General features: G+C 40.9%; 4 protein-coding genes across 29 annotated transcripts in view; all 4 read right to left on the reverse strand.

Annotated features, from left to right (window-relative positions):
* LOC102288537 (protein APCDD1) overlaps window positions 1–15279 on the reverse strand; it is a 22629-nt gene extending 7350 nt beyond the window's left edge. The window contains exons 1-4 of one of the 2 annotated variants that reach the window (XM_014334316.2): window positions 15195–15279; window positions 14841–15106; window positions 7641–7824; window positions 6427–6952 (exon numbers count right to left, since the gene is read on the reverse strand). In XM_014334316.2, the coding sequence (XP_014189802.1) occupies window positions 6427–6952; window positions 7641–7824; window positions 14841–14880 (750 nt within the window). In that variant the 5' untranslated portion in view covers window positions 14881–15106; window positions 15195–15279. Of the gene's footprint in view, window positions 1–6426; window positions 6953–7640; window positions 7825–14840 lie in introns of both variants that reach the window. The other variant, XM_014334315.2, reaches the window with a different exon arrangement.
* A 38794-nt stretch (window positions 15280–54073) lies between these two features.
* Window positions 54074–57374, reverse strand: LOC102298314 (zinc finger and BTB domain-containing protein 14). The gene is made up of 2 exons (XM_005924600.3): window positions 57245–57374; window positions 54074–56601 (listed from the first exon to the last, which is right to left on the reverse strand). The coding sequence occupies exon 2, from the start codon at window positions 56576–56578 to the stop codon at window positions 55406–55408; it is 1173 nt and encodes a 390-aa protein (XP_005924662.1). The 5' UTR covers window positions 56579–56601; window positions 57245–57374; the 3' UTR covers window positions 54074–55405.
* A 2177-nt stretch (window positions 57375–59551) lies between these two features.
* epb41l3b (erythrocyte membrane protein band 4.1-like 3b) lies at window positions 59552–114809 on the reverse strand. Of its 25 annotated transcripts, none has more exons than XM_042222028.1 (27): window positions 114644–114809; window positions 95744–95913; window positions 92147–92290; window positions 83786–83890; window positions 83515–83557; window positions 83331–83406; window positions 82908–83126; window positions 82019–82106; window positions 80765–80809; window positions 79974–80126; window positions 77562–77659; window positions 76950–77125; window positions 76471–76676; window positions 75485–76069; window positions 74080–74133; window positions 72968–73003; window positions 72474–72539; window positions 71610–71798; window positions 70831–70890; window positions 69436–70140; window positions 68585–68617; window positions 68339–68410; window positions 66958–67041; window positions 65147–65245; window positions 64470–64550; window positions 64008–64123; window positions 59552–60686 (listed from the first exon to the last, which is right to left on the reverse strand). In XM_042222028.1, exons 3-26 carry the CDS (start codon window positions 92198–92200, stop codon window positions 64013–64015), a joined length of 3438 nt encoding a protein of 1145 aa, XP_042077962.1. In that variant the 5' UTR covers window positions 92201–92290; window positions 95744–95913; window positions 114644–114809; the 3' UTR covers window positions 59552–60686; window positions 64008–64012. The 25 variants fall into 25 exon arrangements, with proteins under 25 accessions (XP_042077962.1, XP_042077956.1, XP_042077957.1 ...); XM_042222022.1 differs by lacking the exon at window positions 114644–114809 and adding an exon at window positions 114361–114637 and having other exon boundaries at window positions 95744–95940; XM_042222023.1 differs by lacking the exon at window positions 114644–114809 and adding an exon at window positions 102986–104587 and having other exon boundaries at window positions 92147–92284; window positions 95744–95940.
* Window positions 114810–116557: 1748 nt separating this feature from the next.
* LOC102301426 (transmembrane protein 200C) lies at window positions 116558–121687 on the reverse strand. Its single transcript, XM_005924614.3, has 2 exons — window positions 121447–121687; window positions 116558–118873 (listed from the first exon to the last, which is right to left on the reverse strand). Exon 2 carries the CDS (start codon window positions 118838–118840, stop codon window positions 117287–117289), a length of 1554 nt encoding a protein of 517 aa, XP_005924676.1. The 5' UTR covers window positions 118841–118873; window positions 121447–121687; the 3' UTR covers window positions 116558–117286.
* Window positions 121688–141044: the final 19357 nt, after the last annotated feature.

Consider the following 141044-nt stretch of genomic DNA (forward strand, 5'->3'; position numbering starts at 1 on the left):
TATCTGAAAATATAAATCAAACAAAATGACACTACAAGCTCAGAGTTTCTTCCAGAAAAGTTGTGAGTGGGGGGCTGGAGGTGCTTCATTAATATAGCAATATTTAACTGTTGTAATCGTAATCATCAATTATGAAGGAAAAAAAAAATATGCTCACTTTGGACAATGGATGAAGAGAGAGATGGACCAGGGAGTTTATTTCCCACATCCACTGCATAAAGAGTAAAGTGCATAAAGGAGAGCATTAAATCACAGATGGCCTCATTCACAAAGGATTATGGGTAATTCATCCTCTCTTGATTAGTGGACATAACTGTACAGATATCAGCTCTGCAGCTAATGATTTAAACTGCCTGGTGAGACGGTGAGGTGTACCAGGGAAAATGTTCAGGAGCAGAGGGAGTGAACGTGGATGAGTTCAGATACTTGGGGTAAATCATCCAAAGCAACAGACAGTGCACAGACAGTGCACAAGAGAGGTGAGGAAGAGAGCGCAGCATCAGGGGTGATTTAAGACAGAAGGATAGCGGCAAGAGTGAAGATGAAGGTTTACAAGATGGTAATGAGATCCGCTACGGTGTATGGTTTGGAAACGGGGGGCAGAGTTGGAAAGTCAGAGGTTTCAAATGAAAAGAATTTGCCTGGGAGTGCAGCTCAACAACCGCTTATTTTTAAATCCGGGATGTACAGGATTAGAAATTAGCATATCAGAGGAACGGCTCAGGCTGCTTTAAAGAAGCAATGCAGAGATGGTTTGAACATGTGCAGAGTAGGAGAATGCTGAACATGGAGATTTCTGGATACAGTGAAGGAGGACATGCAGAGGACACTAGGGAGAGGGTTAGATGGAGGCAGATAGTCTTCTATGGCCACCTGTGAATCTGTAATAATCATAAGAAAAATATGAGAATATGAAAAAGATTAAACTAACCAAAAATGAATCTAAATTTTGTGTAAAAATAAATGAATAAACCCAGTGCACAGGTGTGACAGGGCTCATCTTAGCCAGAACAAGGACAAGCCATGCTTGTACTCGTCCTCATCTAAACAGTGTAAATGCAGTTAGTTCAGTGTTCAAAGAGACTTTCAGTAGAAGACTGAAATAACACCAGAGTGTAAGAGGCTGCGTTTCTTGACCAAAATTTGGAATTTTTATTTGAAACTCTGATTTTAGTTACAATTGTTGACAATGACGAGCATTAAGAAATTCTGTACGTAATAATAACGGTAGTGTCATAAAGCATGTGTTAAATGTTTATAAACTATTTACTGACAAACAAACTGGTGGTGGTGGAGAATATTTGATTGAATATTTAATTGTTCAATTAAAAACTACATTTAAAATAAAAGGCTGCTTCATCAGAGTAGTTCCCTTTTATTTACTTGTAAACGGGTTAATTATGTTTGATGTACAAGTTGGATAAATGCCCTCATAACCAGCAAAAATGCTGAAAAGTTTAAGTGGATCTGAGCATGGATGGGTTTTCAGTGTGTCAGTGACCAAAGACTCCAGCCAAGAGTTCAACCTTGTATTTAACAGGAAATCATTAGCAGGCAGGTTTCTTTGCCGCGTTGAGCCTACAGTGTCCGGCTTGCCATGAAATGCTGGACGTACTTTTAGGTAGAAGCAAAGTATTTTATAACTTTACTGGAAATGAAGAAAATAAAAACGGAGGAAATGAGGGAGGATATTACTACCGTTGCTACATATAAGTGACTTCCCCCCCCCCCATTTCATTTTTTTTTTACTATACTGAACAGAGGTGACGTACAAATAAAGTGCAATCCAAGTCATGGCAGATTCTTCCATTTGGGACGTAGTTCAGGGAAAGCTGATGTCCAGGAGCAAACATTTTATGAGAAACTGAAACCATATCGGACTTTCAAAACCTTCCGTAGAGACCTGTTGGCAAAACAGACAGTCCTAATACTTTGATTTTTTTTAAACTGGCATCCATTGAGCTATACCAGTATCCCTTCTGTAAGACGACTTCCTGGGAATTCATAAAAAAACCTTTCATCTCAGATTGACCGGCTTTATTTCTCAAGTTTTGAGGTACTTTCATGAAAGAAATGACCAAGAGCAGCATAACAAGTACACACACAAAATGAGCAAACACAACACTTTAAAAACAGCAACAATATAGAAAAAAAACCCCAAAACTGATCCCTTCTTAACAAGGATCATTATCAAGTGGTCATTACGCCGCCTCAGTGACGCAGCAATGAGCCGGGGCGACAGAAAACTTAAAAACACAGTCCCCCGCTTTGCTCTTGCATCACTGCTGAGTTCCACCCAGGAACCACAAATGAACATGCTGGCACCAGCAAATGTTCTGGTCTGGGACCAGTCCTGGGACCAGCCCTGGGTACACTGCTCAAGATTAATGTATTGGATCATCACCATGGCAATAAAAAATAAAAAAAATCCCTGAAAAGAAACCATTACAACCTCAAGAGATGGTCCAGTTGAGTGCTTTTCGAGTAAGAACGAGTGCGGTACTCTGTACTGCTGCTTTACCAAGAAAATATACGAAACTTAATTTACTGTAACTGAAAAATGCCGTGAAAAACAATACTCTAATGTAGACCTTTGTGTTATTATAGAAACAAATGACCACGTTTACCCAAATAGGGAGTTACTAAGGAGCTACTTTTTTTGCAAGTTTTATAATGTTCGCCTTCAAGAGTGGTTTCCACTCAAATACAGTGGAGTTTCAAAGAATCTATTCTGCATTAAATCAAGTTAAACTGTATTTTATTACAGTCATGTCCAGTGTTTATTCCTTGAGCACTGTTCTGGTCTCCAACATCTCTTTTTGTAAATACCTTTAGCTACTAAACGCTCCACTATGTTTGTGTCTGAATGTAAATCAAAGCAGTGAAATTGATGGTTTTAAAACCAGCACACTGAGTTGAAAGATGCTGAAATCACAGCCTGTGTATCTGAGATGACATCATACATTGGTCTGTGAACAACACCCTCAAGATAGGAATTTCAGCCATCACCATATTTGTTTTTAAACTAAACTAAACATGAGGAGAGATTGCTGAATCTGAGAATACGATTAAAACCTTGCAGCACATATCTTCTATTCTACTTCATTATTTAGCAAGCGATCAGCACAGTGGACTGATCTGCATGTTTGTTTTGGCACAGATTTTATGTCGGACACCATCCCATTCATTCTGGCTTAGGATTGGAGCCATGAGGATATCAGCTTGGGACTTTTGTCTACACCCAACCTCTAACCGTAGGTATTTTGAGAGTATGGTGAATGTATTTACCACTACATCACGGAGAAGTAGTTTAACCAAACGGGACAAACATCAAGTCATGTTTAATAAAAACTTAAATGAGTGATTAAGTGGCAGAGTCATTTTTAAATTTCAGATCCGATTTCTATTTGTAACCTAAAGAGTCGCCCCCCCTGTTGGTCATTAGAAAGAATGCAGTTTTAAGGCACTTTGACACTAGATTCACCTTTTAAGGGGAAATTATGGTACAGCAGTGGCTGTGTGCTGGCAGCTAAATACTGCCCATCTACCTGCAGACAGCATCTTGTCAGATGGGGGCACACCCATGTGCGCTACTCTTGCTTGTGCTGTTGCTGGTCCATTAGCCAGCAGTGCAGAGGAGTCAAACTGAGTGTTAAAAACTATGGAAAGCCAATTCTTGTGCACTTTCCTGGTGCTCCCTTCCCTTTTCTGGCACATTTTTCAACCAATCAGCATTCAACTGATACACAGAGTCATCCATATAGCGCGCCATGCATTTGGGATTTTGGAGGACTGTAGGGGAGCATGTTGGCATTGGCTGAAAGGCTCTCTATAGGTTCTTCATAGGCAAACACATACATAAACTGGCATAATTAAGCATTAGGTGCAAAGACTACATCCATTTTTTTAATGTGATTAAAATGATCTAAAGTGCAAAGTGCAGCTGTAGTGATTGGCAATAATCTTCTGTATGTAGATGCATGCAGCGTTTTGATTAATGCATTTAATGAAAATCCCACAGTCCAAAGACATACCATGGGGTTTTGGTTAATTGGTGACTCTAAACTGCCCTTAGGTGTGAATGCAAGTGTGAATGGTTGTCTGTCTCTCTACGTTAGCCCTGCATCAGGCTCGTGACCTGTCCAGGGTGTACCCAGCTTCTCGCCCTATGGTAGATGGGATAGGCTCCCCCCTGAAAAGGATAAGCAAAGAGAATGGATGGATGGGATGGCATTTAAAGAAATTAAGAAGAGTATTTCTGTAACAGAGACACTCTTCAGGTTACTGAGAGACAATCTTTGTTTCTCAGTAATCTGAAGAACACACTGAAGAGTTTTTATTGGAACCGCTTCCTGGCAAAGAAACAGTCCCTGTTCTAGCTTGACAGCAGGATGTTTCGAAAATACACAAAAAGACTGGCGGTGTTTCAGGGAAGAGAATACTTTTTATAAGCTTTGTTAAAAAGAAACTTCACTGACATTAACTGAACTGGAGTGGTAACAGAAATGAAAGAGACAGAAGCAAAAACTCCCTTTTTTCCCTTCAAGGCTGCAACTCTAGGACTGATTCCCAGTTTGGAAGTGTCACTGAAAATTCCGCCAACAGTCCAACTTCCTTTTTTTATTCCAAAAAGATTGAAGACAAAACGGAGCACATGCAACAGTTTGATTTGAGCCTCAGGCACGCATAAGATCGGAGCTGGTATGTGCTCACTGGACTAATTCATATGGCCGCATCAATCCAAATTCTAGGAATACCGCATGATGATTGCTCCCAGAGATAGGCTCGGTTTCACATTGCATCTCTGCAGGCCAGAGGGGCTTAAGGAGAGCAGCTCTGGTCATTACAGCGCCACAGGGGAGCTTGTCTGATCACAGCTCGTCACCCCACACACTGTTTACATTCTGATCAGCAACACCAAGCCCCGTCATCCCCATACATATGAATGTTTATTTAGACAGCGGACCCGAACAGGATTTCATTGTGATCTCTGTAGAGGGTGACAGTGAAAACATCACTCTAGGGTTTCAGCCAGCAGGGAAACTCCTTTTCAGCAGTGTAAATACAGAAATTACATCCTGTAAGCACAGTGGAGATGAAATCAGTATGTAGATAGTTTCTGGTTTCTTTCAGTGCAAATATTTAGTGTGCAAAGGTCTAAGCTCAAGATTATTGATTTACACAGAGATCCTAACACAGACTAGGGTTTTCTAAATAGATATCAGTTAGGTACAACAGATGGGCTTAACCGCCTCAGAATAATTTGGATTATCAATAACTCGATAATTCAGCAGAATAATGTAATTTCCCCCCCTAAAAAAAACAAAACAGGCCTTCCCTCTAAAACACAAACACAATTAGCAAACAGTTTATCCTGGTCTCCTCATTGATTTTGGTTAAATTATACATAAGATAGCTCCCAAATTAAAATGTATGTTTTTCAGGTCAGCTCAGGTTCTATCTGGTGTGTGTGGTCTTTGTGGTGTGGAGGGTCAACACAGCAGGGATGGAGTTCAGCTGAGGTTGCACACTGAGTTGCATGCTCGGGACAGAAAACAAAACCCTACCTACGATCCAATGAATACAAACGTCAGGTTTCTGGGTGGGAAGAGTTCTCATTCCCGTCACTCAACTAAGGACTCCTACTGGTAAGTCATGGTTCCTGCACAGTGAGGCAGCTATCCCCTGCAGGTAATAACTGTTGTTACTGGCAAAGATTCTGCACAACTACAAACTTCAACATAGTCCCTGCCTTACCAACTTTAAAATAACACTGGCTGTTTACTGACAGAGAAACTTAGTGTCTTAACCACAGACTGTGCATAAAAGATGGAAGTAGCTTCCAGTTGTGACATTTGAAACTGAAGTGGGTGTGCCTTATACTTGCATTCTTTCTAATGCCCAGAAGGGGGCGACTGCTGGTTTCAAAAAGGAGCCTGGTTGCAAAGAAAGTCTGTTGGAAAATGCTAAACAAACATTCTGGTGCATGTTTCAGAATGAGATTTCCGTGCGAGGGTTCAGTGTCTAAGAGTTTCACAGTCTATCCACTCCATGTCTGGTTACAAAACACAAAGATGGCGACAGTGATGACACTCAGCTTGATGCGTCATGATGGTACTTAATTGACTAATGAGTGTTGCCATCTTTTATATACAGTCACACTATTGCTGATTTAAAAAAATGTAGGCTTTTAGACAACCCAACAGGTTGTGCTGAAGTACAGCAGTAGACTTTTAAGGCTATAACAATAGTTCAAAGTTATGGACGCCCCAAAACTTATTTTTTAATGTTTTGTAATTATAAAAACTCTTTAATTTAATATTACGACCCACAAGTGGACAAACTCTGTTCTAGAATCAAGTCTAAGGCTACATAATAGCATCAATGCACTAAGCCCTAAGCGAGGGAGGATCATTAGGGACTTGCCTTGGCGTTTTGCAAAGCGGTCTGGTAGCTGGACGGCTTGTAGTACAACCTCTGCGATGGTTCAGTGTGTATGTCTCCTAGAAACAGCTCCTCCACCAGGTGATCCAGGTTGTGGTGCAGGTACTGCTTCTCCACTCTCAGCAGCTGCAGCTCATGCATGGCAAAGTTAAGATCTCTGGTGCAGTCGTAGTCGCCCTCCTCGCTCACCAGCTCGTACATCGCGTTGGGTTCCCAGGCGCCCTTCACTGCCCCTCGGCAGCTGCGGTTGAGCCTCTGGCTGAGCTCTTTGTCCACGGTGGCTGTGTGATACACCATCTGGACACGATGGAGCTGGTACTCCGCCTCTGTGCCACCGCGGATGATCCAGGAGGCCTGGCGTAAACGCAGTCGACCCCGAATCACCAGCGTGTAGATGGGTTTGGTGCAGTGGTTGTCCTCATAATAAAACTGGTGAGCCTGGAAGGTGTTGTTGGGGTAAAACCTGTAGGAGCGTGTCAGGAACTCTGGGCCTGGTCTGACCTCACAGCTGAAAGAGAGGACAGATGGCTGTTAAAAAGAAACAAAAAAAACCCCTTAAAAACATTTATGTTTGTGTGAAGAGCTGAGTGGTATTCATGTTCCTTGCCTTGAGTTTCACAAACAGCATGTTTGAAATATAACCCAATTAATCTGCACAGAAGATTGACTAGCTTCAGCCTTTTTTATTGGTTGTACGTCTTTGGTTTATTCTTTTGTGAAGAATGTCACGAGATCAGCGTAAGTTTCTGTCTGGTGGTGCATTCAGAGAAGCTCAGACATGTCAGACCTGACAGTAGGAGGCTGAAACTAATCTGTATCTATATATCTATATATAAAGAGCAAAAGCCCCACCCACTTGCTGTTGTTCTTTTTTTAACATCATAACCAATGAGTTTGTCTATTACTATTTGTGTTCCTGTTTCCCCATTGTTGAGTTGCAACCATTAGTTTAAAGGAAGCCTCCAAACCACTCCCATGTGCCTGTGAACCACATCAGTGGGTGTAAAAATAAAGAAATGTGGTGAACACACATCGACTCACAGTGAAAGTAATGTAAGCTTTAATTAAAAAAAAAAAAAATCACCTCCTGCTAAGAGTTTCTTACTATAATGAAGTGAAAGTAGTAGCTTGCTAGAGAGTAATGCAAACTCTTAAAGATTTTGGTTAGGGGGAAGATACAGAGAAAAGACGCCAACCTGGTGGACACCCAGTGGCCCTCCACGCTGGGAGGCATCTGCACAGTGATCCGGGCGCCATTGTGAAGGTGCTTTAGCATGTGCTGGCACTGGGAGTCTTTGATGGATCGGCCAAAGGTTTTCTCTGGATAGAGGCGACTTGAGCGGCTTTCTGAGTAGTGAAGAGAGGAACCTTCAACCCAAACTGTGGGAACAAGACGATGAGAAAACAAAGATGATGATGATGACGAGCCTTTACGTACAATAACAAATGTAAAACAATCAAACAGAAAATTACATTGTAAACAGCTGTTGAATTACCATTGAGCAGCGTTTGAACATCAAATGTTGGGGTCACCGAGTTTGAAAGGCTGGATAAACCACAGAGGAATCTGTTTATTCTGGCATATCTTTACCTTCTAAAAAATTACCGCTTTTAGGACAACTGGGAACGCCAATTACGCTGAGATCAAACGAAACAGCAGTCTCCCTCATGCTTTCAATCTGCCAGGCCTCTTTGAAGTGTTTAGAAGGTTTAATTTTGTCATTTTTACTCTTGTCATTGCCAGAGATTACATGGCTGCTCCAACAACCTGTAACACCTGGTATGAATGAAAATGAGCAGATCGTGAGACAGGTTGAGGGCCAATTAGTGAATTTCGGCTTCCACTCACTTTTAACAACAACATTCAAACGAACCAAGACAAATGACGAAGATTGCGCCGATTTGTATGCTCAGTTCCCACACCGCCCGCGTGCCCTTGACGCACCACATGGAAAAACAATACCTTCAGCGATGGACTGAGCTTAAAGGGATAAAATGTCGGAAATGAAAGTACTTAAAAAGCCTACAGCCAGAGAAAAGCCCCGAAGCTCACATTCCCTCAAGGATTTATGCCATGTAATACTCCGATATCATCAAAATCTACCTTGAAATATGAAGACTTTGCCATGAATTCTTTCTATCAGACCCGACTTGCCTGGCAATATCATTTAATGCCAAGGAATGCCACTGCGGTCGCCTCTGAGCTTTTAATTTGAGACTAATAACACTGAAGGAGGGAGAAAAACATCTGATTAAAAGAAGCCAAAAGCTCCATGAAGAACAAAGCTCCATCCAGCTGTTTTACACCCAGTCGGGCAGCTCCTATGAGAGCTAGCCCAGGCTTGTGTGCAAATCACCACATCACAGCACTGCTGAATGGAAACACTGGACAGTGGGAGAGACTTGATCCCCCGACTCAGCTGGTGGCATTAGTAACGCTGCTCTGTTTGCTGTAGCTGATCTTAAAAATCAAAGGAGACACTTCACAGTTTGCTGCATGTTATGCACGTATGTATATAAATGTTTTTTTGGTTTTTTTAACACCTGCACTCGGCTTGGACCACAGCAACGATCTGAGCGGCTGCCAACAGCTTGTTTTCACTATGATGAGAGCAAAAACTAACAGTGTGCGCTTGAGAGTGTTAAAAAAGGAAACCTGGTGAGATGTATAATCTAAAACACACTTAACACTTTTATGCAACCCCTCGGGTTTAATAGCAGGTGAATTTAAGGGTTGAGCACATCCAAAAGAAAACAGAAATCTAGCTGCGAAACTGTTACCCGGTTATAAATTAGGTGAATAGAACATAAAGTGGTACACCGTGCCATTATGTATTTAACAGAAGAATTTTTTAAGAGAAAATGCAAAAGCAGTTCGGGGGTGCGCTGGTGTGGAGCATTCAAGCAGGAAAGAAGTCAGAGATGATCTCAGAGAAGCTTTTGTTGCTGCCCATTAATCTGGGAAGGGCCATTTCCAAACAGTTTGAAGTCTGTCATTATGCAGCAGAAAGATTATTCACAAGTGCAAATCATTCAAGACTGTAACCAATCTTCTAAGGAGTGGACGTCCCAGCAAATTCACCCCAAGGTCACACCGTGCAATGCTGAGATAAATTGCAAACCCCCCCCAAACCCAAGCGCTACATCTTAGACCGCACAGGCCTTAATTAGCATGTTAAATGCACAATCAGAAAAAGAATGAACAAGTATGGCTTGTTTGGAAGGTATGCCAGCCTCTTGGCTCTAGAAAGAACAGGAAAACCACAGGACCTCTTGGACAGTGTCCTTCAAACAGATCAGACCAAAGTGGAGATGTTTGGCAACAACACGCAGCAGCACGTTTAGCAAAAAAAGCAAAGGCAATATAATAGAAAAAACAGCTTATATCAGTGTTGATTGAAGGTGATGATTTGAGCTTGTTTTGCAGCCAGGACCTGGGCACCTTACAGTCATTGAGTTGACCGTGAACTCCTCTACTCTACAGTCAAATGATCCCCATGGCTGAATAGCTGAAAAAGAAAAGAATCGAGATGTTGCAACGGCCCAGTCAAAGTCCAGACCTCAACCTGATTGAAATGTTGTGGTGGAACCTTAAGAGAGCTGTGCCTAGATGAGTTCATGGAAACCTCAATGAACTGAACGAAACTGTAAAGACGAGTTGGCCAGAATTCGTCAGCAATCAAACGAGAGCCCGATCCAGTCGCACAGAGAACGATTACTTCAAGTTAAAAAATGTTAAAGATGATTCTACAAGCTAAAACCTCAGAGGGTGTACTTAGTTTGTCACACGCTTCTGCATTTTGGCTTTGTTTTTGTTAAACAATGACAGTGTAATATGTCATGTTGTGGTTCATCTGAGATTTTATTTGCTGATTTTTTTTTTAAATTATATCCTATATGTAAAACTAATTTTATCCATCAGTCTGCTAACATATTGTTTTCTGAAGTTTGTGCTCAGTGGAGACCCGGGGATTGTCTGGAAAACTGTGGAATAACACTATCGGATCATTTTTTCCTGAGAAAAATGAAGATTGGAACTGGAATTTCAATTAGATATACTAGTTGATATTGACAGTGCTTTTTAATAAATAAAAAAAATTTAAAAAAAGGTAGATCTGTGATCTTTTAGCTTTACCTGGCAGAGTTGGGTCTGGAATTTGTTCAGAAACATCATATAAGCCAGAAAAGTGGAACTAAGAAGAATCCTGAATAGAAATTTGCCGTTTTCACACCTCATCCACAAAGAGCCAATCAACAGCTGAACTATGAAACATTTGAGTCAGTCATGTTGCACTGAAGCATGCGCACAGCAGAGACGGAGTTTCAACTGAGTGGTGGGACACGAATCTGCTGGCTATTGGAGTAAAGATGGTACTTGGTGTACTTTTTTCCTCACATTACTGTGTGAGCATAAGTTCATTAACCAAAAAAAACTCCCCAAAACAAAAAAGAAACAAAAAAAGGACAGAACTAATTTTTTTGAGGAGGGAGTGGTTTCTAAAGGTTACTGAAGCTTAATGTCGGATTTACGCAACAGCCTGAGAATGAAGGAGGAGAATAATAAATCTTTGTTTCTGTGAAAATCTGCTGTTTCGTTAGATTAAGACATAATTTGTTATCTTCAACAATGTTTTCTTAAGTCGTGGTCAAATGTTTTTTTTTTCTTTGTGATAAGATTGTGAGCAACATCGCTGATATCTTTCTGTCATGACGTTAGACAGACCTGATCCAGAGTCAGCAGTGTCATAGGGAAGCCTGTGCAAATATCAAAATTATAATGAAACGTGAGCTTCGTTTTGAACCACAGTTACAAATCTTCTTACATTACATCAAAGACAAATGTGGACCTACTCAAAATGGAAAACAGACTCAGACAGGGAAATAAATGAGGAAATGATTATATGGAGGTTATGCGTAGCTTGTTAAAAATGACTTTATAAGAGGAGGCATCAGACGCCTGCTTCTTTGCACTTTTTTAGTGTTGAATGTGTGACTTTCTTCCACTAGTTTTTTTTTTTTTTTAACTCTTCGTTCGTGAAGGCAATAATCAGAACGGCTACACTCAAACTCTTTCTGGCCCTTCGCTGCTGCTGCTGCTTTCCCAAACTGCTGCTCTATCTAAATCAAAGCACCCACAAAACTCCCAGAGTCCCAAACCACGGCGAACATTTCCAGTTGGCCCGATCCCACTGGTGAGGTAAGAAGGCTGGGACCCCTGACAAGAAGAGAGACTGTACAGCATTTATGGGAAGAGAAAAATCCTAAATTTCCAGAGCAGAGACCAGACAAAGGACTTTTCTTCTTGTTATCTCAGAGTCTGGCAGTGACCGCGCAGGAGTTGAAAAGGGTAGACAAAATGACACTTCAACTTCAGGGCAGCTGCATCCAGAGGTGGGAAGTTATAGAGTACATAAAAAAAAAAAAAAAATAGAAAAGTGGAGGTGCTTGAGTATTTTGAAAGGCTTTCGACTTGGAGATCAGAAGGAAAATTGCACCTTTCGAAAGCCAGTACACATTTATCTAAGTTACTTACACAGATTAGGAAGTAAAAGCCATAAAATACTCCTTTGGTTCAGTAACAAGAGAGTAGAGCCAGCTGTCAGATTGTACTTGCATGGGGGAAATGCCAAAACAATGTCAAAGGAAAGAGGAGTTTTGAGCTACACTTGACTCCCTGTTTTTGTATTTTAGATGCATTTAGGTAAACTTATATAAACTTGAGAGAAAAATAAGTAATAAGATACAGCACAGCCATACAGGCTGTAATTTGGCACAGAAAATGCTAATGTTTAGCAGGTGTAATGCACGCTAGCGGTGAGCATTAAACATTAAGAAGGCTGAGCCAGGAGGGAACGTCATTGCTTCTAGTCTAAGTTTTTACCCGAGGGTGGCAGGAGTAGGAAACCCAGTTTTAATTTTCCTTAGTGGGACACGCATATCTACAAATTTCAAGTTGCTAAGACAAAACCATGATTGTCAACATCACAGTGGTGCCAAGTGAAAAGCCATCAGAAACAGCAGGTATTTTCAGGCTCTGGGGCTCATGGCAATCAGGTTGATGAGATTTTTTACTCTGGACCAAATGTTGGAAAATACATTTTCTATTTTTGTTCAGAATTTTTCTTCCTTTGGGACAAATTAAAGACATCCATCCATTTTCTTCCACTTCTACAATTTCCTTAATCCAAAGCTTTGACTGTTTTTGAAAAATGTTGAAGAAATAAGGAAAAATTCACCACCATAATTACTATTAATAAAAAAAAATAAGACTTTTTTAATTCTGAAAAAATACACCAACATAGACCACACACGAATGGAACAGGAATTTCACAGGGCCCCTGTAGTCTCATTTTAGAGTATTTAGCAGCTGCTTTGGCACTTTAAAGGTTTTTGGGGGATTTTTCTTGGAAGCCATCTGATTCTTCGTAGCTCAACCTTCAAGAGGGAAAATGGAAATGTGAACATCTGCATTTCAGTGTCAACAACAACACCTCCAACAGCTGATGTGGACCATGCTTCACATAAAAGTTACAGAAAAGTGACTAAATGGACCTTGAGATGAGATTGTTTTGTAATCCATCCAAACTTCACAACCAGCACTTTTACTGCATTCCTGCACTGGCTGCTGATACAGATGTGCGGGACAAACCAGGCTACAAATTGTGCCTCCTACTTCCTTTCCTCGCTTCCTTTCGCTGCAGTTTGACTGCATCTCTCTCAGTTATGCCGGCACGACTCTCCCTCTCGCTATGAAATTATTGTGCAAATTGTCTGAGTGATGCTTTGCAATTATGGCAATGGTTATTTGGCGTCTTTGGAGATCTGCTAGTCTCAAACTGCTTTGACTTCCAGACCACTTTAACAGCTGATAAATGCTGGTAACTGGCATCCAACCCAGTGCAACCCCAAATTACAGCAGCTTTTACAGAGCCAGACCAATGCATCGGCAGACTGACAGCACTAGCTGATACGATATATTATGTTTTAGGCATTTTGCACAAATGCTTTTATGAACCTTCAAGACATCAACACAAACTCCTTTAAATGATTTCAATCACAGTGTGTCAGCAACGTTGCCGGTTTTGTTGGTGTATTACCATTCACTAAAGTTACTTTACAGTGACTACTGTGATGTTAAGTACAAAATTATTGGCTATGATTTTATAATGCAATAGCACATCTGTCCAATCTGGATTTCAGAGGCAGGCATGAGATTAAAATGTGTATTCTTTCTTTTTTTTTTAAACCCCTTTTTTGAACCAAAATGCCAATTTTGGCAATATATGTGTAATATTAGTCAAATTATAGCAAATATGGGTGAAATGTGTTTCTATTTTTTTATTGCTACTTTCTATTCTTTCAACTTTTCTGAAAGTTTAAAGAAACTATAGCCACATGACCACCACACACAAAATAATATAATGATAAAAAAACAACAGCAACTACTCTGAAATGAACATTAAAGTAAAGCTGTCAGTTAAGCCAATATCTATATGCAGATACAATAAAAACGTCATGGCTCCATTGAGGTCCACTGAGCAGAATAGATTAGATTCAGTAAAAAGGTGAAATAGAAGCAGCTGCTCTTCCGTGGGTCCATTTCTTGGCTTTTTTTTTTTTTTTTTTTAACCTTTCCGTTTTGCTCTCCAAAGACACGCTGAGGTTTTCTCTCCCAGTAAATTTACAGCGCACTCTAATCTAGCCTGACAGTGCATTTTCATTGCCACGCTGAAAGGCTGCAATAACACACCACTTAATTGAACGTTCGGATTCACTTAAACACACTTAAGGATAAGTGGACCCCAAAATGTCGTTTTTTATCTCAACCAGGTTATTTGAAGTTGCTGCCAAATGTTGCCTTCCACTGTCACTGGCAACAGATGGATTGGGTCAACTGCAGTCCCATAATCCTCTGCTGCTCAGACAGGGTTTTCATCAGGATTGGATGTTTTAAGTGGCTCTTAACTCTCGCAGCGCTTTCATCTGCCCAGCAGCCTCGGGGAAGATTTTTATTGCCTTCTAACCTTTATACATCACTATGGCATAAGGCGCAAAGTTAATACGAAGATTGTCCTGAATGGAGGCAAACATCAAGCCATGATAGTGAACAGGTGTGATGAAGGGAATTTTAACCTAAGAGTGACCCACATCTTACATATGTGCTGTTTAAATGATTAGCAAAGTAAATAAATTAACTTAAATGACCGTCTGAAATTGTTCTAACTGTACAGCTTGTATAGAAAAACAAATACGAAACACATGGACATGTTTCCAAGCGCACGTGGAGTAAAACATGCTTTGAGCTCAGTTTTTTAAAATCTTTTAACACTGACACTTGTTGCAGCGCATGAAACCTCAGAATAACAAACACTAGCACATGGGGGAAAGTTTCTTACCCAAAAAAGCAACGAGAAGCAGCTTAGATGACGGCCCCATTTCAGACTTAGTTGGATTAAAACGAGTTTCACGCTGGTCACAACGCAGATCAGGCTTCCCTTTATTCAGCGTCCGAAGTTATTCCGACAGAAATCCTCACATTTTGGATCCAAAGCGTGGAGAAAACACTTTTGCAAAATCCGAGCATCATATGAAGAATGCTCTCGATACGCAGAGGGAGATAATAAGAAGCCCGCTGTACTTTCGCATCCGAACAAAGAATCCTCTGGAAATCAAAGTAAAGTCTAAAGTTTACAGCGAGCCACCCTGAAACAATCAGAGATTGTGGTGCTGAGTTCAAAAAACTTTCTTACTTTAGCGCGCGTGTCCTGTGTGCTGCGCCCCGGAGGAGTGTTTGGAAGTGTGTCCAGAGATTGGACTCACCCCGCCCATTTAGATATTATATGGGCGTGGGGAGGGTGCTTAAGCTTCCCCAGTGAAGTGCAAAATCCAAAGAGAGAAAAAAAAAAATGTATTTTTCACCTTCTCATGTTTTTCTTGGGGAGTACATTTTCTGTATTTTCGGGTTGAATATGTTATTTTCTCATTGCATTTTAAATATCCATGACTGTAAAAATAAGATGCCATAAAAAAACAGATATTGTATTACTAGTCCAAAATTTGAGAACAGTTTTGGTTTTGTCTCTTTTTTCTCACTCAAAAATATCTTCGCATTACCTGATACCTGCCCCTAGTTTCTCCTGCAACTCTCTAGGGTTTATCAACAAAAAGCCAGAAAGGGTCTAATGAAGAGGTGAACTGATCAAAAAGTAGAGGCGTGTATTAAAAAAATGCACCGAACATGAAAGGGTAAATAAATTAAAAAAGAAAAGAAAATCTCATGTTGTTTAAGATGAATTAGGGTTAGCCTTTACTGGTTCCTCCTTCATTAGGTCCCACATCCTCCTTCTTATCATCCATGATGGATGCTGCACATTTTTCTTGACCATGGCTTTCAAATTATACACCTTCAGATCGTATCCTCCTGCCTGGAGGGAGAACAACAGAGGTTCAGTGTCCTTCTCCTAGAACACCTGTTGTGTGTGTGTGTGTGTGTGTGTGTGTGTGTGTGTGTGTGTGTGTGTGTGTGTGTGTGTGTGTGTGTGTTTGATAAAGAGAGACTGTGGCCTTGAGTTTCCGACTCTTTTCAATTTGAGGTTTTCTTGTCTCTCTGATCTTTTAACCCTGAGGCTGCACTCCAGCTCCTCCATCACTCACCCAGTCTGTTGGAGGCTGAGGCATCTGTGGTACATTTGCTTTTAAAACTCTATTGTATCACTGCAAAAGCACCAAATCCATTTAAAAATTGAAAATCAAAAACTTATTTGGTAGCGTCATCTTACTAGCTTATAATCACCAGACTATTGATTATAAGTTTATCGATTTATGACTTTCACTCAGTTTTAACTCAAAATGATCTGTTAAAAGAACAAAATTAATAAAAACTTACAGAGTAAATGATCTTGGGAAAATTTTAGAATAATTTAGAGGTTAGTGAAAAAGATCTTTTAGAGATCATCTCTGCAGCTCTGAAAAAGGTTTTTAGCAACTTACTGGGAGGCAAATACACTAAAGTGTCGCATGGCACATCAAGAACAGGGGTGGACCTGCAGGAGTCCTTCGACTACATTTCCCCCACCAGTGTGCAGCAGTGTGGTTTAAATCTCTGTGTATTAGCACCTAATGGCTTCATTTAGAAATGAAAATGGGCTATAGAGGTTTGTATATGTTTTTCTGTTTTTTTATTTTTAAACTAGTAGCCTTTAGCACCAACCAATTTAACCTGAAGAGGCATAAACTAAAAACACTTCACAGATTTCAGACAGCTTCTTCCACAATCAGGCTTTTCTATAACTTAAACAGTTTAATTTCCCTTTAAAACTTACTAAGTTGTAGCTCAGTCAGACAGTCAAACAGATTTTATATTCATAGTTTTTTGTCACATGTCCATCACAAAAGTTGAACACGCAAGCCAACCCTATACTGGACACTGCAGATCTGCAGCACTTGTCTGTCCGGCCCATTCTCATCCTCAGGGTGCCAGTTGTGTTATTAAATGACAGTAAAAATTGAAAGGTTGGCCTCTGGAGAACCGCAAGACATGTTGAGGAGGTAATTTAGCCATTTGAATGAGCTGTGTTGGATCACGGACACATCTAGTTGGGGACCCCTGCCCTAAAGCAACTCCAGGTGGGGAACTCCAGGCCTCAAGGGCCGGTGTCCATCAGGTTTCAGATATCCCCCTGGGTCAGCACGCCTGAATCAAATGATTAGGTCATTACCAGGCCTCTGGAGAACTTCACAACATGTTGAGGAGGAATTTAGTCATTTAAATCAGCTGTGTTGGATCAAAGACACAGCTACAACCTGCAGGACACCAGCCCTTAAGGCCTGGAGTTTCCCCACCCCTACCCTAGAGGATGGCATCATATCCGTGTGACCTTCTGCATGTTGCCACTTTCTTGCACACTCTTTGATCTTCATCCTCCCTCCAGCTGAATCTAACTCCACTCATCTCCAGGCAGGGGGTTAAGTTCTCCTTTGCTTGTTCATTGTTCATTTATTGTACGGCTTGGAAAGGACTGAGAGATTTCTGTCACAAGACACCTTCAAATTAATTTCCTCTGTTATCAAAGAACAAAGTGGACAAAACTTAAAGCGATTTAAAAAACATAAAGGAGAAAAAATTTCTCATAGACAGCTTGATTTCCATTATTTGAGTCAACAATAAATGTGATGTGTTTTGCTTGTCAAATGTATTTTAATGGAGTTTTTTTCCCTCAACCTTAAAAATGTGTAACAAGCTTTAACTTGTGTTCTGGAGTACCAGGTGCGATTTGTGTCATAAGGTGCTAAAACATGTTTTGCAGGGTGAAGCTTATATCCATGCCTTCAAGATTAAAAGAGTAGCCTTTTTGAAGGAGGCCTCACCATATACAAAAACAGTATTTCATGTGCTTATCCAGTAATCCTCCAATCCTTAATCAGTAGAGCAATGCTCCACTGAGGGAGTTCTAATTAATTCCTATTGTTTGGAGTCTTAACCCTCGCTGCTGCCTCCCCTCGGTATGCTCCACGGTATTTGCTCTTTTTCCTCTAATCCTGTATCCACGCTCTGGGAGAGTGACTCCAGGCCTCCTCTCTCTCTCTCTCTCATTCCCCTTTCTCAATTTCTTCTTTTCTCAGGATCCGGAAAAGCCGTTGAGCAAGATCCGGACAAACAGAGTGATGGGATTTAGAGGAAGCCCGGAAGGGGTATTAATAAGAAGGCTGTATAGAGGAGAAGCTGGAGGCAGGGAGGTGAAACTGGGGAGGCTTGTTCTGGTGTGTTGACCCTTGTGTTGTCCTGTGTGGCTAATCAAAGCATCACTGCACCCTCTTTGTGTTGCTGCAGGAATGCGATCTATGAGAGGTGGAAATAAAGCTGCTTTGGTTGTCAAAAGGCTCAATGGGACAGTAAAGCCCCCGAAAGCCTGTATCTGAGGTATTTTGGCGTCTTTTTTTGTCTGCAGGAAGGGTTAATATAACATCTTTTAAAAAAAACAAAAAAACTTTGCCTTGGTCAACATCAATTATGATTTTATCTGCAAATGATAAAAGCTGTTATTCCCTGTTTAAAACACCAAGGCTCTTTCTGACATGTTTTTTGCATTAAGTATCATCAGTGTCGCTAAACATGTCAGAGCAGATGAATGTAAGAGGGGACGTTTCAAAGATGCTTTCTCTCTGTTTCTGATTAAGCCTGTGTTCTGGAGAATTGGATGACTGTGCTGTTTTCTGTTTGCCTCTTTCTTCATGTCTCCCTGCAGACATTTGTGTCATTTCTGGAGAGCGTTGCAAGAGGCGGAATGAGAAGGGAGTGGCACGCAGTGAGCATTAAACTCACACTGAGTTATGAGACATTAATTGTTTAACTGTTAATTATTTGTTACTGTATATCAGGACAGAGGAGATACTGACGGCAGCTTTGTGGTGGGTATATCAAGTTAGAGGGTGGCAGCCAAACATTGCAGAGAACCACATGATTTTTAAATACAAGATAAGTTTGAGGATATGTGTTAAAAACAGAAGAAAGGATGCACAAGACAAGGATTGATTTTAATGGAATTGTGCAATTATATTAAACATAGAGTGTCATGTTTAAAGATTTATTAAATGTGTGTTTCAGATATAAAAAACATACTTCTGAAAAAAAAACTGTTTAACTCGGGAGGATAACAGTGATTTTCTTTGGTGGTACCCTCTCACAAACAGCAGTCAAACATGTGAGGTAGCCCAGAGCCCAAGTATAGTTCCAGTATGGCCAACATATGCTGCTGCACAGACAGATGAAGCAGTACAGTTAAGTCAATCCAGACTGGGAGTGGGAAGCAGAGACAGAAAGGAAGGAGGAGGCAGGCGAGGACTGGAGGGAGGTCTTTTCATCTGTGTTGCCTTGGTAAATACTCCCATGTGCAATGAGAGATCCCATTGTGTAGAAGGTCTCTGAAATAAAGTGGCCTGCAGGGTCAAGGATAAACTGTCCCTGAAAATATATGTTAACAACCCCAAAACAGCTACGAAGACACAAAAGGATGAAAAGTGCCAAAGCTGAAGGAACACATTTAGTTGGTCTGATTTTCTTTCCATCAACCATTTAACAGATATTTTATCATTTGCAAATCGAAGCTTTCGTGTTCGAGCTTTAGAGGCTTGAAATCTGAAATCTGTCCTCCCTCAGAAAAACCCATATGTTACACCACATTTCTGAGACAACAAGCTTTTGAGCAGGTACTTCCTCCCAGAGACCTCCAGGTCCTCCTGCGGGTGTGAGGTGACTGACAGTGAGCAGAGCGTAACCCAGTGCAGCGCTGATATGAAAACACTCTGCTCGGCACACAGGAATAATGATAAAACCGAAACACTGACAGAACCCATAAGCTGTCATGTTTTCAGTGATGGATTGTTTACCTTGGGCGATTTTCAGGACTGCTGAGGCTGTGTTTTTTTTTTATACAGCGGATAAGAATGAGCGAAAACATAAAGCCGGGGGAGAAGATTAATCAGTGTGCACAAACCATGAAAAGGTAACAGTCTTAAAAGTCACTGGAATCCACGATGCAGCATGGATCCATGATGCATGCCTGTTTCTCCTTCTACACTGACCTAAAAGAGGGCTAAGCTGTTGCTCTGCCTTGCCAGAGTTGGGATTCTTGTGGTTTCTGTGGCCTCTGGCCCATCCAGGGGCCTCTGGCCTTCTCTGACAGGCCACTGTTTGTCCTCCCTGGTGCCAACTGCTTGTGAACACACAGGCTGACTTGGCACTATCCTGGACTGCCGGAGCAGATATCTTCAACCAGTGGAAGCTGCAGTTTATGTTAAAAGGTCTGATTATGACATAGATATACATGACAAATGATTTTAACGTGTTTGAAAAGAAGATGTACGAGGAAAAAAACATAAAAAGATAACGATACAAGTGCACTTTATTAAGAGTGAATGTTGGCTGGTCAAGCAGCTTCAATTTTGAGCACGAACAGCTGTGAGGACGTGAGAAAATGTGCTTGGTTTGAACTCCTATCCCACACGTTCTTTTGTCATCTGTTGTATAACGATCCCTGTCTCTTTTCTGGCAATATCGAAGGAAATGATAGAAATATCTTTCAGGAGAGAGCCTGAAAACATCAGCCGCACCTCTCTCGGTGACAGATCACTCACATTGTTGTAAAATGTAATCAGTAACTGAATTAGAAATGCATTTCTCACTGCAGCTGGCGTAATAATGCGAAAGGAATCTTATAAAAACACGTAGCCCGTTCTGGACACTTTTGGGTAACTTCAAAATCAAACGCTGACAATTTTGCACAAAGATTCACCTCGCCACAAAACGTCTCACAAATATTTGTTCCGTCTTCACAGATTTTCAGTGCAAAAAATTACTTTGCAGTTGGACATATTATTGATACAATCATGCTAAAGAAACATTTTCACAGCACTCTGTGCAGTCCTATTAAAATCCAAGTCATAACTGCCCCATGCTTTGTTCTTTGCGTGACTTTATCAGTATGTCACGTTGTTTTGGAGGAATTTTGGCCCACTCTTCTTCACAATATTGCTTCAGTTCATTGAGGTTTGTAGGCATTTGTTTAAACACAGATCTTTTATGGTCCAGCAACATCATTTCAGCCGGGCTGAGGTTTGGACTTTGACTGGGCCATTGCCTCTCTTTGATTCTTTGCTTTTTCAAACATTCAGTTGTAGATTTGTTGTTTTGTGTGGGATCATTGTCCTGTTGCAATGACACAGTTTGGGCCAGACAGATGTCTCTCTAGAGCAATTTGGTATACATAAGAGGTCATGGTTGACTCGGTGACTGTTAGGTGCCGAGGACCCGTGGCTGCAAAACCAAACCAAATCATTACACCTCCACCACCGTGCGCTACAGTTCTCACCAAATGTGCCGCTCTACATCACGGACTATATTGGTCTGATCTCTTCAAAGGATGACATTGTTCCAGAAGTCCTGTGGTTTGTGCAGTGGCAACTATGCAAAACCTAACCCATGCTGCCATGTTCTTTTTAGAGAAGAAGCTTTCTCTTTGCAGTCTTTCCAAACACTCCAGGAATTTTAATGTTTAACATCCTAACTGAGGCCGAGATGTAGCTCTTGGGGTTTTTTGCTGTTTCTCTGGCTATTGCATGGTCTGACCTTTGGGTGAATTTGCTGGGATGTCCACAACTGGGAATATTGTGGCATGTTGTTTAAACAATCATGGATGCTTTAGACCTGCCAATGGCCAAAGCTTCTGCTTTTATACAAGTCCACTCTTGTTTAAGATCAGTTAATGAAGTGGTTTGATTAGCAGCAACTGGCTGCTGCTTACCCTCTTAATTCCTATGACTGGATCAGATCCTTTTTTTATGAGTATATATTTGTGATTGAAGCCATCAAAAAGTAATCAACCATTTCTTGACAAATACAGCTTTAATTACACAATTTTTCAAATGTAAGCCTATTAACCATCTGTTATGGTTACTTTTTTTTGTTAATCTGATTACGTAAACTTTATGTACTGTCTACTAGTGTCCAATAGGAGAACTCAGTGCACAATCTTTTCTATAGACACAGGGCCAACATCTAGTTTATAAGAGTCAGAGTTTTTTTTCCCCTGAATGACAATTTAATTGTCAAATAGTGAATGGAAAAATTTTCTGATTCAAATATGTTAGGAAATGCCCAGCAGACATTCACCATATGAATCCTCAGCCTAGAGTTATTAAATTTTCTTCCGTAGTTTTATTGATTGTTGAAAAGCAATTAACATACAGAAAATCTATATTTGGCAAGTGGCAAATATTTAAAAAGGAACACATGTTGTATTTGTTGCATGTAGCAAGTTTAGTAAAGACAGGAAAAGAATGATAGATCAGAAGTGAAAAGTGTGTTTTTATAATGAGTCAAAATGATGCAAAACCTAGCCAAGTTGGAAAGTTGGCAGCCTTAATCAGTCTCTTTGTCTAAATCTGAGGTATCTGCAGGTCAAAATGTGTTTTTTTCCTTCTTCTTTGCCACAGGACTCAAAGATTTGACGGTTTTTAAACAGAAGCACTGGGCACAAAGTCAGACACAAAGATTCCAGCTTGTCGGTGTGTTGGACAGCTGCAAGCATCAAAGAAATGCTTCCTGTCCATCCAGAACGTCCTGCACACAAGTGGCAGGAAGATGAAAACAGAACGCACAAATCACACAACTCACTGACAAGAAGTCATGGCAGGATTGCAACAACGCTGGGAGATGGAGAAAGGCCAAAAGGCATCCATCATTTACATTTAAAGTCCGTGGCACCACTTTTAGGAGATTTAGTAAATTTGTGGAACTTTTTTAAAGATCTGTTTTTTTTTTTTTTTAAAAGAACACAAAAAACCCCCAAACCCACACACATTGATGACATCCTTATTTATGGCAGAACTTTAGAGAGATGAAAGTTTAATGTAATAAAAAAGAACTTTCCACATCAATAAATCTACTTTGACGGTTGGTGCCACTCATTAAAGGTTTTACATTTGGATGCTGTAAACATCTATGAGAGAGCGAGCGAGAGACCCTTTTTGATGAGAAACATGTTGGAATAAGAAAGCTGAAGCTAAGATTATTCACTAAGGGCTGCGATAATTTATTATGTTATATACATATGTAATATTAGGGACTCATTAGTCATAATTAATCATAAAACACCTCACTTTCAGGCTCATTTATTGCTGATTACCCCAATATTAGTTTTTGGCATTAAGTAGTTATTCAGTAGCTTCTCGTTAAACAGGTCATCCATGTTTCTGTCCTGTTTTGTACTGTTACTCTTAAGTATTAACAATATGATAAAATGCACAGTAAATGTTAGTGCATAAACCTTTTTAATAAAATTTGACCTCCAGTTTTGGTATTTCTGTTTTTCTTGTATATGTTCTTGGCTCTGTCCGCTAAAATGACAGCTGGATTTGGCCTTTGCACTTCCTTGATAGCCTGAAACCAGAGGGTTTTTGACCCTTGGTTCCTGAGGTGACGTTAGCACATGGCTGCCATTTATATATTTCATTAGCTGCGAATTACTCACGGTTAAATTAAAAATATATCATACATACATTAACTGTCCCCTTTATTAGGTACACCTGCTCGACTGCTCGTAACCGCAAATATTTAATCAGCCAATCGCATGGCAGCAACTTAGCGCATTTAGTCATGTAGAACTGGTGAAGGTGACCCACTGAAGTTCACACCAAGCATCAGAAAGAAGAAGAAAGGTGATTTAACTGAGACTTTGGCATGGTTGTTGGTGCCAGACAGGCTGGTCTGCGTATTTCAAATACTGCTGATATACTTGGATTTTCCCACACAACCATCACTAGGGTTTAAACAGAAGGAACTGAGAAAGAGAAACTATCCAGTGTGAGGCAGTTTTCTGGGAGAAAACCTTGTTGATGCCAAAGGTCAGAGGAGAATGATCAGACTGCTTTGAGCTGAAAGGCAACCGAAGCTCAAATAATAACTTGTTACAACCAAGGTACAGTATGTAGAAGAGAATCTCTGAATACACAACATGTCCAACGTGACGGGCTGAGGCAGCAGAAGGCCACAGCGTGTGCCACTCATGTACAGAAAGAAGAAGAAGCTGAGGCTACAATATACACAACTGACTCACCTAAACTGGAAATAATTAAGTGACTGTTTGCATTATTTTGAAATTCTAAAATGAATATTTACTCAGCCTGGACAAACAGTTTAAAACCACAAAACGTCCTATTGTCACAAAAGACTGGATCAGACCCTTGCTGAGGTGAGTTGACGGGGCTAAACCACCGAGCAGAATTTCATGAAAGCTGGTGGAGAGGTGGAGCACAAGCCCAAGCACCTCAATATTTAAAACTGTAAAATACTGGGTTGGATTTTGGTTGAAGATTTACTGTGCAGTGATGGATTGAACATCTCTCTGGTTTAATCTGACTCACAGCTGTCAGAAGAGATGAACATCTTCACTACACATTACAACAAAAGCGTGCTTGCTGAGGAATCTATGCAGGTATTCTTGCCCAGCAGCACTACAGCACTGGTGGGTTTGAGTCAGTCTTCCCTTTGCTTTTTAGCCCTGCTCACCACTCAGCTTTCATCTGTTACTAATTTAGATGACATAGAGCAGAGCCTAAATGCAATTTAATAGCAATTCATCATTCTTCTCATCAATCGTCAAAACATGTCTGAACAGAGTAAAAAAAACTCTTCTCTCAGATCTCAGCTGTCTCACACGGAGAAGCAGGAAAAGGCAGGTACACTCATGTTTGTGTTTTGGTGCCTCTGAATGACGGGAAAATTGCTGGAGGGTCGAATTTCAAAACGTGCCATCACAGCCCTCAACATTTGATCTCTCAGTGTGCCTCAGTGTGCATGTACGTGCCCAAGCCTGAAGACGGGAAAGGCATTAAGAGGACTTTTGATCGCCGCTGATCTTTTTCACAGCGCAGATTTGTTTGTTCGGGAATTCCTTTTGATTTCTTTTTTCAAACACACGTTAAATCCTGTCGTCACAGTTTCACTCAGACGGTCTGTTTAAAAATGATGCAACACTAATAAAATAAAAACTGACAATAGAAAAATGTCCACCCAAAGCCTGTGAGGCTGTAAAAAGGATGAGCGTGGGAGCCAAACTCAGACTATCTGTATGAGTGAAGCGGTTGCAAAGATTGATGGATTCTCAACGCAACACCACTGATGTGAGCTGCACTTTATTTTTTCCATGAGCAAAGACAGATTTGCGGTATGTGTGTGAAACAGAATTTGTCCCAGATTTTCTCTCTTCTTCTTCCTCCCTCTTTGCTCTCCTCTCTTCTCTGTGGGCTGAATAGAAGGAGCTTTGATGTGGCACTCTGTCAGTGTTGTGACCGCAGGCCCAAGAGGAACCAGATGCTCTTTGGACTGGCTTGTGGTGGAGAGGCATATATATAAATAAAAAAAAGAAAGAGAGAAGAGAAGATGGGTGCAGGGCAAGAGGGGTGGGAGCTGCCTTCATGCCAGCTAAGTTTACTATAAAATTACCTTCACCACAGCAGACAGCTTGGTCATCATCTGAAAACATCAGAAATTAATGAATACACAGAGAATATTCAACTGCTGACACAACAAATGTCAACAAATTTCCAACTTTGTTTTGTTAAGGAAATAAATCACATCATCGGCATACGTGTGTATGTCACATTGTAGTTTCAGGGTTGAAAGATCTTCTGTCTAAAACAAAATTGCAAAGTCAAGACTAAAAATATTACCTATAACAAGAAAACAAATAGCAATAAATAGCAACAATTAAGCACATTTGTTGAATTTGTTAGCTCAGGCGGTTGAGCGGATGTTCTGCAAATCACAAGGTTGGTAGTTGGAACTAGATCCAGTACAAACTAGGTTTTTGATGCCACAAACATTCAGGTTTCAGTTTGTAGTCAGGTTGTTGTCCAAATTATACTGACCAATCATATCTGAGCAAGCTTTGATTTGGATTTGGAGAGCAAAAGGGGAACATTACTTTGCCAAAGTGCAGTCTTGAAATTATCAGATATTTAGGGTTCAGGCCTAGAGAGCTGTTGGCTCCCTAGGCTTGTGGGAACCTAGGGGAAAAATATCTATTAATCAGTCAGCTGACAAGTGGCAATAGCTGGGTGAAAATGAAGAAAGCAGGTGCTGCACCAAAGAGTTCATTGTGATTGCTTCAGCCACTAGAAGGTTGCGAGGACTGGCTGCAATTTGTATGCAAGACGTTGAAATACTCCCTAATTATGCACCAAATAAAACCTGATGACATGAGTTGTGCAAGTTTACATATCAGACAACTGCAACAGCAACCTGCAAACTGTAAAGCAATCTCAAAGGGACTTTTCAGTTCAGAAGATTATTTTTTAGCAGTTTAACTTAGCTGTGTGGCTGAAAGACTTGTTGCTTTGGTGTTAGCAGCTTTGATCATAATGAATGGGCAAACTGAACAGTGCAACATAATATCCACTTCCAATCAGATCTGCGTGAAAGACTTTAGACTTTTTTTTTTAATCTTCTGACATGGTCTCTAAAAGAAGCTGTTATCAGAACAAAACTTGAATGTCAGCAGTGAACATCGTGACTTTCCAGCCCCCACAAAAACATTGACAATAGATAGCAGATGAGCAAGTAGATGTCTTCACCACAAAAACATGACTGCATTTCATGTGACTCATGGACAAAAAAAGATGTTTTATTGAGGAACAATTTTTAATGTCCTGGGCAGAGTTTTAATGAGAATCGTAAAATCCACATCCAGAAAAAGGCCATTGGAGAATCACAAGAATGGCATTCACGGTTATTTAAACGCTTTAAGCAAGGGCAAAACTTAATTTGTCTACATGTGTTCCTTTGCCCCTTAACTTTCCCTGTATTTGACGAAGTCAGTGGTTTCCTACATTTCCCAGAAGGACTTATGACTGCACACCAGGAGGCAAGCCTGAACTTGTTCCTTGTTCAGCTGTAGCCTTTTCTGTGTATGCGAAGGGAATGATGGCAGCAGTAAAAACAAAGAAGCAGCCTGATCTATTAAATGAAATACTTTAACATACTTTAAAAGTAAAATACTAGAATTAAACAGCATAAGGAAACATGGCTAAAGCTTTGAATTCTGAGGTCAGTGAATGTACAAGTAATTAAACATGAACCAACCACTGCTCTTTATGCTCTGTTACAGATATTTTTTCTGCTGTTGGCTCTATACTTGTAACATGGTTACCTCAGGCACACAGATCTAGGTGCAAGCACTTGCATCTCCACCCACCTGCTGCGCAACCTCCAGTTGGGAGGGGTAACTAATCAATGAGCAGAAAGTTGGTTTAAAAAGAGGGCGGCCTTTGAGTGTGAGGAGATAAAATGGTTTGTCTCACACAGAGGATGAACAGAGGGGGTGCACCCAACTCCAGTATGAGATAAATAAGGATTATTTTGACTTGAGAATCATGTAAAGATTGAGTGCATACATATAGAGTTGGGAATAAATAGTCTGTGTAACTCAAAGATGGCACTTCACTAATAGCAGCCATAAGGCTTATGAATGCCATTAGATAAGTTAAAAAGTAACTTATTTAACATATTTCTCAAGTTATTTAAAAATAACTCAAAGTTAAGTGAAAACACTGGAATAAAATGCCCATCATGACCAATGTGTCTCCTCTCTTCTTATTGCATGACAATATCCAAAAAGATAGATGCTGAATTTCACACAAATAAATCAGAGAGTGGAAATATTTGAGTCGAGTTACTGAAAAAATAAATACAAATAAATGACATTAGAAAACAAAACAGACAAAATGATTTCTCTGAAATCCACTGTGCACCACCGGCCGCTGTTTCCCCTTGTTTCATTTAAGGACTCTTGAGCCGGATATTTGCTGACACAGCGGGTTCTCTTCCTGTCTTTGAAGGACACTCCGTCTGACCACAAGGCCACCAACAACCACATCAGCATCAGCTGCATGACGAGCCGAATCAAATCCATCTCCTCCACGACTCTCCGTAACGGCCCGCACTGTACCATTACAGAAACCTCATAATAGTTTTGATTTATGACCCCCATGTGACACCGTAGAGTTTGGCAGGAAACCTATGCAGCTCCGTCTTCAGCCACGACCACAGAAACATAAAGGCTTACATTAAGAATTTTCCTCAAGCTGCTGGCTGTTTCTGTTCTCTCGGAAAGGAAGGAAAGATTACGGCAGAAAGAAAGTCAGTCTTTCCGTTGTTGTCCTCTCCCTACATCGCTTCATCGTTGTTCTCTTTGTGAGGCTTACATGACATGAAGTGTTTATCTTACATGTCACATAACTGTTTATGCAGCAAACCAAAGCAGGGCAATACAAGGAGTCTGTAATGGATGCTAGATGCTAAGTACAATGGAATGATCCGGCTGTTTTGATTGGAAGACAACCGAACCCGGAGGAGAATAACCAGAAAAAAAACTAAACTGATTTTGTTTATTAAGATGAAGACAAATCACAGAGAGCCATTTTTTGAGCGATAGTGTTTTGAGCCTCTCTGCCTGGTGAATGTCAAGGCATTTTAAATGATCTACAGGATCAGAATCACTTTAATCATCAGCATTCGCAGAGATTGGGAAACTGAGTGAGGATGACAGATCATATAAAGATCTAAATCACTCTGCATCTTAACCATCAGGCCACCAGGATGTGTCAGATTTAATATGCGTAAGATTATATTGCTAAATTAAATAACAACATTGCAACCTTTCAGGTTTCTCCTAAATGAGAATGGTTACAGTGAGTGACAATGGGGTGATCAAAAACAAACACACACCATTTAAATTTAACTAATAATTACAGCGATCTCCCTTTCACAGTAGTCTAGTTGTGCACTTTACTGCTCGGCTACTCCTGCTCTGAACACATGCAGTTCATGTAAAGTCCTGCAGAGCACAGTGGGAAACATCACAGTTCACTTGGTTTGTGCTTACTGCGCTCTCTCATATCTCATATTTAAATAGTCAGTCCAAAGACCTTCATAAATGTTTGATCGCTGCCCTCTCATTGTCCCAGGGCAGTAATGGAGGAGCTACCCTGCAGCATGACTCATCTGTATGCTTGTAAATATATATTTTTATTGGTTTGAGGTTCTCATGGTGAGCTGAACCTGCTTTATGAGCAGGATCAGTAATGATGTTTTGTTTTCAGATTCTTTGAGCTTATCTTGGATTTTAACAAAGGAAGACCACAAATTATTTAGTGATTTCGTTTTGATGGGTTCCTTTGCTTTGGGTTTCATCTGTGTTATGTCACTGGCACAAATATTGCCTCTGATTTCAATGTTTATTATTAAATATGGTCCATATATAAAAAAGCTATATATTGAGAAATTTCTGTCTTTTTGTATCTTTGGACAAAGACATACAGTACAATTCAGCACACGCTCTATTATTTAACTTGTACAATGAAAACTGATATAAAAGCAACAGGAAAACCAGGAAATCAAATCAAATTTATTTATATAGCACATTTAAAGACCGAAGTACACCAAAGTGCTTTCCAGTAAAACCATGATACAGATAAAAATCACAATATAAAATATAAAATAATTACATAATCTAAATGCAGACCCAGATGTAAATTACCCTATATTAGCCTCAAATGCCAGGTTAAACAAGTACGCTTTTAGACTTAAAAGATTGAATAGAATCTGATGCGCGGATGTCAAGAGGAAGATTATTCCATAAAGGCAATGGCAAAGGCACGGTCTCCTCTGGTCTTCAGCCGAGACCAAGTTTGCACTAAGAGCAGTTGGCCCGATGATCTTACTGCTCTCTTAGGGCTATACAGACAGAGGAGATCAGCTAAGTAATCAGGTGCCATATTATTTAGGATTTCATAAGTAAACAATAAAATGTTAAAATCAATTCGATATTTAATAGGAAGCCAATGTAAGTTGTCTAGAACAGGGGTGATGGAATCATACCTTCTAGTGCCAGTTAAGAGACGTGCTGCGGCATTTTGGACCAACTGCAATCGCTGAAGGAGGGAAGATTGGAGGCCCAAGTAAAGAGAATTACAATAATCTAGTCTTGAAGTGATGAATGCATGAATGAGTTTCTCTAGATCTTTGCATGGTATATAAGGTTTAGCCTTAGAAATTTGGTGTAGTTGGTGGAAGCTGGTTTTTACCACAGTAGACACCTGTTTATCTAGTTTGAAGGAACTATCCATGAAAACGCCAAGATTCCTAACAGCATCAGTGTGGTGATTAGCAACAGACCCGAGTGTACCAGTTAGTTGTCCCAGAGGCATATTTCTATCAAAAACAATAATTTCTGTCTTCTTTTCATTTCAAGAAAGACACACGTCACTTTCAAAGTAAAAGTTGCACCTTTTGAATATAGTAATAACATTTCTACTATATGAAAAAAAGGAGAAAATTCACTAAAGAATGAAATAATTCTTTTTAATGACTTGATGATGTCAGTCTTCCCTTTAATATCATCATCTGCGTTTTTTTGAACAACATAATGTACAACCCCCCCCCCACACACACACACACAAAATACAATACAACATGTTAATGATACTGACTCACATGAATCTTTGAAAAATTGAAAAATACAAATTAAACACTGAAATTTATTGCATTTTTTTTTCTTTTTTTGAGAAATTCCAGCTGTTTTGTGGACAGTGGCTCTTTCAGACGTTTCACAGAGCTGCACAAGGAGGGGCCCATGCAGGGGAGATTGGCCAAATTTAAATCAGGAAACATTTTACAGGTGTACTTCTGTAATTCTTTGATTGCACCAATGACATCACAGGATTTTTGTTCCCTTCCTTGTGGGTTTTAAGGCTCATACTGTTATTAATTAAGGAAAGTGGCCACTTTTTGATGTATCTCAAAATATAGACATAAAAATTTAATATAAATCAAGTTAACATTATGTTTTAGAGGAAAAATTCAAAAGATGTCTATTCTATTATATTCATATCAGCAGGTAACCAGCTTGTTCAAATACAGAGGGCTTCTTTGACTCCGCCCACTGATAAGTCCTTTGTCCAATAAGATGTTTCCTGCCTCAAACAAATTGTTGTGTTACTGAAACCTATAAAGAACTTGTTTAGAGTTTTAAAATGGAGCTTTTTCCACCAGGCGACGAGTCAGATGAAAGTCGTTGACAGAAGAACTTCAGAACTATGTCAGTGGTTTATTTCATGTGGAAAAACCATGGCAGTTTAAGGATCCTCTTTGGTTTCCCTCTTAAAGATCAAAGGATTGGGGATAATCTATTTGTCTGGGGCCCGCTGTCTCCACGACAACAAGATCACAGACAGGAAGCCTGTCCTTCCTTCACGGCCCCTTGTCATCAACAATACAGCCCCTCAACAGCGTCTGACTCTCCCATAAGTCACAGTGTATATGCGAGCGTGATTGTTTGCATTTTTGTGTAATGCAACACCAGAAAGCACAAAACGCTTTTTCATTTTTCTTCTGTTTTATGTTTTTGTGCAGTTGTACCGGGGAGTTGCTTGGAAAAAGGTTTTCATTTTGGAGTTAAGCAAAACCCGTTATATCTTTTTTATCCAAGGGTGTTTGTGTGTCTGTTTCAATGTGTGATGCCAGTGAGAGAAAGCACTGTGCCTCAGTGAACTACAAAGCATCTTTTAACACTTCATGCTGAGGTCATTACAGAGCTGCCCATGTTTGTCCAACACAAGACTAAAAAGCGAGACCGAGCCTTTGTCTTTGTCTCAGAGAAGGCGCAAAACATTACCACAATGTATTGGCATAAATTTATCAAAGTAAAAATGAAGTAATGGGATTCTTGCATGGAACTCTAAACACACTATTTTCATATTTCAAACTGCACCACTCCAAACAGTTCACAATGAGGTGGTAACCTACGGAGATGAAAACTGAAGCCAACGCAGAAGTGCTAAAAACTGCAGTTGTTCAACGACCACTTGAGTCTGGCTTCACAAATGAGTCAGTCTCTACAGTCTTCTGTTTTAAAATGCCCAACTCTGTGTAATGTGTCATATGAATAATGATGTGGATTTGTATTAATTCTGCTAACAGACCACCTAGGAGATCTGTGAAGCAATTTTAGTGGATGAAATCTTAGTATTTTATTAGAGTGTTATTAAGCTGTAATTAGTGTAGCTAAAATGAGCTGATAGCGTTACATCATCTTGACATGCCCTTCTTATACAAAAAAACCAACAAACCAAACAAAACTAAGCTGATGGCCCACAAGCCTGAGGCTGGAGCCATCTTTTGTATACAGTCTATGCTTAGAAGTAATTAGAAGAAAACATTGCCTCATCGCACAAAGGTGGAATATTTTTTTGTTTCATTTTTTAAGCGCCCATGAAATCATAGAGACTGGTGAATCGTGAACCTAGATATAAACTTTTAGGAAACTTATCTGAAACAACATAAGTGCAACAAATGGAAAATGTTATGTATTCTTTATAAACACATATATTGTAGTTTTACATTTTTAAGTATTTGTTAAAGAACCTTGGCCAACAAGATTAATTTCTTGTTTCTGCTAAAACATTTCTGGCAAGAAAATATTTGGTTATCTGGCGAGATGCATTCATGACATCTAGTGGAGCATTACACTCTGGATCGAAACATTGGAAACAACATGTCATCTATAACTATTAAGAAAAGCATAAACACGTCATAACTGCAGTAACTTGAACTACATCTTAAATTAGGCGCTGTTACACTGTGCAACACGAATTTCATAAGCATCCTTAAAGGTTTGCACTTGGTTGCACTGGCTGTATGCTTAAAAAGTGATAGATGTGAGGTCAGAGTTCAAACACTGCCGTACATTCAAACCACCACATATGTAACCACATCCCTCTGATCTGATGAAGCTTCTTGTTTGAAGCATGATGACAGCTTGCCTTTGTCATGTGTCGCTGTGTGGCAGGCAGAGGTGTGGACCCAGTATGCAGGACTGAACTCAGAGGAGGTTTACCGTTGGATTAAAACTAGGTAGGTACTTGAGCACTCTAATTAGGAAACACTGAGCAGACAAGACACAGCATCAAGGGAGATCACCACAAGGAACAGAAGGAAACTTGGAGATAGAGTACACCAGGGAACACAGGTGAACTAAATCAGACTAACGAGACAGAGGAAGCAAAGCACATAAGACAGGAAACAAACATAGACAGAAATCCAGACTCCAGACATACAAACCTGAAAAAGAGAAAAAGGTAAACAAACAGAGATGAAACTGAGTTGATGACACTCATTTAACACAGTATAAAGACACGGCATGGGGAAACCAGACAAACACCAGCACACGACTGGGGAATAGACAGTGATCACAGGAAATAACAAAACAGATGAGACAAGGAAAGACGCATGAGGACAGACTGATAAAGTGAAACAGGAAATAACTGAACAGAAATGCAAACTTGACGCTGAGACAAATACAGAGACGGAAAACGGAAAGACGGGGAGACAAACACGGAGACGAGACTGACTAAATATAAGGGAGAACACACACAGACAAGACTAAGACAGACTGGGCATGAAGGGGAACCGAATAAACTAAACTAAAGGAACTGAGAACTAGAAATGTAGATAATAAAACGTAAGTATTAGCAAAACCAAGAAGTAGATCTGTAACAAAAACTCAAAACACTGAATCCAAACCCAGGGATCCTACTATATATTATTTATTAATCAGTGTAATAACCGCTTTTTACACTACATTTTTTAAACAATAAGGACTGTGCAAAAAGTCACAACAGGCAAAGCTAATAAGAGGCTTCGGTAGCAGCTCGATTTGGTATCTTTCCTGTGGAAATTATGTGTAGGTTTATTTTATGTGTTTTGTTCCAGCACTCCAACTTCAAGGATTTTTTTCTTTTGCACCAAGTCAGCAAGGAAACAATTTCAAGGGAAATGCAAACAAGGAATTTCATACTTAAAAAGGCTTGGAAAACACCCACTGACCACAGTTAATCTCGGTTACTGGAACTAGATTTTGGCTTGTTCAACAATATTTGCAAACTGGATTTTAAATCAAACTGTACTGAAAATCTTACTACTCATCTGTTCCCAAGTTTCCAGAAATCTAACTTAATTGTCTTTGGGGTGCTCTTTCTTTTGCCCCTTACAGCTCACAGTGCATGGCGAGCAATGTGCAGATGATCACCTCTCTCTCCTCCGAGGCAGTGCCTGATGGGAACAGTGTGTGTATGTGTGTGTCACAGACTTTTGTCATCTTCAGATTGTTTCAAGATGAATGTGAACAATATGATTCGGATGCCTGCAGGCCTTTACAGTGTCAGGGAATGTGGCGTCTGCATCTGATTAAAAATCTGTCATAATCTTGTGATTGAAAGATGGAATGAGGCCGTGGAAGCTGAAGGGATCAGCTGGAGAACATTAGGGCTTAAAGCCTCGCAGATCTTGCTCTTCTGGGTTTAAGAAATAGATTCTGTGATGTCCGATTAACCAGATTTTCCCTCTCCTCTCCATCTTGTTTGCATAACTTCAAGGGCTAAGAAAATTGAAAAGATAATCCTCGTTCTTTTATGTGTTACTGTGTGCCTATGAGGCTCTTTGTGCATTATTGGACACTGGACATGAAGGAGAAGCAGTCTGTATGAGGAGATGAATATAAGCCACACTTATGAGCTGAATCAAACTGCACTCACATAAATAGTTTTTTAATGGCTTGTTTGAGGCACAAGGTGGTTTTGATTTTCCTGTCAGTACATTAACGTTCAGCAGTATCACTCCAGCCATATTATATGAAAGGTAGCCGTGGCTTTAGAAATGGTAATGATCCTTTGCGGATCATATTGATAAGAACGACACTGTGCATGGTTTCAACGTAACTTTATTCTTTGAAACCAAGCACACCATTGTTTTTCTTGTGACATTACCAATAAGTTTGATGTGTCACATGGCCCTCTTCCTATTGAAAAAACAAAAGTTGTATCCAAGATGGCCGACTTCTAAATGGCCACCGTGGTCACCACCCATCTTGAGGAGTTTGCCCCCTCACATATACTAATGTGCCACAAACAGGACTTTAATATCACCAACCATTCCCATGTTATTATGGTGTATCCATATAAATGGTCCACCCTGTACTTCATATTTACTTGGTCATACCGGAGCCAAAGCACATCCTCCTCATGGTTTTAGCCAAAGGCAATCAAACACTGGCAAAAGTAGCTGCATCAAAAGGAGAGGGTGGATTGCTCAGTGGTGCAAAATGTCTCACCCTGACATTACACCCTCAATTGATGGTCTAATAACCCCAATTTCTGCCTTATTATGCCCAAGAGATGTTGCTGCATGCTATCCAAATTTGACACTGCTTACCCTGCATGACCTGTGGCTAATGCGACATCATTGGCATAAAATGGAAGGAGAAGAAGGTAAAGAGCATCAACAACAAGACTGTAGACAGAAATATCGAGGTAAACTTGCAATCCAAGACTACAATATCTTTGAACAGACACAATTCAATCTAACTGAAGAGCTATAGTGAATGAGCTCCAAAAAATGTAGCAGTGCATTTTTAGTGAGAGATCAGATTGAACCTTTGCTATGTTTCAATACTGAGACGTCTTGTGGTTCACTTCAAGAACCACTCACAGAGTCCAGGTGGGGTTCATTCACCCTCACCACATAAAGTGAAACATTGAGCAAAGATTAAAAGTCAGTTTACAAGATAATGATTGAGAAAAGCGATCGTGAGCACTGGACCTTATTGATGATCAGGCCAAAGTGTTGCATGACTCTTTCTGCCATTAGAAACTTGCAGAGGATTTGTCACTGAGCCTGAAGCCACTCTCGCTCCTTCACTACTCTCCAGCCCACACTGTTTCAAACACTTCATTACTGATGAGTTGCGAGGCAATGGATTTTCAAACACATCACTGACAACATCTCTTGGCAGGCTCGTTTTGTCTGGTCTCGCCAGCAGGTTGGAAACAGACTGCAGGAGCGACCGAGGAAAATGCTGGACAATATCTAAACTATCGCAAACACTTGTCTCATTATTTGTCAGGGCGCCCACGAGGATTTTCAAAGAAAGCCACGGCGCAGCTGCAGAACTCAGTGAAATATAGCATGCATTTCTAAAAACGTGAAGTCGTTTCATCTAGACTCCTTTTCTTTTTGGCCTCCCTCTTAAATAAAGGTAATTTATTGGCACTTTCAGCTCTCTTAACCCAAACAACCAGTTACCAAGGCAAAGCATTTTTTTTTTTTGCTTATAGAGGACTTACTGTGTGCAGCAGCAGATAATTACTTTACTTTTATGCGCTTCAGATGGAGACAGTCGTGTTTTCTATTGACACTATTATTTTCATGTGGCATTTTTTTTACCCTTTAATTCAATGGAGCTCATTCAGTATAGTGTGCAGATAAAGAAAGAACTGTTTATTGCTTAATTTTATTTCTTTTTTTTTTTGGTGCAGTTTGTTGCTCAGAGCAGGAGAAGGAATGCATTTATCCAGTGCTGTGACACATATGTTTGCACGCTAAGCCAAGTAACTCATCATTTACTTACATTTGGTTTCCATTTTTCAGATGCATATTGTTTTTGTCAACAGTGAGGCTTTCTCGCTGCCAAGCTGCTTTTGTTGTACGCAAAGCAAACTCAGACTCCTTGTATGTTCATCAGACATTCTCCTCAACGTTTATTTGAATATTCTTAATATCCTTATATTATCATTAACTTAAATTAGCCAGGTAGAGTACAAACTGTATAAACATGCCAGAATATCCAAAAGGCTTTACATTTATCAAAATGAATGCTTAAAAAAACTTAAATCTGTAATATGAGGATATAAAATAAAGTATATATTCCAGTACACTTTGTTCTCAGACTGCTGGTTTACTTCCTAGAATATTAAAAAGGAGAATGGGAGGCAGATCCTTCAGCTTTCAGACCCTCTTCTGTGGAACTGGCCCCTAGTTAAAATATGGTAGCCAGACCCCCCACTACTTTTAAGATTAGGCTTAAAACTTTCCTTTTTGATAAAGCATATAGTTGGGTGTTTCCTCTTCACACACCTCTCGGCCTTAAAAGATTAGTTGTTTTTCATCTCTGGCTCTTCCACAGTGTGTCTTTTGTCATGGCTTCCTCCCCCAATCTCCTTGAGCCCAGTTCTGCTGGAGGTATTTTCCTGTTAAATGAGAGTTTTTTTCTTCCTACTGTCACCAAGTGATTGCTCATCTGATTGTTGTTATTTTCTCTATGCTATTGTTGATTTCGCATTATATAAATAACACTGAACTGACCTGAATTAATCTATTCAACAACAAGAATAATTTAAAAAAAAAAATGCCCCTGTTAATCACAATACAAAACTTTGAACCTTCAATCTTCAGATGGAGTTTATAGAAACAGATTTTTGAAGAGTTGAAATGAAAATATAGTTTCATGTTACAAACTCAGAAGTGCCAGTTTTCAATGAGCAACAAACTTTGCATTCAGCCTCACCACAAATAATTTCCTCTGAAGATTATATGTGAACTGCATGCAACAAGCAGAGTAAGATATTCACCTACGTGTTCTCGTGATCTTTAGAAATAAGTAATTTGACTGTTGGGGTGTTTAGGAAGAAGGTGGAGATACAAGTGACAGGGCTGAACTTAGAATCAGCTGAAAGATGTTAGAAGACTTTTTTAGTAGCTGGGACATGTAGGGATACTACAGTCAGGTAACTGCACATTACAGTCAAAGAGCCTTACTTTGGTAATGAAACTCTTTATAGTTCAAAGACTTTGATGAATTAGATTTCTGGAGCCCTGCTGGAGGAAATTACATAAATGAAGTTCATTGCATGTCTTTTTAGAGTCCACTGAACAAATTTGTTGTCTTCAGCTGCAACTGACATGAACTCAAGTGAGGCAATTTGATTTTCATGTATTTTAAGTGTCTAAGTCTGATAAAGTCAACCAAAGGTCTTTGTGTCTTGGCTGCATCGTCGTAGGGCTGTGGAAACACGCCATGAGAAGAAGGGTCAACATACCGAACAGCGGTCAGAACCAGCATTAAACCTGTCATCATATCGTATTTCAGGGACGTGTATTGATGTCTTTGGTACTGTTAAAGAGTGGGCAAGTAAAAGATTTATTTAGTGTAAAGTGTTTGGAATACTACAGTGATTTTTTAATGGTTTATTTTGTGTAAAAAAAACAACCTCATACTAATAAATTCAATGTTCAATGTACTGTAGAATTTCTAAATACATGCCTGGGGAAAAAAAACTCCATTCCACCCACAAAAATATTTTTGGAACAAAAAAAGTTTGCGTGATAGTGATCAAATATAAGCTCTAAAAGTCCTAAAAGTGTCACGGGCTGCCGGGGCAGACTGTGTGGAGAGAGTAGAGGACCCAAGTGCAGACAAAACTGGAATTAATAAAAAGCGAGCCTTTATTTAGGGCTGAAAACTCACGAAAACACAAAAGGGCAAAACTGAGGGCAAACCTGAACATAAACTGGAAAACTATGAGTAGGACTCTCACTGTGACTAGACAAGATAACAACTCTGACTTACTATGACCAGACTGGGAAACTGTGACAAAGGGTAGGGAAGATAACACAGGAAGACTGAGGAATTAAATACACACAAGAGTTGATTAGGGGAAGTGGAGACACATGAGGACACAGCTGACTAGAATAAAAATAATGGATTGCATTTATACAGCGCTTTTTTTCAAGGCCCTCAAAGCACTTTACAATTCCACTATTCATTCACTCTCACACTGGTGGAGACAAGCTACAGTTTTAGCTACAGCTGCCCTGGGTTAGACTGACACAAGCAAGGCTGCTATATCACACCATCAGCCCCTCTGGCCAACACCAGTAGGTGAAGTGTCCTGCCCAAGGACACAACGACCAAGACAGACAGAGTAGGGGATCGAACCGGCAACCTCAACAAGATGAGCATCCCAACCCCGTGAACCATGCCTAACCTTTCAGCAAGCACCAAACACTGACCCAAAGACTGTTAAAAATCATTACTACTCTGCGTTTGGACAAGGCAGCGTTTTGGCAAATGAAAAATAATGACACAGGGGAGAGTAAAATCAACCACATGAACACAGAACACAAGAGCCTTTTCACAATAAAACAGGAAATATGAAGACTTAGACACAGCAACACAAGGCTAGACAAGGAACCAAACACAGAAACCAGGGAGACAGACGATAAATAATCACTATCCTAAACCTCCACTAAACCCTAAATAAGAATAACACACAAACTTATGACCAAACTAACATGAAAACTTCAGAAAATTACAAAATAGAACTCAAAATCCTGGGTCAGAGACCCAGCCTGTGACAAACAGTCACGTCCATATCTAAAAAAGATAAAGTAATAAAACCAGTAAAGGAATACTGTCTCAGCCAGTATATATATATATAATAATATAACACTATAAAATAAACAGTTTTTGTTATGTAATTGTAGAGTAAAGACAAGTCCTGGCATTCTTTTAAAATGTGAAAGTTAGGCAGTATTGACTGTTTCATACCCTAATGCGTTTTTGTGCAGCTTAAAGGGCCGGTGGGCTTGTTTGCAGGTGGTGAGGTCTCGAGGGCCAAATCAGATACCGAGTGACAGAGCAATCTGTATGAGCTCAAAGACAAACTATCGGCATTCCTCATTCGGGGGCGGACCACCCAAAAAGACCCCCATGCTGCCCCCTGCTCCCGCCTTCTGAGCTCACTCAGCCCTCCCCTCTGTCTTGTGTTACAAGGCATCGCTGATCTCCAAAGGAAAATGTCACAAAAAAGGAACTTGAACTTCAAAAGAGGACTAATCTGAAGTAGCCTGAGTTAATCGTGTGCATCTGGTCCACAGCTCCGAGGCTTCTGACCCACAGAAGTCTCATGCTGCTGGCTGCCTAACCATGCAGTAAGCACCAAACACTGACCCAAAGACTGTTAATTGTAATAGTACCAAAATAGTACCAAATAGTACTTCACTCATTATATTAGCAACTCTAAACGTAGGTAATTACTCATTCTTGGAAAACAGAAAATTATTTGAATCATAGACCACTGTCATATTTAAACTTGTTCAATATTCTCTTTTTTTAAATATGGCACACCCATCACCTAATAATTAAATTAAATAAAAACAAATTGCAATTGCTGGAGCCAACTCCTTAGACTGACCTTTGTTACAATCAACTGATAAATTGGTTCTGCTCCTAATAATAAGTACGTTTCAGAGATATTTAAACAGTTATTTTGTAAAAACAACCAACCAAACAAAGGAAATTACCCAAAGAGACCAGATTCATGCTGCTGGATATTTTAACATCTTGGTCTCTGGAGCTTTAGCTTTAGCTTTTTTGGCTGAAAACGTGTGCGCTGATGTTGGGAGTGTCACCAACGAGAGAAGAGAGAGAAGCAGAAACTGAAAAGAGAACTACACAGTCAGGTGACAATTATCTGTGGTTTGCCTCTTTCACGTTACCCACAGTCATCTGATCTACAGAGAAGTTACACATACAGCAAAAGCCCATTTGCACGCACATCTCCATTGCCCGACAAGCAGATTTGTGTTTGATGTCTCTGCTAAAAGACACTATGCACACTCTACTTAAAACAAGCCCACACTATCCAGTGCAATTTGTACTACGCTTAAACAAAGCTGAGACAAACTGAAAAGTTTACATGGAGACAGGCTGCAAAAAAAGACTTTGGTTGCCAGATATTCCAGCTGTGGCTCAGTGTCCAAGAGTGATCTATCCTGAGACTCCTTTTTCCTTTGGCAGGTGCTAAACAAATGAGTCCAGATGTCTTATTTACCCACTTTTAGGGAAGTAGACTAATATACCAACACTGCTGCACTGCCACTACAAAAACCAGCAAAAGCGACAATAACAGTGTATTGATGTGAATGTGTTAGAGAGTTCAATTCAATTCAATTCGGACCTAATCACAAATCACGCCTCAAGGCGGTTTGTGTTGTAAGGTATTACACGACAATAATACATCAATAACCAGAAGACCCTTATGAGCAAGCAATTGGGAAACATCTGGAAAGGAAAACTTCCTTTTAACAGGAAGAAACCTCCAGCACAACCAGGCTCGGATAAGTGCAGCCATCTGCCATGACTGGTTGGGGTGAGGGGAGGGAGACAGGGCAATAGATACGCTGTGGAAGAGAGCCGGAGATGGATAATAATTAATAATTAATGCAGAGTTGTTTCTATACACTTACCTAACTATAAGCTTTATCACAAAGGAAAATTTTAAACCTACTCTTAAAAGTAGAGGGGTTGTCTATCTCCCAAATCCCAACTGGGACCTGGTTCCACAGAAGAGGAGCCTGAAAGCTGAAGGCTTTGCCTCCCATTCTACACTAGGAACCACAAGAAAACCCACAGTCTGAGAGTGTGGTGCTCTACTGGGGTGACATGCAACAAAGAATAGAAGTTTATTGATCATTTTTAAAATTGTAGTTTCAAACACACAGACGAAGACCGTTCAGTTCAAATACTCATTTGAACTGAACGGTCTTCGTCTGTGGATGGAGTCTGGTGAGTTGGCATCTGCGTGGATCTACTTAAGGACTTTGGATTTGGAGATAAATGCTGCAAAACATGGTTTGAAGTTGCTGCAAAAACTAGCAAGTGCAGATGGGGACAGTGGGAGGACCTTGAGTTGGTTTTGAAATAGCGCAATTGTTGTATAATATGGAAACAAAGATGGAAGAACAAATCACAATAATTGCTTAGTGGTGATCTTCAAAGCAGTTTGATGTGTTACACATCTGTGTGAGTAACCACTTTCTGATGTTGCATATCATGCAGTAGGAAAACGACAGAATAGCTGGCCTTAACGACCACTTAGGTTAAGTTTAGCTAATGTTAAAAACTGAAGCTGTCTCTGTTTTTCTGCATAATTTGAAAGCAAAACAGACAAATGATGCGTTTTCCTTGCATGTCATGTTCAGTCTTTTAGCTCAGAAACCTAAATAATGCTATACACTAATATTATCATAGTGAATCTGTAAGATATTTAGTGTTTCCAAATATATTTCTTATTCTGACCACTACATAATTAACACAAAAGGTGATTTTTGTGAGCCTACATTAGTTTAAATCAATTATGCCCTTTGAAGCTAACCTCTTGAACCCTCGAATTGCTGCAGATTCGTGGTATGTGGCCAAGCATTGTTCAAACCCATACAAGTTAAACTTAAATTCTAGTGGAGACGCCCATGTTCTCAAAGATACCACATATGTCAGACTGAATTAGAGGAGCTGCACATAAAATCAAGCGTGAGAAATCTGGTGCAGCCATAAAAACACTCAGATAAAGTGTTGGAACAAGCAGACATCACTGATTTATTTAGCTTTAGGGGCAAAATTGAGGATCAAGAGGTTAAAATAAAGCTTAACTATTATGCATTTGGAGTAACATGCCCCTTATTAGTTTCACCTGTTCAACGTTTTTTAAATCACTGAAGTTTAAACGACTCAGAACAGCTATGCGAGTTATTTTAATGTCATTTACGCTGTACTGGATCAAATTATCTGCCATCATACGATATGACACACAGGAGCCAGATGTCACTGACATCAGTAATGGCAACGTTATATTTCTGTCTCTCCGGGAATAATGGCAGACACCCCCCCCTCCCCCTCCTCCCACCCCCAACCAAACTGTCTGCATTCCTCACTGTGGGACAGAAGCATAAAAAAAAAAAACCCAGCAACTATCATATTTCATTCACCTTTGCCAAGCAGATAGCAACTCCTGCAACATGTGGCTGCCCCTGAAGGCTACCCGAAACCACATGTGTGAATCCCCTGCCCCCTCAGATGCACACACACACACACATGGGCAACCTGGTGTCACTGGAGCGGAGCAATTGAGGGGAAGCCAAAATCAAAGGTACAAATCTTGAAAATTAAAGGACTTGCAGATGGGCCATCCCCCCCCCTCTCTCTCTCTCGCCGAGGCAGGAATGCTTCTCGTTAAACAGCCGCCTCAACCAGGAACCACAGATGCAGATTAGAGTGGGCGTTTGCTGTTCGAAGCCTCTTTGGGCAAAACAAGCCAAAAAAAACCCAAAAAACCTTTATGTTACACTGTGTCTGAATCGTATTGTAACTGAATGTGTTGTGGATTTAAGTCGGCTTCACTGTTGATGCACAGTAAGGATGAGCTGCACGGAAATGAGATCAATTATTAAATGGATGGCTCACAAAAATATGGTTAAGGTTAGGAAACTAAAGCTCTGGCTAAGAGTTTAGAGAGGCTCTTGGATACATGCTATGTATTACTCCAGACCTCCACGGCTTAACTTTATCCATAACTAAAGTGCATATGGAGCCTATTAATTTTTGCACTGGCACTGGACATAAATCATGTTGGAATCATCCAACATGGATGCTGTTTCTTGGAATATCACGCTGGGTAATCCACAGGCCGCAGTGTAAACAGTTTTTCTTGAAACTATTAGTTGTTTGAAAGTTCTGCTTGCATAAAAAAGAGATGGTGGAGCGCAGAGAGAAATTGGAAAAGGTTACAGAAGGTTGTAAAAATAACAAATTAGTTGGTGATAATGAACTTGGACACGGAGGTGTGGACTAGCCCCCAAATTACCTTTTAAAATTACACTTATGTGGTGTAAACAGAGTGATATGACTACACTTTTGGAAAAAAGAGCAATGCTGGTGTTACATTTCTATTACACTCATAAAAATCAAGGTTTTAGTGGTTCAAGCTGACTCAGTCCACCACCTACTGTTTTACATCATCCAAATCGATTTCTAATAAGTCCTTGGTGCTGGAAATACTGGTTTAGGCGAGGGTGCCAGGTAGACAGAGTATTCAGGTAACTGCTCTTTCTTAATGTGCACCACAGAGTAACTGTAATGGTTGCAGAGCATGCCTGAAAATGTCTACAGAGTCAGCTCTTTACTGTGTATCTAATTCATAAACGTTTTAATGTTAAAAAATGGGCGTTAATGGGCTTTGATTCAAAATGACGAGCCTGCTTCCTCTAAACTTTAATGGCAGTGTCTGACATCAGGCTGTTTTCCAATATTTGCTTCACAAGAGTTTACGAGTTTTTACTGAGCCGCTTTCTTTGACAGAATGCTTTGGATTCATGCTTTTAACATCTGCAGAAGCATCAGTGGAGTGCACTGTTTCTCTTATGCCAAAAAACACTGGACGTCATCTCGGCCAAGGCCAAACTGATGAAATTCTGAAATGTTTGGCCCTGGCAGTTTCACTAAGAAGGTGAGTCATTATACTGGCCCCCTCTCTATCAGTATCAAATCATCTGCTAAGAATCTTGGTGTTATTTTTTTAACAGCATTTGATGTTTAAATCTGAACTTTTTAAGCTCATCCAGTCGTGTTCTTTTCATCTCAGAATCAGTATAAAGAATTAAGCCTTTTATTGTGTGCCAATAACCTGAAACTTTTAGTATCCGCTTAAATTCTCTCTAACACAATTTATTGTGTTAGAGATATAATTTATTTTTTTATTGCTTAGCCTTGTCTTAATCAATCAGCCCACACTATAGCTAAATAGGCTATAGTTCACACAAAATGTATCTGTGGATGTATATGTGTAAGAAGGAATGTAAGACCGTATGTTGCGATATCCGCACGCCTGTAATTTATAGTCATTAACAAATTCATTAGACCAGTTGTTAGAAACATAAAAGAAAAAAATAATTCAGAAATCTGTCAAAAAACCTGTTTAAACCTAAAAAATTATGTTACTTTTTGGGCAAGTAACAAAATTAATTTACATTGTTGTACCCACATTTGAGCCATTCACCCATTGAAACTCATTTTCCTGTTCAGGAATCCAAGTAGTAATTGTAATTTGGCATCTTAATCAAAAACTAATCATGCACTTTTACAAAACAGTAAACGCAATCACTCATGGATAACAGCAGTCATTATATTTTATCATTAAAAATATCATTTAGATTAAAGAACTTCCACATACTGGTGGATTAACCGTTACAGAAACATTAAAAAATTATTTTAGTTTTTATCCAGACTGTTAATTTAGGACATAAAATATGTGTTAAGCACTTTATGTATAATATATATAATACATTTAATATATTATTATATTGGGGTTTTATAAATAAAGTTCCACTTGTTTCTTTGCATTGCTGTGCATCCTTGTTGGATAAGACAGATCTGTTGGTCTCTATAGTGACTTAAATATCTGTTCCCCCATAAAGTGGATGCAGTGTTAGGCTGGATGGGAAGAAAAGTATAAGAAGCTTACATCTGGCCAATAAAAGGGTGGGTTTAACAACATCTCTAAACTGCTGTGAACTGTTAGTGTTTGCTGCTAATGAACTGAAACCAACTGCTGGTGGCAGAGAGCAGCTAATGATCAGAGCTGGATAAGTTACCTCGATAACAACACTAACTGAATAATATTAAAGATATTTAATCATTACCCCACTTCAGTTTTCACGGTTAGCCTAACCTTAAGCAAATTTGTCAAAGTCAAAATAAGTGGTCCTTCACCTCTCGGGAACATTATCCTTTGCCTTTCCTCAGGAAGAAACAAGTCTATCACCATTACTGGAGAAGGTGTGGAGAGTCATTAAAAGACTGTCAGTGAATCATATCCCCTCCTCCTCCTTTCATCTGTCTGTGCTCATGACATGATGGATAGGAAATGCTAGCTCACATGTTTACGTTTAAAGGGCCTCAGTTATCAGATCCGTAGCCCAACACCTACATGCACATGTTTAACTTGAGTTTGTGTCTGTGTGTGGAAGGTGGCGGTGATGGGCGAGAAGGAAGCACCCATTCAGTTTATCCGCTTTTTTCATCACTCATGTTGGGTTTCAAGCCTTTAACACTATCAGGCTGGTAAATAATTCACCTTGTGAGCCATTTAATCATCCAAGTTTCTTTAACCCCCTCAGAAAGCCTGTGACAGCCGATGGACTTGTGTCATAGGTGTGTGTACACTGCAGGGAAAGGCATGTGCTAACGGAGTGTTTGTATAGAATTAGAGTCAGTGCTGTATCCTGTTTACATTCACACGCTGCGCCCCGCTGTAACCACCTTTAAGTCTGGTATAAATCAAGTGATCCATCTAGAGTTTTTAAAATTTCGACTGTGTCCCCTTGAATGTATTTTTTTAAACTTATCAGATTAGCAAAAACAAGAAAACTAACCAAAATTACCCAAAGAAAACTTTGCTCTTGTGCACTTTCATGTAAGAACTATTTTCTACGGTGGCCCTGAAAGTTCAAATGCATTGCAACTTCAGAAACACCAGTAAATAGAAAAATTCTGCAAAAGCACATCTAACTATTTCTATTGTGTTTTATTCAACTTTTGTTGTGTTTCGTGCACCTTTTCAGCATTTTAAAAAATATTTGCTGGGTTTTTCTTAAGCTGCAGTCCATTTGACCTCTTAGGGCCACCGTAATTTCTTTTCACCCGACAATGTGTCATACCCCATTTTTACCCCTTGCAGTGACACGGTCGCCATCACGCCACCTGTTCCCTGCACAATGTGACAACTTTGAGCTGAAACAGCAACTGCTATGCAGGAGGGGATTGAAATCCATGTGAAGGAAGCCTGTCGACCTCGTGGCCCTCGTGGTGTTTATGGCGGCAGGTCAAACTTTAGGCGCTTGTGCGTTCCTTGTCCGTGGCTGAGCTTGATTTATCTTGTGGGAGTTTGGAAAGGAAATGCCCATTTTTAATCACTGCTCGAGTCTTTTGTATCAAGAGTTTAAAGTCTGGTTTGATGTCGATAACTGTGCCTTCAAATGATTTCCCGGGAAGTATGTGCACACAGCAAACCTCACACATCTTTCCATTACCCTCTTTGTTCTATTGCGGTCATTCACTGGGCTGGCAGCCACTACCTGGAAAATAAAGGTTTCCTTTGAACATGTCGGCCGCAAGATTAGTCTGATTCAATAAGCGGCTAAACTCTCTGCTCAGCCACCACATTACATGATGCTGGGCGCTTGTTGTTAGATAGTGAGTTCAAAACCATTAACTGTGGTGTTGTTGACCGCTTGTGCTGGTTTTGAGACAAGGCCGTCACTGTTAATGGAGCAGCTCTCAGAGGGTCAGAGCAGCTCGAGGACGCCGGAGCAGCCGATAACAACAGCTCTGGGCTGATGTGAGTCATGTGTGAGAGGATGAAAGCAGAACGGTTGATGGTGATACTTAAAGCCATAATCGTAACATTCACGTTGCTTTGATTTTGGTGACATCTGTGGCGGAAAGCGGTCACTGCTGCTGTGTATTGTTTTACACAGAAACCCTGGAGATAATTTGTCAAAGATTTCACTTCCTTTGAAAGTGACATGAAAAAAACCCGCATCTTTCAAATCTAAAGACTGTTCAAAGATTACACAATTTGAAACTGGAAAAGAGGAAAGTAGATAAATATTGCTTTGGAGCAAGAGATATACAATATAATCATATACTTACTAAAGGCTAGAAACCATGTGATAAACTTAAAAACAGAAGAGAGGCAGCCACAAACTAGGATGGTTACAATGATGTTAATGTGTGCTTGAGTGATCTGGAACGGCTTTCCGGGACATTCGGTTAATAAGAAATTAGGCAGGTTAACCCACATTACTATCAAATGAGTTCATGTTTCATGTGCTACAGGCTGGCGGTGCACTGGGCATGCAGATACTTGTTCAGTAATAAGAAAATAATGACATTTAACAGCCTGATTACACCTTTAACACATGCCTTTTCTCTCGTCATCCCCGTGATGTGTTCATGGTTCACATATACAAAAGTTGTTGTACGCCACCATTACACCTTTTTAAGTGGCAGGTAAATTCAAAATACACATTTTTAAAACCGCTCAACAAATATCACAAAACACACAAACTGCTTCTGCCAAGCTTGTCTGTGAGCTAATTGTAGTAGCGGCTGCATTTCACTTTCATATGTGGAGAAAGACATAAGATAGAGAGGACAGAAAAGGACTTTGGAAAAGTAAGAACTGATTTTACAAAATGTGTTGCCAAAGTATGTTTTTGTCAAAAGTCTTGCAGAACAAATTATGGTAGATTTATAATAATTTTGTGCTATTCCAAGGTTGCATGAAAACACCAGGCGATTTCATACAATTTAGTGAGAACTGTGGTCAAGGTTACAGTAATGCACTGTGCTGGGCTGGTGCAGAGCAGGCTAGTGTTCATGGTAAGTGTTACGTTAAATCAAGGGTAGCAGAAATCAATTCATGTTTAAGTGAATGATGCTGATTGGATTCACTGAAAAATATTCTACCTTTTTACTACTTTATTAGTGTCTGGGGGGTTTGGAAATCATCCGTAATCTGCAATTTGTGAAACATTTGCTTATATCTTGCTGAACACAGAGAGCAGTGCATATATCAGAGCAGCAGAGCAGGTCAGCTGATCACAGCACGCACACAAAGAAAAATCTACTGGAGCTCATAAAGCTAAATGACTAGTTTCTTTGTTCACACTCCACACCCACTGGACATCTAATCTTAGGTGTCCCCCTGCAGAATCACACACAGTCATAATTACTTACACATAATAATATTGATTCATTAGCAGCTAATGAACAAGTATTTCAGTGAGCTGTTGATTCTTAATAAAGAATAAATACTGGAATTACTGAACATTGCTGTTCAGTGGTAGCATGAAGTGGCAAATGCATGCTAATTTCTTATTTTTTACAACAAAAACTGTCTACTTATTCTTTTTATGTCTACATCTATGCATTTACTGTATGTGCTTCTTACACTGGTTTCAGAAAAGTATAAAGAAAAGTAAAACCGATGAAAATGACTTGAGTTTTCTGTAAACTGGTGTGTTTACTTACCTTTTTTCCGAGCAAAATGGGGATCATGTTTGTTCAGTTTTTGCACCTGTACAGTTGAGCAGATGGTAACTAGAGGATTTTTCAGATTATGTGACACTATGTCAAGCATGGAAGTGTGCTCAAGAAATATCAAAGATCCTTCATCCTCCCTACTCCAACACTGACAACACTGCTGAAAACTTGTTAATAACATGGTTCTTATCTTTTCTTACGTCAAACTGCAGATTAAAAATCTATCTGTAAAACATGTTTTTATATGAAATTTCCCAGAAGTGAAGCTCTTGCAGTGCTGGTGTCTGGCTGAAGAAAAGACAAGGCCCACTTTTTATGCAGACCTACATCAATGCTGCCCTCCACACTCGGACACATACAGGACAAAGAGTCCAGGTGGAACAAGATCAAAGCAATACCCTTTAACAGCAGCCCAGGAAACAACAGCTTATAATTGGTATTTTAACATCTGGTGAAAAAAACCATTAAGGATCCAGACTTCAATCCAATTGACATGCGCTGCTGTTTTCCCATAGCTGCTGCTCTCAGTGGAGTCATTGAATGAAATGTTTCTTTCACCTCCTTCCCTGTTTTGACAGGTCTTTATAATAATATTGTTGAGGCTGTCTAGGCTGACACAGCTCTTGAAAACAGCAAGACATGCTGCTGAATCCCAAATAGAGACGATCAGTACCGACTTCACAGCCTGAAGTAATATACAGGGTGACCTCCCCTTTAGAGATTGGTGACCTTTTCTTCTCGGGAAGAAGCCACAGTGCCACTTGTGATGAAGCCATAATCTGGGAGGTGAAGGCTGAAGACAAAGTAGGCTGTCTTTACCTTGATGTCTGGATAGCTGATTGGAAAAGGATCAGACTCTTTCGACAATTCTTTAAGTGAAATGCAATTCGTATAATTCATCACGTCGTGCATATAAATCTATTATATACATGTCATATAATGGCATTACACCATTGTAGTTAGGAACCCAAGTGTCCCCTGTGAGCAAGCACTTTGTGGGGAAGAAAAAACCTCAGACAAGACCAGGCTGAGAGAGGGTGGCCATCTGCAAACAGAAATATTCTCAAGAGCTTATAACATGGGGTAGTGAATGATCTGATAATGCCATGTGGGTTTTGTTCTTACGACATCATGATCAATGTTAGGCCAGCAACAATCACGCTTTGTGATGTCACAGCTTAACAGCTTGAAATGAGGGGGTAGGATGCACATGGGCAAAACTTTTTTTAGGGCCTGCTGTCAAAAAAGACCAGTCAGTAGTGGGTTTTTTTATTATATATATATATAAATACAGGGTCAATATAACAAAAAGGGTTTATTTTAATGTAAATGTCCTTAACCTAAAGATGAGCAAGTAGTTTTGGTGCCTTACCCTAACAAAGTTTTTATTCGTGCTTAAACCTCAACTGTGTTTTTACTGAAAACATTAAGTCCAGTAAATCCAGGTTCACATGTAACACAAACCCCAGTCTGGTGGGTGAAAGTCCTGAATTTTATGCCTTCATCCACCACCACCTAATCTTTTATTGACTTGCTCTACACGCTTTCCACCACTCTAACCACACCAACACAGTGAGGTCAGACGCACGTTTCAGCAGAGGCATAAATGCACAGAGTGGACGACGGATCAGCTCTAACTGTAAGCTTTAACACAAAGACAAGTGCTAAGCCTAATCTTAAAACTCCCAAAGCCAAAACTGGAGCTTTTCCCACAGCAGAGGATTTACTGTACACATTTTCGGATTGACCAGGGAAAACTGCATTTCCGGTTTGGCAATTGTTAAAACTCGTGGATTCTTTGATCAAATGTGTTACATTTCACCAAATCTACAAGTTACTTTAATCAAATCTTCTCCTAAACGATTCCACATTAGGACAGACTCCAGATAACATTTTTTAGAACCAGATTACAGTTGCTTTTCCTTTTCATGCCCTCAGCTACTCCCCAGATGTGGTCTCCCAACAAACACTGCCTTCAGATCCGTCAGAGTGATCAGCAGGGGAATTTCATTAAAGCGAGACTTCATGGCGGAGACTGATAACAAGAGGTGGAAGGAGGGGAAGAAGAGAACAGCGTGAACTGTGTTTGACCAAAGTGAGTCCCTCGGTTGTTATCACTGAGGAAGACGGGAGAGTAAAATGAAGGTAAGGAGGAAAGAAAAATGATTAAAAGAAAAGGATGGAGGGAAAACAGGTGCATCAGGAGTTGGAGTTGGAGTTGGAGAAGAAGAAGAAGAAGAAGTAGTAGTGGTGAAGAATAAAGAAAAGGAGGATGTAAGGAAGGGGAGATGAGGAAATAAGGAAGGAGAGGATACACGATGGAAGCAGGGAGTAAGGGAGGAGCAGAAACAGGAGAAAAGAAGGGAAAGAGTAGGACAGAGATAAGTAAGAAGGGAGAAAATGTTGCGGATGTAGAGAAAACAGAGCAGGTGGAAAAGATAAGGGATGAGAGAGGAAGGGGAGACAGTGACGTAGGACGTGGAGAGTGCGGCTGGACTCCCCACTGAGGAGTGATATGATGGTAATCTCTCAGCTGGAACATCTGGTCTGGGCCTGAACAATGAGTCCCGCAGGCAGATTGCCGCGATCCAGCCGACTCTCTCAGTCCTCTGTAGATGGCCCGATAACCTACCTCAACCGGTCCGACTCTCGCCATCCTGATCAACAAAGACATACATTGTCTGTGGACACACAGGGTCACAGTTAATAAACCTACATCTATGCAGTCTGATGGGAACGGGAGGGGAAGCAGGTCAGATAGGGAGGCCCATGCGTTCAAGGTGATGAGTGAACCGCCCCAGGAAAATTCCTCAGAGATCCTCCTTGCATTAATGTGACATTCACTCTGAAGACGAGCCGTTAATCGAGCGTTATTTTACAGTCGTGTCACTCTAAGTGCCATCCCACAAATCAGTTTAATAGCCCGAGTGTGTTTATACAGTACATAAACTGGAGATGCACAGTTGTTCAGTGATTTATACTTTTCTTCTTCAACATTTAAGATGCCTCAGAGATCATATCGGGAGCATAAAACTACTCGTGAAAAGACAGCAGAGGACAGAGCGACACACAGCACGATCAAAAAAAGTCCTTTTAGAGCTGAAGAAATTCCAGATGGTGCTCAAGTGGAGGACAACATCGTAGGAGACTATATGGCTCGTGCATGTCAGCAACTCTGATTAAAAGCCGTTCTCCGCCTAGGAGGAAATAAAACAAAAAAACCCAAAACAAAACAAAAAAACCTGCTGGCTTGGCCTTTCATTCTCATCTATCACAAGGAATTGTTTATATACAGTTATTTTATTCTCCCCAAGCGTGTGTGTATGTGAGTGCGAGAGAGATGAGATGAATGTAATTAAAGTTTTTTAATTAGACACTGTTCTTTTCTGGGAAGCCTGTGGCAGCGCTGGGTGGAGCCACAGTGGAGACAGGAGGTTTGTGGTCTGGCTGAGGGAACCACGCCGGCCTGGGTAATGGAAACCGGGTGTTCATTGTACACATATACACATACATGCCAACACACACTGTTGTACACATGCACTCGCGCCCACACACACACACACACACACATAAACCAAAGCTGAAGAGAGAGTATGCACGCAGAGAAAGCCGCATAAACTTCTGCAGACATGAATCTGAACGCACAGCCCCCCACACTACTAATGTATGCCACATTCAAATACACATTCATGTGACGCGGCGCATTATGGAATTCATACTGCTGAAGCAAGAATTCCCTAAATAGTGTTGATGTGTGCTTCTGCACGCACGCACGCACAGGCAAGCTCATGCATACGGAAGAACATATAAGCACTGACACACAAACGCATAATCCTAATACAGGCACGAATGGGTGCGCACGCATGCATGAATACACATTTACTCGTTGCCTGTCACTCACACAAGAATGTGTGTTTGCACACAGAGAGCTCATTATAGATGCATGTAGCGCACAAAAACACTCAATGCAAGCGGACACACACACACACACACGGATGCACGCTATCCACCAGCCCCTCCTCGCTCAGTCATCACACATGCATGCACACGTGTACGTGCGTGCACGCACATATAAATGCGCTACTTTAAAAAGCACACAAAAAGCTCTCATCACACCAATCCCTAGGCGCGCGCACACACACACACACACACACACACACACACCAATTCACATACACATTACATTTCAACCTTCTTCAAAGATACTGACGTGCAGGCAGTCACGACACAAAGACGCACACACCCAGCCTCATTGAGCCTAACAATGTGATACAAACCCATATCCTGCATCATTCACTGGCTTTAATGCACACTCCCACAACCCCACACACACACACAGTACAGTCCAGCAGGGCCAGGAAATGCAGAAAACAGATCTCGGGCATCTACTGACATCAGTGAGGCAAGGCTCGCCTTTTCCATTAGACACTGACGTCAGTTTTCCCACAAAAACGGCTTCACCCCAAACTACAGGCGATCAAACCTGTTGACAGTTTAAAATAGATCAATGTGAGATACAGACATCAAACGGGATCAGCGCTGATGATGTTCCCCCCTTTCCTTAAAGTGTGCGGTCAAACTGTCATAAATGAGAACTGAGCTTCTCCATCTGCCCGTCACTGCAAACAGAAAGGAGACTGTAAGGCCCCGATGCTGCAACTGGCCTCGCTCCAACCACTGGAGTCAGATGTATGTAAATATATGGAAAACACTGAGGTGTGAGAACGCATACATTTTCAACACACAGGAACCATATGTGCTCTTTTTTTCCCTCCCCTCTTCTCCTCCCTACCCGTGAGCTCAGCATCCATTAGAAACCGAGTAACTTTTATACTGATAACTATATCTTTCGCTCCGGACAGTCAAAGAGAGAGCAGGTCAAGCTGGGCAGCAACAGGTCAATCACTATGAACAGGGCACCATCTAGTGTTGCATGCAGAGTATGAGAGAGGTGCACTTATGTTTGTATTTTTTTTTCCCCTTCAAGATTAAAGGACAGCCATGTTGGGTGCGCTCGCTGGCTTCATGCCGTGTGCAAATTGGCTTTTCGCTCACATGATGCTCGGGTCAGTGCGAGGTTCGTCGCATGTGTTAAAGTATAGAGATGCAAGAAAGCTGAAACAAGCTGGACAAACACACAAAGGGCTCAGCGGACTTGAGCGCTGGTTAAAGCGGGTGGGAGCAGGGAAACAGATGTGATTGTTTGCATAGGCCAGGCTTATAAACCAAACTCCGAGGTGCTGCTACATGTGCGGGAGAAGGAAGTTTAAGCTTCAACTACCTGCAACATGTTGTGTTCCCCCCCCCCACTCTCAGTGAGTCTGTTGTCTAATTTAGAGAAACATTTTTGAACAACTAAGTTATTGAAAAACACCAACCTAAAAAAATAAATAAAAACAAAAAGCTTCCCCCAAGATCATTTTGGCTTAACAGGAGGGCAGGCACAAGTGGATTAACGATGGCTGCAGTCCAACTTTCAGGAGCTCCCGCCTCTTTGCTGGTTTGCCATCAAGGCTTACTGGGAAACTTAATGGATCGGAGCCACTTGTGCTTTCTCTGCTGTGACGAGTGGACACGCCTGCTGCTGTTTCAGGCAGCTCTCTGCTTCATGTAGCCATTTAGCAGACCAAACTCAATCATTGCATGTTGCTCAACTTTGAAGAAAAAGAAGATCAGATCTGTGTCCCGCGGCTGATCTGGGTGTGGCACCGTTACCTTCATGGTTTGATATGACAGGAAAAGTTATTCTGCATGACACATATCCCACGGTGCGTGCTCAGCTCGCTTCTACCTTCCAAAAAACCCCTTTGACAAAGCAATAAAACACAGCAAATGGTGTTTATTGTCAAAGTGTTGGAGTAGGACAATGTTATATGTGCATAATTCATTATTGTGTACTCTAATTGTGCAACAAACTAAGCTACAGTATATACAGACATCTATCATTAACTGTTGATAGCTGGATGACAGTTATACTGTATAACAGTAAATCTAGTTGGCCGGTTGCTTGGGCAGGACAACCTCAATAAAGGCGATCCATCAAGAGTCCCAAGACTTTGGTATCATCTGCGCTGAATGCAAAATGGTGACTCTTACTCTTACAGTGTAATATCAATCAATACAACTAAACACAGCCATTAAAAACATCCACGTGAATATACTCAATGCAACAAATGTTATGCAGAAATATCTCCCCGCCCTCCCCCTTTCTCTATTACACTCTCTCGTTTCATCTCCATAAAATCCAGTAAAGGTTAAACAAACATTTAAATGTTACATATCCCATTAAAGTAAAAGAGAATAATGTTATGAGAACCCTCAGTCTACATAGCAACAATGCTTTGTGAAAAATATATGTAGAGTGTGAACTAAACATTTACATGATTTTACAGGTGGAAAGGAAACATCGCTTTGACATAACTCTTTAGAATAATAATACAGCCCCACAGTCTTATTAACATGCTATGATCTCTTGTTACTCACTCCGATTGCTGTTCATGTGATGTCAGGCCACGCAGCCTGTCACAGGTTTGTGGTTGTGTCAGTCTGTATACATATTTATTTGTATGTAAGTGTGTCTGCGTGTCAGTATGTGTGTCTGTGTGTGAGTGTATGCACGTGTGCTTGCAGGCTCAACAGTCCCCAGAGTTATGCGAGTGTAGCCCGGTCTCCATTTTCCAGTCTCTCTGGTCGGTGGCGTCTCCCTGGCCTTGCTGGGAGGCGGCGGGAGACAGCGACATCTGTCTGCGGGGGTTGGCGCTGTGCATGGTGTTCCAGTGGCGCTTCAGATCCGACGCTTTGATGAAGGCTTTGTCGCAGGAGCCGCAGTTGAAGGGACGCTCGCCCCGGTGCTGCCGTTCATGGTCTTTCAGGTGGGACTTGTGCTTGAATGCCTTTTCGCACATTTGGCACGCGAAGGGCCTCTCGTTGCTGTGGACCCTTTCGTGCCTCTTCAGGTCGGGCCCCCTGATGAAGGCCTTGCCGCACACCACGCAGCGGTGTGGCTTGAAACCGGAGTGGATCTTCAGATGCTCTTTGAGGTGGGCGGCAGTGGTGAAGGCTTTGGGGCAGTGCTCACAGCCGTAGGGGCGGTTGGCGGTGAGCAGCCTCTCCTTTTTGGCGTTGTGGTCCATGGGCTTTGCTCCCGTGCTCTGGCAGGAGCCGTGGTCGCGGTGGCCATACAGCAGGTACTCCAGCTTCATGTCGCTGGAGGTCGATGAGCCCCAGGTGTGGCTGTGCGGCTCTTTGCCCATGTTGGTGTTATAGTTGTGCGGCTGAGACACGTGTGAGCCACCGGGCCCCATGCTATCCATCCCCTGATCATAGAAGCTGTTCTTCCTCACCTCCTCCATAGCCAGCTCCTTCAGGATGGCATCCTGAGCTCTCATCCCATGGTCACCCGGAGCCTGGTTTTCCCGCGTTTTCATGTTGGTCAGCTCGCGTTTCTGGGTGCACAAGTTATCCAGGAAGTTGATGCCCAGGATCTGACCAGACGACATCATCATATTGATGTCCTTCTTCCTCACAGCCAGCCTGGCTGTGTACATGTAATTAAGCACCTCCTCGAAGATATCCGAACGGATGAAGTCCAACTCCACGATGGAGTTGTCCTCGTCGCTCTGTTTCTTAAAGAGCTTTTTGAAATAGTTGCTGCAGGCGGCCAAGACACAGCGGTGAGCCCTGAACTCTATGTTTTCCACCACGACCACCACATCACAATGCTCACCTTCCAACCTCTGCTGGTTGAGCATCTTCAGAAAGGTGGCTTTGTGGTCATAGTCGATATATCTTAGTAAATCAGACATGTTGCAGGACAAACTGGAGCAACCTGCAGAGGGGGGCAGGGAAAAAAAAAACAAAAATCAGCAAACTTGTCAAATATTTTGATTCCCACCAAAGAACGAGGGCATGCATGCACCCTGCACAGCTGAGGGGTGGAGCTCTATTTGCATGCCACTTTGGAAAATATATACAGGTAGCGTATGCAGCGCGCCTAACAAACAAAGTATCGGAGAAACTTGCAACCGAAGGTGAACCTGTTCATAAATAAGCGCCCGACAGACAAGAGAGCAAACAAGTGGCCAAACAACCGATGCAGAAACCCCGAAGAAAAAATACGGCAGGGCCCAGAGCCGCAGTAGCGCTAATAATAAGAAGCAAAAACAGAAAAGTAACGGCAGCAGAAACAAACACGCGCACTATTCTTCACTTAAAAAGCGCGTTTTACCGCCGAGTTCGCGTGACAGTCGCGTCGCGTGCAGGAAGAATAACCTTAGCAAGAATATTTCACATTTCACTGCGCCCAGCCATTTTGGTCAGCAAGCCTCCATTGGCATGTTTCTGGTGCCTTTAACTGAGTTCACAAACAGCGGAGGAGACGGCGGCAAACAGACCGACAAACCTCCAAAAACCCGCCGCGCGCTGTTCCGCGCCGCCCGAGCAGACAAAGAGGAAATAAAAAATGTTATTACCCGAAGCCTGAACGCGATTCCCTGTGTTGTCACGCAAGGCAGTCGACGACGATCCAGAGCTGTCGTTTTTCCTCTTCCTCCTCTTGTTGTGACTGTGCGGCTCCACAGGAAATGCTGCATTGTTCTGCTGCCACCTACAGCACCGGAGCGAAGCGCGCTACCGAGATCGTCTATACACGCGGTGGTGACTCACTCTGCCGGAAATCAGACGACGTGCTGAATATATTGGTGATTTTTAAATATAATACAAGCAAACACCCATCAGATAGCCCGTCTGTTCACGTCTTGAAGTTAAAATTAAGAACATTTGATTACAAAAAGTATTTATTTATTCATATTAACTGAACAAAATCCCCAAGAAATGCAGATACACAGTGACACTCAATGAGACACGTGACACCCTCTTAAGGGACAATTCCCACTAGGATTTAAATACCAGGGACTCTCCACCATTTGGTTTTAGAATTGAAGAAGTCTGTTGGATGAAAGGTGAAATGTCTTCAAGAAACATAAAGAAGTCCACTCGCTTTCAGTCCAAGTCTTAGACATAACCTGGATGTCCGAAAACCTACCTACAGACACAAAGTATCATCTGGGCTTGAAGCTTTTCTTTTTGATAAGCTTTTAGCAGGGGGAGACCTACAAGGGGGCACGGGGAAGCAACAGCCCCCAGCTGCCCACCACAACTTTTATATTAATCACCCCAGTACAGTCATTTAAGTTCTTTTTCTGTATTTATTTTGGGGAACTTTTGGGGGGAGGGGGGGGGGGCTCATTTATACAAAAAAAAATCTTTGTTTTCTCAAAAGAGATAATAATACAATAAATAGATTTAAAGTGTTTTTGTGGATATTTTGTTGACTCGGTTACATGTAGGGCTTTTCACATACTTGCTGAAGAGGTATGTGCCCCTCCTTTGTCCCCCACCCCACACGTAAAATTTTCTGTTTTTCGGTGGCTCAAGAGTTGGGTGTTCGTCTTGTAATCGGAAGGTTGCTGGTTCGAGCCCCAGCTCGGACAGTCTCGGTCGTTGTGTCCTTGGGCAAGACACTTCACCTACCGCCTACTGGTGATGGCCAGAGGGGCCAATGGTGCAATATGGCAGCTTCGCTTCTGTCAGTCTGCCCCAGGGCAGCTGTGGCTACAACTGTAGTTTGCCTTCACCAGTGTGTGAATGTGAGAGTGACTGAATAGTGGTATTGTAAAGCGCTTTGAGGGGTCCCAAAAAGCGCTATATAAATGCAATCCATTATTATTATTAATTAAGATGCTGAAATTTAAGAGTAGCGTTCACAAGATTAGAAATGAATACGTGAGGCAGAGTGGTTTAGAGAGGACAGGCTGAGATGGTTTGGACAGGAGGGATGGTAGATATACTGGACAAATGATGCTGAAGATGGAGCAGCCACGGGCGTTTACTCCAATATTGTTCAACAGGAGTGTTAGTTCATGGGCTACAGCCCAGTGTGGTCTCAAGTGGGCTAGAATGCTAAAACAATTACATAATGCACCATTGTGCCACATGTTTTCTACTGTCACTACATGTGTGACAATACTTAAAAAACAAACAAACAACAATAAACAAGCAAAAAACAAAAACAAAAAAACATTTCTATTGTAGATTTTTAAGTGTTTCAAAAGTTTCCTTCCACCTGGAAATACTTTCACTTTTTTATAAATTTCTAATCCTGTGTGTAATTAATATTCTTTGTAACCACTGTGGTGACATTCATGCGACTCTGAGGTGCACTTTAGTAACAAATGCACATTTACTCACACAATAAGAGACGGAGTGAGCGCTCTTACTCTCTATAAATCTTGGGAAATAACCGCACGTACGCAGAGGGGCGGGGCTTCCGCGTATTCACAGTAATTACCTCTGACTGCACAACGCCTGTCTTAATTAGCCCGCGGGCTCTCCTTTTAACAGGTCAATTAAGGGTTTGGAGCATTTGGTTTCATAAATAATAGATGGGCTGCAGCTTACAGCCTCAACCGCCTCCCATCATCATATTTAAACATTAATTTAACTTTAATTATGTCATTTTTAGATAATTTCACCCTGCTTAAGTTTGATTTTACCGCTTAAAGATCGATCCGTTTCTGCCGTGTGCTCAGCCTAATTGATTTTAGCATATTTCCATAAAGTGAAACTTTAAGATTTAACAATTTAATATCAAATTAAAATCAAAGTTACACATAATTTAAAATTAGCACAACTATTCAATCATATTTCCACTATTTTAACTATATTTGGAGATTACAAAAACGGATACTTAAAGAGGCATAAATGAGTGCTGACACAGGTTTCAGTACTGTGGTTTTTATTATTTTAGAAGAGACCAGCAAATTAAAAAAAAACAAAACAAAACAAATGCACTTGCCACTTTTGTTGCACCTTTTTGAGGAAAACACAGCTGCACATCAATAATACTCATTTTTTTTGGATACATTAGAATGGATAAGAGGGGGGCAACACAGCTGATGTGTTCAGGGTGGGCGAAAGTGGAGGGGGATTATAGATCTCTCTTGGCTTTGAATGTAAATCAGGGGAGAGCTCGCCAGTCTGAACCCTTTGCCTCACAGTCACACAAACCTGGCACTTGTGCTGCAGCTGATCATCTACCCTGGAGAAAAAACAAACCCTCCACAGGCAAATAAAATCCATTTCATGCCCAGAAACCTTTGATTCCTTGACTTTTTTGCCAGGACATAGTCTCTAAAAACCTTGAAGTGGGGGAATCAATGAGAAATGATGAAACACTGATATAAAGGAAAATGCTATTCAAGTAGACATGACAAAAAAAAAAAAAAATCAACTTTGAAAGATAATTTGCTATTTTCCTAGGAAAGCTTTGATATGTACAGTACGTAGCTGTAGTGATTTCTGTAGTGACATACCTGCTGGATAACCACGGAGCTGTTTGAAGGAATGAGGCGATGCTTGCTTGTAAATAACATTGGCACTTCTACTGCGAGGTTAAATAGTGTACGCTCTCTTAACATATACAGCCTACAGCGATTTTAAGTTTCCGGAGTGATGGCTTTATTTCATAAATAAAACGTTGCTACAATAATTATTCTCAATAATCAGAAAAATGCATCAAAGTCATATAAGGCAGTGAAAGCAAAAGGTTTTGCTTGCTGCACACAGGGATTTGGCGTGCAGATGGATTGAGGAACCACTTGGAGAATCACATGATTTTCTGTATAATCTTGTTTGATAATGCAACGTTGCTTCCTTCTCATGCAAAATGCATTTAGTTGTTTTGCAGATGATGGCTGTGACTAGCGGCGGAGCTGCAGCACTTGGAGAGTAGGAGGCCTTTCTAGTCTTCTGAGAGTCCCGACGTTATATGTGGAGTTCTGGATGCTGGATTTTGGGAGGGTGCAGAGGTTTTAAAAAAAAAAAAAAAAAAAAAAAAAGCCCTCAGAGTTATTCCTGTAAGAGGAGAGGAAATACAAGTCAGTGAATCCTGTAAGCTGAACATTTACTGCCACTGTTCATTCTGCCAAAGAGTGAAAATGAGCCTCACTTCATCTTAAGGCAGTTAAGTTAAACAGACGCTCAGAGAGAAGTTAGAAAAATGCAAATATACAAGACAGATACACACAGGCTATTCGGGCAACAGGAAATCCACAAAAGTACCATCCTGACAACGGATTCAACAACTCCTACACGTGTTTAGAGCAGGGGTCTCAAACATGTGGCTCTTTTACCCAACCAGCAGCTGCTTGTAGCTTTTAGAAAAGAAAAAAAAAAACCCAACAACTTCACTTTAGACCCAATTTCCCTGAACTTTAATTACAGTAGCTAGCACAGTTGTATAGCACGGATGTATACACAAAAAAATGATTTATCATTAGTCCCCCCGACTAAGAATTATTATTTTATTTACTGTATTTAAAACTGCCTCCACTTAAACCCAGCTCCACTTTGTTGGTACTTGAAATAAGTAAACAATAACTAAACAACTTCAGTTATTATGGCTCTAAAATATCATAAGTGCAACAAATGCTAATGCAATAAGAATGCAAAGTCCAAATACCAAATAATCATAAACATCTGCATAGCAGTCACAAGTGGTAAATATTTGAACTATTTACACCTATTGGTGATGTTTAATGTTATATAAACTTTATTAGGTTAGGAGACTTTAGAAAAGTTGAGGTATTTTTTTAGTGACAGCTGGTAAATAAGTTAAAAACAACAAGCGCATCACTAATAGCTCAAAAAGTAGGCCTTATAATATTGCCTTTTTAAGTTATTTTAAAAAGTTAGGTGCTATCATTACTTATATCTTCACTCGTTGATTTATTGGTTAAGGGGAGGGAATATTTAGGAATCATTAAAATCACATAGTAACACTAACAAACTAGTTTATTTTCCCTTAAGAAGAACATGTTTATTGTTTTTACCTATGGCGCTTCACAGTTTGACAGCTACTGATTTGTTTTTTTTAACCACCATAAACCACCAAAAAAAGAAAAGAAAAAAAGAAATCATCATTGTCCTGATGAAGACGCCCGTCTGAGGCATCTCATAACAGTTTTTGTTGCGGGAAGTAAACATGCTTCCAACTGACATTTGTTTCCAGGTTGTGTTGACCGTCACAGGCGATTTGTGTCCATGTCACATTTCACTTTTTCAATCTGTCCTGAGGCTGGGCTGTATATTTTTTTGCTAACGGTCTGTCTGCATGCACGTGGCTTTATTCTATGTGTTTTGGCCTTTCATCCACACAGAAAATAGAGCTTTCCCCCCAGAAACTCTGTTCTGTGTTTACATGTGGACAAGGAAAACCAGGATTTTGGCTTGCAATGTCAAACTTGTTCACCTTCATCTTCTTTTCCAGTGTCAGACTGTGTCACACTTTATCGCCCTTACCCACAGTAAGGGCGATAAATGGCTACGATTGGCCAACATTTGTATACAGCTAGGCCTTGAGTCACCACCTGTTGATATCAAATCCTTCACACCCACATTAAATGGCATATAAACAGGAAACTATCTCACGCAATTTAAAACAATATAAGTTAAATTTTGACTTCATTGTGGACGTGTTCCTAACATGAAAAACAAAAAAGGAAGAAAATGGTGATTTCCAATTTTTCTGGTTGCACCACCACTCTGTGTGTATCTAGCACCCAAGGGAAACAACAACTACCCAAAACACTACAAACATTTATTATCATGTTACCAGAGCTGTTCAAGCACACTCAGATAAGACAGCACACACGCAAACACAGGACTGAGGGCAAGGCTGCAGAAACAAAGTCAAGCATTCCCATCTGGTGAGTCACACAAGCACACACATGCACGCTCGCTCATCCCAAACGCAGCGCCTTGGGACCGTTTCAGTCAGAGGATAAAGGAACAAGTTTCACTGCCAAAAGGTGAACTAGAGTAAAACTTGACAGCGAGCACTTTCAAGAGACGATAAATGCTTGAGAGAAGGCAACTAGAATGACATGCTGTGCTGCAGTGAAATGCAAGGTTCTTTTATAACAGCTCCACACATGAGAAAATCCTCACAATACCCACAGTGGACAAGTTGAAACACAAATGGCTGTATTTGCAGAGTTTGTTGAAACGCCATAAGGACTGCTGACCTATTTTTCCCTTCGTGCAAAAACAGGGAAGTGCAACTGAAAGCAGAAGTGTGTCACAGTGTGCCCTAGAATCATCTCAGGGATGAACCCCAGGCTCTGGTGTTCATTTCCATGAAAACCAGGCTGCTGTCTGCTGCAAAATTATTGCGGTTTTCGCCTTTGTGTCACAAACTTTTCATAGAGTTTTTAAAAGAACAATTAGTGAACAACTTTCAAATCAGATTAAATCTGATATTTTATGTCACATGCATATTCAGTAGTTTCAAAAAAGCCCTAAAAATGAATTTCTCCAAATGTAATTTTTTTTGTGAGCTGTACAACTGGGTACACAAGGATTTCTTCAGCTAACATATATAATTTCAAATTTACAGAGCAGAGTTGAAAATAGACCAAAGCACATCTGTGTGCACTCAAGATCAGATTTCAGTCCATACGGGCGCGTCTGCAGTCGCAGGCTCGGAGCGGAAGCCGGTTCAGCCGGAATTTAATCGCTCATCCCTGCCTGTGCTCTTTGTGAGCTACCACAATGCAGGCAGAACAATATATGGAAGATCGTTTCACTCAATGTTTCACAACATGCAGGCATAATTTCAAACATTTTTCCACATGTGTGTCTAATAAACATTTAGAGAAGAATACACTTCTTATTTAGAAAACTGTAATATTAGCACAGCAATTTAAACTTACAAAATATCTTTAAAAAAAGGGAGTAAAGACATCTTTAAACACACAGTACATGGCTGTAGCTCTCAAATAAAAGTTCATTGTGTTTCTCTCCAGCAGAGGGAAGTGTTGTAGCCATATTGCACTAGATTGCATGAGACTGCCGGCAGCATTACTGTAAATGTTTTTAAGCCTTGTCATTACGAATTGAGACTATAATATCCGGCCTGTGTGCACACATGCATCTTCAGTCCTTTTCCCTGCAGAGGGGAATGAAATGACAGCAGCATGATGCATTAGTTGTAAGTACCACAGAAACAGGGCTATCTGCACCAGTGAGAAGAAGTGCTGATGGAAAAGCAGCATGCCTAAGAGAGGAAACCAGCTTGAAAGAACAAACAAGAAAAACAAAGCCCAGTTCAACCAAATTAAAACCAGACTAAACAGGACAGCGCCGGGATCGGGACTTGGGGCCTTGCTGTCTTACCTGGTTCAGTCCTCCCCCTCCTCTGGCGTGATCTCTGTCTCTTTATGTACCACTACTTTGGTCACTGACATGTCAGGGTGCTGTTCTTTAGCCTCCTTTATGGCCTGAGCCAGAGCCTACATACGGGAGTGCAGTGCCAAAAGGGATCACCAGGGGGAGACAGAGAACGGAGAAAGGCAGGGAGGGAGCGGGGATGTTGGATTGTAAGTCAGTATGCCAACAGGGAAGTCATTTTTAGTCACATTTCTTATACGTCCAGAACTTGTTAAGCCATATGATGAGTTAATTTGTTTAAAATGTCACGTTAGCCCATTCCTGTCCTAAATATCCTGACGGTTACTAAGTCACCGCTCAGCACTTGACCTTTTTAATTTACCACACAATCAAATAATCAGCTTTGCAGAAAGAGAAAAAATAATGAGTATGGGTAAGCAGAGAAACAGTATGAAAGGACTAAAAGACCTCGTCATGGTCGATGTCTGCGTCTCCGGTGATAACGATCCTTTTCTCGATTCTTGTCTCCGATATGCCTCCTTTCACCGTCTGACCAACAGAAAACACATAAAATCACTGCAATACTCCCGTCAGCTCGTCATAAGAAAGTCTTAATCTAGGTATCTGAACTTGTTTGGCCTTTTTTGTAGCTTAAGCAGCTGATGATAATACTAATGATGATGATGATAATACTACTACTACTACTACTAATAATAATAATAACAATACTAAAAGCACCGATAAAAACAAAACTGTAATAACTCATGAAAATAAAAACCAGGGGATGGATATATGCATCTGTTTTCATCCCGTTGGGCAGGCACACACTTGCGATCACTTGATGAGAACACTTTCACCGGCTTATTCAGCGATTCAGGTTTGAAACTTGCCAGAAAGAAGAGAGACGCTCAGATGTACAACAAGCGTGAAGAGTCTAAAGCATAGGTGTCAAACTCTGGCCAAATTTGGCCCGCGAAGCCATACCAAATTACTATTAGAGCTGGCCTACTGGTGTTATACAGCTTTTTTTCCTTTTCAATAAATGTTAATGTTAGCCCGCGACTTTGTTCCAGTTTTGAATTTTGTCCCACTGTGTATTTGAGTTTGACACCCCTGGTCTAAAGCAACAACAGATGTGCCCTGACCTTTGTGATGTGTGTGGTTGTCGTGGTGCTGGTGGTCTCTGAGGTTATCGTCTGAGCACTCAGCAACACTCCGGGGTCTGCATCACCGTTAGTCTCAACCTGTTGATACACAAAACACTCTACATGAGCACTGCACATAAAACCATCCAAACACAGCAGCAGTACTACCTTCTTTAAATTCCAATAAATACTGATTAGTGGAAACCTCAAAGCTCAAACTCATTCACGTTTAGTTCTTTTTCAATTACGTTTCAGCCTCAACTAACTCCTGAGAAAATTATCTGGATTGTGCTACATGCTGCTACATGTTGACTTTTCCCATCATATAGTAGATAACTGTGTGTGTCTGTTGCTGTGCAGGTAGTGTGTTTCAGCCAAGTCTGCAGCTGAAGACAAACAGTGAGACAAACTGCAGGTCAGACGATAACTCTTGGTGGTTTTAAGTGAGCCACACATTATGCACAATTATTTAATCAAGTGCTTCTCATTTTTCCCAGTAAAGCAGCGGTCTCCAACCTTTTTTGCGCCACGGACCGGTTTATGCCCGACAATATTTTCACGGACCGGCCTTTAAGGTGTCGCGGATAAATACAACAAAATAAAACCAGTACCGGTACCAAAAAAAAGAAGATTTATTCATAACACGCGAAAAGACCCAGGAAAACCGAATTAACGATAAAAACGATAACAAAATAACGCTGAAAACCGATAAAAACCCTGAAAAACCATACATTTCACACCTGAGCCTCAACTTTCGCGGCCCGGTACCAAACGACTCACGGACCGGTACCGGTCCGAGGCCCGGGGGTTGGGGACCGCTGCAGTAATGTACTAACACTGACATGTTTATTCAGCCCAGTGAGTCTGTTTGTCTTGTGTGAGAATCTTTGTCTCTCTTGGTGGCAGGAAAGCAACTAGTGACACACTTCACATTTAACAGTAACTCAGTAATCAGTAATATTTGTACTAAATAAATAATTAAATGTTGCCCCATGTAGCAATGTTACAGAATCCTTCCAAATATTCCTGGATCCAGATTGACTGCATCAGGTAATCACACCAAGTTGTGCCAAGCTCCACCTCTGGTGAAATTTTAATGCAAATCCCTTCAAAACTTTTCCAGTAATTTTGCTATAAACAAACAAACAAACTGAACCAATCACATAACATCCTTGGCAGAGGTAGACATACTTACCCCCCTGCAGTTTTTAAAAGCATGCCTAAGGGATGCAAGTACCCCATTTAACAAACGCTGACTTAATCCATCGCTAATCCATGAAAATTTATAGTTGAGCTTTAAAGCTGCAGTAACTCCAACCGCTGCAGTTCCCATCAGCTCTATAAAGCTTCAAAAATGTGTTTTTATCTCATTTCTTACTGCTCAGACTTTCCAGTAACTTCAGTGTTTTGACTCACTCTCACTGGTCGTCTGCTGTCACAGCAGGCAGTTGCTGTACCTTTTTTCTTTTTGCGTTTCTGATAACTGTTCTCCATTAAATGCTGGCTGCTCACCAAGAAGATGATAGTCAGAAGCTAGCAGCTGAACACAATCCAGCTTTAAGCTTCAAAACAAACATTTCTCGCAAGAGGTAGTGGGGAGCAAAATGGCGCTAAAAGTCGGGTTAATATTTGACCTCCCAGGCAAATGCAAACACTGCACTCAGTGAACGAGTGCTGCTCTGCAACATGATTGTCAGTTCACCTCAAATCCTGCTGTTGCTACTGCTAAATTTCTTATACCAACTCGTACACTATTCCTCCATCACTGCCATCCAATAACTACGACAGTCACACATTGTGGTCACATGTACCTCTGCAGCTTCATAGGTGATCGTTTTTGTCTCAGTGTGGATCACGGGCATGTCTTTGGTAGCCACTGCGGTAATGTCGGGACTCTGTTTGACAAATACACAAAACAGGGACAAATAAATGCCTGCAGGGGAAGACCAGCATTATGAAAAGCACCCTACCTGAGCCGTTTGTTATGCCTGAAATCAAATGCTACAGGTGTTCACTGTTAACTGTGTGCTTCTGTTCTTAAAATAAGTAAATCACATTGACTAAAATAAGCAGCGCATGCTAATAAGCTAAGCCAAGGATGGTCACCGAGTGCCTCAGATCTCTAAAAGAGCATGCAGTCATGTGTTAGTCCCTCATCCAGTGCAGGGGAGGACACTGAAGAACGGGAATCACAAGTTTTCTATCAAGTGTGTGCACCACATCAATTAAAAGGTCAGCTGATCTGCACAGCAACAAACTGCGGAGTTAGGAGCTTGAGAAATAAATCCATGCGTTTGGCAGAGCTAGATCGATTACTAGTGGCGGGCCGTGATGCGGGGGAGATGGTGAGTCTGTAATAATGAGGCTGAGGCGTCTGAAGCTTATGCAATGTTACCTCCAACCGAGGCACAGCAGAAGGCGAATTGGAAGCTGGTGTGTGTGACCTAAGGAGTTCAGATAGAGTCCCTTCGTGTGGGCTTGTCTGGCCTCGCACCTCAGTTTCTTTTTCCAGTGCTTTGCCCTCTACAATTTCTTCTGATGCCATCATATCTCCTCTCCCTTCTGACTCATTTTCTTCCATTTTTTGCAAATTCACTTCTTTATTGTCATACTTGTGAGGTACTCCCTTCTTTACAGCCAAGGGTTTAACCTCTGCTTCCTCGGTTTCATCTTCTGGGCTTTCCATCTTAACATGGTAATATTTCTCTTTTTCAAACGGCAAACGGTTTGACATCTCTGAAAGTTTCTTTGAGTCATCCTCTGTACACTCAGGGGCCACTGGAAAACATTCCACCACCTCTTCATCCACCTCCATACCATCTTCTGTCTTTACGGGGAATTCTTCTTTGAAAAATTGTACCTCGTCAGAGAACTGAACCCTGTTCTTCACTTCTGTGTGCTTCTTCTCCCCTGCATGTTTAAAAGCTGCAAACTTCTTTTCTAAAGACTCCAAAAACCTCTTATTTTTTTCTTCATCGGGTTCCTCCTCTGTTAAAGGCAGCTCTCCTTGCTTTCCATAACCACTAATATAATCAGGAAGAGTAAATCTGAACCCATCATTGCCATTTTTTAACATCGGTGCCTCCACCTCTACATCTGTTAAGCTTAGCTCCCCAGCATTTTCATGGCTTGTGGCTCTGCTGTAGGGTGCGATTGCTCGGCCTGTACAGCCTCTGTGGTCTGGATATTTACCGATGGCCCTGCAGACTTGGCTGGGAGTGCCTCCATCTCTATCACCGGTTTCTCCTCCTGACCAGCTGGTGCCTGTGAATGATAATTATATCATTAGATAATGTCAAAATTCAAACACACAGGGCAAATTCAAACCTGTAAAGGGAACAACTGTTAGTTATGAGCACGTGTACAACCAGTACAACAATTACATACAACCTGTGTTCCAATACTTATTTACTGTAAGGGCCAGAGAGCAGTGGTCACCTTTTGAGAGGAGGAAACACACTCCAACGTAGACTAATGGGACAGGAAGATGGATGGACACAAGAACAGAGAGAGAGAGGTGAAGAGGGAACAGTCAAAAGTCACAGTCTGGATTTAAAGAGCCAAAGGAGAGAGCATGGAAAAGGAAAAAAGGGACTGAAAAGTAAATAATGTAATGATTGTATGGAATACCATTATGTAACTTATTAAATGTGCTGACTTATGACAAATCCTAAATCCTTTAAACAAAAATCCGGTTTTAGAATCACTAAATCCACTAGGAGCAAATTTCCACTAATCTGCTTTTCAAAACTGCTCCATAAGAACAGTGAAATCTCTTCTCGGGTAGATCCATACAATTTCCCCCCCCCGACCTGTTTATGAGGCAGAGGGGATTTTGGAGGATGAAAGCTGCAGCAGTGGCACCGAGCCAGGGCTATGAAGTCACCGCTTTCAGGGAATTGATAACGGAACCGAAAGAAAGAAATGGTGTCGCTTAGCAGAGCTGTAGAAACAGAGACCCAATTTCTTCCTTTATCAGCTGCGGGAGTTAGCTGCTACTGTAAGGCAAGCTGTTAGCTGTCAACAAAACTCAAAAACAAACCCAAAGCAGCTGCACTGAAAAAGAAGCAGCGGGCCCGACTGCAAAAGAAACCAGCGGTTTGGCAAGAATGCGTGTAAACGCTAGGTGTTAAGGGACTGTTAGCCATGCACGGGGCTTGAGTTATTAGACCGGTTTGGTCGCTGCTGGAGTGAAGGCAGTAAATGGGGCTAGGCAGCGGGTGGTGGTGGTGGAGGTATGAGGGGAGGCAGCCAAAACTGAATAGTTACTTTTAGTTTTCATACAGTACCACAACTAAAGATGTAGTTGAAGATTCAGAAACTGTAATCTGAGTCAGGCTGGACTTTGACTGCTCAGACTGGACTTCTTTGAAAGTGAAGATTTCTGCTCTCTCCTGTAGTCCATCAGAAGTCTTCATATCTTTTACTTCCTTTGTTGACACACTGATGAACTCTGGAGTCTCCATCTTCACCTCCTCAGAGATCCATGATGCCATAGCCTTCTTAGGCGAGTCAATGCCTTTAATCTGAGTCATGCTGTCTGTTTTTATCTCCACCTTCGGACTCAGCATCTTGGCGGCTGTAGTTTGAGCTTCTGTAACAACTGAAGTGTCTGCTCTGGGGATTTCTTCCTCTTTAGAAGCCATCCGCATTACATGCTCATCAGCTTTAAACTCTCCAGGGACAGCACTTTTCTCTTTGCCCTCAGTGTCTGATTTATCCTCGGCGTCCTTCAGGATAATTAGCGTCCCTTTCTTGTCGCTGATGGCTTGGGACACTTCTTGTCTCATAGCTCCGGGGCTGACCTTCACCACCAACCTCTCTGACACCTCGTCCTGGGACTCAGGGGTTTTCTCCTCCACCTCTCTCAGGGTCCCGTCCATAAAGACGTCGTCGTCCATAGTGGTTGACAGACTAATCCCATGAGGCCCAGAGGAGGTGGGCCCATCAGCTGTCATACTATCCACCACATATTTCACCAGATAACCTGCTGCCTGGGGAGACACTTGGCTTATTGGACATGGATCGTTCAAGTTAGTAGACAGAGGACATGACAAAGCCAATACACAGCAGAAATAAAGAACGCACAAGAAGAAAACACACACACACACACCTTTTGCTAAACAAACTTAACATAACATTTTACATATTTCAGTACATTTAAAGACTGAGCAGTCCTAAACACTGGCCATAGGTTTAATTTGAGATTTCTTCTGTTGTTTTTCTGTGATTTGCTAACCAACTTTTGTGGATGTGGTCAAGTCAATTTAAATTCTTACAACAGTTTAATGGTTTGTTCAACTACAATCAAATCTGGAAAAAACATGCATTTGCACCACAACGGCGTCCTACTCTCAACGACCACAGGCAATTTGCAGCTCTTAGTAATCACACTTCAGTTCTAGTGTCCCTGCGCAGAGACAGAGGTACTGTCACTATAAGAACTAATGAGCCTTTAGCAGTTTCTAAACTTGAAAAGACAAAAAGGAAGTTTTAAAAGCTTTCAAACAGCGGCCAAAGAAAGCTTAGAGTGTTGAAAAAAAAAAAAGCAGAAATTGACAGAAACACTGTTCTTTCAAAGAACCACAAGCTACAAGTAACTCCACATAGATAAAGGTAAAAAAAACAAACAAAAACAACAAGTCTCACACATGTTCAATATTAACTCAGTGGAAGCAGCTTACCTCAGTGATTTTAGGTTCCACCTCTTTTGTCTCATCTGCTGCTGGCTCATCTTCTTTAGTCTGCAGAGGGAACAAAACATAAATAAACATTTAAAGAAAGTCACATATATTCAAGAAAAATACAAGAACGGGCAGACCCAGTGGAACCGCATGTTCCATTGTGGCAACTCTAGATCCTAAAGCTCCTTCACCTTCTTGCATTTTAGTCAGACACACTGGTTGTCAGTGACTCGTCTTCAGACTTTAATTAGTGCCGCTCATTTGTCCTGTGCAAGTCCATCAGATAATTTTACACATCACAAGTAAAGGAGAAACTCTGATAAAAATGCACATGTCACTGAGCACAACAATCACACCACTGATTAATGACTTCATCATCCATTACCGAGACAAATTAATATGATAATCAGTTACCGAAGACATGAGCTGATAAGAGGGAAAGAGAAACACACTCACTGAAATTAACTTTATTCAGCTCTGAATAACTTTACAAATAATTCTCTTCTGTCAAGGTGCCCATCGTCTCCTTTCATATGCACTAAAACCATTTAGGATGCAAAATGTGTGACCACACTTGCACCGTTTGAGAAAGAAAAAAAAAAAATCTAGGCTCATTATGAATATTAAATTTACTGCTTTATGAGTCAATGTGCACTAAATCCTGAACTGACTAGTTTTTTTTTTTTTCTAAAGCAAAAAAACCAAAGGAAATCTCCTTGGTGATGTCATGCTCTACACACACATGCCATCATTCAGTCTGCTGTGGTGCTGCAGCTTACATCCAGCTCCAGCGGCTCTATCATTGGTGCCTCATCCGATCTAGGTGAGCGCATAGGGGACGAGGAGAGTCTCTTCTCCCACTCTGTCAGACCGGGCGTGGTGATGCTTCCGTCGGTCTCCAGGAAGGAACGCTTCAATTCGCTGATGTTGGTTTGGTGCTTGACGACCTCCGCCGGAGGCTCTGTGTCCTAAAGTGGCCGATCAACCGTGATACAATGATGAGGGCAGGAGCAGCGCGGAGGGAACGACGGCCATGCTTCATGTACGCAATGGTAGCTTGCATTTCCAAAGAATTACCAAAAATACGCGGACAGCATAAAATGCAGCTCGGAAAAGATCTGCGACGTAAACTTCCGCAGACCTAAATCAGTTGCATTATTTGCTTCCTCGGCTCTTAATACTTATTGTTCACAGGCCTGTTTAGGACTTTGTCCAGGCTACCTGTGCAGCAGCTAGCACAAAACGCAAAACAAAAGCAAAAAAAGGTACACCCACATGGCAGCTGTTAAGAAAGTAGCAGCTTGTACTGAAATGCTAAAGAAGCATTTAAGACTAGCTTAATTTTCTGGGGCGGGGGGGGGACTTGTTTCATGCAGAGATTTACAGATTTAGTTTCATAGGTTTAGTTAAGAAGAACACTCCCAAATCTCATTCAAGGTTAATAATGACCTATTTCAACTTGGCCTGTTTTGTCATAAGAATGCATTTGGATGCTCACAGCAAGTCTAACTCCCCAAAATCTCAAATACTAGCAGCCACTCATCAGTTAGACACATCTGTTACCACTTCGATTACCAGTTAGGTTTCATCTTACCAAAGTAACCTGCATGCACATTTCAGTCATGCATTTTTTTCTTACCAACCTCTAGCATCAGATTACTATGTCTGATAAAAACGTTTTCCCCTTTTACTCGTCTTATGAAACTATACTGCAAAGACAAGAAAGGGGGAGAGGAACTGTAAATAAGGGAATTAGATGCTTTATTAAAATCAAAATAGTTTTAGGAGAAACTGGGAGCCTTGGTTTGTACAGTATGACTGACAAATGAGGGTAAGCTTCAACGCACTGAAAAGTCACAGGTTATGAAGAACCTTGAAAACTGAAATCTGAGTCCTGGGTGTAGCAACAGCAGGAAATTAAACATAACCACGACTCCACAAAAAAGCAGCAGAAGTCTGCGCAGTGGATTTAAGCAAGAGTCTGATGTAAGGTATGATAGTGAGCAGCAGCAGCAGCAACAGGCAAGCGAAGGCAGATGGATTGAACAAAATGACTGATGGCTGATTTGTGAGCGGCTCAGTGCATCTGATGTCGGTGTGATGCACTGAGCAGGGCTGCGAAGCAAGCCCGGTGTACCTGCGTCCGCATCTCAGAGTCCTCATCTGCTTCAGACTGGCAGCAAGTAAGGAGGAAAGCATAGAGACAGTGAGACAAGACAGTAATGCGCTATTAAAGAAGAGACGCAGATGGAAAAAACAGGTGAAGGGAAAGAGAAAGCGAGCAACAAGGACAAGCAAGCAGAGGTAAGAGAGGGAAGGAACGGGTAAAGATAATGAACAGAAACTGACAGTTAGCTAATCCCCGGCTCTGAACAACTACAGTCCACGACAAAATATGTAACAAGGAACTGCAGCCATGCCCACCTTTGGATCTTTCCACAGGTTTAAAAGGACTGACAGCAAGTTTTATCAGGCAGCTGATTTCATTTCAACTTTCCAAATCAAAAAGTGGAAGAAACTGAATAAACAGTGACTTTCTCTGCTCTATACTACACAGCTATTGAGCTTATTCTTAAATTAATGAACAAGTATTACCAACATCCACAAACCAAGTGGACGTTGACTTGTGTGATGAGTTTTTCTTTAAAAAGCTCTCTTTTCTGACTTTAAGTGTAACCACCAGTATTTAGCCATTAGCTTCTAGCAACAGCTATTTCTGATGCTGCCAGACTTCAGCAGCGATTAGATAGAAACATCCAAATTAGTTTGGGATGGTTATGTCTCCCCCTTTATGGCCAAAATGAGCGTATTACAGGAGCTTAAGCTAACAGAACCTGGCAATATTTTTCACTTCAGATGATGAAATCAGACAGACACAAGAAGCCTGTCTGAAATCCTCTTCGTTTAAAAAACGCTTTTGTTTTTAGGTATTACAAATTAAAGTCTATCATCAACAGACACTGCAACAGGTGCAGGGCTTAGCCAACAGTCAGTATTAATGGAGTCTGTAGAAAAGACTGATGAAGAGATAAAAGTGCAGATACTGTGACATGCATTTTAATACATAAAAAAGGGAAGGAACTAAAATGGCATAACAAGATCCAGAGCACGACATACACGACTTTTGGATTTTCGCAAAAATGTTTCAGTGGTTACCAGACCTATAATTCACCGGCACTTCCTTGCTTTTCCTTTTTATTCTGTATTTCCTGCATGCCTTAATTATGATGGTTTTCTTTGTGTACAAACCTCTGTAGCGGTCATCTCTCCATCAAAGGCAAAATCAGTTTGTTCGCTGTCAGTCTGCATTCACAGACACACCCAAACGGGTCCAAGTCGAAAGCAAGAAAAACAAGAACAACCAAACTTGTGAACTTTTGACTATTTGCATTTATGCTCTACAGAAATTCTTCATAGCCACAATAATGGGGAAGATGGAAATGCATTGGCTGTTTGCACTGTCAGCTACAGATTATTAGACAATACTGCAGATACGTTCTGCAAAAGAACAACCACAAAACAAACAGTTAAAAAGCAAATGAAAAATAAGCAGAAGCAAAACAGACTCAGAGGAAGATGAAACCTTCGGTCAGTCACTTTGACATTTCAGGGTAACATTTGATATATATTTTTTAAATCAATAATACAAATTTGTGATTACGAGAGGCTACATCCTGGTTTATGTCAATCACTCCACGTGGATATGACATTTGCTGTGTAGTCACTGTACAAACACAAAACACTTGACAGTAAAAATTTGTTGCCGAACAGTAACCTGACTTTCAGGCCCTCCCCCTCCTCTCACGTCATGCATGCTGGGGTGATTAGGATGCATTTATCTGTCACCGTCTCTCTGCATCACAGCGTGTATTACACTACACTCATAATTGGTGACTGCAAAGAGTGCTGCTTGAGGGAAAGGTAGCACATCTTTGCACTCCACATGGCATGCCTCTTCACCGAAACACTCGGTGCCCTTTTCAGCTGATGTTCTGTTTGAATGATTCATTTTAATTAGTGCTGCTCTTCTGGACGCAATGCAGAGAGACTGAGTGCAGATATATATGGATGTGTTCCCATGCAGCTGGTATGGATCACGGTTTAATCTATAAAAGCCCTGAATGTACATGATAACACTGAGATGGGTTAGCCACAAAAGCCGTGTTTTTCTTTGTGGGGTTTGGTGAAGGATTAGTGACTAAATGAAGACAGGTGACTTCTTCTGATACTCATAATCTGTAAACACAATGTGCTCATTCAGATAGTGAAATAGTCACATGATGAACTGTTTTTTTCTTCAGTGAGAGTTCATGGTAACGTGTCACTGAAGCAGCTCAGAAGCTCTTAATGTCCCTGACTATTTGTGTCTAACCCTCTCTTTAAACATACATCAAATATGAAATGGTGAGACTTGCAAGTTCATCTCCGTGTACTCGTGATGCTGATGAGGATGTAGTCTACAGGATGAATGTGACTGGGCAGAGATGAGGTTCTGAAAGTAGGAGACTGACAGACACTGGGACAGACACAGTCTCCAGGTCGGCTCTGAACTGGTGAAACGGCAGAGGACACGGTAAGGGGTTAACCGATATCATGGACTGTCATTCTAAGCCAGGGGCGGGTACTGGAACATACAGGCGTCCGCAAAACACACCTCCTCTTCCTCTGAACTGTCATGGTCATGGTAACTCTGGGCTAGGGAGGCGGTCAGGGAGGCTGCCTTGGGCTCCAGGTAGCAGAGGCACAGCGCCAGCGGGAAGGAGAGGGTGAGGGCATAGGGCACAGAGAAGGAAGTGGAAAGCAGGAAGAAGAAGATGAAAAGGAAGCAGGGGATGAGTGAAGGTGACTTAATGGGGAGGAAGTTCTGCGCACACTCAGGAAGGAAGCGCATCTCTGACAGGTCAGGGAATGTGATGTAGCCATCCTCATCTAGGATGGACGACAGGTCGGGCAGGTGCAGGGAGAAGGAGAAGAGCGTGCCGCCCCGGCTCTTGCCCTGCTCCAGCCTCTGCTTGCGGGCTGACAAAAGCAGAGCTTGCTCCTCCAGCAGGGCGGCTTTATGGTCGGCGCGGGCTTGCCGGCGGCGGCACCCGGTACTGCTCTTGACTGGACTGACTGATGAAGCCCGCTTGCGGGCGTTCTCCCTGTGCCTGCGCCGTACTTTAGTTGATGAAATGGGGGATGAAGGGAGCGAGAGCTCAGAACGGAGGGGGTCAGATGTGAATGCATGAGGGGTGCACTGACGGAGGGAAATGACAATGAAGAGATGGCCGTGTGTGTGTGTAGGGGAAAGGAAGGGGGCGAATAAGCATGAGCACACACACGAGTATAGTGTGAGGGTCAAAGGAAAAACAAGAAAAGAAAAGCTAATTAGTAAAGCGCACAGAAAATGAGAAAAAGCATTTAGGCCTTGTCTACTGCAGAGGGTTAAGCTGATAGCAAGTGGGAAATTCTCATCAGCCAAGAAGAAGTCTATTAAGAAAGAAAGCAAAATTAAAATCTCAGAAAGGGCTTAAAACATAATAACTGCAGCTTCTAAGAAACAATCTTAGTCTTTCACGTGTAGCACCTCTCTGAATCAAACAGAAAACATCCAATGTCTCTGAAGTCCTTGAAGTCTAAATGTGGACAGCAACTTACCTTTGTGTCTTGTCTGAGCGGTGATGTGGCAGCAGGTTCTGGTGTCTCTGCTGTGTCCTTCTTAGCATCCCCCTCCTCAGCCTTCTCTTCCTCTGCTTTTTTCTCAGTTGTTACAGTGGTGATAATATCTCCCTTGGCAATGACTTTGGCTTCCCCGTCAGCAGCATTGTCCTTCATCAGGGTCTCGTGGTTCTCCATAATTGGAGCTGAAACACCAGAGGACAAAGATGGATGTGATGGCCAACTGCATGTCATTCACTGTGAAAAAGCTTTGATTTGCTCCTGGACATTGCTGCTATTATATCCTTTATGCATTTGTCACTGTGCTGCTAAACATGCACCAAAAATTTAACAGCTACGTTAACATTCAGGTGCAAATATTTTTCTTCCACTTTCCCGAGGCATAGCAACTTTCTCTTGTACAGAAACACTTCCAAGAATCTCTGTGCTCAAAATAAGCTGAAAAACCAACACCTCACCTCCATCTAAGCTGCGGGACATGTTGTAGCGTTTGCTGGAGGTGCGTTCAAAGAACGGAGCAGGTCTGATGATCTGAGAACTGGCCCTGCGTGTCTGAGCCTGTGTTCTGCCGCTGTAGCGAAATTTGGAGCCGAGAGTCAGGAACTTCTTTGGAGGTGCCTCGGGGGATACGAGCCTGTCAGAAGTTACCAACACTCACATTATTCAAACCAAAAATAAAAACACAGATTTAAGCATAGTGCTCTGAAACGCTAACTGCTACTTTAGTGAACATTCCCCAGAGAGCCGTGGGGCTGAGCACGCTACTCAAAACCTCCTTTTTTTTTTTTGCTTAAATGAACAAACTTCGCATGTTTTCCAAATGGCAACAACTATTAAGAGTCTGGACGATGCTTCTCTCACGACATGAATTCGTGTATAATGATTAGCAGTAAATCTGTGCCGACAAAGCTGTCGGATCACATGTCTGATTCACAAATTCATTTGGGAAACAATGTATTATGCATGGTATTGAGTGGAGAATAAGCTTGAGCTGCCGAGGTGCACATATTATTTATAATTAAAACTTCTCAATGCTGTGTTCTCATCACAGGTCTGTTGCTTTTTCTTACCTGAAGAAGGTGTGGTGTTCCACGCAGACTTTCCAGAGCCTTTTGGCAGCACGATGATTTGGAAGCTTGAAACCAATCGTGCTTTCAAACTGCTCGAACTGCAAGTGAGACAAAATGCTGTGGTATGAGTCACCATGGAGATCCCTTTGACAATCACAATTCATTACTTTTCCCCCTAATCGTATTAGTGTTTTTATAAGGTATTTGTCTTTAATTAAAAGGATAACTGCTTTGCATTCTAGCTTGATAATTTAAGTGAACACAATTCATTATTAACATTTGAAAACAAAGAAGGAAATTCGCCCAACTTTCTTTTCCCCCAAAGCGTTGCTGAACTTAGCCAGTAATTGCTAGATGCCCAGAGGCAGCAGCAGTTATTGACTCTTCTCTACTTCATGAGATTTCTGCAAGAACTAATGTCAACTATTCTAGGAATGTTTGGTTTCATTCTTCTTTCATACATGAAACAGTAACTGAACTGTTGATTTATTGTCAAATTACTGCATGAAGTCACTTTCATTATTACGGTTAGCTTTTGAAAGTACTAAATATAGTAAAGTTAAGCTTGATGGCGTTTGAGTCAAGTTTCCTCAGAGTATCAGTGGTACAGATGGTGTGTGTGTGTGTGTGTGTGTGTGTGTGTGTGTGTGTGTGTGTGTGTGTGTGTGTGTGTGTGTGTGTGTGTGTAACACCGATAAACGCTCTCCCCGGTTGCTCTAGACACTGAAATTAATTCCCTTTGCAGTAAAAGTACATGCACTTTGAAAAATCCAGCAACTAAGCCCTGTCACATTTAGAAGGAAGCTGATGTTAAAGTATCGTTGTCGAGGAGCTACAACCCTGCTTGCTTCTAAATGTAACTGTTGTTAGTTGTTTGCTATTTTTAAGCTGTAAATGCAAACTACTAAAAATAAATAAAATAAGGTGACACTGTGAAGCAGAAACCATTGCTTCATCCGTTTTTGTGCAAATCAAAGTGACTACAAGTGCACTGAAGAAGCAACAACAAGACAGCCCACATAAAGGGAATGGTGATGGCTACAGACTCTTGCTGTCTGATATGAGGAAATGGGGGCTATTAAGGGAGAGTTGGACTGAAGAGCTTCAACCCAGCTGCACAACAAGCATCTGCTGCTTTATGTGAGGAGAAACAGGATGAAGGGTGCACGAGCACATCTCCTGATATTTTGTCCATACTCTTGAGACACAGCAAACATTCTTGCAACAGCACGTATGGATGCGCCATCCTGGAGGAGCTGCACTACCTGTGCAACCTGACAGAGCTGCAGGTACCAGCAGGTCATGCTATCAGCAGTGACAAGGGCACAAGTGAAAACCAAAAGTAATCAGGAGAGACGACGGGAGGCGCAATGGTTTGCTGCCACCACCCGCAAAACAATTCTCTTTTTTGGTGCTTGTCTTGTTGTTGACACTGTGCACCAAGGTAGAGGAAATGAATTCACACTGGTTAACATATCCTAACCAGACAGATTGACATCCCTGAAGTTTGACTGACTGTGTGCAATCTAGTGTCCCCTTTGAAAACCTTTGAAACAAACATGCTAAACAAGACAGCTTTAGTTTAAATGCAGATGCCTTACTTTGTTTAATACTTGCAAAAGCTAAGAGCAATAATTGGTAAAGCTGCATTCAATATTTAGAAGTGCAGCCATTCAAAAATAAATCAAAGTTAAAATCATCTGCCTCTAAATTACATATAGTGGTTCCATTATATTCGTAACCCTGGAGGTTGTTCAAAAACTCATCAGCTCTTAGAGATGTTTCATGAAGTCCAGAAGAAGTGCTACCCACTGCTGCCACAGGGTTTTTAGTAGCTACTGGCTGAATGCAGATGCCCAGCCAGGCAACTGAGAGCTAAGTTGTTGTTACTCAGTCTCTCTCTACTCCAGCTGAGAGGTCCATTGCTCTTCAGAATATTGCTTTAGTCTCCAAGCAAGAGGAAGTGCACACCAACATACCTCCATCCCACCATTCGACTTAGCAATCAAGTCAAATAAAGCGTATAATGGATGGCACGATCAGGCCCATGACTGCTTTTTTGCTGTCCTTGTGTTGTGGATTTTTAAAAAGTGCTCTATAAATATGTATTTTTTTAGTTTAAGCATAGTGAAATCCCAGTGCTGTACTATCTTTTGCCACAGATCTCAATGACACATTTTACAATCACCCAATTCCCTGCCCTAATTTTATATTCATATTTCCAACATAAATCAGCTACAGACCACAATGCACACATAGCAGAGATGGGGTATTATGAATGTAGTGGCAACAACATGTGTTAGAATTTAAATTACTGGTCTTTATAGCTGATACACAATTTCAAAAAGGCTTCAAGTTTATGTTTGCTGCTGCAAGAAAGTCATTTCCAGTATCTTCATAACGTATCTTTACCTCGCCGGGCCGGATTTTGATGTAGAAGTTGTTCCTTTTGTAGGAGATTTTGAGGATTTTGGGCCAGGCGAATCTGTTGATCCGCAACCTGTCTCTGTAGATGAGTAGGCCACTTGCACAAACTCCCAGCATAATCTCCACACCCTCCGAGTCCTGGAAACAACACAAACATCAACACACGACAAAGCAAAATATGGAAATACGTTATGTTTGAAATATTGTTTACAAGATGTTATTTAACACAAAGTCCTTGACAAGCTTTACAAAGAAGTTCACTGACCACGGCACAGTTTTCTTTTTCTTTTTTTGTGGTCTCTAAAATATGAACTTCCATAGACTCTACAGGATATACGGGAGGCGTTTAGGTGACGGTGCACAGCAGGACAAAGTGGAGTTTAAGATAAGAGCCAGGTTTGTGATAATAACAGGGTTAAGCAGGCAGGTGGAGAGTAGATTCAGGCATATGGCACTCTAAACTCTTCTATGCAGGCTGTGTGGAGTTTGGATTAAGACTGAAGGGGTTCCAACTGGCAAAAGGAACAGTGAAGTTTCGGGAAATGGTGGATGAAGCACAAAAATGACGCTCTTCACTGCACAAAGCATGAGATGAGCAGGTAAAAATGAATGACGACGTTTTGAAAAGGGAGGCGCTGATCCAAAGCATGAACAACCAGCCTTAAGTGATTTGTGGGGTGCTTAAAATGACACCTTTGAAGGAAACCATGCACAAGTAGAGACCACATAGACACACACTCTCATTCGGGCAAAGCACATGGAAAGCAGCCTCTTACCTCTCCCTCAGCTGGAGCCAAGCATTCATAGAGATTCCCTACCAACTTTGCATTTAGTGAGAGAGGAGAGAAGACAAAAGAGGGATGCTGGTCTGATATGTACATCTTTTTCTCGTGTATCAAAACTGTGACTCACAGAAGCAACACTGAGCATTGATGTCTGCTCGGTTTGATCAAGGCCGCTTCCGCATCTCTGTCATCTCCTCTATTCTGATCTAAATCTGTGAAGGCAATTTCCTCTCCATCATGTGCATCTAGACCCTTTTTTGACTTTCAAAGCACATTTGATAACAGATTCATATCAAGAAGACTGATGGCTGTAATTTTATTTTATGACAACAGCGGCCCCGCTGTCCTACACCAGCTCTCTGTTTTTACCGCTCGTTTTCTAGTGACATATTTGATCCAATCTGGACAGTAGAATAAAACAGATGGGAAATTATCCAAGTCAAGCTGGGCTCCAGACCCCCTCCCACCTATCGCCCCTCTTAAACCCATCCCATCCCCAGAGAGGCAACAGTGACACAATGTCAGTCAGTCAGGGGAGCAGCGGTGGCATGTTAAATCGAGGCATTACTGTGGCAGCCATGATGTGTCTGAAGCAGCAGTGTTGTGGTAGCAAGCGTCAATACCGACTGCATGGGTGATGTGTTTGTATAAGACCTCACACAGAAAACGCCAAAAACAGTTTACGTCCACATTCTGAAAAACATGAATTGTTTTGAAACACCCACCACGTCTGACGAGGTGAAAGTCCTTCAGCTCCACCTCTTTGTTTATAGTAACAAATTAAATAACTAGTTTTTACATTTTGGTGTTTTTATCTTAGGCCTCTGTGATATCGTGGTAGCTAAGTCCATCTTTTACACAAAGACTATTCTAACCTCACATAAAGGTGAAGCCTCTCATTTGTGTAAATTAGCGATATATTCATGTACTGGTGGGAGAGAGACTTTTAGACTCTGTGCCAATGTTAACTTCATATTTAATGAGTAAATATGAGACTGAGTGATGGTTGTTTGCTTTCTTGCACATGTCGACTGTAAAGAGGGGAAAAAAGTTACTGTTTGGTTTGCATGTACAATGAAGCACGCTGTAAAAACTCACAGGTTAACCTTTAAAAAAAAACAACTAAATCGATTTCCACATTTGACTTCACATTAACCAGTTAGGTTGAATTCTATAGACTGATATATCATTGTGTTGTAAGAAATATTAATAAATAAATACTTAAGATTTGTTGCGATTTGCTACCTTAGCGTGGTGGAGGTCCACACCGTACATGGATAGCTTCTTGGCATTTTCCAAGAAGTGCATCTCGGCATCAGCCGGTGACATCCCCCTGAATGCAGACAACAGAGCACGTCAGACATAAACACGTAAGGCAAAGAGATTTAAACCTCTCTTTTTTTCTTAAAAGCAGACTTAAACCTTTCTGACCAATGTGACGAGAGAGAGAGAGAAAATCTCTACATGGATTATTAGCAGGATTATAGCTTGAAAGATTTTGGAAAAAGGCTGTTTTCATGGATGTTTTTAGCTGAAGTTCTATTGAGAATTCTAAGTGTATCCATTTTTAGATTGTCTAAGACCCTAATCCTGAAAAATCATTGCAATAAAGGGGAATGAGGGGGCTCAAAAGAGAGACTTAGGTCAGATTATGAATGTTCACTCAGATTCACAGATTGATTCAAGGCCTAATAATGACATAAAACCTAGATGTGCAATTCAACTTCAGATTTATGAAGAATTTGATCAGAGGACCTTATTACACACATGTCATCATTAAATGCAAACAGAGCATTTTATTAGTAGAAAAACAAAGATGGGTCCTTTTTAGTGCTGTCAACGTTAATTTCGTTAAACTGACGTTAACGCGCTAACTCACTAACGACATTATCATTTTAACGAGATTAACACTGACAGCACTAATCCTTTTATGTTCTATGTATCATATGCGATCCATTCAGTGAGACGAGAAAAGCAGTTTATATTTTCTAAAAACATTCTACGAACATGTCATGTGTCATTTCCACAGAAGAAATTTAAAGTGACATGTTTATGACCACCAATAATAAATTCACTGGACTATTTGACACCCTTCTGACTCTTTCTATTAATAAATAGTACTACAGATACTAACTTGTAAGTCTTGTGGAGCTCCATGACCTTCTCCTCTAGCTCTTTGGTCTGGTTGGGTGCGAAGCGCAGTTCACTGAGGTAGTCGCTGGCGAGCTCCTCTGAGTCATAGTCTCCAAGTTCGGACTGCGCTGTATACGAGCCCAGCACCGTGTGGGTGGCAAAGGAGCAGGGCAGGCGACCTGAAACTACATCATCCCTCAGCTGCAAGCACAGGTAGTACCTGAGAGAATGAGGACAAAATATACAATATATATGTAAACAAAACTGCAATTTCGTGTTTTTAAAAAAAATCATATCTAATGTCTGGATTTTCTCATTTCTTTGAAAACTTCCTGAGATTTTTAAGTGCTAGAAGTACATTTTTATGCATCCAAGTCTATAAAAGGTTTATAGAAGAACATAAGCAAAGGACAGCAAAACCGACCTTGTGATGTCCTCAGTCAGTTGTGAGGGGTCTGGTGGGTAAAACTTTACATTGAAAGCAAAGTTCCAGGGTCCAGCTGAGGTATTGACAGAACATCAAATGATTAAAAATCAACATTCAACAACAGCAAAGGAAATTCAGAGGATATAACAATCAGGTAGCTTCACTGGATTGCTGCACTCACTCCTGATCTGCTTCTTCAGCTCCTTGGAAGGATCTAGCCAATTCTGCGAGACAACCACAGAAGATGAAACATGAAACCATCTCTAATTTGGGAGCAAATTACCAAGAACTCAGAGGGGGAAATCCTGCCTGGTATGCATATGTAACAGTTATCTTATAAATGTCTTCTTGAAAGAAACATTTAACTTCATTTCCTACCGTCGATGAACCACTTTCCAAGTAAAAATATATAACATGTTAGTTAATAAGATTGCCTTAAAATAAAAAAGTACCTTTTGATTCTCTACATCTCTATATGTAATGCCAAAATAGTCCTTCTCTAGTAGGTTGAGGTGATCACACACTTTATCAAAGAGGAACTGGCCCTTGGCTCGTTTCTGTGAACAGAAAAAGAATAAAAGCACATGTTGAATGCAGAGTCATTTGATGGGTATACTGATGTGAAACATTTGAACATACAGAACACAGAAACTCATTTAAAATAAACAGTCACACCGAATTAGATTAGTAGGATTGTGTAATTTCTTTTAAGAGTTTTTCCAGTAATGCAAACCCTTCATTTGTCCTGATTTGCTTAACAATTACACACAAAATAATGATAAACACAAACAATAAAGCAATATCATTAATCCATGTTGCAGCTTAAAAAGCTATTTTATGCTGCCGTGGGACTGCGTTACCCTTCAAGTCCTTCTCTTCTTATTGTTATCTCGATAATTAAATGAAAGTGAGCTCATCTCTGCAAAACCCCATTATGAATATAAATTTGTGAAAATGAAGCAAATTATTATTATTATTCTGCTGCGTGATGTAAGCCTGGGTACCGGAGACACAATCCACCAACCTGGCAACTCTGGATCGATTCCCTCTATAAAAAGCATAAACACACTTTCAAATTCCTGACCATTGGTTGCGTGAATGCATTACATCGATCGACTGCACATCTGAGTGCTGGACGTCATCAGCTGGAGCTTTGTCATCCCCCCCTCGTGAAGAGGTTGGACTTCCAGGACTCATTTGACCAGCTCACAGAGGATATTTTAAGGCCCGAGTTGCCATGACACAGACGTCTTCTGCTTGCACAAAACCAATGCCAGCTCGTCACGTTTGGATCGGCTGAAGCCCACAGCCACAGCCTAACCTATCCAGAACACGGCTATTTATCTGCCACACTCACATGGATGCAATAATACATCCTGGATGTGAAACAAAGAACTAACGGGTGTGTGCATGAGCACACACACACATCTTTAAATAAGAAGATTCTTGCATGTGTGTGCGCGTGTGATTTTAACAATGCTGGTAGAGGTGCTGGTGGCAGAGAGTTAATCCTACCAGAACATCTCCGAGGGAATTAGCACAGTTATGTCAGACTACTGCTGCCTGGGTGTGACAATCTCCTCTTAATGCAACACTTAAAGCTGGCTGGCTTAAATGACGCAGATAAAAAAAAAAAAAAAAAAAAAAAAAAATGGCTGTGATATGCAAACAGAGGTTTTCAGATCAGTCAAATAAGCTGCCAATCATTAAACTATATCTATAAATAAGCTAATGGGGTACTGCACACGTATTCCTGGAGTTCTCTAGCAGAAGAAAGACCAGAAATCAGAAGTATACTGATCTTAAATTGTAAAAGCTTGATCAATCAGGACAGTGAGACCGTCACAGAGGTTAAACACTCCTAAGGATTACAAACTGATTGTGCATCAAACCATGCATTATGGTTTATCTGTTACTTTAATTAGAGTTTTCTAGTCATTTTAAGAACACTTTCAGTCATTACTTGACCTATAAAATGTTAGACAACACATTTTTCCAGAGTCTTTGATCCCTTCAGGCATCCTGTGTCATCCAACTGACTGTCCAAAAGCCAACAATAATAATTTCACAAAGATAAAAGACTAAATTTGATTAACTGACTATCAAAATAGGCTAAATAACTGCCTGCCAACAGACTCACTGACTAATCACTTTAGCTCTAATTAAAGCCAAAATTTAGCATGAATTCTCATGTCCTTTAGAGAAAGGATGATTTAACTGAAAGCAATTCAACACATTGTGTGGGATGTTTTTCTGCCTCCACTTAGACTCAACAACCTTTGAAGTGAGGGAGAGCGGTTCAGCTGTTCTGTGTCATAGAAAATGATAGGAAACGATTAGTGCGGACATTTTTCCCCCCACAGGAGGAAATTAAATTGAGCTGGAAAACTACAAGGTCAGGAGGATAAAAATGTCAAATCCTGACATTCTGGACCAGTTTCAAGTCTGGACTGGGAGGAGGAAAAGAACTCCCTGGCAATTATGAGGGTCTTCTGACATCAGCTGTACTACTGTGTCAAACACCATAAGCTGACCTGGCTTTTGTCCGGCTCACCCTCAGCTGCAGGAGCACACAGAGCATTTTTTCCCCCTAAAGCTGAAATTAAATTCTTCTGACTGGTCATGTTAGTGCCTTAACTGCTGCTATGAAAAGCCTTACAGGAAGCAGCGAACTTAGTCTCCTGCTTTATATCATAGTGATTGCAAGTATTAGTCACTGTTGTAAACAATGCACAAATGGAGACACCTTTACTGTGATTAAGAGCATTATCAAGCAGGTGTCATGCATGCCACTGCATCGATTAACACAGCCTGATTTTGTAGCATTACTCGTTAAAAAGGTGTGCAGAAAAGAAAATGTCCCGAGTAGGTGTAAAGAGGGCTTTCCACTTTTTGATTTGAACAACACACAGCACACTTCTTTCTGCACCCACAAATTAAAAAATATAAATAAATAAAATGCACTGCTTCTTAACACAGTGTCACAAAATGTCTATGTTGTGCATTTCTAAGCAGAACACTGCACTGTAACAATATTGTTATTCATTTAACCAGGAGTGTCAAATGAAAGGCCCTGGGTCCAGAATCAGCCATGTCAGACTCCAATTCGACCCACTGGAAGGTGTTGGAAAATGTGAACGAGTGTATAGATTTTGAACTTTTACAGCTTTTCCTATGAATAAAGCCCCCCCCCCCCCTTACCATTTATACTACACCAACGTAGTAAAGTAATAGATAAACAATTGAATAAGATAAAAATTCCTGTTTTTACAATCTAGCACCCTCACCAGATGTTGGCTTCATCGGGTGAGGGCCTCCAGCTCACACTGGAACGGTTCGCAGCCAAGTGTGAAGCAGCGGGAATGAGGATCAGCACCTCCAAATCTGAGGCCATGGTTCTCAGCCGGAAAAGGGTGGAGTGCCCACTCCGGGTCGGGGATGAGTTCCTGCCCCAAGTGGAGGAGTTCAAGTATCTCGGGGTCTTGTTCGCGAGTGATGGGAGAAGGGAGCCGGAGATCGACAGACGGATTGGGGCTGCAGCTGCAGTAATGCGGACGCTGCACCGGTCCGTCGTGGTGAAGAGGGAGCTGAGTGTAAAAGCGAAGCTCTCAATTTACCGGTCGATCTACGTCCCTACCCTCACCTATGGCCACGAGCTTTGGGTAGTGACCGAAAGAACGAGATCGCGGATACAAGCGGCAGAAATGAGCTTCCTCCGAAGGGTGGCTGGCCTCTCCCTTAGAGATAGGGTGAGAAGTTCGGTCATCCGGGAGGGGCTCAGAGTAGAGCAGCTGCTGCTCCACATCGAAAGGAGTCAGCTGAGGTGGTTCGGGCATCTCACAAGGATGCCCCCTGGGCGCCTCCTGGGTGAGGTGTTCCAGGCATGTCCCACCGGGAGGAGGCCCCGGGGCAGACCCAGGACACGCTGGAGAGATTATATCTCTCGGCTGGCCTGGGAACGCCTTGGTATTCCCCCGGATAAGCTGGAGGAGGTGGCTGGGGAGAGGGAGGTCTGGGCCTCTTTGCTTAGGCTGCTGCCCCCGCGACCCGGCCTCGGATAAAGCGGATGAAGATGGATGGATGGATGGATGGATGGAATACAATCTAGCATTAAAAAAAAAAAAAAAAAAGTTTTTCTGGTTCAATTGGGTCCATGGTAAAAAAGAAAAGACAAAAAAAGTAACATTTTTGACACAAACTAAATAAGCACTAACTTCACGTTTTATAAGTACGGGACAGTCTAGGCAATGAGCTACGCTTGAGCTATGAGCTAAACGTTAAATGTGAATTTTCTCATTTTTGCTTGATGTTTTTGTATAATCAAACATTTTAGACGATACAATCGTCAACTTTTCTCTGCTTTATATTTCTTACTCCACAGAGTAGTTCATATCCCCTCTAATACACCAAATCCACCGTCATCTGGAAGTATTCCCTAAAATAATGGATCTTAGTGTTCAGAAATAGTAAAGTGGGGCAAAGAAAGCCTTTGCTTTGCCCATCCTAGCAGGTGGGCAGCACTGGGAGCTTACAGTATAGTAAGCAGATGGGATGCAATAAGTAAACACTAAGTATTAAGATGAAAAAAGAAAAGAATTTAAAATTAGAAACTTTATTTAATTATCAATTTTTCTCTTTTGTGAGCTCCTTATAACTGACCGTCTATTCATAATAATCTGAAGTAAACTCAATTAAAATAAACACAAATGTACTGATACATTATAAATAAATCTCATAAGGTAACATGTTTGAAAGCACACGATTAGGTCACATCTTGCTGCTGTCTGGTGTAACCCTACTGATTACACACACACACACAAGATCAGTTTGCTTAAGAAAAGCATCAATAACGTTTTCTGTGAATCTGGAGGAGTGGACTTCAGTCAGAAAAAACCTAAAACAACAACCCTTGGTGGTAAAGGTTATCTCAGCTTTGGCTTAAAGACCTTTATCTCTTAATATTAAGCTTACTTTAAACCATTTACAAGCCAACCAAGCCAAACTAAAACCAAAGATGCTGCTTAGTTGTGTTTGTGTTTTGGTGCTTGAGCCATGTTTGGTAATAACACAGAAGGCACGTTGCCTAGCAGCAGTAAATTAGTGAGATACCCCTTTACCCCTCGTGTCACCCTCGTGAAAAAAGGGTCCCGTTTGGGTCCCTTTTTTCACGAGGGTCACAAGAGGGGTAAATTACCTGCCATTTGTGAAAGAAGGCTTCAGAGTCATGTTTTGAATTTTTCAGGTTGTGTAACACATTTATTAAACATTTCAATAAAACATGAAATGTTTTTAATTGAAAATTCTCAAAAATGTCTTTGTTTTCTTAAAGTGTTCATATTTTAGACCATGTGTAGCTCTTTCAGCATAAACTAAAACAAATAAAAAAACTTTTTCTGACTTAAGGTTAACAAATCTGGACTGATCCCCCACTTCCACGTCACCATCCATAATATAAGTCCTTCCAGTGGCACAGTGGGTCTTCGTAATCATGCCAACCCACTGTGTCAATGACATTGATTCCCTCCAACAATTGCCCCCATTGCCCCAAACCAGCCAGCCAATCCCTCCATCCCAGCCCCTGGTGGGGAGGAATCCGCTAAAGGAGATTTGCAGAGGAGGGTCTGCTTCTCTTTTTCAGCCTGAACACGTTTTGGGAATCCTACAAAGTTTCCTAACTTTGACAAAAGACTCAACTTTGCTATGGAAGAAATATTTCATGAGCCAAATGTCACATAAATTCAGAAGTCAGACTTACTCCTGAATTAATGACACTCAGACAGAAAGAAAGACTGTTTGAAGGGCAGAAAGCAGCTGTTCGGCTGTGGAGCTAAACTCATATTTACAACAGAAAGGCATTTGCCTCAAAGGCTCTATTAGTTGTGAGGTTATTCCTGAATACTCGATACTTAAAGACTGCAGCTTATCAGAGGGTCCCACTCAAACGAACACAGTTCTGCTTTAGAAAAACTTTACAAAGCAGAAATAATAAGATAATACAAATGGAGAAATTCAAAACAGTCTGACACAGTTGGTCAAAACCACACAGCAAACCGACAAATAAATAAATAAATAAAATTCTTTGACAGATTATCGAGCTCTGAAAGCAATGACTCCATCCACACCCCGCCATGCTAATAATGATTAACAACCAACTCATGCTCCATTTCTTCTCCTCCCAAAATATCCCATTTCCATATTTAATTTCCCTATATTATGATAAAAGCCATGCTTCTAGGCTAGTGTGGGGTTCCGAGTTTCACATTTACAACACAAAGACACATGTTTTCCACTGATTGTTGGCTCTCTTTTCCTCAAAGGGTTTATTTCTGGAGAGCAGATGAGCTTTGAAGTAAGAACTGAACATTTAAGAACCATTACATGAATATTTTGTTCCCCCCTACAGACCATCCAGAGAAGGTTTGGAGGAAAAACAAAATCCCATAAAACAGTTTGACAATGCAAATGCGAGTGTGCAGAGAAAAGCGTGAAATCACTGCTTCTAAGCAGGGCCGTCAAAACAGCAGCTTTATTCTGTTAATACAACGTGCAGGGATCATAAAAGTAACACACAGATGAATTCTGGGTAATGGAGAAGACCACTGGCACAAGCTATCAAATCATGTGAGTACTGATGATCACTGACGCCCTGACAGGAAACATTTGTTTTATATATTAAAGCAATACGTAAGGTTGCTCACATCGCTCAACTGTAATAATAATAATAATAATAATAATAATAATAATAATAATAATAATAATAATAATAATAATAATAGTGCAGTGGAACGCCATGAGCTGCATTTCACATGCAGAAGGAAAAATAAAGATAACTTTACTTGACAAATGTGATGGAACAGGGCTCATAAACAAGTTCTTATATAAACACGACATGAAGGGAGCCAACCAGCCATTCAGCAGTCAGAGCTGAAAACACTAGAAATCAGCTGATTCTGGTCCCCACCAGGCGATCGGAGTGTTTACACACATCTTCAACCTTTCCCTCTCTCTGTCTGTAGTCCCAGCCTGCTTCAAAATGGCCACCATCGTCCCTGTACCCAAATCCTCCACCATCTCCTCATTGAACGACTGGCGACCTGTAGCCCTGACCCCCATCGTGAGCAAATGCTTCGAGAAGCTGGTCAGGGACTTCATCTGCTCTGCACTACCCGACTCACTGGACCCTCTACAGTTTGCATACCGCCACAACAGGTCCACTGATGATGCCATAGCCCTGACACTACACACTGCCCTGTCACACCTGGAGAAGAGAGACACGTATGTGAGAATGCTGTTTGTAGATTACAGCTCAGCATTCAATACCATCGTTCCCTCGAAGCTGGACAGGAAACTGCAGGATCTAGGACTGAGCAGCTCCCTCTGCAGCTGGATCCTTAGCTTCCTGTCTGACAGACGCCAAGTGGTCAGACTGGGCAGCATCACCTCATCCCCCATCACACTGAACACTGGTGCTCCACAGGGGTGTGTACTGAGCCCTCTCCTGTACTCACTCTACACCTACGACTGCACAGCCACTAACAACTCCAACATCATTGTGAAGTTTGCGGACGACACTACAGTGGTGGGTCTTATCACCAATGGTGATGAGACGGCTTACAGGGAGGAGGTCAGCGCCCTGACCCACTGGTGTCAAGACAACCATCTCACCCTCAACGTCGCAAAGACAAAGGAGTTGATAGTGGACTTCCGGAGGTGCAGAGAAGTACACACCCCCATCACCATCAACGGCGCTGCTGTGGAGAGAGTGAGCAGCTTCCGGTTCCTTGGTGTACATCTGGCTGAGGATCTTACGTGGTCAGTACACATAAACAAAACAGTGAAGAAGGCGCAGCAGCGCCTCTTCTTTCTCAGGAGACTGAAAAGATTCGGCATGAGCCCCCGCATCCTCAGGACCTTCTATCACTGTGCCATTGAGAGCATCCTCACTGGATGCATCACCACCTGGTATGGCAACAGCACCGCCTACAACCGCAAAGCTCTCCAGCGAGTAGTGCGGTGCTCTGAACGGATAATTGGAGGTGAGCTTCCCTCCCTCCAAGACATCTACAGGAAGCGGTGCCTGAGGAAAGCGGGGAGGATCATCAAGGACTCCAGTCACCCCAGCCATAAACTGTTCAGACTACTTCCATCAGGAAGGAGGTTCTGCAGCATCCGGTCCCGTACCAGCAGACTGAGAGACAGCTTTTTCCACCAGGCCATCAGACTGCTGAACACGTCATAGACACCTCAGCTTCACTACTGGAACTTCAACATTATGCACTCCATACTGTACAGTAATGCCACTGTTTTGCACATATCTCAACTCTGTATATTTTATTGTTACTCTATTTAATTTGTAAAATATGTACACACACACACAAACACACACACACACACACACACACACACACACAGCACACACACACATATACACACACACATATACACACAGACATACATATTTAGTATACACATTCAGTAATATGCATACACTCTTATATTGTACATATATTTATTCATATAATTCTCAGATTTAGCCATTCTTATATTTTGCTTGTTCTTATGTTATTGTACTTTTGCACACCTCTGTTGCTTGTGAAGCTCGCACACAAGAATTTCCCTCACATGTGCTGTACCAGTGTACCTGCACATGTGATGTGACAATAAAAGTGATTTGATTTGATTCTTGCCTTCTCTTTTTGGACCTGAACAGTTTCCATGTGGCTCGAGTCTCTTACATATTAAAGTAGTGACGAAGCTGATGGAAACAGAATATTTAAAATGACCACCACTCTGTTAAACTTAAAGCGTCTCACCTCTACATTGAGCGTGAAGTCTAAGCCATCCAGCAGAGTGACTTTACACTGCATGATCTTCACCTTCTTGACTCCTCTCAGCGGAGACCTAGACAGACGACTGGTGGATGACCTGTGGGATACCAGATCCTCTTCCTGCTGCTCCTGGCAAAAAGAGGAAAATGTGTCACTTAAAAATAATGAGAATAATACATTTACAATAACAGTTTTCTACATTTGGGATAGAGCTGAATGGAATTTCCTTGTTAAAAGTAATGAGCTGCTTCTACCTTGTCATGCTAATTGTGGATAGAGGCATTAACGTCTCTAAATGTCCACCAGAAGAGAAGTTTCCTTACCTAAATGACCGTTAATGTAAACCTAAAAATAGACACTGGGACCCTGACTGAGTGTAATCAGGTCCCACTGAGAACAGCTAGGGGTGTACCGCCATTTTGTCTTAAGGAGAGAAAATCCAATTTTCCACTTCGCTGAAAACAAAGCCTTTGCTGACTGACTTTATGCTGAATAGACGCCGTTGCTTCGAGATATTTTTCTTTCTTACATACAGTGAATTTAATTCCCCCCTTTTATTCTGATGAAGAACATTTCTTATCTTGCTCTTCAAGCCATTTTCATTGCATTGTTCCTGCAGTATCTACTGCAGCTCATGTGGACTACTCTCCCTGTAGACTCATTTTGATGTAGTATTAAACAATAGAAGCAGAATAAGATGACTCTAAAGAACACAAGAATGAAAGGTCAAGTTAACATTTCTAGGAAATACCACAAGACACGTTTTCCCCCCCCATTTGTTTGACGTATGACTGGTGAGAACAGGCACCACAGATGTATGAAATCACAGTTACATGTGCACCCTGCTGGAGAACGTGCCTCGCAGGGAAGGCCGACAGTGTTGTGTCAGACTGGTGCAATTTCCCCTCAGTCTTGCTCCTGGCAATTCCCACAGCTCTAACACTGATGGTGCATCACTGATCATCCTCAGTGTGGAAAAACAAGGGGTGCATAATGTTGCTGTGTGAATTTGAAAGAATCCTGGGGTCGATTAGCTCAGTGGGCAACACTGCAAGTTATAAAAGAAGATCATATATATGTATAACTATTCCCCTGGAGCTACTTGGATCTAGGAGAATAGCAATGTTCACTTTGGACCAAACCACAAACTGTAGCCTGAGAGGTGAAGCCAAAAGGGAGCTGCCTTAGCATTTTCTCTAGTGGCCAGCAGGGAGCGACTCATCTATATGCAAAAAAGAAATCTCAGGTAGAAACCTGTAAGATAATGATCCCACTTCTCACTTGCCTTATTATCCCAGCAGGTGCTTTCCTAATCACTTTATGGTAACAATTGCCCATTCAATTGCTTCAATTCCTGATCCCGATTTCGATAAAAGCAGATGACGGAGGAGGAACGCTTTAGGACATGGCTACGCTGTGACTGACGAGTCACTACTGTGTGAGCACGCAGTGTCCTCGGTTTCTCAGAACACATGTTTGTGCTGGCCATATTACACCCATCTTTTATATCCAGTCTCTGTATACATCTTAAATATCTCACCAAGTGCTTGACTAATGTCTGAGAAATGCAGCACAAATAAGCATTACCCTGGGAAGACAGGGTAGTAATTGGATTCCCAGTATTTTGAATCCAGCGCCATCAATAGTCCAAGATTTTTGGTTTATGACTAAAAACCCCATTCCTAAGGACAACTGAGGCCAAAGGGAATATGCTGCTCTTTTAGCAACGCTAAATAGCTTTATAAAGATTGCAGACACAGTCAAGTTTTAGCATCTGAATGAAAGCAATGCTGCGCCCATGTAAAGCCTAAAGCTGAAATTAAAATCTGGCTACCACAGAAGTGTTTAATGTAGACAAATGATATCAATAACATCAATGCAAAATATTGTACAAGTCAGACTTTGTTAACATGAAAACATGTCATTTATTTCATCACCGTTTCACCACATTACCCTGCATTGTATATAATTAATTTATCCATCACATCGCCCTGCGACTGCTGCTCTCTCATTACAGCCTGTTATGATTCACGTGTAAGCTTCTTTTCAACAAAGGCACCATTTAAATCCTTCTCCTTTCCACATCATGATAAGAACCTGCTAAATGAGTGGGGTTGTGAGCCTGAGCACATTCAAACTATGGTTACACGCTCCAACATATTAAGAAGTTCAAAGTTCAAAGTCACCAAAAAAAAAAAAAAAAATATTGAACATGGATTTAAAGTTTTCTGAGTGAGTAAACACATCCTAGACGTTTAAAGCAACACAAACACTATGTAGACTGGGAATGTGACCTGTTAAGTTGTTTGAGATGTAACTTTTTATATACATTTTCCACTAACTACCACAGTAAGTGACCACATCTACAAGCATGTGCAGCTGGTGAAATGTTTTTCTTTCAAGTAATAAATTAGAGAAGAAGCAGGGATCTACCTCACACTGAACCTCTGTAGTTTGGAAGCACTGGAAATTCAATCTGCAGATCGATTAAATAGTGAGCCAGAAGGCTGTTTGGGCCAAAACCTGAAGACAAGCACTTAGTGCTCAGATAACATCAGTAGCTTCCCAGGCTTCATCAGATATAACACGGATAGGCTACAGGGTATAATATTATACTACCAGAGATCACTGTTCTCTGGTTTTAGACTCGTCCAGCTTCTTTGTCAAACATGTAAAATCATTTAAACATGTTCATGCGTCGAAGTGGTGTGCAATCTTACGGATACATTTTAAAATACACCAAAAGTCTTCATCAAAGTTCAGACTCAACTCAACGGGTTTAATTCCAGGTTGTTCCCTAAATTCTTCCAATCATTGTCCCCACAGCTGCAGGAAGTTGCAAATTGGGAGAGATGTAAAAAACAGTCAGTACAACAAATGATTGTTGTGATGATTGCAAATAATGCCAGGTTTCTACTGAATTAAATTCATAAGTTATTCAACATAACAGCAAGGATGGCTGTGGCATCCTTGCTGTTATGTAGACAAGTTATTTAGAAAACCTGTGAAAGAGGCAAAACACAAAGACGGCAAAATAAAACAACTAAAATCATCCCTCACCAAACTGCCCGTGCGTGTGGCCGATCAGTGACAGTGACTATATCTGTCAAACTGCCTTAGTTGCTGTAAAGCCTGAAAACAAAGCATCCACAATTGAAGGTTTCTTGATCTATGCGTCTTCCCATTTCTAATATATAAAGCTCTAACTGAACACCAGGCTTTCCTCACAAACAAACAAATGCATCTGACGCATGGTTGTAACCGCCATGGAGGACTGAGGTCACGTCTTCACATTCTCTCCCCCTCCCCACGTTCATTTCCATTTTTTCCTCACAAAGCCACAATTCATTCAGAAGAGGGATGAATGGTGTGTAATGTTTTGTCAAATTCAAAAGGATCTATACAATGTTTACACCACAAAAGAATCATTCTTAAATAAAGTGGCAAAGTTTGTTTTGTTTTTTTCCTAATATTAAATTCAGTAAAAGTATGTTTAAAGGAAAATTATGGTGGATGCGATGGATGGATGTTCCATCTTTAAAAGAAGTGACAGTGGGTGGATGTGGTTACAAAGAGGCTGACCTGTTCTTTCCTGGCCGGGGTACTGTGTCCGACGGCGGCTGGAAGCTGCTCCGGTTGGTTCTGAGGCAAGGCGGGCTCGGCTGCCACCTGGCTGGGTTGGGATGCCGCTTTTGCTTTCCCCTTTTCTGTCTCCTTATTCTCCTGTGGCTGCTTGGCCTCCGAGTCGGCGCCTGATTCAGTTGTCATGGTAAATCACACTGGAGTGGAGGAAAATGGAGGGTAAAGAGGAAAAGTGGATGAGTCAGCTGACTTGTTATGAATTGATGCAGCGCCGCTTTTCGGGCCCGTCTAACGATAAGCTCCCCTCTGATGCAAATGCAGAGATGTGGATATTGTTTGACAGCAGAATAGGCATGAATGCAAGTGGCTTTGGTGCACTCACGTCCCCCTTTTAACTAATCACAGTAGTGTCAGTAGCTGACAATGCTAAGGGCTTGGACTGCTTGTACCATGACGTCAACAAATTCTACAATATATCCAAAGCTCACTAAGGGGAATTAAACAAATTTAAAATAATATCTGCAACTGTAACAAATATCTATTTCTGCAAGTATTTTTTTTATAAATTGGTTTCTAAAATATGAGAAAAAATAAGTCTAGGAAAATGTCTGAATATATTTGCCAATTACTTTTGTCAGTTTATTAATCAAATACTTTATGAACTTCTGCAGTTGTTTCACATTCTGATAAAAGCATCTGTGAAAAATTTACATGTGTAAATCAATTAAATTGGCCTAATTTGCTGATTAGGAGGAAATTAAGTGAGAAACCATAATAAAACGATTTAAATTGATTAAATATTTGAATGAATCCGATGGAAATGTCAAACATCTCAAGCTCTCCAGTGTGGAGCTCCACTATTTTTTGCACAAGACAAAAAAACATCACTTTATGCTTCCTACCTGTTGTTCAGACAATTCTGGGAATTTGAAGTTGGAAAATATTTTACATTTTCGAAGTAAATATCAAAAATAAACAAAAAAAAAAAAAAAAATCAAACTTAAATATATTAATTCCACAGAGGAAAACTAAATGAAAAGCAGCAATTCACTGGAGAAAGCAGAAAGTAATCTGCCTTTTTCTTATCTGCAGTTACTTTAACAACACAAAACAGCTTGATTAACTCTGTATTAAAGTACAAGCCCCCAGTTTCTCTGTAGTGTTTACACTCAGGAATCCAAAGTGTCTGAGCTGCACCAGTACGTGTTTTTCATGGCATGACCTTCTGCTTCTGTGAATAGCAGCATATCAGCGATGGATGTGGTCCCAAGGGCCTGAGGCTGGGTAATGAGGATATATCTAATGGCTAGATTTGACAAACAAAAATGACAGAAAGGACAGCTCACACCGGAGGCTAACTGTACCCACAGTCTTTGACACTGGGATGTGGGGTTTGGAGGCTGTTTGTGTGTGGAACGGCATACCGCGCCTCTGCTGCACAGAGCCTGGGTTTTGTAGTATGGATGCCTGTCATTCTGCTGCTGGTATACTTTTCCCTGAGCTCTATTTATAGGGCTGTGTTTACTGCAAGCACGGAAGATTCCAAGGAAGATCTACTTCTAGCTGTGGGCATGGTCAGCACTGTCTGGATCAACAAAACCAACACTTCTTAGGGGCAATCCTCAAAATAATCAAACAGTCATTAAGAAATGCCAACATCTGCAACTCAAACGTTGAGCACATTAAAACAAGATAACATCTACTTGGTATGACTGATTACATCTGATTGTTACAAGCCTTTCAAGACATTTTACCAGACTGGAAAAAAAAAAAAAATCTCTGAAAACCTTAAAGATTTGAATTTGGCAAACACGTCCAGCTCCATGCGTCTAGATTATTAACAGCTGGACTACATGACCTCATGCCTCGGATGCGTTGTTCATCTTGCACTTTTTAGCTTCAAAATAGTTTTGAGCTGAATAGACTCAAGGTTGTGTTGTCAGCCCCTTGATTCAAAGCCATTTGGTATTAGCTGCTAATTCTAATGCAGAACGATGCTTTACTTAAACAGGCAATTGCTTTTTGAATGCCAGAAAATATTTCATCTTTGCTAATGAGCACTCCTCTTAAATCCTGATGGAATTGCTTCAAACTAGCAGTTCAAAAATAATGCAAACTCAAACTTTGCCAAGTAGCAGAAACACTTCAAACCAGCATGTTGTTGGTCATTTAATGGATCAGAATGATGCTGATATAAAGCAACAGTAATTCATGGACTCAAATCAGTGGAAACTATGCTTTCTAAAAAGTCATGAGCATTCTAAGCTCTAAGGGTCACTGAATGCAACGTGCTGATCAAACACTTTTCAACTTCAGACCTCATAAAAAGGGCTATAAAGATGACCTAATCAAGATTAAAAGCCTGAGCAGCAGCACTTTGAATAAACGAATAAAGTCACAAGGTCCAAATTCCAACCCATGTTTTCCAAGTGAAGACAAGAAATGTAAAAGACCACTGAGCTGAATTCAAGCAAAAATCCTGTCAAAACCTCTTTCGCTGCAACTTTGTTGTGTCATGTGCGGCAGAGTTGAGGCGCGGATCACTAATCAGCTGACAGAAGATGGCTGCGTAGCTAACCTTTGCCTTTCTTAATCCTTTTATGAAAAAGGAACTATGGAAGGAGTGGTGGAACGGAACATCTTAGCACCATAGAAATGGAGGAAGAATAAGTTCAGTCACTGGTGACAGGCACTCTTCACAGTGCAACACAACAGCCTACACAGTAGTCCTGTGTGTGGCCCTCCACCATGGACTGGTACATAAATTATGCATTCAGAAAGAAAGCCATGTATTGCCCGGGATTTCTGCTAGTAGCTGCCCAATATTGTACCAATATAGAAGACAAGTTTCAGCCAAAGTACTTCAAAAATGTGTTTGGAAAAGAAAGGGTTCAATGCCATTTTATCAAGTTCAAGTCTTTTTGAAGGCTCTAGTAAACTTACAAGATTTACCTTTTAACAGGTATATAAGGACAGAAATAGACAACTCAATGTGCTGACAAAGCAACTAAATTACTGCTCATCCTCTCACCTCAACTTCACTAATGTATGTACTTGATCTAGAATCAGTTACATGCAAAACATTTTGTTGACTGGGAACAGTCTCTAAAACAGAAGCGTATTATAAAAATGGGAAGTTTTAAAACATCTGTTTGTTCCCCCTGTAAATTCTGGAAGTAATAAAAGTAGAAGTCAGCACTTACAGAAGAAAAAAAAGCACTTAGTGTCAAAGATATAATCAAATTTACCTCTTGGATTAGTAGCTTCACGGTCAAATGTGAGCTGATGAAAGCACATATAGTCTCCTCAGTCACACCTTAAGATAAAAGCTAATACTCTCTGTGTTATGCCTTCCAAGGAAGGACAAGTAGAAACCACCCACCTCTGAAGAAACATTAATACTGCTTTATCATGCTTCATCTTTCTGTGAATCCAAAGAGGCCCACAGTTAATAAAACCTGCTGTCTGTCACTGGACAGACCAATAAAATCCCACTGAGCTGCAATGGTTGGGTTGTACACTGCAGTGGATATTCACATCCATCCTAAAAGTGCAGCCAGGGTTTTATCGGTGTGTAGCTGCATTATTATATAATTGATCACAGACACTAAATACTGTAGTAGGACTGCCCATGCATGCAGACCTCCATTTAAGGGCCATGTGTGATTGTAATGCACACTGCTGGAAAGGGGCCTGTGCACATTAAGTCTCATGCACACACATGGGAGGATGAGGGACTGCCATCTGTGCTGAGTGCTATTAGCCAGAGTACACCACAGCTGGGCCCATCCCTGCCGCCCCTGCCCCCACAATCATTACCCCTCAGGGACTTATGGAGGTTACATGGAGGGGAATAGTCTGCGTTGCTTGACACGTCAAGGCCCATCCCGAGCAGGCCTGCCAAATAAGATCTGACCATTTTGCATGGCCGCAGGGCCGACAGCTGTCGCAGACCAAAACCCAGCCACTGTAACAAGATATCACGTAGCTGGTCTGGACATTCAAATTAGGCACCCCTGCAGATCCCCAAAGTCTCATCAACTGTCCTGACTAAGAAAATTATTGACATGTTTTTGGAGAAGTCTGTGGTTTAGTAGATTTAGTAGATAAATCAATTAAGTTTATTACTTAAATAGTTATTTATCAAAATAAATAACTTAAGTAATTAAAACATTTTTATTTAAAGCTCTACCTCCTCTTACTTTGCTAAAAAAAATTAATTAATTAAAAAAAAATGTTGTTTTGGGTTTGTGCTGTACTTGTGACACAAAAAGACATCTAAAGATTACCGCCATATATAAAAAGCCAAGTGCTGTCTTAACAAATTCAATTACCAGATTAATCAAAAAAAATAAATAAAAAAAAAAAAAGATTAATCACAGCTTTAGAACTTCCTAAACCTTCAAGACTTCTGCCAAAAATGCTGTCCAGCATCATCCCAGGAAACTTCCGAGTTTACTGAAACACAAAAACCTGATTGGACATCACACAAGGTGACAACAATGAAATAGAGGTCATTATTGCCATTTCCACTTAATCAAAAGTTGAGTTGAAAACCTTCCTTACAACATTTTCATATAGCTTTGTGCATTTTAGTCGTGCACTTGAGTAAAGAATTTTACACGACCCAGATGTTTTATACCACACTGGGTTGAATGTTCTCCTGCTCTGGTGTAGGAAAAAATTGAGCATGTCAACAGTTCTGACAATTAAAAACATGGGTTTCATTTGAAGAGCCAGCAAAGACATTCCAAAAACAACTCTCTGTAAAAGGTCCCTGCAAGACAATAAATGCGTGAAATTGTAAAATCTTAGACTCAGCAAGCATCTGAGGCAGATGGTTTATGGCTTCTGTGTGTACGCTCCATTGCCAGTTTACAGCTTAAGAGTGCAAGTCATTCAAATGATCCCTGTAAGGTTTTGCTGAGACTTCCATGAAAACGGCCTTGTGACATCTGATCAAATAGTATTTGCACATTTGATTATATAATTTAGCAGCCATTTCAGATGTCAATTTTAAAAAGCCCTTTGGTTGAACCCTCACAAATCTAGCCGACACGTGAGACCTCAAGAGCAGAATTTGGGGAAGGTAGACTGGTCACATGAAGGTGACTCCAAGCAGGGAGCATTTTTGCTGAGGCGGCCATAAATCCTGTCGGCTTTCTGCGTTTACATTCTTAGCATTACTGTCTTTAGCAGTGAGGCCTCCGATGATTCGGTGGGCAACACAGCTAGCTTACTGTTATTGCATTCTGACTATGCACACCGTGCGACACAATCAACGCGGGATTGTTGACATGCAGTTGCTTAAGGCCATGGATGACTTCTGTGAAAGGGTAACACAAACACAATCTGTCTGATAGGATTTGTTGGAGTTAGTGGCTCTCGATTGAGTTGTCTGCCTTAGTTGACAAAGGGAAAAACCCCTGTTAATGTAAAAGATTAGAACTAAGTCTCTGTATATTGATGAGAAGCTAATAACTTCTTATACTGTGGCCGAGACGGACCAGAAGGGATTAAGCATTTTAGGAGATTTACAATCAGTAAATCTGACTTAATTACTAATAATGCCTGCTGGCACTAATAAAAAAAAAAGTTAAAATAAACCTTTTATTTCCCCGTTTACGTTGTTTACTGTGTAAATTTGAAGGCACATTTGCTCATTATGTTTTTAAATTAGTCTTATGCTCACTGGACAGTAATAGGCCAAGAATGACTAACTTGAAAAATACTGATGGAATACCAGTGCATTCCCATTAAGAGCAGTCACTACATGGCATTGTGTCTACTAGAACTTAAAGGTAACATTATTCTACAACCTAATCCAGCTTCATGAGCTGTTACAGACAAAAAAAAAAAAAAAGTACAAAGATACACTGATGTCTGAGTGAGCTAGCAGAGCCATAGTCATGTGGTTTACTATTAAAAATATGTTTTAGTAATGATCAGATCATTAAAAAAGCTATTCATGTGATTTTTGTGTTACAAAATCCTGATGATGAAAGTGCTATAATCAAGTCACCTGTCTGTCTAGACATTTTTACATTATATATACACACAAACACAGTTGGACAAATAACTGATGAGTGACATTTAGAAGTAGAAAAAAAGTTACAAATGGTCATTGCTCATCTTTATAGCCTTTGACATGAGAGTCACCATTTGTATCACAGCTACAGATGTCAGAGCATCTTCTTTAGTATATGAGACAAATTATGGTTTATATATGTATAAATACAAGCCAAAAATCATGATTCAACAATACTGACCAATATAAATTTGGGTCTTCCTCATATAAAATCAATGGTCTCAGCAGTTTTTGTTGAGTGAAATGAAAAGACTGCCTCCTCCATTGTCACTGTGCAAACTAAAGCTGTAAACAGAGGTGCAGCCTCAGTAAACGAGCTATGAATCCCTGCCTACAAGGCCCACAATGTTCTTGCCTCTCAATACTACTGCAACAGCAGCTTACTGTGCATCTTAATTAAATTGTCAAGTCAGTCTCCAGCCATTGCATGCTGTGGCAGCAAGGATGTAAGGATGCTAAAAGAGGATCCAGACCGTGTCATCCTGCCCCTAACCACGCCTACCGCACTGCAGATCAAAAACACCGAAGTATGTCGTCTTAACCTCGGACAATCTGACAGTTTTAATCCATTATTTGTCTGCAAATTGTAACACTGCCTGCCAGTGACTCAGCGCTCTCCTTCACTGATGTAAAAACGGGAGGGATTAAAGGTCGGACAAGCATCTGTATCGTCTCGTTTCACCAATTTCACCCACTTTCTGGCCCCGAAACTTGAGCACGTTAGCCAGCTTCACCTCAAGCGGTGCGCTTCTTTAAAATATCCGTGCATACCCCGACTTTTAGCTTCAGATTAACCACCGCTGCAGGCAGCTCAGTCGGCAAAAAGCAACATTTTCTGCTTCAGTGTTACGCGCCGAATGGTTACAATGTGAATCCACAGTGGGATTAAAAAAGAAAGAAAACCATATGACCCCCGTTTCTGACTCGGTTAACCACGTCCACTAGACTTTTTCCGCCTGAGTAGATACAGTAAAACTGTACTCTAATGTTAATCATCTGTCATCGGCTGCGGGTGCTGTGAGCACGCGATCGAAAATGTGGCACGAGACAAAACCTCACAAAGAGCCGTTCAAGCCGCGAAACTTGCATCTTCTCTAAGTGAGCCTCGGTGTAATGGTACAAACGACAAGCAGCGAAGAAAATGGGTTTATTACCAGACACGGCGTCCTCGTTCAGCTGGTTATGCGAGTTGCATTCGTAGTGGGCTTCTGTTTCCTGACAGCGGTGCTACTCTGCTGCAGTTCCCCTCTCCACCAGCCTATCAAACTCCACTATGCAGCCGAGAGTAGAATTGTGGGATATCAGGACAGCCGGGGCATTATTTTAGCAGCACCCTCCTCCCAATACACATACACGCACGCGCACAGCAATTGATGGCACAAGGTTTGTTGTTTTAGTGACGAACGACACTAACAGTCATCTCTATGTACGGACATGAGATTAAATTAAAGTCAATCAGTGGAGGAATGTAACAAAGGAAGGATGATGTGCTCAACTGATTGTTGAGTTTAAAGGTGTCCGTGGGCCGTTCTACAGTCTGCAGGGTATTTTCTGTCCCACCCATGAATTTGAAAATAATGCATGCGCAAAAGACTAAAGCATAGTTTTGTTGCGTAAACTGCACTTTTCCTGAGAGAATTTTTTAAAAAGCCTTAAAATACAAAACAGTTCTTTGAGAACATTTTCTCAACTTCTTTGTAACCAAATAGGATGTTAAAATGACTTAGAAATCCACTTAAAAATAGTTGACACTTTTTTTTTTACATCAAGATATTTTAAAGAATAATTTTGCAGCGCTGTTACCGGAACTCATTTAAAGGAAGAGACAACACGGTGATAGACATGCAACTTGTGCTAACACCATGGGGACACTAAAGGCCCTCTTTGACATATTTCGTATTTTTCCAGTACTTTCTGGCTAGATGGAGTGTGCCACTCCAATCAAGGCAAAACACTCTTACTCATATTCCCCAAAGAACACAAATCAAATTCCAAGTTTCCTTGCTTTATTTCCACTGCTAGCATCTTTTCCCATGAAAACACTAACACAAGTGTGTGAATGTGTGTGTGAATGGGTGGATGACTGGATATGTAAAGCGCTTTGGGGTCCTTAGGGACTAGTAAAGCGCTATATAAATACAGGCCATTTACCATTTATTACAAGCACTTTGCCCTAACAGTGATCAGTCTGTTATTTGCAATCCTGTTACCATAAAGCAAATCAATTTAAAACAAACATATGCTACAAACATTTAAAATATTAATAAAAAATACATCTGCGGTCCTGAGTATTTACTTGTCATATGTATGTCATCTGTTAAGCCATGTTAGCGTGTACAACCCCGTTGCTCTAACATGTAATTTTCAAAATGGTTTAATCTGTTGCCTTTATAATCACTTGAATTATTATATGTGTTTGAGAAAAATATTTCAAAATAGATACAAAATTTCTAAAATAAACTGACTATTAAAGAGTTGGGCAGGATAGATTTCAAAAGTTGTTTAAATTAATCGAAATTAAGTCTTATCTAAAATTGAGTTTTCAATGTGATAGGACCATTTTTAACTGAATGGTCAAGAATTCATTAAACAATTTTGTTAAAAAAAAAACAACAACAAAAGAAAACAAACTACTGTGCCAAGCATAGCACACAGCAACCAAATCTCATAAGTGGACCTTTTTATTTATTTATTTATGGTCAGAGGGCCCGGTGGCGCCAGTGTTCGGCAGCCTCGCCTCTGTCAGTGCGCCCCAGGGTGGCTGTGGCTACAATGTAGCTTGCCATCACCAGTGTGTGAATGTGTGCGTGAATGGGTGGATGACTGGATATGTAAAGCGCTTTGGGGTCCTTAGGGACTAGTAAAGCGCTATATAAATACAGGCCATTTACCATTTACCATTTATTTGTTTAAAAATTGTTTAAAATAAAGAAATTTTGAAAAACAATTTCTGAAGCCTATATTGTTCACCAATATGCTCCATTCATTTACCTAATGTGTTATAGAGGCAATTGTTGTTTACAACACAAATAACAAATCATTGCCAAAAATATCATCTTTATAACACTGGAAAAAAAACATTCCACCAATATTGGCATTCGTGTATATATTGTCTGATATGTGCCATTTGGTGATGTAAAGTAATGTCTTGCTTGTTAGATACAGAGCTGGAGACACAAACTGAAAATATCTATATCAGAATGCTTTTAGGCTACAGAAACAGGATCGGCCACAAAAATCCAACATAGGTCACGCTCCAAGAATTAAAAGCATAAACATTATCACTATGCCATGTTCTATATCAACATTTCAGAATCTTGTGCGTGCGTATAATATAAATGTGTCTAGACAGAGTGGCGACTTGAATCTCAGTTCAACAGTGTACATTAAACTGTATTTCACTTTTCTACTTTCTGATATTTATGTAGCGGCTAAAGTTACTTTGCAGACTAGTATTTCAATTCAACTTTATTAATATTGAGCCAATTTACAACCACAGTCACCTCAAGGCACTTTATATTGTAGGGTAAGGACCCCGCAAAAGATATTCAACATATATAAGCAGTAATAAGCTTAAAAAACACGCTTCAGGTTAAAATAGTCACCACCATTAAAAAAAGCTCACTTTGACCATCCACAGGAACAAGTTTTTGCATCAGTATCATTTTCCAGAAATATAACACTGACAGGAACTGCACGACAAGCACTTCCACTATTTACATTTCAAGTACATTTTCCATGAATATTTCTGGACAATATAGGACATTTACTCTGTGGTATAGTAGAAATTTTACTTGCATAAAGGATTCAAATACTACTTCTGTCACAGAGCTGAAGCTAGACAATCTCTATATCATCCACTGCCAACTGAAAAACAATCTAAGGCACAATAAAAAAAAAAAGGAAATTATGAGGATGTGAACGCAGCGACGCAAACGCACATCTGCAGCGCTCTCCCAGGCATACATATTGCTTTGTGTGCATTCACAAATACAGACATAAAAGCGAGTTCTTAATTAGAGTCTGGGTTGTTCCCTCTGGGGATTTGTGGGTTTCGCCTCCCGCCTCCCAGTGGGAATTTGACCCAACTCGATCACCCATTTGACTTTTCTTTCATTGAACTGCTTTCATGCTGGATACCCACACTTACAATATGCTACACAAATATAAACATGCAGTCGTGAACACTAATGAGAACTTTCTGCTGAATTCATACATAAATAGTGACAGTGACAAAGTGGGCGTGCTTTCCACATAGCAGAACAACACACAGTGACACTTATATACAGAAAGCAGACAGCTGCTTCCTCATTCAGTCTCTCGGTGGACAAGTCATAAAACAAAACCATAAAACAATGTTTTATATTTAGTGGATATAGTAAAGTAATTAAACTACACTATATACAGTCTTTTTATTCAAACAACTCTTACTTGTGTAGTTAGGAGATGATGTAATACCTGTAATATATAATAAATGTAAATGTAATAAATGTAATAGCTTAAAGGGCTACCAGCCTGAGTGTTAAAGTGATATGTCCATTAACCACAAAAAAGTGAAAGGATTTGCTTTTGTCACATACCCTTACCACCAGTGGAGATCAGTGATGGTCTGTTACACGCCCTCCCCTTCACGTCCTGTCTTGTTTTTGTAATGAGTACTATAGCTTATGCTTCCAAAACAAATTGTTGTGCACATTACCACAATGAGGCTCTCTGAGAAAACATAGTGTACAAGAGGCTGTAACAACTAGCTACAATATCTTTTTTTCTGTCCAGCTAAACAATGGTTATCTACATTTAGAGCTGGTGGAGTCTGGCGCAGTATGACCAGACTGATTGTTTCAGACATTGCTCATCAGGGCCTGTCTAGCCAGCGGGTCGCGGCGGTATGACTTTAATGCAGTAAAATAAGGGATGAGAGCTTGCATATTAGCTTGTCCCTACAGGAAATATCAATGCACATTGAATACTTGAAGCATTAAATGTAATGGAGCTTGGTCATTAGATAACAAATAAAAATGGTTAAATGTTGAACATTTAAGCTGCTTAACAAAGGCAAACAGACCGTACTTTATTGCTGGTCATGAAAAACTACTTAAAAAATGTTGCCAATAGAAGATAAAATATGAAACTTGTTTCAAATCAATCATCCTCATTCCTCCCACTTTCATATTTGAGGGTAGGGAGTAGCTTAAATATATTTTGGGTGGTTCTGTAATGAAGTTGTTACAGTCTGTGATGGTAGTGACATTGGGGGATTATCCCCTAAACACCTCATGAGGTGGTTTTTGGCTACCACACAGCAAAAAAAGAGACCAAAATACACCATCAGAAAATTGATCCTTGTTAAAGCAGACACTAATACTGGGTTGGACCCCTTTTTTGCCTTTAGAGCTGCCGTAACTCTTCATGGCAGATTCAACAAGCTGCTGGAAACACTTCTCTGAGATTTTGCTCCATTTGACATGATAGTATTACAGTTGCTGTAGATTTGGCAGCTACTCATCCATGATGCAAATCTCCTGTTCCCCCACATCCCAAACATATCTATCAGACTGAGATCTGCGAGTGTGGGGGCTATTTGAGTAGGGTGATCTGATTGTCATAAAAGCAATTTGAGATGATCTGAGCTCTGTGACATGGCGAGTTTTCCTGCTCGAAGCAACCATCATGTGCACACTGTGATAATAACGGGATGGACAAAGTCAGCAACAATACTCAGGTAGGATGTTGCGTTTACACATCTTGTTTTTTAAACACTAAAAAATGCCAAGAAAATATCCCCCACACCACTACACCAGCAGCAGCATGTTGTTTATGCCAAACTCTGACCCTAGGGTCAGAAATCAGGACTAAGAAATCAAGAGACATTGACAACCTTCTGTTGTCCATCTTTGGTGAGCTGGTATGAACTGTAGCCTCAGTTTCCCATTCCTAACTCACAGAAGTGGAACTCAGTGGTCTTCTGCTACTGCAGTAAATCTGCTTCAGTGTTCAACATGAACAGGGGACTGTATAGACTAGGTCTTAAATATGCTAATATTTTAAGCCTGGCTTTGTCAGAATGCCTTTGGTTTTTGTCAGCTGGTAGCCTAAAAAAAGTTCCTCAAAGTGGAAGAGTATCTATTGTAGGCAGGGTTTTCACAAATCCATGACTGGTCTGATTTAATGTTAAATTAACAGCCAGTTTTGAAGTTCCAAAGCAATGTTCAAAATGTGTTACTGTCTCAATTGTTTTGAAAATCCAAAAAAAATTCTAAGTCCATATCTATTAGAAGGCAGAAGGTAAACAGTCAGAACTGTTCTGCAGAAAAATATTTAAACACTTGTGGGGTTTTTTAATATATAATTGTTAGCTCAACATGTAATAAAACAGGCTGCGCGTGTCACCCTTTCTCAATGGTTATTTAAATCTGAGGCAATAAAGCCTTGGCCTTTAACTGTGCTGTGACTTTCTATCTTCACATATAATTACTCACAGATAAGTGAGTGCACATCGGTGACTCTTCCAAGTCTCTAGAGCAGCCCTTGGTCAGCAAAATGATTAATACCACGCAAGACAGCCAACATGTGATCTGTGGACTCGACTTAGCTTATGTGGCTGCTTAACTCTTCACTTTTTTCTGCTGTGTACAGACACCGAGTTCCCGTGCAGGTCGTCTGCTGAGAACCCTGACCTTGAACCCAGTTTACTTCTAAAATCTTTTCTTTTCTTAGAATCAAAACAAGTATGAACAAAAGCAGATAACATAAGACAAAAAACAATAGTTAACAACTCTACCACTGTCTCTTTTATTTCAATTGACTCAAAACTGAAATGTAATAGAAGTTGCATTCAGCCGATCTTCTTACATTTCACTTTCATTTAACACAAGAACATAAAAAAGTGAGAAGTAATACTACAAGCCCTAGTTTTTTGGGGGGAAAAAACTTTTTTCTTAAAATTCATACTGTAAAGCTTGTTAAGTATAAATATGTCTATATGCTCATTCTCTATCATCAGGAACCTCATGAAGTTCATTACAGCAATCCAATTTACAGTACTGTGGTCAGAACAAGCAAGCTGGCACTTCATCAATGTACAATTAAGTTGAAGCATGTCCCTTACAGAACCTGGCAAATCACCCGTGTGATCCAATTACAAAAAGAAGAAAGAAAATTCCAGCAGTTTCAGCAAATCCCAGGTCCGGGGGAAAATAACTGCTACTCTAAAATGTGCCTTTTTTGGTTTGTTTTTTGTTTGCCAAACACAGGATCACTTTCCATTTTGTCTGCTGGGTTTTCAAACACAGTAAGAGAAACACTTCACTAGATGATATTTCTATGCTTACCTGAACCATTCCGATAAAAAGGCATTTTTAATCATTGCAATCTGTGGCTTTTATAGGGTTTTTTACAGTTCCATTATTCAAACTATGAATGCATTTTTGAGAGTTTATGACTGCGTTAGTTCGTCTGTAAATTACACTTTGAACTGAATGATCTCAAATCAAATGGGCTGAACTTCACCTCCAACCAGTCACGACTACCATCCCCTACTGTCCAGCTCAACTCAGCTGCGAATGCCTTCACTCCCAAAGGGCTGCAGGTCAGCAAGCACACAATGGAAATTAGAGTCTGATTTTGACACCCCACACTGGGCAAAAGCTTCCAAATCAACCCCCCACCCCACTTTGCGCACACCCTCATTACACTACACCTCCTACACTTTTTTCAGCTCTGGCTGAAAGGCACACGTTGCAGATTAAGAAGAAATAAAAATGAAGTAATAATAAGATACTTGCTTTCTGCATGTAGGAAGCACATCTTATCTCGAGGCATCATAAATGAGGGCTGTATTTACAACCTTTGGAATTCACAGTTTTGCCCATCAAGTAACTTTTGGTTAGGAACTGTCTGAGTAAGCGAGGGGCGGCACGTGTGCAGCACGTGGCAACAAGGAGAGAAAAAAAGCTTCCTTTTTTGGCTTTGCTGTGGATACCAATTCGTGAAAAACAAAGCACTTTAAGGAGGATTTCGACTATGTAATCCAAACCAGCCTGGTCTACAATAAATCACACTTTTTCCTCTCAACTGTTGCAATTAAATCTAAAATATTTATCTGTGTTGATTTCATGAAAACCAACATTTCCAATAAGCACTCAACACTGTTTCTCAAAGGGAAAAGCTCTTTTTTCCCCTTCCCAGCCAGAGTTAGATGTGAAACTTAATCTACCTGCAATAATTATGAAGCTGCCATCAAAAGTCAATGAGCTTAGCTTAATATAGCATAAAGGCTGGAATGTGGGGGCAGGGGAAGCTAACCTGTCTGTACACCTCTGAAGCTCAATAATTAGCAAAGGAGCTCTTGTTTAATTGGTACAGAAAGCTAGGATTAAAAACAGCAGCCTGCGCTGTGGTTTTATAGGAGAGATGTTCTAGACTATTTCCTGGAGTGCTTCTGCGAGACAGAGGAAAACCAGGGGAATAGGTGAGCCTTTCTTACCAATTTGAATATTTGTGCTAAATAATGCTAACCAGGTAGCATCGTTAGCCTAAAACAGATTCAAGATTTGAGTTAGAGTCAACCTTCTCATCTAAAATCATTTAACTCTCAAGCGCAGAAACCCACTTAACAAAAATATGAAAAATTTATTTTATATCTACCGAATATAAAATATTCTATCCAATAAGAGTCTTAGCTTTACTCTGATGTAGACTGTTGGAAGTCCTGCCCAGCATCCCATTGGAGGTTAAGCTGAAAGAGTAACCTCTTTGCTGCCTGTGACTTTCAGGGTGCCATCGCGCAGACTACGGCTTTATAAGGCAAAGACCGCTCCAGACCACTTTCAAGTGGTTGGGCATGCTGGGAGATAACAATGCTCCCAACAAGCTTATCAACGCACTGCAACAAGATTGAGTCATACGTTTTATCTCCTCCAGCCTCTGAAGACAGCAGCGCTGCACTCACGCGTTGGGTTCAACTTGCTTTAATAGACTGAACTAGACTGTACACCTGAAGGCACAAAGTCTGTGATTATCACTGATTAACACTTTGCTATCGAAACTGTAAATAGACTGGCACTTATGTAGTGCTTTTCTACTCAATTGAGCACTTAAAAGTCGTTTTTACTACAGGGCTCTTTCACCCAGTCACACATACATTCAGACAAGAGCTTTTATCCAACATTTCTCTCACTCACTCACACACACACACACACACACACACACACACACACACACACACACACACGGATTCTGAGGGAGAAACACAGATCCTGCTTAAGGATATTTCGATGTGCAGACTAAAGAAGCCATGGATTAGACCACTGACTTTTCAATTAGCTGATGATCTGAGCGACAGCAACCCCTTGATCATTATATCTATCTATCCATCTATCTAGAGAGAGCGAGATATAGATATATAAAAACTCACAATTTTGTATTAGAATTCAATCTCACTATTCAAAAGCACCCAAGTATCATTAGAACTGCAAAAATAGATTGATTTGAAACACTCACTTTGGTATAACAGTATTCAAAAGCATATATTGCTTTCCACAAAGATAATGTAATATGAGCTTTTAAAATCCAGCATGTGCACCATGGGAAAGTTGTGGCTTTAATGTAATAACCATTTCATTCCATTTAAAGTGCACAGACAATACTCCAACCTTTGCCTTACTTATCTATGAATCGTTATAACAACAAGGGTTTGCTGGCTGTTCCTTTTAACCTTTAACCTCTTACTTCTGAGTCACACACCTAGCCCTTCCACTGGTTTTCATACAGCAGCACAATGAGTCACAGCAACAAAGAGCAGCAGGTAAAATAATGTATTCTCCTGCAGTCCAAACCCAGTGCTATTGATCATGTACTAAACTGACAGCAGCATTGATGTAAATTCCTAAGATGAATAGGCAGAGATAGGATTCATCAGCTACAACATTACATCAAAACAACAGTAAGAAATCTGTCTTTGTGTAGCTCTTAAAGCCTTAGATGTGTGACGTGAATGACTCTTTTTAAACCACGATGAAGAGATTTTATCTGGTTTTGCCTGTATATAGTGTAGAGGCAGCTAACAAAGTAAAAAAATAAAATTTGATACAACTTATAGAAAATCCTCTGATTCTCAAAAGGCTATACAGGCAACATGGGGAACTCTAAAGGACTACTCCATTATAACATCAATGTATCCTCAGACTTAATATCTCATGAACTATGCATGTTTGAAAAAAATATACAGCTTTGGAGTTTTGGTCAGAATTTGGAATTTCCCAGCTGCTTGCCTGTAATTACAACCTTCCCATGTTCCACTGGTCCAACTTGGAAAAAAAATCAACAAGCAACATGGACACCCAACACATTTAAATAGCCTTTTCCATGTTCCAGCTCTGTCACATAAATCACAGCAGCTAAGACAATGTTTTATTGGCTAATCTGTAAGTGCAGCTTGCCATTTTCAATTTACGGTGTACCTTTTCCAGAAAGAGCTGGAGGAAGAGCATGCTGGAAAACTCTTGTTTGGAGTTAATGCCTTTCCTTAAGTGGAATTCATCCTTTAAACAGGTCCTGGAAAACTTTTCTCTCCTAATAGTTTTATTAGCGTTTGCACATTTTTTGCCAAAGTTAGAAAAGATCAGCCATTTCAAAAGGTGGACATGTCTGGATTTTTCTATATGGTGATCTTCTCAAAGTAGTGGTCAACACAAACTTACAAATTCCCGATGAAGAAGCAAATTAGCAAAAATTTTGTGGATTAAACTTTTCATAAATGATACTTATTTTGCCTGCTTTGAATATTTAAACTGGCTGTATTATTATCATCATAGCAATGTATGAAATAAAAACAATGCAGCAGTGAGAGGGATGCTTTTAGCAAATGATTGAAAGAGTTTTATCACCCAAAGCTCGCTGAGGCTTTATTTGCCTTTGCAGAATGCAAACTGTTTACCTATCCTGACAGGAATGTTAGCGCTAAAGTAGCTTTGCTTGGGCACCATCTGCAGCTGGATATAGAGACAGCCATTTCATCCAGCAGTTGGTAGAGACCAAAACAGTGCTGAAAGAAGTCAAACAGACCTTATACTCTCCAATTCTTTGGCCATGCATAACAAGAAAACAAACATCTCCACGCAGTCACGACAAACTTGCTGGTTGGCTGAAGGCAAATTTTATGTTACTCAGAAGCTCGCATATTTGTGTACACAGAAAATGTAACACCAGTGTAAATGATCCACTGTGACAACTGGGTATGTAAAACAACTGTTAGCTAACAAGTTTAAAAAACAAAACAAAAACAAACAATATGTTAACTTGACCCCAAGCAACCAAAATAACAAAATATATACTACTGAAGTAAAATAATAATAATAATAATAATGATAATAAAAGAAACGATTTCATAGGAGTTAATGGGTTTAAAAAAAAATCAGCTAAAATGTGTTTTTAGTTAGAAGGGTTTAAAAAAAACTATCAAAAAAAACAAAACAAAAAAAACCCCAAAACAAAACAACCCAACCATTCTTTGTGGTCCAAGTTGTCCTTAACGACAACGCTAACATATCAGTGAAAGACACAAAATTAAATAACACTACTTCCTCTGGTATGACAGAGTGAGAACATTTTGGCCAGTCCAAGCCAGCTCATGGGGTACAAGAAATGTTAAGCCTCAGCAAAATGCTACCAATCATCCGCAGAAACATCAAAGACTGCACACACAAGCAAGTGAACAAGACAAGTCCCACGGACTTTGGCCGGTGTTATCTCCTCAGTCCTGTACATTCAAACTCATCATTCGACCTTATAAAACTGCTGAAATTACTCAAGTGCAAATGGTCAGATGGCACTATAAAACGCACTGTCCCATATTAAGATACATACATATCTAAAAGATTAAATATCAAATAAAATTTCATTGCAGCCATATGGACCTCCCTATTAACAATGCCATGAGATGAATGTTCAGTTCAGTGTAGATGAAAGAGAATATTATAACAGAAACGTCTTCTCTATTTCAAGGAGAGGAAACACATGCTGTGACAACTTCCCCTTTCCGAATAGCCTGTCTGTGCCCAGCAAACATTTAATCAGGTGTCTGTGTGTGTGTGTCTGTGTGTGTGCGTGTCAAAGAAAACAAGAAGTGCTTCCTCAGCAGTTATGAGAAGAAACGAGTTAAGAAATAACCCGAGAAAAATGCTGATGAGGAGATTATAGACGCATTCAGCAAATTGTAAAAGACTTGAGTCAAAAGTGTGACACAGAACTTAGATTTATCGAGGGCTTTCTATTTGTATCGGGAAGAAATGGATCCGACTTGTTTTCACTTTTAAACAGCTGTTACACGAAGTTTCTCAATGCTCCGTCACGTTAGATTTTCAAAATAAAGCGAGGTAAAGTATTGATCGCGTCTGTTTGGCCCTTTACTCTGCAGTATAATGTGTGAAGTGGCTGCCGCTTGAAACGTATTTTGTTCTAACTCCAAATTATTCCTTGTGCTTGTCTCTCTGTGTGTTTCACATTGTTGCCCATAAACACTTGTACTCACCGTTTGAAATGTAACAGATCGCCGGGAAAGCAGCAGGTCAAGTTGTGGTGGAAAGCCCGGTGATTGCAACGGAAAAAAGACATGAAAAATGAAACAGAACATTACTAAGATATGTCAGACGACGAGAATAGCCCTTTAGAAATATTAACAACCACATATAACATCCTAATGCTGCATTAATTACAAAAAAAACCCGACTTAAGTTTGCTCGTGCTCATATAGTGACAGCCTGTTTTTCGACACACAAACTAAACAACAGTGTAAACACAAGCGAGCACTTTACCTGAGTGTTCAGCGAGGGGACACAAACTCCCCAAACGCCAGCTGTTGGTCAGGGAGCGCTACGAAGACCAGGAATCCCCTGCGTGGGTCTCGTCCGGGTGAAAGGGATCACACACCTGTGAGCGCCAGATTTGGCAAACCTTCCCAGAGACGGAGCGAGCTGACCCCGCCCCCTCCTGCCTCTAAAAAGAAATCGGCCCCGTGGTGCTCATAAACGGGCACGCCCACGACTCAACCAGCATAGACCCAGTGCCACCTGCTGGTCGCTTTATTTTTTGTACTTCTTCTTCTTCTTCTGTTTTTTTTTCAAACATCACATGACCACTAGATGGCCACGTTAGGCTGAGCTGCGCTGGCTCCTCTCGTGAATAGTCTGCAAACTTCGAAGTGGACTTTTTGTCTGATCCTGTAAGACCTGTTAACAATATGGGACTTGGAAGATGAGTGCTGTGCAACAGTCTTGAAGTACCCCTTATTTCTTTTTATTTAACAAAGAAAATAAAAAATAGTCACAGGAATTTATTGAAACGGATGCAAGCATACATAGAAATGTGTATAAGGCAAAAACAGAGTCTGTGTACTTCCAATGAACTTGAAAGTCAACGTTTTGCTATAGCTACCTTTACTCTTCAACACAGCCTGAACTCTGAACTGTCTGTTTCTTTAAGTATACTTAAGGAATTGTTCTCCAGGCTTGTTGAAGGACTGTTGGTTGACATTTGATCCCACACTGCTTCAGTAATGTTGAGGTCCGGGCTTTGGGGAGGCCAATGCATGACTGATAGTGTTCACTCATGCTTTTACTGCAGTGGCAGTGTGTTTGGATCATCATTATGCTGAAAAAACAAAAATTAAAAAAGCCGTTGCTAATCGGACACTTGACAGATGGTATTGCATGGTAGATTCAAAATCTGATGGCACTTTTATGAACGACCTTCATAAGCCCCGGAGAACTGTTGCTCAAGATCTCTTAAAAAAATACAAGAAAGCATTTTAGAAGCAAAATGTAAAGAAAGGGGCCTGGCTCTATAATGCGCAGCACTGTATACACAGTGAAGTGGCAGTGGTGCAATATGTATTTACAACAGTACAAGGCATGCATTTATCTCATATAAGTAACTATATTAAAAAAAATATAGGGCTGGCTATAGAGTAAGGCTATTGTATTTTATGTGCACAACTTAAAGGTGTATCTATAACTGCAGTGAGGTTAAAAAGTATAGACATATGATAAACTCTTATGTATAAATTGCCACAAAACAGGAGTATTGATGCACTTAGGATAACTGAATACTACCTGTTTGGGTTTTTTTTTTGGTGCTAATCATACAAGTTGTATGGAAAAATCTGTTTAAGTAAATGGAGAAACAGTAATAAATGCACCTGCTTGCATACAAGGGATTGTTGAATGATTAGCATCTATCTGCCAGATCTCAGCTGAACATGATTTTCAAGGGATTTTTTTTAGCATTTTGAGGCCTTATTTGACAATATAGTAGAAGAGATCATGCGGAAATGACACACAGGAAACTATCTGATCTAGACTTGTGCTCAGACCCCTATACAGCAGCCTTTGACCTCCGGGTCGCCTGCTCAACCAGGTGAGTTATTGGGCACTGACAGTTATGACAGTCACTATTATCAATAAACGCCCATTTTATTTTTCCCTGTTTATTTTGTCACCCATTTAAGCAGATACTCAGCTGTTAACTTCCCTTTGTAATAGTGAAGACAATTATTAAGAAGACTGTTGTAAAGGTCACTTATAGGTCACTGGTCTCGGTTCAGCTGGCAGAAATAATAAAACATCAATACCACTGCAGTGTTTCCCAGTAATGAGAAGTACGGCTAAAGTCCAGGAAAAAAAAAATCCATACAGTCTCCACGTTTGCCACACAATCAATCATAGTCCGACTTCCAGTTTTTTAATCCTTTTAATTTTTCTTAACGCAAGTGAAACTATTTGGAGCAAACAAGCCATTTTGCATTCGTGGCATTTAATCTAATATCACACAAAGACATCTATTAGACCCAATGGAGGTGTTACAGTCAAATTTATTAAACCATGAATGTTCCATATAAACAAGTGTGTGCACATAGGGAAGACCTTGTCCTCAAGGTCCCGATCCTAAGCCAGACATCTACCTGAGATTCAGTTCAGTTCACCTATTCACGTGGTATTCACATAACAATGCAGAGAAGCAAATCTAGACTATTTAAATATCTGTGGCATATGTTAATGCTACAGTACGACATGTTGGACAGTAGTTCAGAGTGAAAGTTTTGGCAATTCTACAAGCTACAATGTTTGCCTTACTCTTATACAAAAGAAAAAAAACCCTCATCTGATCAAATTTTCTTTTCTTTTCTTTTTTTTTTACAAACCATTTCTAAATCTCCTTACAAGTCTTTAGTATTGCTCTTGCTACATTGAAAAAATAGAAAAATTACATCTGAATTTTGAACTGTTGGTCTGGTGTATTTATAAAGAGTCTTGCTCTTGAGTATTCATGGCTATGTTTCAATAGTCCTTAGTTGCTTACTCTCCGTGTTTCCTTTCCTCTCTAATGGCCAGCTTCACCCATTAGCAATCACATAAGAGGGTGCGAAGCAAATAACAAGACATCAAAGAGTTTTAAGAGGCCTAGGATTCTCCAGAGGTGCTCGGTGTCGCCGAATTGTCCTGTCCCTGAGCTTCTTCCTCCGCCGCTGCTGCATCCATTGCTACTTCCTGTTTAGGGGCCACCAAAGAAGTGTCTGCGTCGGGGGCTTCGAAGGATTCACCCCCCAGGTCATTCAGTTTTATGTAGCCCTTGCTGTTGGAGTGCTCCAGACGGGGGTAGCTGAACCGCCTGGCTCTGTCACCTTGACGGCACCCAGACACAGACAAGCTGCAGCGGCGTGCTGGCCTGGGCTGATCCGTGAGAGAGTTGAGCGACAGCCGTGAACCCATTGCCCTGGCAACAGGAGATGGCGGAAACAGCTGAGGCCTCTGCGGTTGAGGCTGAGCCTGCGGCACCCCCTGTTGGATACCTGTGTCGGTGTCCTCGTGGCTCCGGTGAGGAGGAGGAGAGTCCATGATCGAAGCCTCCTTCTGCTTACCGTACATCACGTCTCTCTGGCTGCTGCTGCTGCTGGCCTGTCCCTCCTCACTTATGTTTTCAGCAGCAGCTTCTATAACAACCTCCTCCTTTGAGCATCCCTCTGCCTCTGCTTTCTCCCCCACCTCACAGTTGTTCAGTTTGATTACTGGCAGGGTAAAAGCGTTCACAGAAGAGGTGACGATGGAGGTGGTCTCCCATTGTCGGGGCTGAGGTGCCTGCTCACTGCTATTGCTGTAGTCTTTATAGATGCTATAGACAGTCTCTGTGAAGGTCTGCACATCTTTGGACAAGCTACGAGGCCTGCTGACCAATGAGGAGCGTCTGAATACCTCCTCGCCATCTACCTCACCTTTGAAAGTGATTCCAGTGGAGGGCCAGGAACTGCGAGTAAGCATCCCACTTGTTGGGAATGTACCCGACGGCCCTTCTGCACTCTTTGACTGGGTGTAATTCACCATGCCGTTCAGAGGTGAGTACTCCTTTGATCGTATGCTGTGCAGATCTATCACTGTGGAGTAGATATCCCTCAGGTTTATGATTTTAGTTTTCTTGTCTCGGTTTTCATGGAGGACGGCGTTAGCACAAATGAAGAGAAAGATACCAATTCCCATCACAAGTGGTCCGAAGACTTTCAGGTTGTCTGAATACAAATAGTTATCCAGGAAGTCACAGAAAAAGCCACAGTGACGGGACGGGCTGGAAACACTGGTGTTAGAATGACTCTGGTTGAACAGATTTGATTGGCCAGAGGAAGGCTCACCACGGGTCAGGTTGGAGGTAATCTGAGGACTTTTGGAATAGCTCATCCTGCTGGTGTGAAATCCCCCGGTTCTGCGGCGCTCCTGGTATTCCTGCTGGTTCTGGCTGGGCCAGTAGCCCAGTACAGCCATGGAAATCCCAACCATAAGAACTATAATTCCAACAGCGGCCACCAAACCAGCAGGGGAGCAGAGATTGAGTTTGCCCTTCACCACCACCACATCGTTCTTCTTCTTTTTCTTGGATTTCCTCTTCCGTTTGTTCTCCGCTCGGTTTTTCGATCGGAGCGAATCCTGGCGCCTGTTCATGCGCAGCAGGCCACCCGTGGCTATCATGGTGGCGACTACACCACAGGCTTGTCACTCAGTCTGTGAGAACACAAAACAAAAGAGAGAGAAGATAAGCCTGAGGAGAGAGCAGAGAGGATGTTTACTGCATACTGCATACTACTACAAGTCAGATCTCGGTAAGCTCAAACGATAAGAGTCTTAGCATTTATCTAGTTTCACTCTAAAAAAATAAAAATGCTAACATGTGAAGGTTAGTTTAGAAGAAAGGTGTAAAGCATGGGGAGAAGTTAATTCTTTGGTGAGCTTTAGAGAACCTGGCAGAGGGATTTCATTACTACTGGGTACAATGAAGTTGCCTGTTTCAAAACTTTTGCTCAAGCTGTGTATCTGCTGTACAGACATGTTTTTATTTTTCATCAAATTCTGGTCAAGAATTTCTTTAAGGTGTAAAAAAATATCAGAGGTGGAATACTAGTAAGATATTAGCAACACAATCTGTCCAAGGAGGACCTAAAGGAGGGCCATGGCTAATTTTCGTGGTCTGCCAGTAATTTAATCCAGCCCTGAATCTCAGATTACGCAACAGGTTTATTTAGCCTGCTTCTTTGCACTAATCCGACTAAAGGCAGAGGCAAATATTAGTCATCAGAAGGAGTCTAAATAAAAGATAGTATACATCTGCTGCTGCTGGATCTACAAATCTGAAGACGTAAGCAAAAGACAGACAAAAACCCAAGTTGACAGCGTAGAACAAGAAGTGCTTGTTATCTATATTCAGCTGTGCCGGTGCGATATCAGCCTATGAAAATGTAATGTGTCCAGACAGGAGGCCAGCAGGCATGTTCTCTCCACCTCACTCTGTTTTTCTTGCTCTCCTTCTCTTTCTCTGCCTCTCATTTCTTCCACCAATCTCTCCCATAAAACACTATCCCTTCCTGCTTTCCACCCAAATCCATTTCGTCATCAACCAGTGCAGCTGTGCTTCAACATGACTGCATCCACACACACACCACATCACAAAGGCAAATATGAGCTATTAGCCATGTGTTTACACAGCAACACAGCCATGTAGGATGTTTAAATTTATTTGGGGTTTTTACGATTATGCAACGCAGACCAGCCACTGCTGACTGATCGTAGAAGCTCTGGTTCAAAGGGCAACGAAGCCACCAACACTTATCATGATTACAGACATCTGCTGATGCGCACCAACCACATGTGGTGAATAACAATCAGAGGATAAGAATGATTAATTAGACAGATTCTAGCCCCTGTCTGATTGTGTCTATAGCTAGATATTTAATTTTATAAATCACGCCTGACTGTGTACGACTTAGACCTTGGGTTCGTGAATAACTTATTCATGACACTCCTTCCATTTAATAAGACGTTTTCAAAAGCTGTCGTGGGACAAAATAACAATCACGATGGCCTTCGAAATCCCTTTATAATTCAAGTTATTACATGCTGTTCCAACGAAAGTAGAGCACGGACCTCTGCACCTGAGCTTCAGCAAACATCACACAGGTACTCAGCTGCTGTTTATAGCGACTTTCAGTGTATATCACATCCAATAACCACTCAAAATACGTCCTGGGCGAGAGCAACTCAACCTGCACTAAAACCGATAAGGCGTAGGCGGTACTCTCTCTATGTTTGGGGAGAGAAGGGCAGCGGTAACGTGGACCAAAAGTGGGTGTGGACAAGTCGGATTTTGTCTCTGTCTGCGGTGCTGAACAGGAAGCTGCCAACCCGTCGGTTCGCCCCCGCCCCCCCAAAAAAGAACCCCCCCCCCCTCCCCAGCTCGTGTGGCAAAACGGAGACCAGGGTGGTCTTAACGCTCAGTCCGTCTGAGCTGCGGGGGCGCATTTTTCGCGCAATGTTGCGTGAGTAATCGGCTGTTGACATTAGGGCGCATCTGTTTCCCTTCTGTTGTAAAAAAATCCCGTGAAGCAAACACGAGCTGCCGTGGAGCTAGGGGTGCCGTGAAAATGCCCAGAACCACGACGCACGCTTCTCGCTCCAACACAAAGCCAAATACGGTATTGGAGGAGGAGGGGGTCTCACAAGGTGCAGACAGATGACAAACATCCATATTTCTTCCACGGCCCTGACGAAGCTCGTGGTTTCATAACTGAAACTACAATTCAGAGTTGTGTCGTAAATAAAAAATTATAGCAAGCAATGCCTTCGGCTCTCCCTGCTTTGCCTTCACAACTTATGCGAAATCGGTATCTATTGGCAACACCACGGCCATAAAAAAGTTAAGCGGCATGAACCGATCCGCATTTGAAATGGTGCTCTATTTACACATTTTTATCTGTCGTGCATTTGAAAGAGGAGGCGTGCTATCAGGAAGACCAATCGAAATATTTATATATGTATAAAAAGCAGCATCATAAATGAAAGTAAACGGACTCGAGTGCCCAGTGCTCTGAGTCTACCGCCTTCCTGACATCAAAAACTCATGTCGACTTACTCGATTTTCACAAATACTACCAACCTAAACGAGGCGGTCGCAGAATTAAACCACTTCACAAACCTCGTTCTACCTCGACACCGGGAATCAGACCCGCTTCATAAGCGCGAAAAACAGCCCGCCTGATAAAAACCGCAGATTAAATAAAATCGTAAATCAGCGCGTCTCTCACCAGAAATTGTAGCTTGGCAATCAAACATCTTCAAAGGCGCACTCCTCGTTCAGCTGTGCATGTCGTGGTGCGCCACTTTGGTGCCAAGGCTGGAAGAGTGGTACCCAGTTGAACGCAGATTCACAATAGACCGGCAGGGGCGGGCCAACCGCATTTCCATTGGTGGTGATTATTGAGTAACGAGAAAGGGGAGAGCTGTTATCATACTGCAAACACCTCCAGATTTTTCAGGATTTCTTACCTCTATAGAAACACAAAGATTCTGCACCATGAGACTTTCCTTGATTTATGTATTTGCACAATTGTTTGGGGAGTTTGATGACAATTGCAACTTGTCATCCAAGCTTTTCATTTGCATGTGGTTAAACAAGCAGAAATACCATGCATGGGTGAATTACTATACTATGGGCTTAAAACTGCACATAGTGAAGTTGAAGTCCACATTTAAATACACCAAATGCATCATCTATCATTTGGTTTTCTATCCTTACCTTCCCCCCAGTTGGGTTAGATTGCTATAATTGCTTATATGCTGTGTCTTTGTGTTTAACAAAATTAAATATGACAGAGTCCAGATGTGTTTTAGTGATGTGAGACTGGAGACAGAGGCAGCAGCTCTACACTGGCCAGAGGAAGCACACATAACAAAGCTCAGCTCTGATGCTCCAGAGAGTTGGCTGCAAATTTATGACCCAGAAATGTGTTTTGTTTATGGCATAAATTAGAGGAAAGGAACAGAGAAAAAACTCTAGCGTGCATGCCGCAGTCAGAGTCGAAATATACAGAGACATGGTAAATAATCCGACGGGGTTTTAAAGAGCTGTCTTTAATCCCCAGTGTTGACTGGTGCACTGTAGGTCTGTAGGTCTGGAACAGATTTCTGTATAGCTCTAAGCTTGTGTGGTATAGTAAGACACAGTGACACAACAGACATTTCAGTGTTTCTGACAGAGACTTAAAATCCTGCTACTGCAAACAAACGTTCCAAAATATGATGTTCCATGAAAATAAGTCAACAGATAGTGATGCAAAAGAATCAGCACAGATCGTGTCTTAACATGATTTATTGAATATTTGATTGAATATAAGTTGTGTGTCTGTTATTTTTAAGGGCAAGTGAAAGCATCTCTTGTCTTGATGTGGTTACACTTTTAATTCAGTCACTTTAAGCAGCTTTTGAAAGCAGCTTGGTGCAAAAAAAAAAAAAAGAAATACTTACCTCCTGCATCTCTTAATCGTTGATGTTCCAAATATACATCTGGAGATATAATTTTTAAAGATAGCAACAGATGCAATCCAAAGCACTGCAGTCAACACACTTATTCACATCATTATCTGCACATCAATTCTCTAGTACGATCTCATTTTCAAGAGATTACACCCCCCTTCAACAACACTTCATTCCAATCAGTAATCAGCCTGAGATCACACTCTCAGATTCACAAGTTTAGCCTGACACTTTTCTCTATTTTTTGATTGCACTGTATTTCAAAGGGTTTTTTTTTCTCTTCTTGCTGTTTATCAGTACAGGCGAGATAGGAAATGCAGGGAATTCAAATAAAGTTTGGGCTCACTCTGCTGTCTCAAATAGAGGATGGGATGGGATCCACTATCAGCGCCTTCAATCTATGTGTTCCACGCCAAATATGTATTCCACTGTAACACAAGGAAAAAGAGCAGACTGCAGACTTTTGTAGAAACTTCTACTTAAAAAAATCTGCAGACTTCCCAACTTTCCCTAATGACTATGCCCTTGCATACTTAATCATTTATTATCAAGACTTCCCCAGGTAATTAAATTCACCTACAGCACAGTGATAAATTACAGCTGGTTTTCACTACATATGGAAAGAAATGAAGGAATATGAAAAAGTAAAAAGTAAAAAGATGGGATGGAAAGAGCGATATAGAGCTTTCGCTATGTTTTAGTCTTCTAATACTGGGTCTTCCATCAGCAGTAATTCAATAATTCAATTTATTCCTCAGTGATCATATCATGTCTGTCACGGTTATTTAAAACACCAGCCTCCGGTCCTGCTCGCTATGAATGATGTGCCCTGCATATACAGTTCTATTCAAGCCCTAACAAATCTGCTTCTATAGAACATTCTGATCCTTATCCAAAAACAAAAAACAAAAAACCCCACATCATCTCTCACATATCGAAGTATCTCCACAGAGAAGCTCTCATATACTGTAGTGTCAAAAATAGCTCCAGCGCTTCTGCAACTGAAACATAACCAGCTTTGTTACTGTATTTGCACAGCCACAGCACAGAAGAAGACATTCACTTTGTCCTTTGGCTCCATTTCCTCATCCAACATTCTTTTTGAGTGTAATATGCCGGTTAACAGCTAAAAGATCCATCTGAAGCAGTTTCAGGAGCTGCGGGGCGTTCAGTTCATTTCTTTCTTAGCTTGGTCTCATAAGTTAATTGGGAATGTAGGAACTTGGAATGTGGGCGCAGCGAGAGATCAGCTGCCCCCAGGAAGTGCTGCCACAATTACACCTGAAGTTAGGAGTCAGTTCAAAAGATCAGGTCATGCCACATTTCTAGCTCTTAGAGGTGATGACCAAGAGTGATGATGGTTCATCAGTTAAGCTGATTTCTTTCTGATCTGAGCTCTCAGTGATTAAAGGATAAAGGATTTTTTTCTTCAAATCAAATCCAATCAAAACAAAAGGCGACAATGTTTAGGGCTCACATCCCTAACCAGTGCCCACTGGCCTGTACAAAAATATATTCAGAATAAGAACACGAATTATATTTTTTAATTCTTTGAAAAATAATCTCCTTAAACCGTTGGGCACTGACCTTTAGAAAACATTACTCATACTAAAATTAAGGGGCCTATTTTCAGCTGCAGGTGAATACACAATTGACTCTCTAAAAATAGCTACAAAAGCAGAGGGGTGAGTGGTGGACACAAAACAAATTACATTGCCCATGTTCATTATAACAAACAAACCCCCAGCAACAATGTGCTTCATAGATGTTTTTAACTAGTTTAGCTACATTCATGGAGCTCTAAGTTATTAGAATATTGCCACATAGGCAATAGTTGTTAGCAGCATCTATATATTTTGTGGGTTTTGCCATTTTTTTGTTATTTCCAAGAAAATATGAAATATCCTCAGACGTATCGTTTGACTAGATTATCTGTTAGAACTCAATGAATCCACCAAGCTCCCCAATTGCTGCAGGTATATAAACAGGGTCAAAAAGCTGAATTTCTACTCTTTACCAAAACCCATTGCAATGAAAGCTTAACTCCAGACGCATCAATCTCTTGGCCCATAGAGCCACTATGTTCATTATCTTCCACAACATGGGAATGTTGGGCCTCCTCATAAATCACACCAAAGTTTCCCAGAGTAACCATCTTCGGCACCACTACTCAGGTTCTGTAGGGAGAAGACCTCCATTTGATGAATGACCATTTGGGTCCATGTGCAGATTGTGGTTGTGGCTAATGAGATGCATGACAGCGCTAAGACTGATACAGGTCATGGAGACATATGGGCATTTCGGGTCCGTCCGGTTCTATGCTCAGCAGCCATGCGTCACTGACATCATGCAGCACGCTGGAAATGGAGCAAGACGCCCAGTCATCGCAGGAAGAGAGACCAATAAATTGATGAGGAAGTATCAGGAGAGGGTGTGAATAGAGAGCAGCAGGTGAATGCTTGCTCCCAGCAGGTGGCTGGTTCCCACTGGTGGCCCTGTTTCATTTCCACATAGTGTAAATGGCTGATTAATAGGCGAGCAAGGACCCAGGACTCGGATAGAGGCCAATATTAGCTCACATATCATCAGCTTGTAACACTAATGGGAATTCATGGGTAAAATATGGACCCAGTGTCTTTTGCAAGATAAAACAGACCCAGATACAAAACTCGGACAACTTTTAAGTTTGAACTGAGTTGTACCAAAGTTTTTCAAAAAGTAAATGCATATATTGAGCCCTAGTTTATGCACAACTTTCTCTGAATATGATTATCAGTTGGGCAACAAAACAGAATTGTGCCGAGTATGCATTACCTAAAGAAAAGGCAGTAATTACAATCCTGAACATCAAAAAGCTGTGCAATTCCTAAACTGCAGGATCATGAACCCTGTAGGCTGAACAACTACAAAAGAAGCTGTTTTTCCATGCAGTGTTTGCCTTCATGGCCACATTTTGCAGGGGAGCGAGGCTGTTGCGCAATCTGGACTAATTCTCGGGGCTTGGAAGACGCGAGCTTCATAAGATCAGTGAGGAAGCCTTCTTTGATCTCCCATCCTAGATAATATAGGTCATCTCTTCAGGGAGAAACAACAAAAACCAAAATGAGGCGGAAAACACCATTCAAGTCACTGTGGAACACGAAGCAAGCAGCGCCTCAAATGAGGACCACAACATCGCCCGGCAGACCTATTTTTAGGGTCTTGATCTTTGGCATTTTTAACACAACAGTCCATCAGCCTGTGTGCTGACGAGAGAAAGAGGAATTTCTGAAATGTGAAATATTGCATCTGTCATTTTCTATTCTGCTGCCTGTATGTGGAGCCTGTTCAGACTGGGTATCCATGGCAACCGTTTCATAATGCCTCGCAAAACACCTTAGAAGAGGTTCCTTTTTATCTAGGCTGGAGGGCTGGGACAGAGGCAACAGAGAATCAAATGAGAGGGCAAAAGTGATAGCTGACAGGCTGTACACAGCATATTCTTCAGCTGACATTTTTAGAAGTCGCCCCCTCAAAATGGGATGGGGAGATAATGAAAAGAGCTCACCCAGAGAAACCAGGGAAAAAATAGGATGACATAAGAACATTTGATATTTATTGCACTGCACAACTGTCAAAGCAACCCTCTTTCTCTTGCAGATTTAGAGCTTCTACTTCTGCAGTTTGTGCTACATGCATAGAAAGACAACCGTCAGTTCATGTGATTCAGTGAGACATGCTGGCTCTGACACTCACTGTATAGGAGCATGTTCTCTGGGTCCTGGAGGACAAGTCCAGTCATGTGGAATGCAGCAGGCGTGAGCTTGATGGGAGGGCAGCATACAGCCAGCTGGGTCTTCTGCAGGGGTGAGGCAGAACCCATGCCAGGAACTGACAGGACCAATCAGTGAAGGGCTCAGGCCTCATGCATGCATGCTAATCAGCCCGTCAGAGGAGCCTGGGTCGAGGGCATTTGCAGGGGTTCATTGCTATGGATACAGCAGCAGCAGTCACACGATATTACCTGAGCAGGTAAACCAAGTGGAAGGAATCTTGGCGTTGGCCGCACAGGGCTACGTGACCTTCGGTTACGTCATGCATTCTCAGATGAGTCAAAAGCTGCAGAATGAGAAAGCAAAAGTACCGATATGACTGCAAACACTGCTTGATTTATGGAAGAATTCAAAACAAAAAAGTTGAGGAGGAAACTAGAACGCTATGTTGGAAAACGGACACACGCACACACAAAACCCCCCAAAAAACAAGAACACAGTCTTAAAAACATGTAGGCTATGGCAAAAGAAGCCTTTCATCATTTTAGCACAATCCTATAAATGGGTTTTAGGCTAATGTGGCCAGTTTGTCTTTTTCACAGCTCCACTCCTATTTCTATTTTCTGTTGTGTAACACATATAGTGTTACCTCAACTTTGTGGCACAGAAAGTTTGGAGACTAGGTGCCGCGATGGGAGACCAACAAGCCAATTGTTCCCCAAAGTGTTTTTCTTCTTTGGATAAGCTCTTTAATCATTTCAAAAGACTCTAGTGAGTCACCAGATTGAGTGACACAAACAGCAGTGGATGATAGATAGATATGACTGCTGGGATAAAGGACTCCATTATATTAGTTTGACTTTGGAGAGTCGAATATGCTGTAAATTTGACAACACGGATTGTTTAGAAACACAATTTCCTTGTCGATCCTACAGTGCATATATTTAGCACATTAATCACTTATCTCCATCACAACATTCCCAGTTGTGTAGCAACAGCCGGAAAATGTATTTCCAATCAAAAGGGTTTCATCTCAGTGGCTGACCTAACACAACCACTTTTGACTGCTTTTATCCAGAGAATCTTTGAGGTCATTCATCTTTTCATATGCTAATATTTTAATCAACATTTCCCAATGAATTAAGCCTTTGCAGGCCTCAGCCTCATTTGTGTTATCGGGCAAATTAACCTCTACTGCTGGAAGGACAGTTGAAATCCCAACTGTCCGAGCATACTCAGAGGACGGCAATTTTCCTTCTGCCAACAAAGTGAGTGAATGGAGTTACTATTGTATATCATTGTGTGTGCATCTGGACGGATAATCAGTTTCAGCCACAACTGCAAAATAGTCTAACCTGTTTAACCTTCGTTTTCATCGCGACTTTAAATGGACAATATGACAAAGCGAAGGGATCATACATTCAGACCTCTCTTTAACACACAAGCATGTAACAGATACAGAATAAATACTGATTACTGGCTGTGAGGCTCAGAGAAGCACAACCAGTACTGTCATTATTCTTCGTTATTAAAAGCTGACATTAGAAGGATAATAATGGAGAAACGCTCAAAGCAAAGCAAGAAAGTTTTGAGGAAGATGTAATAAGGCTGCACTCATGTAGTACATTTCATTTTGAGTGGAGAAACAAAGTGCTTCGCAGGAAACCAAAGAGCATCACAGGAATCTTTCCATCTGCTTCTGAACGATGTTAAACCCACATTAATTGATGTTTTAACCACTTGGGACAGCCCATCAACAGCTGTCAACACAATGCACACATATTGTCCAACACGTATCTGGCTGCTGAACGATCTAATCGGAAGGTCTGTAGTTTCAACTTTGGAACTACAGATGTTGATGTGTCCTTGGGCAAGATGTGGAAACTGCACTAACGTATCATTAGTTCTTTATGAATAGGAGTGTGTGTGGCTTGAAGTGTAAAGTGCTTTCAGTGATAACATCAAAAAAAAAAAACAGCACAGTGAAAATTTTAACAGCCAGCTGATATCCATTACCATTAGCTTCTGTTTGGGATTGTGCTTTCCGGCTAAATGATAACAGTAAATCCAATATTCACTTTCCTACCAGCTGTTATTGGTCTGCAGTGCACCAACTCCTGAGGGAAATATCTGTTTCTAAAGCAGCTAAATATTCAGACATGTTCATCAGCTGGTTGTTAACCGCTGATGTTTCTCCTGTGCTCCAAAAGCATGTTTCAGTACCATAAAGACCTATATAACATACACATATTTAATTCAGTGTTCCAATATATAAATCAAAATGTTAGTTATAGTTATCTACTTACAGATGTTGGAGTTCAATAATCTGGCAAAACCTGTTTATTTGGTCCCTGAAACACCCCAAAAGAATGCAGAAGTAGACTATTGAGCAAATTCACACAGGGCATAGAGATTATAGTTTGTATTTTCTAGTTACTTTTTATTTTGTTTCAGTTTAATTTTTTGCTTTCAATATAGCTTAGTTTCCAGAGTGGATGTAATGTTCTTTGAAAATTTGTGGTTTTACTCGTTTTTTGTTAGGTGGAGGGTATTTTCCACAGGAGACATTTAGGAAAGTTAGAACAGATATTACAAAACATGTAATGTAGACATCCTAAATCTCTGTAAACATACTCTAAAACCTGCACCAAAATGTTACATGATATGTACTAGGAACCTAGTTGCTATGTTCTAGCTTGTTAGCTAGCATAGCTAGAACTTCATGAAACCAGTTTGAGATTATCTAAACTTTATAACATGGTGCGCTATCTTTTTGGAAGCAGCTATCAAAACATGGTTACACTGTGGTCATGAAAAAATAGACATGATCATCAACAATACTCAGGTAGACTGTGGTGTTTCAAAAATGCTTACCAGAATCTACCAAGAAAATATTCTCCACATATTACACCACTACCAGCTGCCTGAATGATTGATATAAGACAGGATGAATCCATGCTTTCAAGTTGTTCACATCAAATTCTGACCCTAAATTTAGAATTTTGCAGCAGAAATCATGGCTCACCAGACTACGCAATCTTCAAGGTCCAATATACTGCGTGTTCAGAGATGCTCTTCTGCTTTGGTTGTAACAATTGGTTGTTTGAGTTACTTTTGCCTACCTGTCAACTTGAAGTAGTTTGGCCATTCTCCTCTGACCTCTGGGATCAATAACACATTATCACTAAGGGAACTGCCCTTCACTGGATATAGTCTCTTTTTCTGGCCTTTCCCTGTAAACCCCACAGATGGTTGTGTGGAAAAATCTTTGTAGATCAGCAGTTTCTGAAATACTCAGGCCAGCTGGTCTGGCACCAGCAACGATGCCATGTTCAAAGTCACTTAAATCACCTTTCTTCCCCATTCTGTTGCTCAGTTTTGAACTTCAGCAAGTCATGTTGACAATGTCCATGTTAGCATGAACATGTAGCTCAGCTAAATCCACAGCTGACAACAGTAGGTTTTCTTATTTTACATGGTAAAAGTCAGCTTTGTTATGCTGGTTATCTGGCTAGGACATGTGAGACCAGAATCAACAACATGACTCTGATGTCTGACATTTGTTATGGATCTTTTTATTATATTTCCTAAAAACAGAGCCCAGAAGGCTAAAAAAACCCCAACAAAAAAAACAACACACACATAACAATTTTATCACAGCCCTGGCTATCATAGTAAACAGTACCCACTGCCAAAAAGGCTCCAAAAATTATGAGTGCACGCAGCGGAACATGTTGTGTTAAATTACTCGAACATAGTGTACACTCACCCACTGCCACCTTTTTCTAGCAAGAGTGGGAGACAGGAAAACAGGAAAGGAAAGGAAAATAGAGCAACAAAGCAGTCTGTACACTGGCCTAAGATCAAATGGTCCAGCGAGAATGCCTACTCATCACTATCCTGTGTTCCCAAAAAAACCCACTTCGAACAGTGGAGTGTAGCGGGACAATGACCGATCTACACCTTTGTTTTAACTACATTATTGATGCAGGCAGGGCAGAGCCTAATGTCTGCTTATGTGCTCTGAGTCTGCTTTAAGTTTGTTTTATGTCAGTGATCCTGTGCATTTTGCTGTGCTTTGTAAACGTTAACAATGAATCTTCTTTAAGGAAAAATCAATGGCCAGGAAGTGACCTGCAGATCTCACTTAAAGAAGCTATAATTCATCTTCCTTTTATAAGATCAACTTATTAAATGAAAATGAGAGAACAATGTGACAATGTGCATGGATTGCTTACAGTAATTATACTCTAAAGCAGGGGTGTCAAACATAAGGTCCGGGGGCCAGAATCGATCCGGCAAAGAGTCTAATCGGGCCCACTGGATGCCTTTGGAAAGTGTAAAGGAAGTCATAAAAGCTTAAAATCTCCCCCGTTTATCCATATTACACTGAAGTAATTAAATAAATAAATAATTAAATAACAGTAAAGTTCCTGTTTTTTTCACAAATAGAATAACTTTCTGTTTTATAATTACATGGCCATCTAGACAACGTGCTCCCAGAATTTTCTGTTATTTTACACATTTATGTCTTATAACTGAAGCCCAAAGAGTCACGCTAAAATATTTCTTTCATTTATTACAGCAGAATTGCTTTATCATCTGGAAAAACTGAGATGTGCTGTTGAAATCTGTACACTAGTTAGATAGGTCACCAGTCAATCACAGGGCAAACATGCGGGCAGACACAGACCATATATCCCTTCATTCATTATATAAGTTAAAAAGCAATTATATGGTAACAACCTGCTCCACTCTATTGCTTCCAAGTGGCCACATTAACAATGAGGTGCCAGTGTAATGAGTATCATGCCTTCTTGTTAGTTTTTTACAGTTGTCCCATCCATCCATCCATCCATCCATCATTTCCTTTACATCTTTATCTTTTGGTTTATTTTATTCAGTCTCTCTCTAACTTTTGGATTTGTTTGAATAAGCACTAATCCTTCCTCTGGCACTAAGTGTTCAGACACTCAGTTATCCAAACATTGTGAACTGGACAGATCAATTGTTAACACTAAATTGTACCCCTGACGTCAGTACTTTGTGACTTGCATTACAATCCACCCCACCATTTTTCACCACAGCCAATCATTTTTCCACCCAATTGTCCATTATTGCTGATCAGCGAGGCTTTATCTACTTGTCAGCTGCTGTTGTTCATCCATCGGTGACAGATTTGCCTGGAGTGCTTAAATGGCTCCTTTAAGGTGGAGGCTGAGTTCCTGAAGGCAATTCCCACTGAGGGACAAAGGAGTGTTATGCCAGATGCTGCCTTGAACAACGGGAAAGAAATGATTCAAGACAGAATGGCCTAATAATACACTCTCCTTAAAACTAACACACACATCTGATGGTCTATGTGACTTTGCTGCTCATAGTGATGGATAGATGTGCACGCTGAGATTAAATGCAGAGCGTGGCATACATATATCCACAGAGTTGCGTAGGCTGAAACGAACACTGTGGGCACATTCTACATAGGGGCTGAATGATGCTGAGCTGTGATTTTGATGTCAGATGCCAACTGTGGGTAAAGCTATGACTGCATAGCTTTGTGCATCTTAGCAGAAGACTAGGAAGAAACTGTTTGTTTAACAAGGAGGTCGTATTCACTGAAAGCGACAGACACTAAAAGTCACTACAAAAAGGAGACTTTCATGCAGTTTTTACACTAATATCATTTTGTTGCCCTCAAAATTTTTTATAATATAATACTGGTTAATTAGAGATATTTAGAAGAAGGCCACATTAGTAGTTGTGCTGAACTATAACCACTTGCTTTATATTGTAAGAATAGAGATCGTAGTCGGGGATCGAATAAGGCGGTATTAAGCTTTTGATTTCTCTTGGCAAGAAAGTTTATTTCTCAATATGTCAAACTATTTCTTTAACCTTGGCCTGAGGGAAAACAGACTGAATGCCGCTGTGTTGAGCACTGGTCTCCCATTCCACACTAGTTAAATTTTCAGTTTCAGATATAGAAAACGCGACACTGGAAGGTTCTTAAAGTGACATTTAACACTCTCCAGAGTCTGGTGAGTCTCAGGATGAGGACCATGACCTTAACAAGGCGTCTATCAGAGGACTCGAACTGCAAGACCAGGAGGAGGAAACTCAACCAAGAAGCAGCTAGACATTCTTTGACATTACAAAGGTGCTGCTGACATGGTGTGCCACGTGAGACAACACCATGCAGCCCGTTTCTGATAAGTCACATGTCTTCCTCTGCTGAAAGGACAAGTGCCAGCAGGGGCACTGGGTCTTGGCGGAGGGGGGGCTGTTACAGAAGCCACCGTGAGTCATCATCCTCTTGAGGTTACCACATGGTGAGGGAAGATGGATTTAGTCTCAGTACTGCCATGGTCTACCACAGGAAAAAGCTGGCAGTACTTACAGTCTAGCTCCAGCATGAGGATCCATAGCAAAGAATGTTCAGCTGATAATGTCACTTCTGGCTGGGTTGTGCCAAAGCCCTTTAACATCTCTGTTTCCACCAGCTGCGCGACTGATGAAAGGTGAATAATGTAACAGTGTAATCAAGGACAGCCTCCATAAGGTTGCATGGAGTCATCTTGATTAGTGATGTAAATTCATTTAGTGTAATTAGATGAAGAGATGACGATCCAAACCTGGAAAACTCAATACTCCATCTCAAGGTGAACAGTTATGTAATACACCTTTCATGCTTTGACTGTCAGTAATTAAACCACAAAGCCTCAAAGACTTTATCTTCACACATAAAAAAGCTGTTGGGAAAACACTGTTTTTAATCATATTTCATTTTTCACCCTTAATTTTACAGGCATCCTCATATACAAAAATGCACAGGCTTCTCACTTCCTTGCGGACAATAACCATAGTGTTATGTTTTTTTCTTTCTTTTTTTATACTGTATCCAGGCCAATACAGGGAAGATTAGAATTTCCTTTCTAGCGCTCAAAGCTACAAAAAATACCTATAAAAAATTAAACACCTTTCTTTCCTTAAACAGTGCCCCAGTTACATCATCATGTTTTTTTAAAGTTGATATTGTGAGCTTGTCAGGAAACAGGCATGCAGCAATCCTAGACCAAAATCATCACTTGTAAGATATCGATCACACCCCAAAAAACCTGTTTTACGTTGTCACATAATGTTCGCATTCTCATTTGATGTCATGTTTGCATAAAAATATTCCTAACACTGCCTTTAAAGTGGATTTATGAAATCCCTGGCTCTATTGTTGCTTGTACATATTTAAACTGGTTTGGTACATACTCACTGTGACTGCACTAGATATGACTCCACATATCCACTCATTCTGATACAAAGTGAGTCAGCTGGAGCGTCCACTCCAGGCTACCTTGTTAGGCATGTCTCTAACATCCACCATCTCAATGTATCTCCTAATTAGCACCCGATGAGCACACTGCACATCTAAGCAGAGATCCGTTCTGTCTTCTGACATCTACTTTCTCCCCCTTCGGCTCCCTTTGTCTGCTCACCATGTTGTAAGTACTGAACGTAAGAGAGCTCAGCTCAATATAATGTGTTGGAAGATAAAGGAAGTGACTCCCTGCCATGCCAAATCTATCCAGAACGCTATTACGGTGCCATGGCAACAGATGAAGACGTGCAGGCCTCTTTGGATGGGGGCACCGCTGGTTCACTCGTCTTCTCTGTTAGACTGACTGGCAGGAAAGCTCCACAGGGCTGCTATGGCAACAGACTGATCATATGCAGAGTGGGGCTGTTGGCTGCCACGGCAACATAGGGGCCAAGTTGTCGGTTTGCCTCTGAGTTACAGGAAATTAGATTGATTTTGATGGGTCCCAGGGATTTTTGTCATAAAATGTGAAAAAAAAAAACATAAGTGTGTGAGTGTGTGTGTGTGTGTGTCAGGGGTGAAAAAGGATTAAATATGGCAGCACAAAGCAAGTACAGTAAGTACAAAAAAACCTGCAATTTGTGCAATAGCCACTGGTGGCCACCTCCAAATGTCAACTAATACCTATGGAATGCTATATTTAGGTGCTCTGCTTTAAAGTACACATTTAAATGGTCACAGCCTCTGAAGCAAATATCCCAGTTAATGGCCACTGAATTTTTTTTCTCTTCTTTTCTGTCCCCTCACCCCCAACTGGTCAGGGCAGATGGCTGCCCCTCCCTGAGCCTGGCTCTGCCAGAGGTTTCTTCTTGTTAAAAGGCAGTTTTTCCTTTCCACTGTTGCTAAGTGCTTGTCTATAGGGGGTCATCTGAGTTTTGGGGTTTTCTTTCTATTTCACATTCTTTACCCTACAGTATAAAGTGCCTTTTCATACAAATAGGTCCCTTCTGGCTTCGAAAAAATTGGTGCACAAATATTATTCACAAAAAGTGGAAAAGTGGAGAAAAGATAACGAGCGCACCAATCTGGCATGCTTTGCGCTTTTCTTTTTTATAGCTTAACACCCACAGGGAAAGAGTCTGGGGTGTTCTGGATTCCTCCAGGAATTACCATCTCACTATTGTGAAGATCTTTCCAGGCCCCATTGATCCCAGGTGCTATCTTATTGGGGGATTTTGCCCCTGTGCTCATGTGTTTAATGTCAGTTTAGAATACACATCCTTCTGGGAGTTGTTGAGACGTATTTTGTCAAACTTGAGAAGGCATTTAACTGCATCCCTTGGGGTATCCTATGGCTGTATCGGGGTGTCTGGCCTGGTCTGTATTGCCAGCAATAAGTTGGACTCATTCTCAGTGGGTGCTGGACTTTGGCAGGGCTGCCCTTTGTTACTGATTCTGCTCATAAATTTTATGGACAGCATTTCTAGGCAAAGCCAAGTGGCTCTCACCTTGGTGGCCTCAAGCTCTCGTCTCTGCTTTTTGCAGATGACGTACTTTTATGGCTTGAGCAGGTGGTGGCTTCTAGCTTACACTGGAGTGATTTGCAGCTGAGTGAGAATTGGTGGGAAAGAGAATTAGCATCTCAAGGTCAATGGACATGATTTTTGGCTGGAAAAGGTCATTGTGACCACTCTGGGTCAGGGTTCAGTTGCTGCCCCCAAGTGGAGGAATTTAGGTATCTCGAGGTCTTGTATGCTTGAAAATCTGGGATCACAAACCAGTGGGTGCTGCTGCAACATTGCTGCTTGTTGGAACTACAACAAAAGAGCAAAAAAAAAAAAAAAAGAAATATGCCAGCCTTACAACAAACTATGGTATTCACTTGTGGGTTGACACTAAGCTTGAAGCTTTTAAAATATGTAGTCTGAAGCTACTGAAATATGTATGATGAGTCTATGCCCAGGAACACTGCTTCCCAAACCTTTCCTCATCTAACCAGCTCAGCTAACCAAGAATATTAAAGTACCAGCAGACTCCGATGGCTGACAGTGCAATCACATCAAACTGTCAGAGTAATAGGAACAGTGTCACGAGAGCGGAGACATCTTACTCTCCCCTTTCTGCCCTCCATCTGCATGAAAATGGAGGAAATATGAGATATGGATTTGTCTCAGATGTGAGAGCTCAACAGGGGTGCTCTTTTTGTTTGCTGAGCTGCTCCACTGATTGATTGCTCGCTCCACTTTGGAAAACACTGGGCTGCAATCAAAAGCAAATACAATGAAGACAGTTCAAAACAGCTGCTACACGATTTTCCAAAGGAGAACAAGGAAGGATTAGGAATTTCAACATCATGTATTTTTAGATTTTGTTCAGTTCATACCTGAAGGCCTCTCTGTTGCAGTCACTTCAAACACGTAGAACGGAAAGTCAAGAGGGGATAAGTTAAGCGGTTGTCCTCTTCTGCACTCCCGGAGATTTACGGTCCGGTTTCTGCAATTATTCGCTGTAGTGAAGCAAAGGAGGGGGCGTGGATGATAAAGCGATGAAGGCAGCAAGAGAAAAAAAAAGAGAATAATCTCGTCCCCGGAGATATAAACAGGCTGTTGTGCTCCAGTTGCTTTAGCTACCCTTTGACCTGTATGTGACTCTGCACTTGTGCTGCATATGTGTGTGTGGATGTGCGTGGATGTGCACGCACGTGTGCAAAACTCTGCAGTAGCGCATGTGGGACTGCATGTGCAGGGTTACTTGGATGAAATTCAGTGAGCATCTCGATTATAAGAAAGTACACCACTTAATTTTTTATAGGCAATTGCAGTGTGATTAATTATTCATGGGGTTATTCATTACACTGTTGCATCAGCACAGATGAGACTGGGTGTGAGATAATATGCTAAGAAATTCAGTATGCGTAATTCTAAATCTATATGCCATTTATATCCTCCTTTTCATCTATTGCACATATGCAGAAATGCTGAATCATTAGTGTCAACATCCAAACATCGTAATTTTTTTTAAATTCTTTTTTTTAATTTAATAAGCAAACATCGTCAAAATTAAAGAAATGACTTTCTATTCAGTTTTGTTTAACTGCCAAAGTTGTTTCAAAGAAATATAATGTTTGAAATGAAGCAAAAATGAGGTTTAAAGGTCATTTCACAAACAGAGTGAAGACTTCCCTCCATTAGCTGCTCTTGAACTTCACTGATGATGTGCGGCTGACAGCATATGCTGCTCTACATCGCCATCTCTTGGATAAGTGTTGCCATGACAAGCAGGCCTACATGGCTGCAGCTGCAACCTTGATTTTGAATCCAGGTTTAGAAAATATAAAAATAATGTGATATTTGGGTTAAAGATACATTTTTTACTCATAACTTCTTATTCGTTTATGTTCTTTAGTGGTGGTTTGATTTTTTTCTAGATGTTTCTCGATATTTTAAGTGTACTTTTGCCTCCCTTTGTGTTTGTTTTGCATCACTCTGTGCACCTATTGCGTCTTTTTGTGCCTTTCTTTCACTTTTCTACTAGGCAAATATGTTCTTTGTGGTGATTTGGAGTCATTAGATCACAACTACTACATCTCTTTGGTGCTTTGTGTTTCTTTGAATCTTTATTTGATTTTCTGTAGTTGTTCTACATCTCATTGCAGTTATTTTGATAGTTTTCAAGTTGCATTTCTGTAATTATGTGGTTTTGATCATTTTATAGTTTTTTTTAATATATCTCTTGTTTGTTTGTTTTTAGTGTTTCTGATGCTTTGAGTAATAGTTTGGCATCTTTTTCTTTCTGTACACTTTATAAACCTCTTTCTGGAGATTTTGCTTCTCTTGCTTATTTTTTTGATAGATTTTTGAGTGCTAATACTCACTGATACTGTACTGTACTGATAGTCACTAGAGTCCCATTGGTTGTTTTGACTCGTGTGTGTGTGTGTGCGCGCATTCATGACCTTTGCCAAGATAATCTACCTATCTCTTATTTTGGATTTCCATTCATTTCTGTGGCCACAAATGGTCCTGACCACTGTTGCTTAAATTGCTGGACAGATTACTTCCCATGTTCACGTTTCCATATGTTGTGCCTTTGCCTCTGGACATTAGCTCGGGAAGCATCTGGTGTTGACTCCCTCAGCAGCTCCACTCGTATACAGGCTCAGCAGCAGGAGCAGCCCAGAGTCTCTTCCCTCTTCCTCCCTTTCTCACTCTAGCTCGTCAGCTCCCCCGTCTCCATGGATAAACACAGGAATAATTCACCAGCACTCTTGCAGTGAAATATGAAACCATCTCTGGTGCCACAGTGCCTGCAGGCCCAGACCAGCTGGAACATTCTGTAAGAGGAAAAGATGAGATCTTCAGCTTCCATGAAGATGTGCCAAAGATTTCCTCCTTTTTCTCCAAGAGACGGTCTTTGAGGAGCTGCTGGGGCTTTTCAGAGACAAAAAACGTGATTGCAGAGGCAATTAAAACCAAATATCACACGTTTTAGGAACAGAGATGTTGTTGTGTCTTGTGTTTGTTACTCTGTAGTACATGAAGGAGGAAACATGGAAACTGCATTTGGTTTTTAATATTGCGAGCTGCTCATTAGCCAAGGCTTTATTTCGGGGACTAATAACTGTAGAATTACCAAGAGATGCATCATGTTTGCATAATGTATGCTCAGTTAAAGCAACCTTATTTCAGAAGAGCAGAGAGGGAGAAGTAGAATAACTTAAAAGAACCACTGACTGACCTCTTGTGGTCGAAGGTATTTTGGCACGTGTAATGCCGTTGTTTGAATTTCTGCATCACTGCAGGAAGTAAAATAAAAAAAGATCTAGTGTAAATGAATAAGACTTTATGTTGTCTTAATTTTCAATAATTTCTTGCAGAAAATTATACAGCTTTCACAACCTTCAGCTCAAATTTATAAATCTGTTATTAACCATGTAAAAGTAGAATTTTAGTGGCTCATATATGTCATAAACCACATTCATTGAACTTTATGACTCTACATATTTTCCCCTGGTCCTTAACATAACTGTGCTGTGGCTCTTTGCCCAATCCCCATCCAAAGAGAAGCGTCTAGACTTCTTTAAGTTGCTTGAAGACATTTCACCTCTCATCCGAGAAGCTTCTTCAGTTCTAAGGTCAAATGGTGGAGAGTCCCAGATTTAAATGGTGGGGAGTTCCAGATTTAAACCTAGTGGGAGTATCCCCAGTGGTTTAAATCATTTGACCTTAGAACTGAAGAAGCTTCTCGGATGAGAGGTGAAACGTCTTCAAGCAACTTAAAGAAGTCCAGACGCTTTTCTTTGCAAGCTCCTTTGACTATATGCCTACTTAAGTTTCTGCTATTAAGGTTGATATCACTGAATAAAGGGACAAATGAAAACCAAATAAGATTTTGAAGTCCAGGACAATCCGTTTGAAGCTTCTCTTGTGCTCATGTTTATTAGAATCATTACCAACATAGGACAGTATTGCCGGGTGGGGCCACTGCAGGGAGGGGCAGCCATCTGCCTCAACCTGTTGGGGGTGAGGGAATAAAGACAGGACAAAAGACACACTGTGGAAGAGAGGCAGACATTTAAAATAACTTATAGTTAAATGCAGAGTAAAAACAGCAAAAATGAGAAATAGGTGAGTGAAGAAGAAACACTCAGTCAGAGTCCATCATGGGAAACTCCCAACAGCGAAGTCTTACTAGACATACTTTGAGGAACCCTCCTGCAGACTGAGTGAGGGTTCTCCCATTCTTATAGTCATTCTGACCATTTAATCCAGATTTTGTTGTTTTTTAATCTAGGTCTGTGTTCATGCAGACGTTTCCAAAGGGAATTACCAACACTTCACAGCACTATGATGTTAAAAACAGAGTTACTGGAGCATTGGAACAACCAGTCCAAAGATACAATAAAAAAAGATGTCTACAAAAAGTCGAATAACACAGCTTGTGCTTTATTACACACAAGTTCATTTATCTATTTTTTAATACTGTTGCTTAATGATGATGTTTTGGCAGAAACAAGAGTCTGGGAAATGAATAAATTAGACATGCTCGTTAAGTTCACTGGGCTCAAAGTAAAAAAGAAATAGTTCCAAGGCCACAATTGTAAGAAACACAGTTTGGTTTCATGTAGGCAATGTCATGTTACTATCTTATTTTGTCATTTTGAGCTCACACAGTCAACAACTACCACAACTGCTGACACAAGTGATTCCAAGTCTGTGTCGGGTGGACACCGGGATAGGGTCTTTTTCCCAGCAGGGGCCATTGGATTGTTTGCAGGAGTTCAGATCCCTGCTTTGAATTTTTACACTTTAGGGTCTATAATTAGCCAAAACGTTTTTGATCGCTTCACCTCCAGCGCTGTGGATATGACCCATAAGTGCAAAGCAGAAAGAATTATTCAGCTTTTTCTTCTATTTAAGATTGTTAGTCTCTTGTGAAACCCACTGAATGCCTCAAAAATATGGATAGTTAAGCAAACGTGCGTTCTTTTGACCACCTTTATAACAGTGCCTGATGTTCCCCTAATTTAGACCCAACTGAGCCTTTAAACTGATCCAGTTGAACTGGTCACAGCCACATGTAAACTGTGCGAAGCAATCATGTGGTACAGGATATGGAGGCAATGAGTGTGTGATAGATTTCATGTTTACTCAAATCTAAAATTGTTTGCAGAGATATTTTAATATAAAAAGAGCTTAACTTTAGTCAGTCGACTATTACACCAAGCCTTCATTCTCAGACTTTTAAAGACTTAAGACTTCATGTTTTCTTCCTCAGTATTTCGTTTGTATTTGATAAAAATCTGTACTGTAGGTGCATTCTGCAAATATCTATTGGATATAGTACATAATATTTGTTCATCATACAGGATGTCTGCATACTTTATCAACTACTAGTTCTATTCAGGAAAAACAAATTACTGCAAAGGTAGTAAAATCTTTATATTTCTATATTACAAGTAATCTTTTAATTTAAGCAATCTTTTAATTATAGTTTATTTAATAATAGAATAAACCAAGACTGTGAAGCAAAATGTTTGGATCTAGTTTTGGTAAATGAAAAAAAACTAACAAACCCAACACCAACAAACACACCCTTAATGTTAAAAGTTTTTCATCACACTTGGAGTGCCAGTGGCCAGTGCTCCGTTTGGCCATTTTAGAGAAAGTGATCTGCATCTGTGCCCACATTTAGCGAGTTTTTTGTTTAGAAAAACTGTGTTTAGTGCTTTCATATAGCTGAACTCAAATAGGCCAGGAAATGAACGACTTTTAAAAGTTCTGGAAAACTTCTCTAGGACACCACTAGA

Source organism: Haplochromis burtoni, unplaced genomic scaffold (genome assembly GCF_018398535.1).
Source record: "Haplochromis burtoni strain Fernald_Lab_line unplaced genomic scaffold, NCSU_Asbu1 Contig_78, whole genome shotgun sequence".
Lineage (NCBI taxonomy): Eukaryota > Metazoa > Chordata > Actinopteri > Cichliformes > Cichlidae > Haplochromis > Haplochromis burtoni.

What these genes read in the sequence shown, in the direction of transcription:
- LOC102298314 (XM_005924600.3), bottom strand. Translation starts at nt 56,578, where the DNA reads ATGTCTGATTTACTAAGATATATCGACTATGACCACAAAGCCACCTTT.
- epb41l3b (XM_042222022.1), bottom strand. Translation starts at nt 95,929, where the DNA reads ATGACAACTGAATCAGGCGCCGACTCGGAGGCCAAGCAGCCACAGGAG. An exon ending in ACAGTTCAGAGGAAGAGGAG is followed by an intron (nt 74,134 to 75,484) that starts GTGTGTTTTGCG and finishes CTGTGAATGCAG; the next exon opens with ACTGACAGCGAACAAACTGA. An exon ending in TAGAGCCGCTGGAGCTGGAT is followed by an intron (nt 70,891 to 71,609) that starts GTAAGCTGCAGC and finishes TTCCCTCTGCAG; the next exon opens with ACTAAAGAAGATGAGCCAGC.
- LOC102301426 (XM_005924614.3), bottom strand. Translation starts at nt 118,840, where the DNA reads ATGATAGCCACGGGTGGCCTGCTGCGCATGAACAGGCGCCAGGATTCG.